Source organism: Macrotis lagotis, chromosome 1, assembly GCF_037893015.1.
Source record: "Macrotis lagotis isolate mMagLag1 chromosome 1, bilby.v1.9.chrom.fasta, whole genome shotgun sequence".
Taxonomy (NCBI): Eukaryota; Metazoa; Chordata; class Mammalia; order Peramelemorphia; family Peramelidae; genus Macrotis; species Macrotis lagotis.
The window spans coordinates 199017394-199161572 of record NC_133658.1 but is presented as its reverse complement, the minus strand read 5'-3'; the positions used below and the strand labels follow the sequence as shown (position 1 = coordinate 199161572).

Here is a 144179-nt window from a genome sequence, read left to right as displayed (position 1 = left end):
GATGCATTGCTGGTGGAGTTGTGAACAGATCCAATCCTTCTGGAGAGCTATATGGAACTACACCCAAAGAGCAATGAAATTGTTCATATCCTTTGACCTGAAAATTCCAATTCTAGGTCTATTTCCAGAAGAAATGATAAAAAATGGGAAAAGTCTTATATTTTCCAAAATATTCATAGCAGCTCTTTTTATAGTAGCAAAGAATGGGAAATTGAGGGGATGCCCATCAACTGGGGAATGGCTAAACAAGCTATGGTTGGACTCTAGAGAAGTATGGAATGACTTATGGGATCTGATGTTGAGCAAAAAGAGTAGAACCAAGAGAACAATGTACATATCCCCAACAAAATTAGGAGATGAACAACTTTGATGGAAACAGCTCCTCTCCACAGTCCAGAGAGCTAGGACAACTGTACTTGCCTGGTTATGGACTATATTATCCCCACCCAGAGGAAGAAAAACAAAGCACACAGAAAAAACAAACCTTTCCAAATCTTAACACTTTATAAAAATTATCTTTTATGTATCTCTTTCCCTTAATCAATTCCTCATGCCCAAAAACAGTTTGCAAGCATGTTTAACTATATATATATATATATATATATATATATATATATATATATATATATATATATATATATATGCAAAATGCTAACCTGACTATTTCCAGCTGAGGGGGGAGGGAGGGTAGAGGGAAATTTTGTAACTTGGAAATATGTATGTACATAGGGAAGAAAATGAGTAAATACATTTTTAAAAAAGAAATTGACATAGGATACAAATGAATTTCAATGAGAAACCAAATTTTGACATAATTTTCCTAAGCACTAAAGACTGATCGTATTAAAGACCTTGGTCAGATCTACAAACATTGTATACCTACTTCTGTGCTGCTCCTGGCATTTTTCCTGGTGTTGTTGGGCAGCAATGTTCCTCAACCACTTCTGAAACCACACTGGTTTTCAGGGAGGTGACTATGTTCCAGATGAAGGATCAACCTATTGATGGCAAGCATCTTACCAGCAAAGACTAAAAGAGAAATACCCCTGTGATTGTTAAAGGACAATCTATTCCCTTTACCTTTATAGAAATGGACAACAGAGGCGTCCTTGAATTTTTCCTACCATATAACTTGGAAAATTTCAGTCAACTTTTGGATGAACAATGGACTCCCCACCTTGTAAATCTCTGCTTGGATAGAAGCAGCACCAGGTGCTTTGTCACATGAAAGGAGCCTAATGGCATTCAAAAACCTCTTCTTAGGTTGGAATTTCAGTTAGGGACAGATTAACTTCAACTTGAGGTAAAAGATCAATGGCTTCTGTATTGATTGATGATGGTCTTTTAAGAGCGTTATGGAAGTGTTTAAACCATCCCTCTAGAATCATGTCCCTATCATTAATCAAAGTGATACCATAAAAACTGAGTAGTTGAGATGCATCATATGTCTTTGGTCCATAAATAATCTTCAGGATGTCATAAAAAACACTTTGGATTGTTATTTTCTGCATAAAACTGAATTTCATCAGCAATCTTACTGAGTCAGGAGTCCTGCATCTCTCTAAACTTCTCTTGTACTTTACCTTTTGATGGAATTAAATGCTGCCTTCTTAGAAATGGATGAAAGATCCTGCTGTTAAACCCTGTGGAGTTCTCATTTTTCATTTAGCAGCTTCTGTATTTCCCCATCATCTTCATCAAATCAATCTTGATGTTTCTGAGTGTTCTGACCCATATGAGGAAATTCAGTGCTGTACACTAAATCTCTGAAACCTGCCCAATCTTTTATGCTCCACTGTTGCCAACTATGCATTGGTTCGACTTTCCTTACAAGTTAGCAATAAAGTATCCCCCTCAGAAAGACACTCTGATTCCTTGAACATTAATTCTTCTAGTAGTCATTTTGCCTTGGGCCCCTGCTTAGTTTTAATGTGAATATTTAGCTTAGAGAGGATGAGTATGTGATCAGTCCAGAACATTGTACCACATATTGCCTTTGTCACTCTCATATCCTGCCTATCTCTTTTTTCTTAAAATAACATAGTCTTAGATGCTAATATTTGCTACGAGGGTGAATTCAGGAAGTTTTATTGCATTTAGATAAATGGAAGACAGTGTTTGTGTAGAGAAGGTCATGAGATGCGCAAGTCTTCAGTAGTAGGTGGCCATCTGGTGATCTTAGCCTATTCTAGCATTAAAGTCAACTAGAATTATAAATGTGTCCTCTTTTGGTACATTGATGATAAAGGTCTCCAGGTCTTCATAAAAAATTTTCTTTGACTTTGATTTTGATTGCAAAACCTATCTCAGTTTCATGACACTCCCCTTCATTGTGACCACTCCATAAAAACTGTATCCAGCTCTGACTTCAGTAAGCTGGTCTTCATTTGCCAGCCTTGTTTCACTTAGGACTACTAAATCACTTTAATAACTATGTGGAAATTTGCTTGGAATGGGGAAATGTTAACGCAGAAGCTCCAATTAGGAGACCATTGTAAGAATCTAGGGTGGAGGTGATGTAGGGGGATTGAAGCATGAATGGAGAGGAGGAGACAGATGACAAAATCTAATGTAGATAGAAATGACATTTACAGTGCTTGAGAATGTGGTGAAAATGAGATACGGATAATACCTTGTGTGAAAAGCCAGATAACCTGAAGTTTTTCATGTGAGATAGAAATGTAAAATATCAAAGGCAATGGGCTCAGAGAGGGGAAAAATAGATTAGATCTGTGATACAAATCAAAACACATAGAAGTGATTGTCCTATGCCATTCATTCTTATTTGCTATAAAATGAAAGAATAAAGAATGATGTTACCAGTAATACATTGTCCACCCTCTGAGAGATCCTTGAGTAGGTACAAAGTGATCTGGTAGGCAGGGACTGATATCCTGGGGATGGGATATGGGGAAGGTATATCAGAGAGTTGAAGGGAGATGTCTCTAAAGCTTTTATTGTTAAACAACACTATGAGGTCATAAAAACTAGCTCTCAAAATTAATTCTTGCCTTGTAAAGGGGTTTGGGAGCTTATGAAGTCCAGTGGGGTGGAATAGGGTACATGAGGGTTGGAGAGTAATGGAAGTTGAATCTATGGACAACCATTGACAAAACTCAGTCAAGATAGGCAATTATAAATAAGCCATGATCAGTGTCTATAAAAGTATCAAAGAATTTTATAACTGCAAAGTCTTTTTACATAAATTATGTCAGTTAATCCTTATCTTGATCCTATGATATATGTAAGTGAAATATCATCCACTTTTTCAGCTAAGGAAACAGATCCTAAGGAAATGAAGTACCCTACCTAAAGTCATACATCTCAGTCAAAGGACTAGAATTAGAACTAAGCTGCTTCAAAATATAATATTTGTCACATCATACTACTGTAATCCCTTTGTGGTTATTGGAATTGCAAGCACTGCAAGGATTTTAACAATTTAATTTCTTCTTTAGATTCCCCTGGGGTCTTTGACAGACAAAACTATAACAAATTAGAGTTTTACTTTTTGTGTCTAAGGCAAGAATGGGCATAACTTCCTTGGGAGTTACTTAGTTACTCCTTGGGAGGTGGGGTTGGGGGCTGGGGGGTGGGAGGATAGGAGGACTAGTTGCTGGTGTGGGGAGGGAGGCAATGGAGAAGAATGCTCAGAGACACAGCTGATATTTCTGAGGGCTAGGTAGGAAAGAACTCACTGTCTAAGGAAAAACACTAAAGATGCTACTTTGAGTCTTTTGGTGGGAAGAGGAGGGGGGAGAGAAGCCCTGATTGCCCTATCTTAGCTATGGTACTAAAGTCAGAAATTTATGCAGCTATGTCCAAAACAGGGCATCCCCCCTGCCAAGTTCTAGTAGGAGCTCACTCAGAGTCTTAGATTCAGTTAAGATAACATATTCTATTTGGTATTCTAAATGAATTATCAGAGGATAGGTGGGAAAACCAGACTTAAATGTTGAGAAAATGTTATGTGGATCTGGGACAAGAAGTAATGAATACAGAAGCTTTTTCTAAATCATTTGCAATATGCAAGTCTGATTTCCAAGTTTATAGAAGCAAATTCTCCTTAGATTCTTCAAGCACTAATCCTACATACCTTTGTCCCCCAATGAGTCCTCCCTAAATTCCAGTGGTGATAAAATAGTACATTTTATTCTTTGGGTGACTTCATTTCTTCACCACTGTAATCACACATTACAAACCAGATGCTGCTAGCATCTGTTTGCTCCAGCGCAAGGCTTCATGGGACTATGCTGAGGTTTAGGGCTGTATGACTAAAGAGCATCAGGGAGGCACACAGATGCCTCTGAGCTAGAAAGGCACTACATTCAGCACACCTGAACTCAATTGAATTTAAAAAGAAATTCCCTCATGCAGTCCACATGCCCGTGGCTCTGTTCATTAGTTATTAAAGCTTAGAACAGGACTGATTAGTATGTGGAAATGTTGCCTCTCTGGAGATCTCTTCCACTTATCAACTGGAAGAGGGAGAAAACAATCATGCACATGCTTTCCCAGGTCAGAGAAAATTGTAGATATGAACATATTCATGCTCCCCAGAAGAACCAATAATATGAGTGATAGAAACCATAAAACATGAGCAAATAAAAGTTATTTTGGAAAATGAGCTCTTAAACTAAAATTTAGTCAGAGGGATTTAAAGAAAATGATGAAGAGTATCTTTAGAGCATTAATTAATGGTGGGTTGTGTTCAGCAAGAAGAAAGGCTAGGCAGTTAAGGGAAATGGTTTCACTAAAAAGAAAAATAACTTTACATCTATCTCTGCTTCTTTCCAGGAGTATCTGTTGCACATGGGTTTGATGCCACAGAAGGATAAAGGAAAAGAAAAAAATGGAGATGGGAATGCTTATTTGGTTAGATTTAAATGTAGTTAATCCCTTTTGAAATCTAAATCAACTTTTTCTAGTCTTTATTGTCTAAGAAATGCACTATTTCAATGGATACTATTGCTCTATAAGAAATGATGAGGAGGTAGATTTCAGAAAAAATCCTGAAATACTTACATGAACTGATGCTGAGTGAAATCCATTTTTCCTAGTCTTCTATTCTCTAAGAAATACACTATTTCAATAGAATGTTATTGTTCTATAAGAAATGATGAGAAGGCAGATTTCAGAAAAATCTTGAAATACTTACATGAACTGATACTGAGTGAAATCAGCAGAACCAGTAGCACATACATAGAAAACAGTATTGTGTTATAATCAGCTCTGATAAACTTATTTACTCTCAGCAATACTATGATCCAGACAATACCAAAGGACTCGTGACGAAAAAATACTATCCTCATCCAGAGAAAGTTCTCTGGAGTCTGAATGAAAATCAAAACACACTACTTTCACTTCGTTTTCTTATGTTTTTCCATTTTGCTCTTATTCTAATGACTAATTTGGAAATATATGTAAAATTTATATCAGATTGCTTGCTGTCTTGAAGAGGGGGAGAGAAGAATGGAAAGGAGAAATATTTAGAAATCAAAATCTTACAATAATGAATGTTAACAATTGTCTTTACATGTAATGGGAAAAAATAAAATATTTAGTGCAAAAAAAAGAAATATGCATATTCAAACATTCCACTGGTGCTAGAAGACTGGTGCTATATTACAAGAAATGATAAACTCCAGCCCCAAAATACAAATAAGACACCTTTTATGAGCTAAGCTCTTTGTCCTAGCCATTTCATCTCTCTTCTGGTTATAGCCAGCTGAAAAATCAGTCTCTAGCTTTAGAGAGATTATAAGCCTAACCAGAGGAGATATGACAAAAGCGTAATACAAACGGATAAATAGGTATATTGATATTTAAATATCAATATTTTTCTAGGTAGATATAACATAGGTGTGATAGGAGCAATGGAAAGATCAAGACAGGAAAACTAATGGAAGAAAAATCAATCCACAGTAAAGACATACATATATACATGAAGTCAACATGACATGACAGAGAGGGAGTTGACTTCAGTGCCAACAAGATCTGATTTCAAGTGACCTAAATGGAAGTGTCATCCAAGGTAGTATTTAACCTTTTGATGCTCTAGACTAGTTATATCAAACTTAATTACAAATGGGGGTCACTAAATCACACATAAGGTTCCCTGCAGCCTGCATATTGACTTTTAAAACCACATTTTAATACTATTTTTATTTTTTTCATTTTGTCAAATATTTCTCAATTATATTTTAATTTGATTCCAGCTGCTCTTTAGAGTGTTATAGGCTACATGGCCCATGGGCAGTGTTTGACACCTAATCACTCTAGTAATTGAGAGCATAAATTGAAGATGCCACAGATGCATTGATGGAATCTTCTTATCTGATATTTCTCCATATCAAAGAAATAAGTGGTCTAATCAATCATTCTCTAGGACTTTATTAAATGTGACCATATGGCAGGTACTGTGAATGCAAAGAAAAGGCAAAGTTGACCTTGGAGTTCATGCTAAAAGACTACTCTAGTAATCCAGTCATTATCTGTGTCCTTAGGCATTTACTAGTGGTGCTATGTGACCCTGAAGAATTCACTTAAACATTTTCAGTCCCATTTCCTTCATCTATAAAATGGACATAATAATAGCATCTACCTCATAGGGTTATTGTGAGGATCAAGTAAGGTAAATTATGTAAAGCAGCTTATAAGCAACTCTATGGATACGCTGCTTGAATTTGTGACTACTTGAAAGATTCATTGAACTGTCTTCTCTACCATGTCAGATGTCTGGAATTGGTCTTCAGACAGGGAATTGAGAACAAACATACTCATTTATGCTCTTTTTGGAAAGCAAAAAGATAATGTGAAATTCAAGTTTTGTTAAGCATTTCACATGAATATCTTTTCAATATTAACTCAATGGTATAGAAATTTAACTAGAACTTTGAGAAAAAACTGTAAAAACTACTTATCTGGAAAAAATATTAATCTGTTTTCCCCTTCTAAACCTGAATTAGAAACAAAATTCAATAGGTGTATTTTGCAAAGATGAACTGCTATACTCTGGAGTAACCTCATTCCCTTTGAGTTGCTTTGTACTTCCTCCTTTATGTTGAGAAATTGTAGAGTAATGAAATACAATCATGTCCAAGCTGTTTAGCCCACGTTTGTAAAAGACACCAGATCTAGTTCCCCATTTTGGCAATAAAGAGGAAACAACTGGGCATCCACAGTTTTCCCAGCAGACATACATTTTGAGAATTTAATTTAATCATGGCATGATTATGGAAAAAGACCATGAGGTGTAATGAACCCTTTCTCTTCATTCTCCATTCCCCAACATATAAATATTCACCCCAAATTTAATTTTCTGTCTGTCTGTCTGTCTGTCTGTCTGTCTCTCTCTCTCTCCTCTCTCTCTCTCCTCTCTCTCTCCTCTCTCTCTCTCTCTCTCTCTCTCTCTCTCTCTCTCTCTCTCTCTCTCTCTCTCTCTCCTCTCTTTTTATGCTTTCTCCACTGGTGATACCTTACATTTCTGTGACTTCAGCTATCAGAACTTCCAGAACTATATGCTTAGTACAAGAATCCCTTTTTTTCATCAAGCCTATAATCTGTTGAAAATCATGATTTAATGACACCACAAATTCATTCTGTCATAAATTAAGTTCTCATCTCTCCCTATTTGGTGTGTCTTATCCTACTCTCAAATAGTTCATAATTAAAGACTTCTCAGCTTGAAAAAGTCTTAGACTTAAGCAGATTTACAGTTATAATAGATCATAGATGCCATGAAACCTAATGCCCTCATTTTTCAGAGGAAGAAACTGAGACATGGTAGCCCAAAGTCAAACTGTCAGTAAACTGCAGTATTACAATTGAAAATCAGATTTTTTTTTTACTTCAAATCTTATTCCCTTTCTTCCATATTGATTAAATGGACCAGGATGGTTGGAGTGTATGACCCAAACTCACACTACTAGTAAGTGACTACACCAGGACTCCACTTCCAGGGTTCTTTGTGCTACAACATAAACCTCTGACTTGATTTATTTATGTTACTATCACTACTGTTCTACAGTAAATCATTCATCCTGATTCCCTTTCTTCCTTTTTAAGTCATTTCCAAATCCTAACTTTATTAGGGCAGCTAAATAGTGAAGTGGATAAGTGCTAAACTTGGAATCAGAAATATTCATCTTTGTGAGTTCAAATCCAGCCTCAGACATTTACTAGATGGGTGATCCTGAGCTAGTTGCTAAATCCTATTTGTCTCAATTTCCTCACCTGTAAAATGATCTGAAAAAAGAAAATGGCAAACCACTTTGCCAAGAAAATCCCAAATAGGGATATGAAGCGTCAGACAGAACTGAAAAGGCTAAAAACTTTATTGCTAACATAGGTCATGTCCATCCTCTTCTTTCTATCTCTAGCCCTCATAATCTCCTTCGTGGATTATTGTAATATCTTCCTAACTTGATTTTCCACTGTCTTCCCAATTTGAAATTTTTCTTTCCAGTTCCAAGATTTTAATGTCATGCTCTATTTAATCTTTCCAGCCATATTCCATTCAATTCTGTCTAAGAAATATTTCATTCTAGGCTAGCCTATTTGCTGTTCCTCAACATACACTGACTTTCCCACTTGCTCAAAATTGTTTACTTCATCCAGAATATCTGCCTTCCTATCTATCCTACAATATCAAATTCCAATGTTAGGCCTTCTTTATACCTTTCTGCCTCCCATTCCCCCCCCAAAAGAATACAATTAGTATATTCCTTTCATCTTGAACTGTAGAAGCACTTTGAGCATATCTTACATATGAGTCATATTTTCTATCTTTCATTTTGTCTACTTTCCTTAACCTTCGCTACTAAGATATATGTTCAATAGGAGCAGGAACTTGACAATATAATACAGAACTTTACAACAGTAAGTATTACGTGAATATATAGCTGAACAATTTAGTTAATAAATGCTTGCCCCATTATATGATGAGAAATAATAATTGATATTTATGTAGTTCTATAATAATGACATTCTAGTATTCTTTAAGATGTACAAAGTAATTTTATCCCAACAAACTAATTTAGAAGTTATTCTTAGTATTATTATTCCCAATTAGCAGATCCAGACTTTCTCAGCATTGTATAATTAATCAATATTATAATGCTGCCAGATTTCTGACTCCAAACTTTGCAATCTTACTAAAGGAAAAATAAAAGATAGGTATCACTGTCATGCTTTATTTCATAGGCAGTTTCAAAAGTTTGGCAGTATTTTTAGGTTTTTAGGTCTGTATCTCATATCATTCCTCTTGATATACTCTATTTGCCAGTCAAATCAATCAATAAAACATTTAGTAAGTACATGGGGGAATATAAATACAAAGAATGAAACAATGTTTACTTTCAAAGAACTGACAATCAAGTAGGCACAGCAAAAGCAATATAGTCACCACATGACAGAACAGGAAGGACTTCAGTGAACATTTAGTGCAAGCCTTGCTTGAACCTAGTAAATATTCGATAAATATATTTCTTTGACTGACTACATAGAAATCCCCTTACAGCATCACAAATGTTTTATCTACATAGAGACTTTTCATTAATGAGATAACTTTACATGTTAGGAAATTATTACATAGTTTAAGTCTAAATTTGCCTCTCTGAATCTTTGGATCATAGCTTTAGAGATCTATTACTCAAGTTCATCTAGTCTAATAATCTGACCAAGGCAAAAGACAAAAAGAACTATCACCTTCTTAGTCCTGGATCTCTTAATATAGCTTTAGAAAGAATTAGCTATCTGGGCTGCCTTATCACCTCTTTGACTCCTAAGTTTGCACTCCACTAAAGACACTTGAAGACTTTATCTTAGATACATTTAGATTGTCCCCTAGTGCCTAGCATAATGCTTCACACACAGTAGATGCTTAATAAATCTTGACTGAGTTGGTTCTATTTTATTACAGACTTCTATAGCCTAAGGATGTCTAGTCTCAAACCTCTTTTTGATTATGTTATACTGTATTGCCTTAAGCAAATTTATCTTGTATAACCTTCCCTTGATGACCTATCTCTCCCCACTATCCTTCCAATAAATATCCAAAAGAATCATTTGATAGTACCTGAATAAAGGAGAAAAGGGGTTTTGCATTTTTAGAAGTACATGAATACTTATGCATTCAGATTGATGGAGTCAGGTGAAGGGATTTTATCACTCATTCATCATCGTCCTCTCTTCCTATTTACCAAAGAGTTCTCTCTTGCCATATAATTCTATGAAAATAATATTTTCAAATTACTTGATACTAAAAAAGCAATACATTTATATTTTTATTAGAACTTGAGGAATAAATGGACTTTTTCTAGTTATACACTTGTATAAAAACCTCACTCAGTAAAGAATAAAAATGTTTTTCTAAACTTCTCCAAGGAAATCTCCTTGAGCTTTAATAACTGAATTCTTGAGTGACTTGAACATAAATTTATTAAACATTATACCAACAATGTTGATTTGTTTTGATGCCTCTACCAGGTTTTAGCTTGTAAAAAAATAAACTATCCAGTCTTCATTGTTATTTTTCAATTTTTAGTAAAAAATCAATGACTTGACATGACAACCATCTGCATTTTTCATGCTTCTGTCAGATATTTCGTGATACATTAGCCTTCATTCATCTCATTTAGAAAACAACCTGCCAGAGTTATCAGATCTTTCATTCAGGTAACAAATGAAAGCATGACTTCAGGACAGGTACCATATATTTGTAGTTCATTCTCATCAGAATTTGCATCCCCCTGAAACATTCTTTTTTCTCTTGAATGCAGATAAATTGGATAGATATCAACTATACTTAGAGACATAGTGTCAAGCTGTTCACTGTGACCTGTCATATGAGCAAAGAGGTTTGCTTAGGAAAGGTCAGATGACCACTTATTGGGGTTGTGCAAAACAACTGCCTTCATTGTTTCCTATTTGCAACTAGATGATGCAATAGATAGAGGCTAGTGCCTTGGAGTCAGGAAGTCCTGAGTTCAAATTTGACCTCAGGCACTTGACCTTTACTAGCTGTGTGACCTTGGCCAAATCACTTAATTCTGATTATTCAAATTCAGAGCCATTTCCACTCATCCTGATTCTTTTTTTTTCAAGGCAGTGGGGTTAAGTTGCTTGCCCAAGGCCACACAGGTAGGCAATTATTAAATGTCTGAGACCGGATTTGAACCCAGGTCATCCTGACTCCAAGGCCAGTGCTCTATCCACTGCACCACCTAGCCGCCCCTACTCATCCTGATTCTTAAAGGGCCACTGGACCCATATGATTCTAGAGGAAATAGTGAGGCTGGTGACTTAGCACAGCACACCTTCATTCAAATCTAATTCACTTGTTTATCATGGCATCCCCTACCTGATGTCATGGTCTTCTTTGAAAATGAAGGACAAACAGCATCATTCATCATCATCATGTGCAGAATAATTTGCTAGGCACTAGGGGAGAGACAGAATTTAGGTAAGACATAGTCACTTCCCTCAAGGTCCTTGCCATAGAGTAGGGGGAGAAGACAAGCACAGATAATTATGATAAACAGAATTGTATGCTAAGCACATGAGGTGCAAAACAAAATCCCTGGGGATATCAGTAGAGCTTTACTTCTTATTAGCAGTATGCCACTGGACACTTTACTTAACTCTCTGAGACTTAGTTTCCTCCTCTAAAAATGAATATAATCATAATGTTACCCCAATATAAAACTAGATTTCGAATCTGGACAACCTGCATTCAAATTCTTGCTCAGAAACTTAGCTGTGTGATCCTAGGCAAATCATTTAACCTCTCAGTGCCTTAGTTTCTGCATCATAGGAGAAGAATAACAATAAAACATACCTTACAATGTTGTTGTGAGGATCAAGTCATATTACATAAGCAAAGCACCTTTCAATAATTGTTTCATGACACTGTTGTATGAAAAGCACATCATAAACATCAAGGCTCCAAAAAGGGTAATTCAACATTATTTCATATAAATAACAGCAATGTCATTTCCCACTGGTGAATTAAGGAAGGAATATTGTAAAGGACATTCATGCATGCCATAGAATTTGGACTAAATGCTCTCTGAGATCTCTTTTCTCTTTGGAGTTTTATGGTTCCCCTTTGCAGTGACTAAATTTTTTGTCCCTTTTTTAATAGGTGTCTTTGTCATGAGGAAAAAAGAGTTTTGATACTCAGAAATAAGATAATGTCAAGTACCTGGTCATTTTCAAACTTAGATACTCTCTCCATGTGCTCACTAGTGCATCCTTCCCAATTATTTGTTTTTCCTATGTGGAGACTCTGGTGGTTCAAAATTGTGTTGTTTGCAGTTTAAAGACTTTTACAATATCCTGAATATAAGAATAAACTAACTACATACTAGGAGTCCACACTTGGAATATTAAGGAAAAAATAATCCCTCCCTTCAAAGAGTTTGCATTCTTTTGAGGATAAAAGCACATACATATAAGTAAATACAAGCCACCCAAAAAATAAATACAAATTGTGAGGGCAAGAAACACAATTGTTGGGGAGATGGGAAAGGTTTCTTGTAGGCCTTAGAATCTGAGTTAGAAACTTAAAGGGAATTTGGGTATCAGGAAGAGGAATATTTCAGAAAAGGCAGACTGCCCATGAAAAGGCTCACAAATGGGAGGTGGAATATGTGTTATGATTATTGTATGAAAGGAAGAAGAGCAGGATATAAACAACCTAGAAAGGAAAGTTTAAGCCAGATGGTGAAAGGCTTTAAATTCCAAGCAGAAGAGTTTGTAAGTTATCCTAGGAGCAATAGGAAATCAGTGAAGCTTCTTTAGCAGAATCAAGACATGAACAGAGCTTGGATTTTTATCACTATCTACAAGGATACCCAGTGTCCAAACAAGTCCCTTTTCACTCTCTAATCTCTTTTTATCTCTCTCACACCACTAATCATTCCAAGTATAATAACTAACTCTGTCCACTTGTAGTTGTCTACTCACTAAAACTCCACGTTCAACATAGTAATATATAAGGGCCAGCTTCATAGCTCCTCCTATTGCAACAATTACTAGTAATGGAAGACTGTTTTTTTCCTTTTACAGACTGGGGACAACTATTAATTAGGAGCAGCTGCAAACCTTTTCTAAGTTGGGATATGCAGCTGATTCCTCTTCAGTCTGTTCAGGGGGCAGAGGATATGAAGTTGCTTTGTTTTTTAAAAAATTAGATTTTGAGGGCAGCTAGGTGGCAGAGTGGGTAAAGCACTGGCCCCGGAGTCAGGAGGACCTGAGTTCAAAATAGGCCTCAGACACTTAATAATTACCTAGCTGTGAGACCTTGGGCAAGTCACTTAAACCCATTGCCTTGGGGGAAAAAAATTAGATTTTGAGTCAGGGGACTTGTATTGCTTTAGGCAACTCATCTTACCTCTCTGGATCTCATTTTCTTCATATGTAAAATAAGAGAATTAGATCGTGGCTAGCTTTGGAGTCAAAGGACCATGATTCAAATCTTAGATACTAATTACCTGTTACTTTGGCTAAGTCACTAAACCTCCCCTGACCTCAATTTCCTCATTTAAAAAAAAAGAAAATTGAACTAGAAGACCTCTGAAAACACTCCTAGCTATAAACCTGTGAAGCTATTGATGATCATAAGTGTCATAACTGCAGAATTTCAGAGTTGCAAGGAGTTATTAGCAGTCTCCAAGTGAAATTCTCATTTGAATAAGGATCTTATATTTACTATTTCAATCAGTACTTATCCAGCACCTGTTTGGTTTGAGAGCTTGAGGTTTTCAAACAAAGATATAAGATGTAGATCTAGTAAGTACCTTAGAGATTATATAGTACAATATTATCATTTTATTATTAAGGAAAATGAGGCACAGAGAGGTTAAGTGATTTATCCAAGGTTACACTGGTAATAAATAGCAGGCATAATTTATTCTTAGACTCTTAGCCTCTAAGATCGTTCAAGCATCAATATAATTCTATGATGTAAAGGACTGTGGACCATCCTGGTTAATATAAACTCTATGTGTATCAATGTAACCTTCACAATTTCCAAGATCAGGGCTGAGGGAGACATAGCAATTGCTCCCAACCAAATCCTGGGTCAGGGTACCTCCAGGAAAGGTAGTTTCTGCATAAGCTATTAAACTATCATCATTGTACCACAGTCAGAAAAGCAGGGCATTTGAGCTGGGGGAAAGAGAGGTGGGAACCAGAGATTCCAAGAATCCTAAAAAAAAGCTCTGATCTCTTTAGGACTCTTACCTGGCCTCTAAGCAGGAGATTCAGAATCTGAGTTGGTGTTTGTTCTTTTCTGATTCATCAGATGAAAAACTGATTGTCTTGGAAGGAGAACTCAGGGTAGACAGGTAAAATCTCTTCTCCACAGAGCAGAATATCTTCCAATTTGGTGTTTCAGAATAGCTTTCCCTGTGTGTCTAACTGTTGTATTTTCAGCATTGCATATATATAATCCTGGGAAGTCTTGCAAATCAGGTTATTCAGATAGCTGTCCAGTGTCTTAAGAAAAAAATTGGAGTAGGAAATGATGAGAACAAGGATCCAACTGTTATTGTTGTACAGTTATATCCAACTCTTTGTGACCCTATCTGGGGTTTTCTTGGCAAAGATACTGGATTGGTTTGTCGTATCCTTCTCCAGCTCATTTTATAGTTGAAAAAACAGGATTTGGTAACTTGTCCAAGATCACACATCTGAAGTCAGATTTAAACTCAGGAAGATGAATCTTTCTGACTCCAGGTTAGATACTCTAACCATTGAGCAAAGATAACTATCCCAAACGTTCATTAAGTGCCTACTATTTGTCAGCTACTTTGCTAAGTACTTTATAAACATTATACCTTTTGATCCTCACAACAACCTGGGATATAAGTAAAATTTTTATATATATTTTATGGGCTTCTTAGCATAGGAGAGTATTTTAGCATTAAGGAAAAACTTAGTAAATACACTGAAAAAGGGATTCCTGTTCAGATACAAACCTCTAAGGTCCATTCTGACTTAGAGATTGTGAAGAAATAATAACTTTATACTTACCAGTCTTTGAACATTTTCCTATTTCCCTGTGTCAAAGAATGAATCATCTTCCTAGTCAGAGATCAAGATAACCCTTTCAGTCTTATAAGTTGTTTCTCTTCAATTTCTGATTACAAATAAATTCTTACCTCTATCATCTAGATTCTCAGGAGAATATTTTTCTCTTGGCCTGATTGAAATTGCATCTCAGGATGTTTTCATAGCTGTTTGAAGCTTTCCTATATTTTGGATGTGATAAAAGGTTCAGGATAATAGATATATACTGGCATCTATACCTTGGATGAAGACGTGAGAGTTAATAATTTTATATGCCCCCAAATATTATACTTCTTTCACCAAAATTTATTATGAGGACAAACAACATTAGATAAAAATATAAAGATCAATTAGGAAATTTTTTTTCCTTATTTTTTATGAAAAAGAAAGTGGTTCTGAACAAGGACAAAGAGGCTGGGTAAGTAAAGAGAACATGTGAGAGATGTTATGAGATAGACTCAACAAAATTTGGCAACTAAAATATTATAGAAAGGTGATGAAAAATGGAAGAGTCAGGGATGACTTCAAGTTTTTGAGTTTGGGGTGATTAGAAGGATGATGATATCCTTAATAGAAATCAGAAATTTAGGACTACAGATGCAGTGAGAATCATAGGAAGATATCTTTTATTTGGGACTTGTTAAATTTTAAGAGTCAAGATACTTAAGGAGAAACATTATCACAGTGTAAACAATAAGCTTATTTTTTCAAATAATGTATTGAATCCTACTGAGCCAAATATTAAAATGAAGTACTTTGTTCAACAAAATGGTTTCTAAACCCTAGTTAATGATGCACTTATTTCAATGTAACAGACTTCAGTTCAAAGAAACAAACCAAAAAAATCAAACAATTCTTTTTCCTTCATTATAGTGAGATTTGACTTGACTACACAGGAGAAAAATCATAGAGCATTAAGAAGTGGGTTTGACAGTTTATATATGAGTAAAAAATCTATATAGAATCTCATATACCTTGAAGACTGACATTCTTATTTCTGTCACATATGGCTTTTACATGGCCATTACATATGGCTTTTATATGTTTATAGTTGGCTTGTTTCCTTATTAGGTGTATGATTTACATTATTGAGTATTTAAAGGTCCTGTATCATTCACCATAAAATTTATACAAGATATGTCATTTCTGCTTTTACAATTTCTCTTGTATGAGTCTCATCCTTTCTACTCTCATGCTACCATCCTAAACTAGGATCCTTTATCTTCTTTATTTACAACACTATGATAGCTTTCTCCTTTAATCCTTACCCTCCCTTTCCCAGTCTTATTACTGATAATATCGACTATCTAATAAATTAATTAATAAATTTCTATTAAGTATCTACAGTGTGCCAGGCAGAAAGCAGATACAAATATGAAAGCATGATAGTTTCTGACTCCAAGGAGCTTAGATGATGCATATAAAACATGTTTAAATTTAAGCAAATATTAAATACTTTAAAAAAGTGATTTTTGAAGGGTGGGTAAATAAAGACTAATAAGAAAAGGAATAAGAGAAATAAAGAAGAGAGTGACATTTTAACTGAGTCTTAAATGAACCTTTTATTTCCAGGAAGTGAAAGTGAGGAGAAATAACCTTTCTGGGCAGGTGAAATGACCTACACTAAGACACAGGCATGGGGAATGGAATAAATCATGTACAAGAAAGAATAAGTAGACCAGAGAATTCATTCAAAAAAAAATTAAGCTTCAAATATGTTCCAGGCACTTGGGAATAAAATAGAGACAAAAGACAATCACCTATCCTAGGAGACAATTTTCAAACAAATATATATGGGATAAATAGAACATAATTAAAGAAGGAAAATACAGGAATTAACAAGAGACTTCCTGTAGAAGTTGGAATTTTAGTTGGAGTGGAAGAGGAAGAGCATTCCAAGCATGAGAAAAATGACACCTTACTTTGGAGTTATTGTAAGGAAAAAAAGAAAACAATCTATGCAAAGTGCCAAAGCTATTGCCAAGGAATAGGGAAACTTCTTAGTTGGGGCACAGCTAGATCTCTACTTCAGGAGCAAAATTTGACAGCCGTGTGGAAAATAAATGGCATAAGAGAGGGACACAAGGCAGGGATATCAATTAGGTGATTTTACAATAGTGAAGAAGGACTTGACTACAACATCACTCTTCCACTTAGAAAATTTTAATAGTTTTCCATTTTTCATAAGATGCAACCTTCTGATTCTGGTAGTGAAAGTGTTTTGTCCCTGGTGAAGGTCTTCTATAATATGCAAGTTCCTGGAAGTGCCATGACATAGCCTAGATTATACCATTTGGGTTTAGTCAATAATGGCTTTTTGTCACCAAGTCAGCACTACTTACACACTTGGCAATGTCTTAGGAGCTTTTCTGGTTCTCAAAAGTCTACCAAGTCTTTACCCTTAAGTATCTCACAATTTAATTTGGGAAGACAACACACAAAAAAAGTTGAAAGACAGTGGGGTAGGAACCTGGCTACTCTTAGGATATGTGAGTGTCAGGGTTGACATGATATTGCTGGTTGATAAAAAGTTCTAGAGAGCACTGAGGAAGTCCAGAAGAGAATAGACATATGAGAAATTATTAGATGAAAAACCTAGAAGGAGCTCTCAATTGTCTATCCTCTGGACAAGTAAAATTCTCTGGAACTCAGTTCCTCATCTGCAAAAATGAAGGTTAAACCAGATAGACCTGTTTTCCTAGTTCGAATCTTTTGAGTCTGATCTTTCATTTATTTAAAGGACAAATCAGTAATCTAAAACAATTTTGTTAGGTTCAGTGGACAGTACTTTAAGAAGTCAGGATAATTTTTGAAAGTTCAATCACCAAATATTACAAGGTCTAATAAACTCCCTAAAGCAGTTATTTGAATGCCTCTTGACTATACTCAGCACTACTTTGCTTCTACTGTCAAATGTCCAGTAATCCAAAATGAGTAAAATCAATCTCAGTTCCCAACAGTCAGTGCTGCTAATGCAGATGTTACTCAACTTACCCTGTTCCTCTAAGGCATTCGAGGAAGGAAAAATCTCTCAAAGACATATGTGGGACGAGAGCACGTTCTGCCTCAGCGCCTTGGGAAGCTGTGAGTAGGGACATGGTGAAACTCAAATATAAATGTTGAGTGTCACTTTTCTTCTGATAGCTAGAATAAATGTTTGCCCATGAGTAAAAATAGGTGGCAGGAGGGGATATGCTTGCCTGGAGCTGAAGGATAACTGTGTTGTGCCTAATACATTAGAGAAAGTGTGCAAGAGTAGTCTGTCCTTGTAAAAATATTACCCTTGTAATACTGTCAGTGCTTGGTTTTCTTCCACAGAGGAGTCAGCCACATAAATTAAGAGCTGCCTAGGGGCAAGTTTGACTTATATAACCCATATGCCCATATTGTTGAGGTTTATATTGGGAATTTGAAACTTCTCACATTGTGAGCCTTCATTTTCCCCATGTTCCAGGGGGGTCACCTTTCAAATTGCCAGTATCACAACTTGTAAAACTTTCTGCAAAAATGGTTATCAGGGAAAAGAGAAAAAATATGTGATTGCTGGTACCAAACTAGAATATAAGTCATCATAAGACCTTCAGAAATACTTAATTCCTCCCCTCCCCACCTCATTCAAATGCACTGGGCATTATACATACAGATTTTATTTTGAATTTAAGTTTATGAATGTGAAAGGGGTTATAATACAAATCCAGTACATGATTCTTTCCTGAGCGCCTAGATTTGGAGTTAGGACACCTGACTTTGAATCCCATCCCACATTTATGACTTTGAGTAATTCACTGAATCTCAATTTCTTCATCTGTAAAAATGGAAGTAGTTTGATTAGATTATCTCTGTAAGTAATTTCCAAATTCCAATCCCTATGATCCAAGGTTTTTTTCAATATTTTAGATAGTACTCATTATTTCATTGATGCTTGGAACTCTTAATTGGGAAAAAGGTCCTTTCAAGGTGCTCTGTCTCTTTTCTGTAACAACCTCTTAGTTAAGACCTGAGAATGTTGTCTAGTTAAATCTAGCCACAATATAAGTATTACTACTACTACAACTAGTACTAATAATATGACTACTACCATTAGTCCTTAGGTAGCTAGGAGGAACACACAACCAACCCAAAAACTGGTGGAATGAGATGCATGATTATGTTTATTATAATGAGGCATATGCTGTTCAAGCATCCTTCACATTTGCTATTACCAGAATCATTTCACCCCAGGGTCTGATTAATAGGAAAAAGGATTATTGGAGATGGTCTGATTGCTGTGAGAGTCTCTTGTCCTTAAAATGGTTTCACTTCCATTTCAGGTAGGCAACACAGAAAATAATATGGGCAAGTATGTGATATTTGAAGATAGAATGCGTTAACCCAAGAAATCTAACCTGTCTCTTGAAGGACTGTCAGTAAGGTCTTTTCTTTTAGACTTTCTTTGGTGACAGTAGCAAACATTCAAACTAGAACTCTAAAGGCCAAAGTGGAAAATGGTTCCATGTGAACAATAGTTAAATGTGGGTGTGTCAGTCCTAAGAGATAGGTGAGTGCCTTTCTGAAGCATCAATGATGACCTCTGTTGCCTTCAGCCAATAGAAAGGGAGTCAGGTTCAGATTACTAAATCCAGAGTGATGGAGATGGGCTTTGTGAGATGTCCAGTGCAGTAATGGGATCCATCCCAGAGAAACTGGTGGGATTCCTAGGGAGAGTACATTTTTCTTTGTGAAGGGCAGGGACATCCTGGAATGGTTTTGCCTAAGAGAAGGGCCTTCATCTTGGCAAGTATCATGGTTCCAGTGGCAACCAATGAGATTGAACTCTAGGGAGTGTAGTAACAGCAGAGCTGTATGCCTCTATGAATGGCAAGTAGGTAGTGCTCCATGATGCTTCCCCAATAAGGGAAGAAGAGAAACCACAATATTAGTAAATGTCAGAAAAGCAGCTTGAACTCAGGTCTTCTTGACTCCAGAAGTCAACTTTCTGTCCACTCTTGACATCTCTCAATATGCAGATTAAGAAATAGAAATTGAATTACTGTTCAAGACTATTGCTATTAATATAGATCCTGTATTTGTAAAGAAATATAACATAAGTTGAAAAATAAGATTATTTTGGAGGATATTTAGGATGTTATGAATTTTAAGACCTTCAAATTTCATTGTTTTGTGGACTGAAAGTATGGGTGCTTTTTTGTCACATCTGACTTCATTTTGCAAAATGTACCCAGTACACATGGAATTGTTGGGAAAAAAATTGGACTTAGTGTCAAAGGCTATTATATTTGGTCCTTTTCTCACTGAGAAATAATGTCCTCATCTTTAAAATGGAGACAATATTACAAGCCCTAGTTACCCTAGAGTGCTCTTTCAGGAGAATGTCTTATAATCTTTAAAATGCTTTAGGATCATAAAAATGCAACAAAATACTATAATTTTCATTTAAGAAATATTTGTAGTAAATCAAAAAATCACTCTTTTAGGAAAAAACATTAGAAGATAAATGTTGTACTTACACATCATATTTGAGCCAGAATTATTAGGTTCAGTTAATGAAAACTATTTCAAGATGTAGGAGGTGGCAAAAGTCAGATGTACAAAATGAACAGCTATCCTGATGACAATTCTTAATGTATTTGGTTAGCGATGTAGTGACTTTTTAAAATACATTTATTTTCCTAGGCATTCCAGGGCAGCTAATTGACACAAAGACTAGAGTACTGTGCTTGGAGACAGGAAATAATCTTCCTGAATTCAAATCTGACTCCATAACACTAGCTGTGTTACCTTGGGCAATTCACTTGCCTCAGTTTCTTCAAGTACAAAATGAACTGGAAAAGGAAATGGCCAATCACTCCAGTATCTTTGCCAAGAAAACCCTAAGTGGGGTCACAAAGAATCTGACATGACTGAAACAACTGAAAATCTAGGCATTATTATTTTTTAATATAGAATTTGTTTGAATTAGTATGTCATCTTTGCACAGGTCCCATGATAATCTTCTCTGTATCATTCTAATTTTACTATATATGCTGACAAAGCAAGCCCCTAGTCAGTTATTTTCATTTCCTGGTGTCTTTTGTATTTGTATCACATTCATTTCTTTTTTAAAAATTTTATTTATTTAAGGCAATGGGGTTAAGTGACTTGTCCAAGGTCATATAGCTAGCTAATGATTAAGTGTCTAAGGCTGGATTTAAACTCAAGTCCTGCTGACTCCATTGTGCCATCTAGCTGCCACATATTTATTTCTAAAAATACTCCCTTCTTACCATCTTAGGATGATAAAATATGCTCCAAAATACTGTTTTTTTCATTTAGGGAAAATATCAAAAGATACCACCATGAAATAAACCATCTTTTGTAAGGAAAAAACAGTTTCACAAAAACAACTCTTACAGTGACCATGTCTGACAACCCATGCCACATTTTGTCCCCTACCTTTTTTGTATATTCATAACAAAAGTGTCTGGGCCACAACCACTTAGAGGGGCAAACTTTAATTTGAAATTGCACATTCCCTCTTCTGGTGGTTTCATATCATTCTCTCTCTGTAGTATATCATGTCTCTGTATCTTTCTACTGTCTGCATGATTCATTTATACATTCCTGAAATCCTTGAAATATCTCCAATTCTACAGAATCTCAGAATTCTAAGGCTCTATCCTAATATGAAATCAAATCACTAATTTCAGTTGAACACTTGAGTTAAATTTTTCTGGTATGTGATTCCCCAACAGTCTACTTCTTATCTTATTGTATTCTTCAAACTTAGAATATGTTCTGCCTCTTTTCCATGTACCCTGCCATACCCAGTCTTATTATCTTGGATAACAGCTCACAAAAGCATAGTATTTTGTCTTGTACAAGGAACTTTTCTCACAATGATGCTATAAGATTTTTCTAATTTGTTATTTTTTAACACATAAGAAATTGAGACTCAGGGACTTTTCCACAGTCATTTAATTAATAAGATTTACAATCAAAACTTGGACCCAGTTCTCATTTTTAGTTGAGTGCTACCTACATCAAATTCCCCTGACTCCCCTTAACAACTCAGATCGATTTCTACATCCCATGTGAAATTCCCCCCCAGTCAAAAGTCATTTGTGTCTCCTCTTAGTCTCCTGGCACTGATTATCTGTATCTTTCATTCATCTTACACAATAAAAGCTCACTTTTCTGAAGATCATCCTTTTGAAACTTGAGCATCTGGCTCAGGATGCAAAAATAAGCACCAAAAAATAGCAAAAAACAGTGACAATAGAAGTGGTTTCTGAATGCTCAGCAGCTATAAAAACAGCTGAGATGAGTGAAACAATGGTTATACCTACTATACTCTAGGAGGCAGCATGTTGCTGCAAGAAACAGTCCTGGTTTCATAGCCAGAAGTCCCAGGTCCAAGTCTTTCATTTACTTCTTGTGTCACCTTGGCCACCTCATTTAAAGTTTCATTTTTCAGTTTGCTCAAATACAAAATGAGGAGAAAGGAGGAGATGATCTATTAAGACCCTTCTGCCTATGATACCATGATGGTATGATTTGTCAATAATTCACTGATAAAAATAAAAGACAATAGTGGATTGACTAACAATCTACAAATATCTAACCTTTCCAATTATTGTTAAGATAATTGAAAAAAGAATTTTTTAATGAAAAATAAGAAAAAAAGCAAAGTAGAAATAATTATTATTTCTTTGAGTTATCCAAAGAAAAAGAGCTATGTTATAGGTACTAGTTAATGATCCAGAAGAAAGAACAGTATATCTGAGAATATTTCCATTAAATCTATACCCATAGAGCAAACATTCAATGCATTTGGAGTATAAAGGCTTAAGCTGTGAAAATCTTAAAAATGGCCTGTCAAAAAATTGCCCATTATCCCATCATTCTGAAGACAGGAGGTTTTATTTCATATATGTTTCTGACATTTTTCAAGTAGGTTTTTTTAATAATATTTTTGAGGTTTATACAAGGAGAAATGCCCTATAGTCATGTTGTTTTGAAATATGTTCTAAAGAATAAGCAACAGAGTATACTGCAAGTGAAACATATGTGTATGTCCTCCATCTTAAATGTATATTTTGAATCAAAACTTAAGAGTATCCACACAACATTGACACTGGACCCAGATAGCTTTGGAGGAGAGAGACTGGTGATTTTGCACAGCCCTGCCTCACTTAAATCCAATTCACTTGCAAGTCATGACATCCAAATCTGAGCATCCTATTTAAGAATGAAATATAAACAACAATAGCAACACAATATTCCAGGTGAAAATTTAAAATTTGAGCCAATTATGGCAGTTTTTATTATTTAATCCTCTGGAGAAAAATAAGAGCATCAGTCTCTCTTAAATTGAAAAATCAATTATACCTGGAAATAGGGAAACATCTAATTAATGGGAAAGCTCATTATGCAAACTGTTGCAATAAAATAGTTTGTGGAGTTTTCTAGTTTCATGGGAAGCAGGTCCTATTAAAATAATAGTTCTATTCTTTTTTATTATTTTGAAAGTAATTTCACTTCTAGATTAGGTGTCAAGAATATTCATTGCTCGATATATTTTTGTATTTTTAAATCCTAAGTATTAGCTTCTTTAGTAAACCAAAGCCCCAACAAAAGTTAAAGGGAGAAACAAGGGCAGGCTTAGTCTATTTTGCTTGATCTCCAGAAAGTTTTATCAGTATAACTAACTTTATACTGAGGTAGCTAAGTATTCTGAGGTAGTGGACCCAGTGCTGGGCCTGAAGTTCAAATCCTGTCTCGGACATTTATTAGCTATATGACCCTGGGCAAATCACTCAAATTCTATGTGCCTCAGGTTTCCCTTCTATAAAATGGAGATAATAATGGCACCTACAATCAAGGTTATTGTGAAGATCAAATAAGATTATAATTGTAAATGGCTTGACAAAATTTCTGACCCATGGTTATGAGCAGGATTTTTTTTTATGTTTGTCATTTTACCTCTAGTGTCTGCCACAAAAGCTAGTATACAGTAGGAGTTGATTGAACATTTTATATAGAATTCTCAACTTGAATACAATTTGGAAAATATTGTGAAATTTAGATCCTCTAATTTTATATATTTGATAGATTCCATGAACCCGTTTTTCCTCTCTGTATTTTCTGGATAATCTGTTCTTCACAAACTTGAGATACTCAGGTATTTATACCAAAACTACTTTCCTACATTATCTGAGTCAGATTTAGTTAAAAGCTGGTGGCTAAATCCACTGGGTTCTTAATTATGTTTTGTGATCTCTAAAATCCCTTGTGATTCCTAAGCCCTAAAATTCCTTTGCAAAAATATCTGGAATAATCTACATTTCTCTTTTCAGTCAGAAGTCAGAGCAATTTAATTTAAACTCACTTTCTCAGTGCTCTGCACATGCAATTAGATGTTACAACAGAACGATTGTGAGTTTTCATATATAGTTAAATCAAATATATACAAAACTGCCCTCTACCCACATTTTAAGAACAACTTTTATATAAACACTGTTTTTTTTCTAGAAATCTAGATATTTCTATTGTTGCAGTAGATGATTCAATTGCAAAGAATGTTCTACATGTGGGTGGCTGTCTGAACACATAGCATTACCGCGTCTCAAGATGTATCTTTACTAGAATAAAATTGAAGCTGTTTTGAAGTTTTGGAATTTTCATATTCAGCATCTTTTGATGGATGTCTCATTATGAGGATGATGTATTGCCAAGGGAAAACCAGATCTTTCAACAAAAAGCACACCTATTGAATGAGGTATACAAGTATACTGTCCATCCATTTAAAGGAAATTTACTATAACATAATGAAAGAGTAGATAACAATAACAATAATAATAATAATAATAATATAACAGTTCTTACTTGCATAGAATTTTTTGTTCCTACTGAGTCATATCCAACTCTTTATGGTCCTAATTGGGGTTTTCCTGGCAGAGATACCTAAGTGGTTTGCCATTTTCTTCTCCAGACCATTTTACAGATAAGGAACTGAAGTAAACAGGGTTGTGTGCTTGCCCAGGATCACATAGTGACTAATAAGTGTATAACACTGGATTTGAATTCAAGTCATCCTAACTTCAAACCTGGAACTTTATCCACTACATGACCCGACTGCCTCAGAATAAAGTCAGTAATATTAAGAGTTTACAAACTACTTTGTATTCATTATCTCATATGATCCTCACAATAGCATAACAGTCAAACAAACAGCAAATATTTATTCTACCTCTATTATGTGCCAGGCAAAAAAAAATTACTAAAACTAAAATGAAATTCAGGCTCTACTAGTTCATTCCTCTCTATATAACTACTCAGAGCTGGGACACAAGTAAATACAAAGGAAGTGTTAACCCCAGGTGTTTGTGAAAAGTAGGATTATGTCAGGAAGATGTCATCTTTAGCAGAAAAAAAAGAAGTCTCACAAATGGATATCAGTTGCAGGAGGCTAAAGGAGATAAAGACTGTCATTTTGCCCCTACTTTTCCCCTCAGTGCTCCAGCTACCTGAGTGAGCACCCACAAATAAAAAAAAATCTTATACATTTCTGCTTGTCCCTTTAGTTTTCACCTCTACAGTATCCCAGGAGAAGGTCTAGATTTGGGGAGGGGAACAACTGATGTTACCATTATTACTGCCATATTCAGGGGTGCTATTGATATATAATGAGCTAAGGAAAGCCCCAGCTCCTTCCTCTCATTTTTTTCTCTCACCTCCTCTTTCATTCTGACCACAGTTACAAAGAATATGATTTTTTTCATCATAGAAACAAAAAGAACTTTAAAATCCAAAAGTCTATTCAAGTCCAGGTTATTATTTTTATTTCTTCTAGGAAGCTATCAAATAGATATTAACAGAAAAAAAAACAAAATAAATACAAGGTAATACCGTTTGGAGAGAATACAAAAGGCTTCTTATAGAAAGAGGTACTTGAGCTGAATCTTGAAAATAATCAAGAGATTCTATGAGGCAAGTGAGGGAGGGAATTCTAAGAATAGAGGTTAGCCAGTAGAGGCGACAAAGATGGTGTCCCAGTATGCATAATAGCGACATGGTTAGTTGGCAAGACTATGGAGTGAAGAGGATTAAGGTACAATGAGGTTCCTACCCTGGCTTTCCAAACTCATTATACTATAATTCCCTTCCTGAACTGTGTGAGAGATAGATTTGATTAGGAAGAGACTTTTGACAACAAAACCAATTAGGAAACCTTTTCAGTAGTCCAGGTAAGATGTCAACCATTTGAACAAGAACACCTAAATTAAGTTGATGACTTTGTGAGTCCTGAGAAGTAGATAAATGTGAAAATGTGATAGGAGTACAAAATTTGGCAATGGATTGGAATGAAAAAGAGTGAGGAGTCAAAGATATATAAAGATTACAAGCTCTTGAGAGTAGTGGAATAGTAGTGCCTTTTTCCCCCTGAATGTTATTTTATTTCATTTAATTTTTTTCCAAATACATGTGAAGATAGTTTTTGATACTTGTTTTTTGTAAACTTTTGAGTTCTATATTTTTCTACCTCCTTCCCTTCCCTCCCCCATTCCCCATGACTGTAAGCAATCTAATATGGGGTTATACATGTACAATCATATTTTACATTTTTTCCTTATTAATCATGTTGTGAAAGAAGAATCAGAATTGAAGGGGAAAAAACCATGGGAAAGAAAAAACAGTTTCAAAATGTGAAAATAGTATGCTTGGGCCTGCATTCAGACTCCATAATACTTTTTTTTTCTGGATGTGGATAACATTTGCCATCATTACAGCCTGTTAGTAACTTTATAAAAATATTTGATGGAGCAGCTAGGTGACAAAGTAAATAAAACACTGACCCTGGAGTCATAATGACCTGAGTTCAAATCTGCCCTTAGATATTTAAAAAATTACCTAGCTGCATGACCTTGGGCAAGTCACAACTCCATTGCCTTGCAAAAAAAAAAAACATTTTGGGGAAGTTCAGAAGAGAGGTGTCTTTTAATCAGTTATGATATAGATATGAGAAGTTTAAGATGTTTGTGGCATATTCAATTTATCTTGGTAAATAGACCATTGATTAGGACCTAGAGCAGGGTTGAGGTCCAGATCCTGGGTCATATAAGGCCCCTGAAATCATTTGGATTCAGCTACCAAGACAACCACAGGCAGGACTCGAAATTCAATAAATCTAGGAGCTTTTTAGGAATGAATTAATTAAGTGTTTGACCCAATATAGCAGACTGATTTTTAAGTTGATAACTTTGACTCACAAATGATGTTATTAATATCCAAATTACCTTTGGCAGAAAATAAAGGTTTCCCACACCTAGTCTAGGAGACAGTAGGTGGCTAGATATGTGAATCATTGACATAAAGATTGTAATGAACCCTTTGGAGCTGATAAAGTCACTAAGTGACTATGTTAAGAGGGGAGAAAAGAACACCCAGAATTTAGGTGGCTTATATCAACAATGAGGAGGCATAATATGGCTGAAGATCTTCCAAAGGAGACTAAGAAGGAATAGTCAGAGAGATAGGAAGAGATCAGCTGAGAGTAAGCTCTGGTGTCATAGATCTAGAGACCTGAGTATACAAGATGACTATGGAAAAAACTCATATTTATTCTAAATGGCCCCTATGAAACTTCACAACCAATTAGGTGGCCAGGAGAGCTTTACTTAATCTGACTTCATAGATTGGTGAATTTACCAGTGTGGTATTTTACTCTTAAATAATCAAAAGATTCTATGAGGCAAGTGAGAGAGGGAATTCTAAGAACAGAGGTTTGCCAGTAGAGGGGCATGAAGATGGTGTCCCAGTATGAGTAATAGCGACATGGTTAGTTGGAAAGACTATGGAGTGAAGGATCACGGGGTCTACCAACCAAAGAATATTAGTAACTTCTTCCTGATCTTCCTAAGGGTGGAAACAATTGTTTTCCTTATGCTCTTTTCTGATCAAGCATTGAAGACACAACAAAGTTTTAAAAGCATCTGCATGTGTTTAACTAGTTTAAGTCTAAGACAAGATAAATATTCACCAAGAAAAAATGAAATAAAATTGAATTAAATGTTTCCTACTGCCAAAAAAGGGTACAAAACTAACTTGTTTCAACATTTTTTATTAACTCCCATACTATCTAATAATTATTTGTCTTTTTTGTTCTAATTCCTCTTTTTTAAAGTTAGTATCAGGGTTCCTTTCCCCTGTTCAGCTAGAAATTAATACTTCTAATCTCCCTTGCCCCAACTTTTGCAGTCTAGCAAATTTTACAATCTTATTTTATATTTGATCACTCTGAGGTGGCGATTGAGGTCAAGAAACCACTAAAATTCACAAGGGTCAAATTTGTCACTTCTCTTTGGACATTAAAAATCTCTCTAATTTATTTTTAGAGCATTTCCAAAGGACTTTTTAGATGAAGACTGACCCTACATCCACCAAATCCATTTGGATCAATTTTAGAAACTTTCCCACTTGGTCTCCTTGCTAGTATCCCCTCTTTTTACTGCAAAGTTTATTACTTCCCAAAAACTGAGCCTTCATTTCAAGAGCATAACCAAGCAAACCTTCAGAGTCCTCAGGGTCTAGCTATCATTCCTCTTTTCAAACTTTGCTGGTAGTACACTCTCCTGGTCCCTCTACTCTGCTAGAAGGCTTTTTATAACTCAGTCATCTATTTGATGATCAAAATAATGAATGATTGAATTAACAAATGAATGAATAAAAATATATTTAACTATGTGGCAAGAATTATGCTTAGTATTGAGTATATAATTTTTTCAAAGTAAGACAGTTCCTTCTTTCCAAGGGCTTACATAAAAGAAAATTCATGCCCATTAATTGGGAAATGGCTAGACAAGTTATGGTACATGAATGCTATGGAATATTACTGTTCTATAAAAAAAAACTATAAATAGTCAGATTCTATAGTGGGGAATGAGTTACAGGATCTGATGCTGAGCAAAGGGAGCAGAACCAAGAGAACAATGTATACTTTAACAATAACATTGTGAAATGAATAAATTTGATGGAAGTAACTTTTCTCAGCAGTTCAGATTACACCTGCTAAGGACAATGTTATCCCCATCCAGAGGAAGAAAACCAAAACAACAACAACCAAAAAAAAAAACCCTTCAGAATCTGATGAACACTATAAAAAATATTTCTCACGTATGTCTTTCCCTTAATCCTAATTCCTCATACTTAAAATGATTAATCTGTAAACATGTTTATCAAAATATGTATGTACAATGCTATCCTGACTGTTTGCAGCTGAAAGGAGGGGAGTGGGAAGGGAGGGTGGAAGGAAATTTTGTAATTTAGTATTATACATGTGCATATGGATAGAAAAAAATTAAAGATGCTATTCAAAGCAAAAGAAAAAACAAAGAAAATTCAGTTTTAGTGTGCATAGAAAAGCCAAAAAGTCCTAAGATAATAATAGTGAGGTACAGGGAAAATTCCAAGGTTCTTGGGTTGTATCACTAAGTCAAATGGCAGGATTAATATGTCTGGAGGAATATAAAGGCAAAGCAGATGGTAAGGCCTACAAGACCTTAGGACACTGGGACTTGCAATGTCTAGTGTGCCTTCCATCTCTACGGAGGGAATAGTTAGGGACACCAATTTTATCCAAGTAATGCAAGCAATTGAGATGAACTGAAAGAAAGTAAGGGGAGGAGGAGGGAAGGTACCTGATATTCTCATCAGCTCTCATAGATTCAAATTCTTAACCCCCTTTAATCTCTTTCCTGCTCTCTGATTTTTACATTTCCAAACATACTGGACATATTCACTTAGATGTCTCGTAGACTTAAACTCAGTATATCCAAACCTGAATCCAATCTTTTTCTCCAAAATTCCCTTCTTCCCTTTTAATGTTGTGTGCCACAGTCTCCTGGTTCACCACCTGGTTGTCACCTCTGCCCATCCATCAGTTGACAAGGCCTTCCATTTCTATCTTCTTTACATCTATTATATGTACACTCTTTTCTCCTCTGAAACTGTCAGCCCCCTGGTACAGGCCATTGTCACCTCATTTCTGACTCCTGGTTGATCTCCCAGCCTCAAATCCCCCCCACTCCATTCTGATCCATCCACCACTGAGATATCAAATTGATCTACCTAAAATGCAGGTCTGACCATGCCTCTCTCTCAACACCCACCATCACAATAAACTTCAATGACTCTCTATTATATCCAGATCAAATATAAAATCTTCTTGGTTTTTAAAGCCCTTCATAATCTGTCCTTCCCCCTCCCTTCCTCCCTCCTTGCCTCCCTTCCCTCCTTCCTTCCTTCATTCTTTCTTTCCTTTCTTCCCTCCTTCTTTCCTGCCTTCCTTCCTTTCTTCCTTCCTTCTTACCTTCCTACCTTCTTTCTTTCCTTCCTTTCTTCCCTCCTTTTTTCCTTCCTTCTTCCCTTCATTCTGTGATTCAATGATATCAACCTGCTTACTTTCCCTTTCATATGACATATCTATCAACTTCATGCTTTTTTCCACTGGATGTCCTTCATATAAAGAGCTCAACTTCCCCATCTGTATCATAGATACCTGTTTTCCTTCACATACATCTCAGCTAAAGTCTGATCTTTTAAAAGAAGTCTTAACCAATCTCCTTGAATCTCCTTATTTCTAACATTACCTTGGTTTCTTTACTTACAGGTTCTTTTCAAAATCCCCTAATAATGATAAATCCATTGATAATTATAAACCATATTTATATATTAATTTGTGATTTATAAAATACTTTTCTCACAATAACCTATGGATTAGTTAGTATAAGGAATTTCATCCCCATTTTACAAAGAGTAAATTAAGAAAATTGAGATTGTGACCTTCTCATGACCAAATGTCTAGTAAATATCATATTTGAACATAAACCTGTCCTGCATTGTTTTTTTCCTCCACAATATCAAATTGCCTTGCAATATGCCATGGTACCTCATTCCATTTCAGGTGATGGGTATGGATATGTGATTTTATTGCTAAAGACAGATAAGTATAAAATAACCTTAGAGTAAAAAAATTTATTGACGAAAGTCAGATTTTTTTACTTAAAATTAATATGTCTCTTTTGTGGTATGTTTGATTCAGTTCAGTTCAAAACATATACACACAGTAATCATATCATCACGTGGTGGTGGGCAAATATCAAGTAAGATTAAACTTGTTAAACTGCAGAAGTGGATAAAAAAGGTTGAAAGGAGTTGGAAGCAGCAATTTCTAGCTGAGGAGGAAGAGGAAAAACCCTGAAAACAAACTTCAAAAGAGACTAGAATAGAAAAGACAAATAATTACAAGATAGCCTAAGAGTCAATAAATAAAAATGTTGAGGGGGCGGCTAGGTGGCAGCCCTGGAATCAGGAGGACTTGGGTTCAAATGTGACCTCAGACACTTGCTAATTACCTAGCTGTGTGACCTTGAGCAAGCCATTTAAACCCATTGTCTTGTAAAAACCTAAAAAAAAGTTGAAAAAAACAAAAATCTTTATATCTTTTTTGTGTATTTAATTCAAACTGATTTCATTCTTATTTATGGCAAATATTTGTCTTGTAATAGACTAGTTAAATACACACATACACACACACACACACACACACACACACACACACACACACACACAATTTTAGTAAGTTGTGTCCCTAATGCTTGACCAGAGAAGAGCTGAGAGAAAAACCTTTCTTTCTACCATCGGAAGGTCAGGAAGAAGTTATTGTTACTGTTTGGTTGGTAGAACCATACGACAGCATGGTACTAAGCACACTCAGTAAAATACCACACTGTTAAGTAGACAGGTCTATGAAGTCAAAGTAAGATAGGATCTCTTGGCCACCTAATAGGTCGGGGTCCATGAAGAATAAATCTATGGTAATAATTATTCTAAAAATTATTAAAATTATTAAAATTAAAAAATAATTCCATGGTAATCTTGTCTCCTCAAATCTTTAGCTTGATGACTCCTAAGATCTTATTCTAACATCCCTATCTCTAAATCTTCAACCACTTATGCCTTCTAATAAAGGTAACACCCCCAAAATCTGTTCTGAGTGTTCTTCCATCTACTCTATATTCTTACTTAGTGTCTACCAACTCCCATGAATTCATTATTATTCACAGATCTATATATCAAGTCCCGTTTTCTCTCCTAAGCTCTAGATCTATATCACCAACTGCCTGTTTTTGAATTTATTTTCATCTATCTGTATTTCATCTATATTTCCAAGTCACAAAATTTCCCTCCACCCTCTCTTCCCACCCCCCTCCCCTCACCAGGGAACAGTCAAGTTAGCATTTTACACACATATTTTGTTAAACATGTTTACAAATTAGTCATTTTTGGCATGAGGAATTAGGATTAAGGGGAAAAGATACATAAGAGATAGTTTTTATAGTGTTCATCAGATTCGGAAAGGATTTTTTTTTATTTGTATATGTTTTGCTTTGTTTTTTCTTCCTCTAGTTAGGGATAACAGTCTAAGACCAGTCAAATACAGTTGACCTAGCTCTCTGGACTTCTGAGAGGAGCTGCTTCCATCAAGGTTGTTCTTCTCACAATGTTGTGTTAATGTGTACATTGATCTCTTGATTCTAATCCCTTCTCTCAGCATCAGATCCCATAAGTCAAACCATACTTCTCTAGAGTTCAACCATTTATGGTTTCTCATAGAGCAATAGTATTCCATAGTATTCATGTACCATATTTAGACAATCCCCACTTGATGGGCATCCCCTCAACTTCCAATTCTTTGCCACTACAAAGAGATGCTATGAATATTTTGGAACGGGTAGGACTTTTCCCATTTTTTTTATAATTTCTTCTGGATATAGGTCTAGAATTGGAATTGTTGGGTCAAATGGTATGAATAGTTTTACTGCTCTTTGAGCATAGTTCCACCTTGCTCTCCAGAAAAGCTGGATCACTAACTACCTATTGGTGAATACAAACAGAATGTGTTACTGGATATCCTCCTTGTTTTTTTCTAATATATAGTAAGGCACATTAATAGCCAATGTTAGTTCAATGGAAAGAGGACTGACTCAAAGTTGAAATAACAGGTTCATATTTTATCTGCTGTTTGGTACCTGTATAACCTTGGTCAAGTATCTTAATCTCCTTGGGTCTCAAGTTCCTCATCTATAAAATGAGTGTTTGGATTAGATGATCTCTGAGGTACTATCCATATCAAGATCTCTGATATCTATAATAAGCTACCAATTTACTTTTGCAAAATTTACCTGGTTATCTTGGTGTTTTCCTTTGTGACTAAACAAAAATAAATCCAGGACCATTTTGTCACAAAAGTCCTAAGGGTTTTTTAAAAAAAGCTAAGAAATACTCCCTATAAATTCTCTAAATAGAGTAAAAAGCCATAGTTCCTTCTAAAGATTTTCACTTTTTTTTTTTAACAAAAGAGAGTACTGTCAGTTCTGTTTAGGTCAGTTCTCTTAAAGAGGACCATATTGCATTTGTGGACAATTGAAGCAATCATTCCCAACACACCATCTCCCGAATAATCCTACTTGATTAGTATGCATCTTTGAAACTTCATTGGTTTTGTTATATAAATGATGTTACCAAATGACAAAAGAATAATTATAGTACCAAAGTGATGGGACCTTGAAATCTTTCAGCCTTCTTTCTCTAAAATGCTCAAAGTAGTTCAGCAAAGTTATTGCATTTATCCTCAATTAACTTTGATAATCAGCGTGGTAGGTAAAAGAATGATGTTAATATTTCTACTTTAGAAACTGGAAATTGAGAAAAAGAATAATAATGAAGATGGTATAGTGTAATGAAAAGAGTATAGGAGTCAGAAGATAGGAATTAAATACCATGTATGGAAATTACCAGCCATATGACTGGGCAAATCCTTCAACCTCTCTGAACTACAATATTCTCTCCTAGTCAGCCAGACAAAAATGTATTTATTAAATATATCTGTGCCATGAGCTGAGCTAAGTATATAAAAAAGGTTTAAAAAATAGTCCTACTCTTAATGAGCTCACAATCTAATGAGGGAAACAACTTGCAAATAGCTATGTACAAACAAGTTATAGACAGAATAAATTGGTAATAATCAACAATGAAATACATTAGAATTAAGAGAACTTGGAAATGCTTCCTGTAGAAGGTGAGAAAGAGTCCATTCTATATACCTGATGGATATCTAATGAAAATGCCCAGAGTTGAAACATTCAATATCTTGTTTTAGGAATTGTTAGGAGGCCAAGGGCCCCCTGATCAAATAGTACATGGTGGGACTGCAAGGTGTAAGAAAACTGGAAAGGTGGATTTTAAGGGAAAATAGGTTATAAAGAGCTTTCAATGCCAAACAGAAGATTTTTATATTTTTAGCCCAAAGGTGATAGGGAGTCATTGGAGTTGATTGAATATCACATTCAGACTTGAACTTCAGGAAAATCACTCTGATGTCTATCTGGAAGATGGTTTAGAGTTGGGAGAGACTCAGAGGAGGCAGGTCAACCTGGAGGCTAAACCAGAGTATAATTTAAACCAGTTACTTCACAGGAATATTTTGATGTAAGTGATATAAGTGTGAGTTAATATTATTAATTATTATTTTTAAAATAACAATTATATAAAACCAAAATATTTTTCTCCATCAGCCCTGTAGGAAGTAGTAAAGTAAGACTAACTCAGTTTGAAAAAAGAAGGAAACCATATACAGCTCAAAGAATTTAAATGATTTATCTCTGGACCCCTCAACTAGCAAATATTGGAGCTAGGATTTAATCTGTCTTCAGATTCCAAGATCAGCACTCTTTCCCAGAAGCTAAATGCCTTTAGGATAAGTCATTTAATCTTTCTGAGCACCAGTTATTGCCTCTATAACACAAACTACATAGTGTAATGGATAGAATGCTGTACCTCAAGGAGGGAAGATCTAGATACCAATCCTGCCTTTGACACACCTACTAAGAATCACTAAGCTTGTGTGAGCCCTGAATGATTCTCTGAAATGAATTTAAATCTCTTGTTAGCATTGAAAGTTTTCTTGCCAATTAATCCTTGCCAATCCCTAAAGTAATCACATAAAATTAAGGTACTTTTGTAGATCAGAGGTGTCCAACTCTAGGCTCACCTGTTGACCAAAACCTCCTTATTATTCTATAATCAAAATAAAATGTAATTGAGAAATCTTTAAGAAAATAAATAAAATATAGATAATTCTAATTTGAGCTTTTCTAAGTCAATTTTGGCCTTAAAGTTCTATTTCTAGTTGAATTTGACATATACCCTAGGGTATATAAACTTTTTTAAAAATTTTAATCATTTAGGGGTGGTTAGGTGGTGTAATGGATAAAGCACCGGCCCTGGAGTCAGGAGTATCTGGGTTTAAATCCAGTATCAGAAGCTTAATAATTACCTAGCTGTGTGGCCTTGGGCAAGCCACTTAACCCCGTTGGCCTTGCAAAAACCTAAAAAAATATATTTATTTAAGGCAATGGACTTAAGAGTTACTTGCCCAAGGTCACACAGCTGGGCAATTATTTAGAGTCTGAGGATGGATTTGAATTCACCCTTGACACCAGGGCCAGTGCTCTATCCACTGTGCTACCTAACTGCCCCTAGGTTAGATGATCCTTAAGATCTCTTATTTTGTTCTAAAATTAGTGAGATTAAGTGATGAGGGGAGGTGCCCTGGAAAGAGCTCTGGGTTGAGCCAAAGGATCTCTGTTCAAATCTTAACTACCTATGTGGTCTTGAGCAAGTTACTTGACTCATTGGACCTCAATTTCTCAGCTGTATAATGAGGAGTTTGGGTTAAAGACAGGATCCTATGATCTTATGATCCCTTAGACCACCTAGCTATGAGTCTCAGCAACAAACCTAGATCTCTTGACTTCCTGTTATTCCCTAAAACAGGTATTGTCTATGAAGATAAGATACAGAGTAGTAAAGTAAGGAGATGAATATAGGTGCCTTAATAATATATAAGAACTCTGAATGGAAAATAATGACAATTCGTGAACCAGATGAATTAGGGCTTTGCATCACAGGGTTCTTTTCTCTGTGGAAGATTTGTTAGAATTCTGCCCTTGAAATAGGCCAGCTGGCTTTTTGTATTCTCACCTCTGCCCTCTCTTCTAGCTACTGTTTTTGAACCACTAGTTCCTCCATGGTAAGTAAGCTTGGGAACTGTCCAGAAAGTATGTTTAGTTCCCATGGGAGTCTGAAAGCTTTACTCCATTGCATTGATAACTTCACACCACAAAGTTAATGAGGACCTGGGGTTGCAGCAATTTGTTTCAATCCTCAGAACTCTGACAATGAGGATAGAACACTACTGCCAAAATCAAAAGTATATGTAGGGTTTTCTGCTCAGTGCCTGTTCTTACTTGATTTAAATGGTTCACAGTGTGAAAAAATAGTTAAGGGATAAGACAGTTCATGGCCTGTGTGACCTCCTGGGAAATATCTCAATGAATTTGTTAGTCATTAGAGAATGATTCTGTTTACAGAAATTCCATTTAAGCACACCTGTTCATTAATATGGGTAATGAAACTAGAGGTGGCTCACGTATGATCCTTAAGGGTGAAAGCCACATAGTCTCATGAGAAGAGTTCAGGACCTGCAATCAAACGACTGAATCAAATTCCAAGACTTTCAACACTTCACAAAGTGAACTAGGCCAAGTAATCCCATTTTCTGGTTTCCTGTGGATAAAGGAAAAGATTTGGAAAGAGGGAGCTTACTTTCAAAATTTGGCTCTATGACTTCTCTTACCTGGGTTCAAATTCTTTTGTAGACATAGACTATATGGACTTGGAAAAATCATTTAACCTCACTAGAGAACTTTGGATTCAACCATTTCAAAATCCTTTCAAGCTCAAATCTCTGGTCTCTTCAAGGGATCAGAGCAGGTGATTTCCAAGACTGCTTCTAGCTCTATAACCTGTGATCTTGTGCTAAAATGGGGAAGTGCAGGTAAAGTAAAGACCTAATAACAAAGAACTGGCCAATAAAAAATGATATATGTGGAGACATGAGTTTAAAAGACTATTGTTGTTTTCCATTTAAAGAAGCAATAAAAATTGAATACAAAAATTGCATCACAAAACTCTAATGTCACTTGACAGAATAACAATATTAATCTAGAATTCTGTATGGTAGTAGCAGTATTGAGGAAAAAATTTATGTCAGTTGAAATTGGTCCCATTGCTAAATAGTAAACTTCTACAAGAGTATCGTCTATCATCACTGTTATAATTGAACTTTACATTGATATTGGCAAGATTCTTCATCCTGGTATTTAAATCCCATGAAAAAAGGATTCCCATCACTTTTTTCTTACATTATTCCCCTACCTACTCTGATCAAATCATGTCAACTATTCCATCTCCTATCTCTCTGTTCCTTTGCATAGAGTCTCCCCCTGCCTCTGACCCTCCTGGTCTTTCTTCAGAGTACAGTCCAAGTCCTACTTCTTACAGGACATAGGCTTTTCCCATTTCCTCCATTTGTTAGGGCTCTTTCCTCTTCAAATTTCTCAGTATAACTGTCATACTTTTCTGTGTACATATTGAAAGTGCCCATTCAATATAAATTCCTTTAGAACAGGGACTATTTCAGTTTTGTCTGTATCTGCATTATTTGCACAGCGGTATTAAATAAATGTTGACATGAGCCCAATGAACAATTTATGACTAATGAGGCCGTAATGGAAGCCAGTGCAGTTGCCAACTTAAACCAACTTTTTGAACTCTAGTCATGTGAAGATAATGATATGCTGAAGAAGATATTTGGTTAACTAAAATTGAAGGATAAAAGATAGGAAGAGTTCTTTGGCCTACAAATAATTTCACTTAAGGAAATATGACTTAATTCTGTTTTCCAGAAAATTTTTATGCATTTGTTAGTAGCACAGTGGCATTGTAGATAGAGTTAAGAAAGTCCAAATTCAAATGCAACCACAGACAGACACTGTCTATGTGACTGAGAAAACTACTTAATCTGTCTCAGTTCCCTTATTTTTAAATGATAAATAATAATAGTATTTGCCTTCCAGAGGTTTTATAAGGAGAAAATGGGATGATAGTTATAAAATGGTATAGAAATACTACATATTATTAGAAAATAACTTTATAACATTATGATAAACATGGATGTTTCATGAAAAAATATGATACAAAAGAAAAGCAGAATGGAAAAAGGTCAGATGGTAGAGCATCATAGTATAGACGGAAGGTTTTAGCCTTCATAGCTATTTTAACATGAATAAACATTCCTATATCTGTTTGAAATTGCAGGTAGAGTAAATTTTAAACCAACCATTTTCTGAATTATTTTAAATAATTTATTCTTTTTAGAATCTATATACAAAACTTCCTAGCAGACCAGTGTACCATAGGGAAGATTATTTAATAACCAAGTGGAGGAGGATTAGGAAAAAAGAAATTCAGAAGTCTCAGAGATTAATTGGAAAGTTTTAGAGTTGATTAGGACCTACCTTAAGGTGGATGTGGATGTAGGAGTGTGAGAAGAAAAGAAAAGTCATGGATGATCTTCAGTTTTTGAACTGAATGATTGTGAAGATGCTGGTTGCCCCAGTAGAAACAAGGAAATTGGAGGGGGGGAAAGAGTTGAGGGGATAGAGGATGAGCTCTAATTTAGATTTGTTAAATTGCTGATTCCAGTGGGAAAACTAGGCAGAGATGTTCTGGAAATTTTCTATTTTTTCAGTCCTCTTAGAATTCACTTTACTCCAAGTAGAGTTCAATCAAGGGACACTGTTCCATCTCTCAATTCTAGCATTTTTTACTGACTGTCCTCAATGGCTGAAATGTTCTCCCTCCTTTTATTCATGTCCTAGCTTATCTACTTCTTTCACATCTCAGTTAAAGTACTACCTTTTCTCCCTTTCCTACTCTTTAATCTTAATTTTCTTTAATTTCCCTCATGAGATTTCTCCCAATTCATTCTGAATAAATCTTGTTTGTACAGAATAGGGCTTTTGCATGTTGTCTCCCCATTATACTTCAAATCCTTTAAGAGCAAGGAATTCACACACACACACACACACACACACACACACACACACTTTCTTTAAACCCCAGCACTAAGCATAGTGTATGGCACTTAGAAGATAATAAATGCTAATTTGGGACAGAGATTATTATGACCAACTATATCACAGATTGCAGATAAGGTGTTAAATGGATATCACATTTAGCAGTTGAGGACACTGGTCACCTTTAATAGGTAATTTTCCTAGAGGGATAGGGTCTGAACCCAAATTCCAAGGGAGTGAAATGTTCTGATAGTAAAGATAGAAAGGCAAACAAAAGCAAATAATACTTTATGAATTTGGAGAGATAAAGAGGGGGGGGCAGAGGGGCAGAGAGACAGAGAGTCAGAGACAAAGACAGAGATAGACACAGACAGATATAGACAGACAGGAGACAAAGACAGAGACAGAAACACACAGAAAGACACAGAAATAGAGTCAGAGAAAAAGAAAGCAACAAAGACAGAAAGAGAAGATGTTGACTTAAGAATTTGGCATTCAAATCCAGGGAAATCTAGTTTTTTAAAAGGATACATGAAATGTTTGCAAGCAGCAAGGAAGGAGCCAATGTATTGGAGAATGATGATAAGAAAAAGAAAAATGATAAAAGAAACAAGCTTCTAGATAAAATAAGAGGAAATAGAGGGGATCAAAGATACAAGTAGTAAGACACTGGAATAGAGGAGGAAAGGATTTTTTTTTATCTTTGTCTTGGTATTCCTGATACCTAAGATAGTGCTTGAAATATAGGTATTTAAAAAATACCTATTGAATGAATGAATAAGAGTATACTAGTTAAAGTTAGAAAAAAGTCTTAAGAGTCATCTGATTCTCCCCCACATTTTGAATGATCAAATTGTTCACATATATTTATATTTACATATATATATATATATATAGGCATATATACTTATTCATACATATGTACATATTTATATGATATGTCATATATATATATAGGCAGAGATATATGTATTTCTGTATATGAAATTCATTTTTATGGTTTCTCCTCAAAAATTTTCATAGATAACCTCGAATTCTTGTCTTTTCCTCCTAGGTATCAGTCACCTCATTCAACTTGGGGTTGTCATCTAATTTAGCAAGGCCACTCTCCTTTATCATTTTAGTCACTGAAGAAAACATTAAACAGCATCAGTTCCAGAATGAATCCCAAGGGGATGCCAGAGAATTTGTCCCCTCAAGTTTAAATAGAACTGTTGGTGTTAATATATACATATATATAAATATATGTATGTGTGTTTGTATATATATATATATATATATATATATATATATATATGTGTGTGTGTGTGTGTGTGTGTACTTATTGAAATTTGCAGAAGAGGCAGCAATATATAGGCAATAGAAAACTGGTTCTAAAGTCATGAGATTAGTTCCTTCTGCTTGCCTCTATGACCCTGGGCAAGTCAGTTAACCACTCAGTGTCCTCTCTATGTTTTTAACCAGTGAATAAGGACCAATCTGAATTTCTAGAGGTTCTCCCCACTCCCCTTTGGCAGTTTGCAATACCATTGAAATCATAGGTCTGAATCAGACACTCCCACCTCAACTAAGAAAAGAACAGTCATAGAACTGCCAAATATCAATACTGGAAAGGACTTTAGAAGCCCAGTCAAATCTCAAAATGAATCTCTTCTGTCACCCACTACTCTGCGGGGTCATCCATACTTTGCTTGAAGAATTCTCGCTTATTCAGCTCCTTCCCAATTTAAGGTGGTTTGTTGGAATATCAAACTGTGAAGTAAGATAATAAATTTATGAGGCTTAATACAAAAGGCTGCAAAGCCCTTCAGAAATGATATTTCATGCCATTTCAGGCTGTACCACATTTGAATTAGCTGCACCTGGCATTAATGGCACCAGCTATCTCTTCAAAAATTATGAAATGAAATTGCAAGCTACCTCAGAAACATTTCAATTAGCATGACGACATTGAACTGAGCCATTCTCTTGAGGAAAACATGCCTCCAATGAGAAACAGTCTGTATAACTTGCAGAGCAAAAGATGTCTTCTGCTCAATCAGAAAATTATATACAAGATTTTCCTCAGATGCCTTTTGAATCCATTTCTCATCTCACTTAATTATCAAGTGGAATGAACGAACAAGTACCTCATGAAAGTACATGAATACAAGTAGTTCTGCCTAGTGTGCATGTTCAGCTCTACTCTAGAATTATAAAGGATTCCATTAGTCTGATTATATAGTTCTGCTTTTTATGAACCTCAATTACTATTGAAAAGATTTTATTCACAAGTTTTGAGCAGTGCTATGTACATAGTAGGCACTTAATAAGCATTTGCACCATTAAATTGAAGTTGTTAAAGCGGAATCTGTGAAAATTCTAAGTTATGAAAATATTTAAAACTCCAGATCATGGAAAAGATGTTAAAATATAACTTGAATTTGCATCATTTTGGAATCACAAAAATCATAAATTTTAGAGCCAAAAATGATCTTAATCTCCTCTAATCATAAAAATCATAGAACTAAAGCTAGAAGAAACCTCAAACATTATCTAACCTGTCATAAAAAATCATTTCTTGATAGATGGGGATATCAGTAAAAACAGATTTTGTTGTGCTTTTCAGGAGTGTTCAACTCTTCATGACTCCTTTTTGGAGATTTTCTTGGCAAAGGTACTAGAATGGTTTGCTCTTTCTTTCTCCAGTTCATTTTATAGATGAGGAAACTGGTTAAATGACTTGCCCATGATCACATAGCTAGTGTCTGAAGCTAAATTTGAACTCATGAAGTAATACATACAGTAAGTGACAGATTTGGAATCTGATCCAGTGTCTTCTGGTTCCAATGCCACTATGCTCTATAAAACCTTAATTTTATGAATCAGGATACTAGGTCCCAGAGAAGTCAAATGATTTTTTTGGTAGATGACCTAACTAATTAGTGGTAAAGCCAGGACTAGAACCAACCTCTGATAAAACTTCATAATGTATTTTACTTACTATAAAAAGTAGGATATTTCAAATAAAGGATGATACCAGAAGCAATTGAGACTGATATCTGAGGAAGATGATGGGTGATGGCTAATTATATTAGCCTTGGTCACTATCCTAATAAATTTTAGATTCTATATTTTAGGGCATTGAAATCTTTGCAACATTTGAAAGCTGTTGTCAAAATGTTTTATTAAATATATGGTGACAGGAAATATGAATTAAATTTTTGATCAGATGAACACTGTCTGCTAACAACAAACATTTTCCAGCTGAGTAAATTAATAAACCTATTTACTCTTTATGGATGATAGAGCTCATTAACAGCAGATGCCTTTGGCCATATGCTCTGGGATAGGGAAGGTCATCTTTCCTTTACTATCTTCTTTTTAAACAAATTTTATTTACAAGGAAGAGTTAAAAAAAAAAGTATTTGGAGTCTATTATATGGCATTAGCAAAATAATCTGAGTACCTAGTAATATAGGCCTGAATTTCAAAAGGAACGGGTCTGGAGTCAGAAGTGGGTTTAATTATTACCTCTAAGCCTGCGTTACCTAAGTGACCTTAGACAAATTTCCTAACCTTCCTAGACCTTTATTTAATTATCTGTAAATTAGGGAATGGACTACATAGTGACAAAGGTTCCTCACTCTTTTAGTTCAATGAATCTATTTATCGGATATAATTGGACTGAATTTCTGCAAGACTGGATATATAATAATAGTCATCAGACCAAGAATTTTCTATGATATAATTTTTTGCTTTGCCATTTGGTATTTGCCACTAGCTTCCAAGATTTTTCTCTATTTCTGTAGGTTATCTTGTATTTATGTAGAAAGAGAGAACAAGCTTTCTTTTAGTAACTGAAGAAACAAATAAAATGGAATGAAATGATTTTTTGTAAACAAACAAACCCAGGATATCTTCAGCCATCAGTGAATGGAATTATGGAAGTGAAGATGATAATATTTCTATAAATCTCAGGTTTTTCAAGAGAAAAAGAAGTTTGTACATCTTAAAGTAACCAGTGTGGATTGAGTTGTAAGGAGAGTAAAATCTTAACATTAGAACCACTTATGAAGCACTTTGGATGATTTATTTGTTGTTTGCCTTTTGAGTACCTGATATAAAAAAGTTATTTTGTAAGATGTTGAGAAGCATACAAAGAAATAAGTGGTAAAAGCCCTGATCTCAAAGTACTTGCCATCTAGTCAGGGAAGCAAGACATAAGTATGTAAAAAATTAGTAATAAATTGTACAGCAGAAAAATGAGGCTAGATAAGAGTCTAAGCAATGGCAGCACATGATTCTTATTTTTTTCTAATGAGAAGTGCAGACCATTAAGGATTCTTCAGAAATAGGAGAGCTCCCTGGAGTGGTCAAGAAGACTAACTGAAAAAGGTGACTCTGAAATTCTATGATTTTGTGATTCCATAAAAATGTCAATTCAAGTTAACATTTTAACATATTTTCTATGGTCTCAATTGGTCCTTAAAGGATGGGTATTTTAAATACAATTTGAAAGATAGCAACTCATAAAATATACCATATGTATTAAGGTTTACAAAATGCTTTCTATATTTTATCTCATTTGATCTTCATAATAAGCCTTTGAGTTTTCTTCTGAACATTCTGAAGGTATTATACTCCTCATTTTATAGAGCATGCTCAGAAATTAACTGACTTGCCTTTGGTCACATTGATATTAAGTGGTAGAGAAAAAATACAAACCCATGCCTCTCCTGACTCTAAGGCCAGCACTTAGGCTTAGGTCCTTCTCACAAGGAAGTGAAAAAAGATAACAAATTTAGCCAAATTTTTGCCCTAGGGCCACCAAAGTCATTTGCTCACCTATCATGTCTATGTTTTTGAATACTGTCCTAACTTTTGACCAAATTTTTTCACATATAAATTGACTTTTTTATTGAATCATTCATCGAATGAATTAATTCTTTTATTTTACTCTCTTTAAAACTTGTGCTAGACTACACAGATGTGTTTATAATGATTTCAAATCTTGCCAATGGCAAGAATTTCTTAACTTCATGGAGCCCACCTCAAAAGTCCTTTATGTTGATTGTAAAGCCTCTGCATTTTGCATCACAATGAGAAAAATTCTATTTGTACTGACTTTATATTTCCACTGGCATGTGGGCATTTGGGCTCATTATGTCCTTCTCTCTGCTTAGCAGGAAAATTTTCTGCCTTTGAATCATGATTGTTTCCCCTATACACAGCCACACACATGCACCTTTTCAGCTCCTCTACATTATGAATGTCTTGCTTTTTGCTTTGATAAATAATGAGAACAAAAAAAAGTTGCTTTTGACTGACTCATACTTTATAGTATTAACAGCTAAATTTAAAACTTTGTATAAGAAAAAAAAATTCACTATTGAATTCAGTCAAGAAATATTTGTTAAATGCTTACCTAGAATAATATGAATACTTTGGGTGGTGCAATGATAGAGAAGATCCTTACCTCTTTCTTATGATGGGAAAGATAAGATACAAGGAAAGATGACTTGCTAAACAAGGTGATATGTATATATATATATATATATATATATATATATATACATATATATGTATATATATATACATATATATGTAAAGTGAGTAGTACAGGTATAAGTACTGGAGAAAAAGAACTGAAACTAGAATACCAAGAGGCCTATGGAAAAGTTTCCCAAGAAGGGACTGAACAAAATAACACAAAACATGTGCTTAAAAAATTTCTTGTTGATTTTTTTATTTTTACTTCATTAATCTTTCTTAATCTGCCTTCTCATGCCAAATACTCTCCAAACTTACTTCCTTGTAATAAAATAATTCAGTGAAGCAAAAACATCTGATACAGTGACTATGACTAGCAATGCAAACAAATTTTACCCTAAAAAGTCCCCTAATGCTCTAATATGAAGAGGGTAGATATATTTCATTTTTTTTTCTTTTCTAGGATCATGCCTGATTTTTTTAGTTGTTTCAAATACGGGTTTCTTTCACTGATCTTTTCAAGAATAGCATTGCGATCATTGTGTGCATTATTGAGTTCTGCTTATTTCACTCTACATTAGTTCACACGAATCTTCAAGTTTTTCTCTAAACTTCTTTATATTCATAATTTTTGCTATATAGTAATATTACATTATATTAATATGCAAGAGGTATTTTGTTAACCTTTCCCCAGTCAATGATACTTACTTTCTTCTAGTTCTTTGCTTTCACAAAGAGAGCAAATGTGTGAATACTTTAGTATATAACAAATCTCTATTTCTGCCTTTGACCCTATTGAGGTATGTGGTTAAGAAGAAGGACTGGGTCAAAGATGGACAGTTTATTCACTTTTATTGGACCAGAATATTGGACAACTTCATAGCTCTACAATCACTGAAATTACAATTATGTGGGTATTTCCATCACTCTCCAATGTTGGCTTTTCCCCTAATTTTTCTTGTCATCTTTGCCAGCTTGCAAAGTATGAGAAATTTCAGTATTGTTTTAATGTGCATGTGTTCTATTTTTAGTACTTTGGAGCATAGTTTTGTATAGTCGTTTTTAGTTAGAGATCCTTCTTTTGAGAACTCAGGTCATGTGGCCAATGATGTAACTTTTTTCTGATCCTCATTACCAATTGAACCTTTCTAAAATATTAATTAGGTTAAATGATCAAACAATTTTACTTGTCTCCATGATCTAGGACACCAAGAATACTTACTAACAAGATAACAACCTGATGAACTCATAGCAGAGAAAACAAATTCCTGACCCTTCATACATTCACTCTACAGCCCCTCCTAGTACTGACAAGCTACTGACAGCCTACAGGACTGAGCAAGTCATCCAAGGGCTTGGAATAGAACTCAACTCCTCCCTTTTCAAACACACCCATAGAAGAATAACAAAAGGCAAAAGCCTGTTTCTTTTTCTCCTTGACCTCTCTGCAGAAATGATGATCTCTGTCTTCTTCCTGAGATTCTTTCCTCTAGATTATCAGAACATTACTCTCTCCTGAGTTTCCTCCTGTTCCTGACTGTATCTTCTCTCTCACCTGTTGCTATGTCCTCTTTGAAATTATGCCCTCTAACCACAGATGTCCCTCAGGATTCTATCATAGATCATCTCCTTTGGTCTTTTTATATATTGCTTTACTTGGTCATCTCATCAATTTCCATAAATTTAATTGTCATCTACCTTTTCTGCCCCAGTCTCTCAGCTGACCTCCATTCTTGCATATCCAACTGCTCTTCAGATGTCTGAAACTGGATGACCAAAAGATATCTTAAACTCTTGACATCATTGCGGATCAACTAGGTTGCGAAATGGATAGAAGAGGGGTAGCTAAGTGGTACAGTGGATAGAGCACCGCCCCTGGAGTAAGGAGCACCTGAGTTCAAATCCAGCCTTAGACACTTAATAAGTACCTAGCTGTGTGGCCTTTGGCAAGCCACTTAACCCCATTTGCCTTGCAAAAACCTAAAAAAAAAAAAAAAAAGAAATGTATAGAAGGCTGGGGCCTGAAGCTTAAAAAAAAACCTGAGTACAAAACACAAAATCCTAAACAATGAATGTCTCAAAGAACCATTTAAAAATAATTAAGAAAGAAAAAATATTAAGCTGAAAAATATAACATTTTATATAACATACACTAATTTATATAAAAAGGAAAAATTACTGAACTGAATATGCATTTTAAAAATTTAGAAAACATACTTAAATAAGTCAAAAAAAGAAATATTTAAAAATTAGAATAGAAATAGATCAACTGTAAGCAAAAATAGAAATGATTAATGAATCTACAGGCTATTTCTTTGGAATGAGCAGCAAGTAGTACAGTGGATAGAACACTGAACCTTAGAATCAGGAGAACAGGAATTCAAATCCAAGCTCAGACACTTGGCTTCCACTACTTATGTGATCTTGGTCAAGTCACTGAATTCTGACTGCTTCACATCCCAGCACTCACCAGTCATCCTTATTCATATCTGGTCACTGGACCCAGATGTGTTTGTCATGGTATCACATCCTTGATGTCATATCTTTTTTGAAAATGAAAGACAAACATTATTTCTTTGGAGAAAAAATTATAAAATTGATAACTCTTCAGGCAATCTGATTAAAAAGGCAGAAAATCAAATCAAAATAGCAAATGATTGAAACATAAAAAGCATTATTATCACCAAATATGCCCAGTTATATGTTAACCAAACTAAGATCATAAAAGAGGAATATCATAGATGAAATACTCAAACTGAAAAAGGAACAACAAATAGAAATAATTCAGTTTAGGAAAAGTAATTAGTACCATCCTTATAAAAAAATTCTCAAAAATTGAGAAAACAAATACCATACCAATTTTCTTTATAAAACAAATATATTTCCCATACATAAACTATAAATAATAAAGCACAGCAGCAGAATTATTGAGCAATATCATTAAAATACTGAGTCAAAAAATTTAAAGTCTTATCAGACTATGAAATTCATCCAAGAAATCATTTTATTATGATCAGAGCAGATTTTTACAAGAGGTCCAAGTATTGTTCAATAGGAAAATTATCAACATAACAATGAGGGCAAAAATATACAAAAATATCCAATTATCTCAATTATGTGGAAAAAGATTTGACAAAGTATATCATTTATGCTAAAAATAAATGTATAAATCCAGGGGATTATTGGACAAAGAATTTTGTTAGAAACAGGGATGGCAAATTAATAATTATGACATTTTATGCATGAAATTTATTTCAATGTAAATAGTAATTATAATTTAATGCTCATACTGAAGCTAAATATTATTTATAAAAATAGTTATAATATACCTTTTAAGGTTAATCATGGCTTAAAATAGTGCTCAAAATGCCAAAGAAGTTGGCAGTCTAACAAAATACTTGTTACAATTGAAAAAATACAAGATTCCTTCCTCTTAGAATCTTAAGGAATGTATCTAGATTAGAGGAATGAATCAATTTTACTTGATCTCATTGACTAAAAGTTGCAGGGGAAATAGTTTGCTTGAAATAAGCAGGGGGGTGGGGGTGGAGGGGTAGAAGGGAAGAAGTACCTCCAGATTGTGTAATCCAAGAGTTGAATGAATTGCCTCAGGGGCTCAAGAATTCACCATTATTGTTGTTGTCCAGTTATATCTCACTCTTTCTTTTTTTAAAGTTTTTACAAGGCAATGGAGTTAAATGACTTGCCCAAGAACACACAGCTAGGTAATTATTAAGTGCCTGAGGTCACATTTGAACTCAAGTCCTTCTGACTCCAGGACTGGTGCTTTATCTATTGCACCACCTAGCTGCCCCCATATCTGACTCATTTGAGGTTTTCTTGGAAAAGATATCAGAATGGTTTACCATTTCCCTCTCCAGCTCATTTTATAGGTGAAGAAACTGAGGCAAACATAGTTTAATGACTAGCTCAGGACTGCACAGCTAATAAGTCTCTGAGCTGGGACTGAGATTTGAACTCAGGTCTTCCTAACACAAAGTCCCAGCACTCTGCACCCCCAAACTGCTCCTTACTAAAAATCATAAAGCACAGCCTAGATAATCACTTTGGAGTAATGTTGCAGAGAGGATGGGATTCTTGTTCAGTTAGACCAGATTACTTCTGAAATCCAAGTCAGAGATGCTATGATGTACAAGAATGAGATTTAGCTAATATGTCTAAACTGGGTGATGAATAGAAAGATCCTCCCTTCTCACAAAGATTTCACAGTGAATTTGGATCTAATCAATATCCTTATTTAAGGAGAAACTAAACATAACCTTCCAACTTCAATGGTTTGCAGTCTGTTCAAGTATTACTGTCCTGCTGTGGGTGATGATAACTACAAGTAAAAGGACAGTCAAATGAAAGCAAACAAATTGTGTCTGTAGTTGCCTCAAGTCAACTTACTATTTTCATATTAACTCTGAATTTTAATCATGACCTTCCTTAAAGCAGAAGCCAATTGAGAAGGAACCCAGGCTTGTTAATGAACTCTGAAGTTTGTGTTGAGCCTCTGGAGAATTAGACAAAGTCTCTTAAGTCAGCATTTTACTGCTTGTGCCTGTCTTGCCAAACTGGGACTCGATAATTGTGCCTTGTGCTTCCATGTCCTTTATTTTTTATGATTGCTGTTTGGTGCAGCTGAGTATCTGTGATATTACTTTGCAGAGGTGTCCATAAATAAATCTGAATGGCACGTTTCTTCTAAGACATGGTTCATTCTTCAGAATAAAAAAAATGCGGCCCCATTTCTTCATAAATGTATTCTGGATGCTCTGGGGAAGCAAGGATTCTTTCTTTTTTACTATTTTGTAAAATCCACAGCAAATACTCAATATCTGTTGTCAAATGACAGCTTTTATCTGGCACTGCTGGCTGTTGTTATCACACAGTAGCTTTATTACACTTGACTATACAAGTACAGAATAGGGAAGGCATGCCTGGATACCAGTTAATGTGAAAAAGACCTTAGGGTTTTAGAGGACTGCAAGCTCAAAAATGAGTCAACTGTATGACATGACAGCTAAAAATGCCAATGTGATCTTAAACTACATTAATAGAACTGTAATATCTGGAGCAAGGGACATGATAGTCAACTCAACACAATAAACATTTTGTATACAAAGTTATTGTACAATGTGCTTAGCTGTCTTCTGCCCTGCCTAAACTATGTCTAAAGTACTACATTCTGTTCTAGGTAGTACATTTTAGAGGAATTACCAGAGGAAAATCACCAGAACTAAAATCTATGTAAAATTAGGATCCTTTGTAAGAACTGTGATTATTTATCCTATAGAAGAGTGATGATATGATAAAGGCTTAAAAGACTTTAAGATAAAATGAGATTGGTTAGTACTAAGGATTTTATAAAGAAAAACTGGTAGATTTTTAGACATTAGGTTCTTGAACTTCATTCTATGAATTCCTTCATTCTATCCCAGTAGGGACCAAGGTCATATAGGTAACAAGCACTGGAGATGAAATATAAATCTTCGGACTAAAGTCTGAGGACTTTAGAATCAGCACTTGTTATATTGTATCAATGTCTAATATACCTTATATTTGAGAAGAAACAGTCCCTAAGTAGAGGTGATTTCATGTGGGATAGTGGAAAGATGTAAGTTTCAAAGTCTAGAAATCCTCTATTCAAGTCCCACCACTGACAAATAATGGCTTTGTGACTCGAACAAGTAGCTCAGTAGCCCTAGAAAAATGTCTAAGACTGTAGGTTTCAAAGTTTATACCACTATACACTGTAAGATGGTTTCCTTGTAGGGAATCCTCTATGACAATAACTTTACTAATCCAGTCCCATCCCCTGAAGAGTCATCAGGTTCCTTGGGATGGAGTAAGATAACAATATTGAGGAGGAGAAACGTGATTGTGGAGTCAGGAGAAAATAGTGCTCAAATCAAATTTGCTTGACAGTTGACCAAGGAGTTCCAGATCATTTAAGCTTTCTGTACCTCAGTTTCTTGATCTATAAAATGAGAATGAAACTATTTAGACTATCTAGTCAACAGGATTAAAATGAGAAAAAAATTTAAAACATAAAGTACTCTGTGTGTGTGAACTATTATTATTAGAAAATGGATAAACAAATGCTAGAAATGTTCTTGAGCTGTTTCCTTCTCATTTATGACTAAGATTGGAAGCTTTAAAATATCTCTTCAGATTCTGAAATTCTATGGTTCTTTTTCTGATATAGTGAAGCATACTTTAATCATTCTAATTAGAAGTGATCACATTTACTTGAAATTTATGCATTCATAATAATTTATAATATAATATAATAATTTATAATATGATAGGATATGATATAATATAATATAATATAATATAATATAATATAATATAATATAATATAATATAATATAATATAATATAATATAATATAATAATTTATACACATTGCATCTTTTTTATCCTTACATGAAGCTCATGAAATTGAGAAATGTAAATACCATATAGACAAAGAAGGTGACACTCAAAGATGTTGTGTGACTTAATCTAAGAATTCACTGCTACTAATTGGTAGAGCTCAGAAATAAAACCTTATCTACTATGTGATCTTGCTTAAATATTGATTTCTAAAATTTGGATCTAACAGCTTAGTGATTTGGTGTTTATTTGAAAAATACCAAATCACAAAAAGTTAGAAGTATCCATCGATTATTTCAGTGATCTTTGACAGTATTTCGAAGTCCATGGCAAATTTTTAACAACCCTTATAACTTTTACTAGCCAAGACTATTTTCATAAATATATAAGCTTAAGAATTATGAATCTGTCTTCACACAAAAGAGACAATGTGTGTACAGGGAATAAGGAAAAAAACAGCTTTGGATGTCAGTAAAACCTGGGTTCAAATTCTGACTTTGGCATATACTAGCTATGTAACCCTAGCCAAGTCCCCAGAAACTATAAGATTACATAGTAGATGCCAGTCTTCTTTGATCAGTTTCCTTGCTGGGAACGTATTTTTTGAAACAAGAAAATGATTTCATTTGTTTAGTTAGCAGGACAGTTTTTTTTTTGGTAAAATACTTCATAAATGTTAGGCACCATACTGAGAAGTAGTCCCAATAAAGGAAATGCCTCTACCAGTATCTTTTGGAACCTTCTCTGGAATTTAGTCTTAGAAATTTGTCTGGTATTATTCACAGTTTAGTGCCTGGCTCAACCCCATTGGCAGGAATATGACTTGAACCCAGTTCATACTGATTCTAAGGTCACCTGTCTTTCTACTAAACCATATTGGCTCCCCTTATACTAATGAAATCACAATCTGCCTTCTATTTTTAAAATGTATTATGCTGACATTATTTACAATATGGATAGTTCATATCTTTCTTTTTTTATTTTAGCTTTACTCCTGCCGAAAATATTTTAAGTTTCATTTACATAATGATTGCCTTGTTTTGCCAGGTTAACTCCAAAGGCTTTCTGAATTTTGTTTTGAAAAAATTCTGTTATCTCTCTTTCTACTTGGTTTTTGATAATACCAGATGGAAACACTGATTATGATTTTATGAATTTATTTTGCATATGGCTAATTTGCTGGTTTCCCCATTGATTGTCTATATCTATGGTTTTTCTAAATATACCATAATGTCATATGCATATAGGAATAATTTGTTGCTCATTATTTAATTTTGTTTACTTGTCTGTTATAACTAGCATTTCTAGAACTACATTAAATAATATGCAAGAGAGGGAACAGTGCACCTATCTATATCAACTTATTTCAATCTTTAACTACAACCTTCTGAGGAATAAAATGTTATCATGAGGGATCCCCACGAGGAACACAAGTTCTAGTCTCACTCGGAACTAGTAAAATGAGCCTCCATTCTATATTTGATCAATCTAGCAGATTCATCCATTAATTCATTCAAGGAATAAATCCATCAATTTTGTACTGTACTAGGTTCTGAGAAAGATGCAAAATTTAATTAATTCATGACACCCATCCTCATAGATATCACAACAGATAAATGGATCATCAAAAAGGTATAAATCAAAGTGTAATATAGGCATCAGAGGCAGGATTTGAACCTCATGAACCCTATTTTTTCTGATTCTAAGTCCAACATTCGATCTACTATGCTCATGGGGAAGAAGAGTAAGAAGATACCATTACAGCAGTGTGAATTTATACAGAAGTCATAGATAAACCTTAGAGGAGGCAAGTGCAAGGAAATATGTTAACATAAATAAGGATAATATAAACTATGCACTGTAAAATCAGTGACCTCTTGTCTGGTTAGGTTAATTGTTGAAACAAGAAAAAAAAAGGTCACTGAAATATCTTTAAAAATGGAAGGGAGAAACAGAAACAAGCAGGACAACTTTTGCAAGTTATATATTAGAGATTGATAGATAGATAGATAGATAGATGATAGATATTTAAAACATGAATTTATACATGTAGAAATGTATGTATGCCCACACATATTACACATAAAAATATGCTCAAGCTAACCATAATACAGTTTCATGATTTTGCATATTTTCTTTCTACTGTTCTAATTTACATATGGAAATATCTTTTCTTTTTAATGTTAGCTAAATTTAGAAGTTTCTAAAAATTAAGATATTACAATGAGCATTTAGATGGCATATACTGAAATTCTAATGATTTAGAGTGCAAAATTTACTTGTTTTGTAGTTAGAGAAATGGAGACCAAAGAGGTACAGTGACTTGTATTGAATGTCACATAGATTGCAATAAGCAAAAATATTTTCATATCATGTATTTTCCTAAGAAAATATTTTTGAGTGGCTTGAAAATTCTCAGAATATAGTTCTGGTCAAATAGTAGGTAGGACTTCTTGTTACTGCCATATTCATCATAGTAGAGAGAGAGGAAAGGGTCAACTTAAGGAAATACAAAAGCTATTGATATTGAAGAACTATAGAAACTGTAGGACAGTTTTGAGCATTCTGGTTCAAGAAGAGAATTTTAGTCGAAGAAATTACAGTTTACTAGTCTATGCAAAGGAGAATTCATTTCTTTTTTTTCCAAAATGTTTTCTTTTGCAACTACTTGAGGAAAATCAGAATGAAAGAAGTTTAGTGAAGTGCAACCATTTTCTACAAGGCTAAAGTGAAGTTATTTTGATATCCCCAGGCTCTGAGATAAAGAGGAATGAATGGAAAGGGAGAGAGAAGAGAACTCAAGGATGAAAAGAAGTACAGAGGTAGAGAGAGACAAATCAGTGGAGCTCTGGTTGCAGGAAGGAGAAAAACAAAGACAAGAGAAAGAAGAAGGAAGGAGAAACAAGATTAAAATTTCATAGTTGGTTCATATTCATTTATGGAGCCTGTGGCACTACCATCACTACCGGATTAACACAGGCAGTAATAGCGAAGAAAAATAACACATTCATTTTAATATTGAAGTAAAGATCCTGAGATGTTTTCAATAAAATTGATCACTCTTTTTTAAGCATTCAGATAACTTATTTGAAGTCTTCAATTACTATCTGGTCTTCACTGGTAAAGATAATTGAAAGTTCCAACAGAAAAAGCTATTAAGCTCTTTGCTCTAATGGAATAGTGAAAAGAGTAAAGGATGAGGAATCAAGACAACCTGACTCTAATCACAGCCTTAGCATTGATTAGCTGTGTGATATAACTGAGCAAATGGCAGCATTTCTTTGGAGGGGGGTGCTAACTGGAATAGATCCTGAGCCTCCAATGTGACACTGACTTGATTATAGGCTACAAGTTATGAAAAGTTTTTGGTTTTATTTTCATAGAAAATGTAGTTTATTGTAAATACCTAGTCTAACTAGAAAACAGAATTAAGGACCTGGCAGCAGAGATTCACCTTCCTATCACTATTGATATATTGATATGTAATTGATTGCCAACAGGTGTTATGCTTGTAATTCCTGCAATAATTCAATTCATTTTCACCAGTGATGTATTTAGCAGGCATCAGGATTGTTTCTGGAGATTCATAAATAAAAATGAAAACCGTTTTTGTCATCATATACATAAATAATTACAAAATATATGCAAATAAAATGACATTAATTTTCTGAGGAGGGAAGGGAAGATTATTAATATTTAGATAAGTCAAGACAGGTTTTATGTAGGAGATGACACTTGATATGATACTTGAATTGCGTAGAGAATTTCAGGAGTCAGAGATGAAAAGGGAAAGAATTCCGAGCACAGGAGACAACCTGTACAATGGAATAGAGATGTGTAATAGAAGTATAAAGAGAAGAATGAGTAGACCAATCTGAAGATAGAGTGCTTGAGGGAGAGTATTGTCACATAAAGGTGGAAGCATAGGTTGGAAGAGGATTGATTATGGACATTGATATTAATTGGAAACATAATTATAGAATTAAACTGATTCTTTTACATTTTGGATTCTGAACATATAGTCCATTGCGGAGGAAAATTTTTAAAAACTTTACAGAATGTCAGAGTTGGTCATTTCATTTAGGATTTTAGTACCACAATTTCATTTTACAGTAAAAAAATAAAGTACTAAATCCTCAAGTAGTTAATATATATTTGTTCAGCATCAAATAGCTAGTCATTTCTAAAGTCAAGGCTAGAAATAAGACCTGATTCCTAGTTCCTCTTTTACTTATTCCTTCATATCACAGATTGGTTGAACTCTGAGACTCCTTATTCCCTTAAATATTCTGTGATTCAATAATTTACCTTTAAACTAATGTAAAGCAAATTTCAGATCTCCAACACATATATCTAGAGTATTCAAAAGTTAATTTATTGCTTGAACTCCTGCTGCTGCTGCTTCTGTTTAGTTGTTTCAGTTATGTCTCACTCTTTGTGAAATCCATTGGGGTTTTCTTGGCAAAGATACTGGAGTGACTTGCCATTTCCTTCTTCAGCCCATTTTATTAATGTGAGAACACTGAGTCAATCAGGGTTGAATGACTTGATCAGCTTCACATAGTTTCTGAGGTGGGATTTGAACTCAGGTCCCCTTTGAAATTCACAATGAATGCCTTCTCTGGGTGACCCAGATACTAAGGTTTTACCATAGTACAAGAAATAATCCCTATCTTCAAGTTTCAACCATGTTTTTTGGGAGGGGGAAAAATGATGGAAAAAAAGGAATGATATCAAAGAATTCAAGTTTATGCAATACACAGACTTGAATTATATATAATATATATATATATATTTTTACTAGGCAGAGGAAGTAATCAAATGATATCTCAATTCAGTCACCCCAATTCAATCTGACATACATATTATTTCTTCTTCTTTCCCCAATTGAATTTCCATGATTTCAAAATAAAAGAAAATTGTGGGATTTATTCCCCAAAACCACTGGATTGAATGTGGAAAACAACAAAATAAAAATTCTTAATTCCTCTCGAGAAAATGCAGGGAAAAAAACCTTTAAGTATTTGAGGGCATGTGGAATAAGGCAGCAAGAGGAACAAAGGAAGTCACAAAGAAGAAAATTTAAACTTGGGATAGAGAAATTATCCTAATAATTCAACATCTCAAAACAAGATCATTTAAGAAGTCATATTAGCTATACACAGATATACTTTAGATAAGAAAACTGAGACCCCAAGAATTTAAGTGAATTTCCTAGGTCATTCAAGGAATGATAGAACCAGTACTTAGACTCATTTTATCTGTAAATATGACTTGCTAAAAGTCTTCAAACAGAACTTGAATAACCATTTGTCAAGTATATTATGCTGAAGATTCTTTTTCAGGTGTTATTTGTACTGGATAGCCTCTGAGGAACATTCTAATTCTCTGATTCTGAGAAAACATTTAATTGCATACATATTATACATGGGTTTGTGTAATTTCTGGAGAGTAAAGATTCTATGTTCTAATTCTTTTCCTATCACCATATCCAACCTCTCAAAGAGCAGTATGATATAATAAATCAGCATGATAAATAGCTATAATCTCACATCAGAATTATGAATTGTGTTATAATAAACATCTTATTGGTTAGCTAAGATTAATAGCTATGGTAGAAAGATTAACTGCACAGAAATTGAAAAAAGAAACATGTGGGAAAAAATTCAACCTATAACTTTGTCCTCCTAAATCTATAGCTTTGGAACTGAAAATATCTTTGCAATAATTCAAGAAAGATATCTTTAACATTTTTACTCTTATGTTAAACATCAAGTCAGCAACCATCTGTTAACCTTTCCTTTAGATTTGTCATATTTAATAAAAACAATATCTTATATTTTAAGGTACTTTATGGATTCCAAATTGTTTTCCTTACATTAAAGAGGTAGAATAATGAAAAGATTAACTTCCCTTTGATAACCAATAATGAAAATGAGGTTCAGAGGTGAAGTGATTTTCTCATTGTTATATAGCTAATGACTAGCAGAGTCAGGCCTTGAGTCTTTGATAATTACTACTTATGCAAAGGAACTTAATGTTCCCTTCAGTTGTAGGTCTATGACCAAATGAATTCATATCCTTATTATCCCAGTTCTTGCTCTTTCCCTGACACTATGCTGTCTGGTCTTTGTATCTTCGGTGAGGATGCTGAGATTAGCAGAATATATGTTTGTACATGTCTAACTCAACCTAGAATTAGTGAGTTGTGTTTTGAACAAAGTTTTGACTTAATTTTGTCAATCAATATCAAGCTTATACTGATATGGAAATGATCCACAGATTTTAAAATGGGGATCAAAAGCAATAATGACAACTGGGAGAGAAGTGGGAGAGAAGAGGGAGAGAGAGAGAGAGAGAGAGAGAGAGAGAGAGAGAGAGAGAGAGAGAGAAGATGCACTTAATTTTATTTTTTAATTCATACAAAAAATGTTAATGATTTACTAGAGTTTGTTTTAACATACTAAGGTCTTTTACTGAAACTGAGAGATAAACTACTTATTATTTCTGATAGCATGTCCTAGTGGTAACTGGGAAACCTGTGTCTTTACAAAGTGAACTCTGAATCTCATTTTCTGGACCAGGGATTTGTAGGGAAAATGAATTAATGTGGTAGAATATCCAAAGCAGTCTTAAACACAAACAGAACAAACAATACAAACACATCATTTTCATGCCTTCTCCCTATCTCTCCCCTGCTTCAAATCCTCCTAATAGCCAATTAAATTATTTTTAATATTTAAAAATGTAGAAATTGTTGCAAGGACTGTTTTATCTGTATTTTAGAATATCCTATTTTATTCTTAGATTCTTACCAGAGCCGAGTGTCCTTAAGGGAACCCCTCCTCTTTGAATTTCTGTTTCTTCCCCTGTAAAATAGGATAATAAGATTCACATATGCTTGTTTGGAGAAAAGTACTTTGTAATTTTTAACAATGTAGAAATAGCGATTTTTGTTATACAAAGGTAAGCTATTATGAATAAAAAAACATGAGCAATCATTATAATCTCCTTCACTTTGTTGACATTTAAATAAGATGACTCATCACTATTGATGCTTAGAATGTTTCTCAAGATTCTTCATTGACTCTCAAAGCTAAAAGAGCAGGAACCTGCCTCTTATGCATCAATGGACCCATGATCTCATTAATGTAGGTTCTTGCTCTTCCAAAACAGGAAAGAACCTACTCATCCTTTGTCATCTTTGTATGTATCCTTCATAGAGGATTTACCCCTGAAAGTTAGATTCTTTTCATTAAAAGAATACTGGGGGAAATTAGGTGGCATAATGGATAGAGCACCAGCAAATCCAGCCTCAGTCACTTAATAATTGCCCAGCTGTGTGACCTTCAGTACTTTACCTCATTGCCTTAAATAAATAAAATGTTAAAAATGAATACTTTAGTCCTTTTAGTATTTCATGGAAAGCAGTGAGGCATTCAGGTTGTCTATCTTTTATCACTTTCTCACATAATTGGTCCACTTCCTTTCCCTTTCATACATGCCACAGGTGATATCTTACATGGTTGCATTTTCTTGTTTCTTAGTTCAATCCTTCCAAGAATAAAAATAACCAGAATTCATTGGTCAAGTAGGTTTCTTCTGCTGTCCTTGAATGCACAGATTCATTATAAGTTCTTCCTAGTGGTAATAATTGTTTATGGACATTGAGGAAGTCTAGCAAATACAAACACAGACCAAGAGAAAACTATAAGTTTTCCTCTCTCTAGAATGTATAATTTCCAGAAAATCATGAGGAAATAAGGATGAATAAATAGTTTTCTACATTTGAAAACTCAACATTAATTTTCTCACATTTGGTATGAAAGCACTAAAAACATTAATTTCTTCTTGTTTAGACATAGTTGTGAACCTCACTTGTAGAGAGTAGAGTAGAGTAGAGCAAAGTAGAGCAGAGTAGAGCAGATTAGAGCAGAGTAGAGTAGAGTAGAGTAGAGCAGAGTAGAGTAGAGTAGAGTAGAGTAGAGTAGAGCAGAGCAGAGTAGAGAGTAGACTTCCTGAGTCTATACGAGAGTCAATTACTCTCCCGGAGTCTATCTAATAGTATTAGTACATTAATGAATGGTTTTGCTGTATATCTATGGAAGGCATCCTCACACTGATGAAATCCATGATTATTAATGTATTGACAAATAAAAGACACAAAAATACTGTTATACAATTGAGGCTGAATCAATATGACTGCTCAGAAAAAGGTAATATTACTTTGGACTATTAAATAACACAATTGATGTTGTAGATAGAGTACTAGGTCTGGAGTCAGAGAACTTGAGTTCACATCTGGTCTCAGAATATTAGCTGTATGATCCTGAATGAAGTACTTAGCCTTGTTTACCTTAGTTTCCTCATCTGTAAAAGGAGCTGGAGAAGGAAATGAAATCAGCCAAGAAAACCCATGAATATTCAGACAACAACAGAAAGGACATAGAAGATTACCTTACTCTTATAAATGAAAAAATGGGAGTACAAGGAGTTGAATGTACTTGGCCAACTTCATAGAACTCATAAATAATAGTGCCAAGACTTGAAAATGAGCTGAATGTGGGCAGTGCTCTTTCTACCATACTTTGCCATCCCACTGGTATGACTAACTTGTGTTCTATGTGATGTTGCATCATACGTTGCATTGTTAGTGCCCCATAATTTGTTTTAAGGAATCCAGATAAACAATGAACAATTGCTAAATACTGTAACTTCTGTTCATCTTTTTCTCTTTAAGGGAATTTTACATTAGGAATAAAGTCAGATATAAAGAACAATTAATGATTAATGATGGGATCAAGAACAGATCCTTTAACTTCTCAATTTTCCATCTATAAAATGAGGTATTAGAACTTATCCTTCTTATCTCACCAGGTCATTCTGAAGAAAGATATTTTGTAAACTATGAAATAAGGGAAGAAAGGAAAAAAAGCAATTAAGCAAGTGCTTTACAAATATTATCTCACTTGATACTCAAAAACAACCCTATGCTATTATTATCCCCATTTTTTATAGTTGAAGAAACCAAGGCAAACAGTGTGTTTATTTGCCTGCAGAAGGTCACATAGCTACTAAGTGTTTGAGTAAGGATTTAAATTCAGGCCTTCCTAGAGCCCTCTATTTCAGGGAGCCAACTAGCTTGTTCTTACAACATGGAAAGAGCAATTATTATTCTTAAAAACAATATCCAGTATAAATCAAGTGAAACTTTGATTCAGCAGTTCAGAATTATTAATAAGATCATTAATGACTAAATTGTAAATGTGAACATAAGCTGTCTTCAGGGTCTCAAAATAATTCTTTAAATTTCTTGAAGCTTAGAGAAAAAATGATCTGAATCTTTGAAAGTAAAGTCCAGCAAAGGATGTTCCCTCTGCCAATGCCAATCAATACCAAAACAGTTTTGGAAATTTCCCTGGAGACCTAAGAGGGTGAATGATTTATCCAGGGTCACACAAAAAAGTAGGTCTCAGTTTTGAATCCCCATCACCTGCCTCATAACTTGACTCACAGCATCCAGCATAGCAGTGTCTCTCATTGATAACGCATTTCAAAATTCCGTGAAAGGATATTGGCATGATCTTGTGTTTTCCAATCAGAGATTGTATAGCAACATGGCATAAGTAGAAAGAACTCAGCATATCTGATAGGGGCCAGGATTAGGAGAGTCTAGCTAACAAGAAGAATTCGGCAAACACTAGACAAACATGATGTTATCAGCTAAACCAAGGAAGATAAAATGAGTTCTATGTACTAAGGATTCAATATCAGCAGTCCTGGAGGCCACTTCACTGAAATTGTTTCTGATTGTAGGTTGGAGGCTGTTTGCTCTCTGTCTCTTTTCTTGTAGCTGCTGTGAATAAATATCCAAGGTCTCTTGGAAAGGTTTTAGCACTGAGAGGGAGAAACAGAGCCCTTCTTGATTGAGGGTAGGTATATGTAGAACTAATTCTCCCAGGAAGATGTATGGATTGTAATTTTCTCAGGGCAAAACAATGTGTATTTGCAGAAATACAACTTTCACAAAGCTATGACAGGGGCAGAAGTGCCTGAAAAGATGATTTGTCTAACTATAAACAATATATTAGATGTATAAAGCAATATGTGTTCATTTTGGAGAAATATTTGTTGAACAAAATTGTGAGAAAGAAGATTGAAACAAAGGCAAGGGCAATGTAGGAGAGTCTTCAGTGACATCACAAACTCTTCTAGTCTCTTGTATTTTACCTAAGTATCACACCAGTCAACTTATCTTTAAAAGACATGGATATATCCTTCTACCAGAGTGGATAAATATATTTTATTTAGTGATCATCTTAAGGATATTCAGAATAAGGAAGAATCGCCTAATTATATTGCAGTAAAGTCTCTTGGGCTCTTTGAATGCATCTTTTGGATGAATTTAATACATTATTTGTAGAGTTCAAACAAATAAGTTTTCTCTGGGCAGTGAGTGATATAAAATAGAACATTTGCCTGAGTATCACTTTTCATTTTTCACTTTGGGGAAAAATTCAGGCGATGCTGACACAGAGGTGACTTTTTAGGATCAGCACTGATTCGATTTGATTGGCTTGCCCCATCTGGATAGATGTGAAGTGAACTGTGAAGCAGCTGGTGAAACATCCTGTCTACCAGAGCCCATGGATCATTTACTCTGATTCACATCACCATGGTGCTGAACCAGAAAAAAAGGGATACTTTTGATCCTATTTCATTCCCTTTTTCCTCCTATAGACATCCTCTCTGTTTGATTAAGTTAGTATAAATAATATACATGATAGAAAAGCAAAGAAGGAAGAAGCAATTGGTTAAAAATAAATAAATCATTCTTCAGTATACAGGTTTATACCTTGTTTGATATATAACTTCATCAATGTAGGTATTCTTCACAATGATTAACATCACAACCTATCCCTGTCTGGCTACCTTGGGCAACTCATCTCTAATCTCTCATAAATTTGTCATAGGGATATGTCTAAAATTCTGGATCATTTCCACTTGATATTATATGAATGTCAATGTAGGAAATGAATTATTCCTTTTACTTGTTATAATTAAATATCTCTCTAGTGACATTCTTTATTCTGTCTCTCAGTATTTTGTATTTATTGTGATTGAGTCTGCTTGTGTTAACTTGAGCCTCCCTTTTGCCCTTTGCGTGATCTTCAACTTTAATTTCTCAAAGACTGGGCTAATCTGTAAATGCCAGAAGAATATTACTGTTAAAAGTATAGACCTTTGTTTCAAGGAGAAGCCTGATGTTATTCAAACACCTAAACAATTTCCCAAACTTTATCCAGACTATTTTCCTCCTTTTTTTTCAACTCTGAACCTAGTCCCCCATCTATTTTCAGTATTTGTCCAAGATATAGATCCTGGTAGATAAAGTGTATGAGTTTTATAATATTATAATCCAATTTCATACTATAATCTGGACAACAGGAATTCTTTTTTAATATGAATATTTTATTTGTTTTCCAATTATATACAATTATACCCTCTACCAATAATTTTTGCAAGGTTTGAAATTTCACAATTCTCTCCCCCTCCCCCTCCCCCTAAAAGAAGGTGGTCTGATAGTCTTTACATTTTTTTTTGTTTTTTAGCATGTAATTAGGTTTAGTTATTTATTTTTTGCAAGACAATGGGGATAAGTGTCTTGCCCAAGGTCACACAGCTAATTATTAAGTGTCTGAGTTTGAATTTGAACTCAGGTCCTCCTGAATCCAAGGCCAGCACTCTATCCACTGTGCCACCTAGCTGCCCCAACAATAGGAATTCTTTAAGTTTTGTTTTCTTGATTTGTAAAATCAAGGTTTGTAAAAACTATTATAGTCTTATAAATAATACTATATGCAAATACTCTCTATGTGTCTTACTGATTTTTATTCTGAACTAACTCTAACCTATGCCAAAGATTTTCAGAATCTATATTATATGCAGCATTTTAACCTCCCTCCCTCTATAATATATTTAAAATTTATCTCTGCTACATGCTGTATGCTACTCCTCACTGATTAAGGTCTGTGAGTTGGTTAAAAATATAAATTTCTCATTTATGAAATTTCCTAAAGACAAATATCTGGAAGGGATATTTGAGCACAAGAAGACAAATACATGATCCAAACAGATCATGATTGGATTGAATTTAATTAAATTAATCAATGTAAATTTTTATACTTTGGCTTAAAAAATAAATTTAGCAGGGTCATTAGTAAAATATAAAATCTCCAAAAGAGGACATTTATGATGCTAAAAAGCCTTAATATCAGGACACATGATGATTTACTTGAATGAACTAAGGATCTTTAACCTAGAGAAAAGAACATTGAGATTTTGAGAGCTATCATTAATTATCTGAAGGACTGTCACATGGAAGACTTGTTCTTATTAGCATCAAAGGACAGAACTAGGAGGAGAAATTGCAAAGGGACAAATTTAGACTAAGTCAAGAAAAAATTCCTAACAATTAGAGATTCCCTAGAGTTGGCAGTTGCCAGGCTCCTCTTTGTTAGAAATCACCAAGTGAAGGCTAGATGACCATTTATTGAAAATATCATAAAGGAATTCTTTTCCCAATACGGATTGGATTGGATGATATCTAAGAACCCTTCAGAGATTCTGTGAAGGCAGTTGCAATTGTTCAAACTTATCTATTGAAATAGTTACTGATTATCTCAGTATATCCATTTTTCCCCATACACAATATCCTAAAGTGCAGCATGATCATGTCATCTTTCATGATTCTGCCATGACTCCCTTTTACTTATTGAATAAAGTAGCAGATCTTTATCCTGACTCTCAAAACATTTCATCTTTGGGGTTCAATTCATTGACTTTCCATTTTCCTCCACATAACCTATACTCAAACCCAACTGGAGTAAATGTACTCCATGGTTTATCACTAACATGATTTTAGTCATAGAATTTTCCTTGCCTGAATGTACTCCAACCTAATATTCTGCTCACATGTTTACTATTCTTCAAGACACCAGTTCATACACTGTATTATATTGATTGTTTTTTAATTATCACCTCTAATTTACAATAAGTTCCACTATAGCAACTTGCCCAAGAACCTTCTTCCATCTACAAAGAAGGAATAACAGAATTCCCAGAGATTTTGTGATGAAAGGACTTACTATGATCAATCATCAAGTATTAATTGGGCATCTACTATGCTAGGTAGGGATACAAAGGCAAAAGTAAGTACATGAAATAACTTTTAGGAGTCTGTATTCTCATATATACTATACATAAAACATATACAAAATAAAGGCAAAGTAGTTTTGAGAGGGAAGAGATTCATGAATGAGAAATCAGAAAAGGATCCATAAAGAAGGGATCACTTGAACTAAAAGCTGAAAGAAATCAGAAATACCAAGAAGAATAAAGCAGAATGGATATTCCAGGCAGAGTGGGCAACCAGCTTAAAAATGTGAGTAGTGGAAGAACGAAAATAATGATTATGATATGTATATATAAAGATAGAAAGGAGAATGGAAAACAAAGGGAGAGAGAGAGAGAGAGAGAGAGAGAGAGAGAGAGAGAGAGAGAGAGAGAGAGAGAGAGAGAGAGTTGTTGCAAAGCATTTGCAACAACCCTGGAATTAGATATGATTGTCCTCGTTTTACAAATGAGGAAAATGGTACAAAGAGTAAATGACTTGCCCAAAGTTTAAGTATCACCCAGCTAGTAAGTGTTGGAAGTTGATATTCTCTGACTTCCAATCCTTTGCTTTCCCTTACATGTCTGAAAACTGCCTCTAATACTGGCTGTATGAACTTGAACAAGTCATTTAATCTGAGTTCAGTTTTTGCATTTATAAAATGGGAATTATGATTTTTTTCTGTGTGTGTGTGATAGTCCTGACACATAATTGTGTGAGGCACAAACGAGATAATGAATGTAAAGTCCTTGGCAAATGTTAAAACATTATTAAGTATGCCAGTTATACTTAATCAGTAATAAAGACCCATCTAATCTAAATAGAGAGGGACTTTTCTAGAATAAAGAAATTAAACTTGGTTTGGAGTAATGGCTGTGTTTTCTACAATTACATACCATAAAAATCATAGAAATTTTTCAAATGTCTCAGGACTGCTGCCCTTCATTCTCTTGCTGCTTCTTTGTAACCTATCTAGACTGAGTCTGAAATTTTATTTTCTACAGGGAAGAAAGACAATTTCAAATAAGACATCTTGTAAAAATATTATATTTCAGGATCACAGATTTAGAGCTAGAAGGAACCTTAGAAGGCATCTTTTTGATTCTCCTCATTTTCCAGTTGAGAAAAATGGAAACCCAAAAAGAGACTTGTCAAGATCACACAGGATCAGGGATGTGATTTAGAACCTAGATCTTTGAGTGTGAAAAGCCCTTTGTAAAAGAGATAAATTGCTTTTACCCAGCCAGGGCAAGTTAGGGACAGCTTCAAGGATTATGCTCTTTATTCGGAAATAGGGGGATGAACTAGAGCTATAGGCATGTTCATATGCATATCTCAAACAACATTTATTCAGCATCTACTAATGTACTAGGTACAGAGTATACAAAGAAAGACAAAAACAATACCTGCCCTCAAGGAGCTTTTGATATAATTCAAGAGAGATTTTTAAAAACTCTATGAATAAGATGTATTTAGGATAACTTGGAGATATCAGAGGGAAGGCATAGGCAATTAGGGAACCAGGGAAGATTTCCTATGGAAGATGGGATTTTATGTGCGAATTAAAGGAAGCCAGGGAAACCATAAAGTAGAAACAAGACAATTCCAGGCATAGAGGAAACTGAAAATGAACAGAATAGAATGTATGTCTTTGGAAAGGAAATAGCAAGGAGCACAGTAACATTGGATTGCAGAGTAAGTAGAGGGAAGTGAAGAGACTGTAAAGGTCAGAAAGCTTAGGTCATTAAGGACTTCAAAGGGTTTTACATTTGATTCTGGATGTAATAAGAGGCCTCTGAATTTTATTGAATAGGGAAAGTGACGACGAATTTTAAGAAGTTCACTTTTCTAGCTGAGCAAAGTATAGCTTGGAAAGCGGAAAGATTTGAGGCATCAAGTTGAACTAACAAGTGATCACAGTAGTGAGGTGATGAGTGTCTGCATCAAAGAAGGGAAGGGAGCATATACAAGAGATGTTATGAAAGTAGAATTAACAGGACTTTATACCAGATTGAATGTGGAAAGAAGGTATGAAAGAGCAAGAAGGCAAGGATGACACCTAAATTATGAGGTTGTAATTAAGAGAATGGTAGTGCCCTTGAAAGTCATAGAGAAATTTGGAAGAAAAGAAAATGAATTCAGTTTTTGAAATGTTGGATATGACAACAGAGTCTTTGCATGGTGGGTAATAAATTGAACCCTAGTCTCTCTGTTACCAAAACCTGTCTTCTATTAGATATAATAAGCTGGCTCTCAGTCCAATATCATCATCATCATCATCATCATAAATAACAACAATAATAGTTATTTTACATTGAAATATTTTAACTCAAGATTTGGAATATCCTACCTTTTCAGTCAGCTGAATATGAGGATTTGTTTTCCTTGCTTATGCACATTTTTTACAAGGTTTTTATTTTTATTGTAATGGAGAGAATATTTATTTTAATGGGAGGAAGAAGTACTCTAGGGGCAAAATCCCTCTACCCAAAAAGGGAAAAAAAGTAAAGAAAGTGATTGAAGAATTTTTAAAATGCACTCAAGTTAAGGAAGTCCAGAACAAATTACAGGCAAACAGGAAAGCCGTGCCAAATTTATTATTAAATTTATGTCTTCACTATCTTAAATTTACCATTATAACTTAAAAAAGCAAACAGCATAGTATTTGTAGTTTCCCATACATTCTTTTTCTTTACTACTATTTACAAAGATATGGTAATCCTATTTGGTATTTAAAATTTAAATTTAAAAGAAAACGCAGTACTATTAAAAACAAGATTTATTGTCACAACATCTTCCGCTGGATAAAACACAAATTTTTTGTTTTTTCTTAATAACTAAAAATCAATCTATTAACCCAAGAAAGGCATAATTTTTCTAAGTCTCAGCTGGCAAGACTGAATTAAAAATTGAATGCAATTATGTGGGCATAAATCACTGAACCAAATAAATATCTTTCTGTATGTATGCAGAATTGGGAATAGTAACAAACTGGCAGACAAAATCTCTTCCAGGGTAGGAATGAATCTTCAAGCAAGACAGATTTTTAAAAATGTTACTAATATTTAAGATGTTATACTTATTCAATATAAACATCTTTAAGTATAAAAATGAGAAGTGTATTATTTGAAAACAATTCACATGAATACAAAAATTAATAGAATTGTTTTAAGTTCAAAAATAGTGATTATATCCACATGTAATCATGTTCTACCTGAAACGCTTCATAGGCATAATATGCCTGGATTTTAAAAAGATATTTGACAAAATTCATCATGAAATTATTGCAGACAAGATGGATATATGTGCCCTGAAATATAGTACAGTTAAGCCAATTTGGAATTGTCTAAATGACAAGAATCAAAGAGTTACTTCTAACAAAAAGGATGTCATCCTGAATGGAAGGTACAGTACATGCCTCAGGGATCTGTACTTGGTCCTATTCTTTCCTATATAATTTATCAATGACTTGGGTGAAGATAAATATGACACAGGTATCAAATTTGTGATTGACACACTATTAAGAGATAAACAACATTTTGGATGACAGAATTAGGATCCAAAAATATATTGATAGACTAGAGTGGTAGTGTAAATCAAAGATGAAATTTAAAAGCCATAAACTTACACTTGGCTTAGAAAAAAATAAATTTCATTAGCCACAATGTTGTGGAACTAAGTTTTATGGGTTTTCAAACAATATGACTTAAGTATGACAAGACAAACAACAATCCTATTTAATCTGAGACTTCTTTAAGTGCCCAGAAAAGGGGGCTTAATCGTCTCACTTTTTTTCCTTATGACTAGCCCACAACTGGAGTTGCGTGTGCCATTCTAGGTACTATATTTTAAGAGGGGGGAAAAAACATGTTATATTCAGAGATCTTATAGGATGAGAAGAAGACAGAAAGCAATGCCATATAGGGACCACTGCAGTGGTGTCCTAATATGTATTTCACAATTGGTTCTTTGAAGAAAATATACACATTTTTGTCATTCTGTATCAATAACATTTTCTCTATCCCTTTATTTGCTGCTGCAGTTGTATATTCATTTTTAAATCATTTAAATATTTATGAGTAAATATGTATAAGTAAATTTAAATACTTATAAGTAAAAAAAAGTCCCCCTTTGGGGGGATTTTTCCTGTCACAGATACTGAAGTACTCTTTCCTTTTCCAACTCATTTTACAGATTAAAAAACTAAGGCAAATAGGGTTCAGTGACTTGCCTGGATTTGAACACAGTTTTTTTGCAGATTATAGCCTCAGCATTCTATCTACTGTAACACCCAACCACCATTAGACAATATTTGGGGCATATTTTGAATTCCAAGGTATAAATGCTTACACTAAAATTTTAGTATTTACCTTTAACATACTCTAGTACTATAGTATCATAAAATCTAGTACTAAAAGAACCCTACTACAATTTAATTTCCTTTCCACACTAAACATTTTACAAATGCAAAAACATGCTACTTAAAGTGTTTGGGGTAGGGTCCCCATTGAGAACATGAGCTGAGATTTGAACAAAGGATGTCTGACTAATGCCATTTTATAGCACAATCAATCAGTTGAAAAGATGTCCAAAAAAGAGGAATTGGGGGGTGGGGTGGGGAGCAGGGGTTGAGAATCATACTTATGTTCAGGTAATGATAGTAAGTAATAAGAAAAATTTATATATTATGTATCAAATTCCATGCTATGTTTACAAATAGTATCTCCTTTTTTCCTTACAAAACCCTGGGAGTTTTTGTGGTTTTTGTAGGGTTTTTTAATTCCTTTTTGATAGTTGAGAAAACTGATGCAAACTAAGATTAAATTACTTGCTCATAGACACAGAGCAAGTATCCGAAGCTGAATATGAACTGCTAGCCCAGAGCTCTTTCCACTGGTCATTTAGCTGTGCTGAAGACAATTTGAGACTGGCATATGGAAGAGAGGTTATACTTGTTCAGTGTGGCTCAAGAGGGAAAATGGATGGGAATATACCATGGCAGATTTCAATGCATTGTACTGCAATTTTTTTTAATCAGAGAAACTCAAAAATGAAATAAATTCTTAGTGCTCAACAAATCATTATCAATGAGTTCTTCCTTACTAGAAGTCTTTAAGAAAAGTTGAATGTCCAATCAAATAATAAGGAATGACTACTATGTGCAAGGAACTATATTAAGACACTGAGTTTACAAAGGCCAAAACACTTCCTTCTCTCAAGGGTGTTTCCTTCTGTTGAAGAAAGTAACATGTAAAAAAAATGCAAACTAATTGAGGATTGGGAAATTTGTCAGGGATAGGCACAGCATGTTCTTCCAATATGGGTTGAAGTGAATGAACTCTGAAATTCTCTGATTCTCTTATTTACAAATGATTTGGTTCTTATACAAGGGTCAAATTAATGATGTTACTCAAAATGTTTTACTGATGCTTTATTAAATATTTAAATTTGCATGATGAGTTTTTTTAAAGGCACTTTCAAACATATTATTCGATTTGATCTCCACAACAAGACTTAGGGAGAAAGTGTATAGTTACCCATATTTTACAAAAGAGAGAAAGCCATCAGTTGAGTGTTATGGTTTGCCTATGATTAAAACAACACAAAAACAAAAAACTCGGGAAATTTTAAAGCGGGGATAGAAATTAGACTTTGAATTCAATCTAGCAGTATTTCTAATGACAAAATTTAGGATAATCACTTATGTTTTTCTTTTTACTCTTTGAAGTTGTACTGACATAAATTTTGTTGTAAAGACCAAATACTTTGACCAGGGTTGTCATCATTTAAATATATTTACTAATTTATTTTCCTTTGGGGGTAGGGGGAGGAGTAAGTATAAAGTACTAATTTTATGCCAGGAACTGTTACAAATTACAGATATTAGCTCATTTGGTCCCCACAGAACACCACAAATGGTGCTTTCCTGAAAGCTAGAGGTCTGTATAACTCCTTGGAATACTACTTTTCTTCTTTTTTTTTTTTTTTTTTTGCAAGGCACATGGGGTGTGCCCAAGGCCACACAGCTAAGTAATTATTAAGTGTCTGAGACTGGATTTGAACCCAGGTACTCCTGACTCCAGGGCCGGTGCTTTATCCACTGCGCCACCTAGCTGTCCCTGGAATACTACTTTTAGAAGCAGACAATGCTCTTTGACTCAGAGGGCTGAACTCAAAATAAGGGAATGACAATCGAAAGATAAGTTCAGTTAAAGATTGTATGGTCCACATCACAAGTTTATTTCCTCTTGATTGTCTTCTGGAGAGTACTGTGAATGATTCACTTTCAGTAGCTTCTAAAAGGGTTGTTCTGATGTATTGGGGTGTTAGGAATTGAGGTGTGGTGTTTTGGGGGTATACATTGAATCCATGAACTGGTTTTCTATTTTTCATTTTTAATTCGGGAAATGTGAGTTGTCATCTTATTTATAGCAAAAAAAGAGCACATTTCATTTCTAATTTTCATATTGACAACACTTTAACCAAGCTGTTCTTTTTTTTGCATCTGCTACATTTGGATGACTATGGATCATTAAAAAATAATAAAAATGAAATGATGAGGCAGAGATGCTTCCTAACCAGCCAGAAAATTCAGATGATAGAAAGAATCACATGCAGTGGAATCTGACCTTAACTTAGTAAGTGGCAGTCAAGAAAATTTGCCCTTTCTGTGTAAAGATAACATAAAGCTTTTGAGGTTACAAAGCAGACAGACATAATGACAATAAGTCTCTTTATTGAGATGGCATTTGTTGTAAAGCCTATTTTCATCAAACTCTCCTAAGAAATCTCTGTTGATCTGTTATCAACAAATTCTCCACAGTGAAAAAGCCAGTACAGCAAATGTCATTCAGAGGCCCCAGGATATAATTAAACTCTTAGCATTCTCCCCCAAAAGCATCATTGTTTCTTAGACTCTGCATGAAGTCTGGCAGTTTTCAATGAGGTCCATTTCTGCACATAGACTGAAACATGAGCATGAAGATTCTTTAGTTCAGGGATTCATCTCTGTGCCCTTAGCCCTGTTTTAGGCAATATTTTTATCAGTGAATCAGATAAAGATGAAGATGATATAGCTATCAAAGTTGCAGGTGGATCAGAACCTGAAAGGGATAGCTAACACTTTAGGTAGCTAGGCCTCAGTTGGCTAAAAAGATATGTCAGAAATAATAGGATGTAATTTAATAGGGATAAATGTGAAGTTTTCAGCGCTTGGCTTCAAAAATATCAACTTCAAAAATACAGGATGATAATTATAAGATTAGGTGAGAAAAAAATTCATGTTGGTAAAAACAAACATATGTGGTCCAAATGAGCTAGAAAATCAACATGAGTCAAAATACGCATCATACAAAGATCTTATAAGCAAAGGAAACAGAGCAAAGAGATTATACACATTAACAACATTGTGAGATGATCAGTCCTGATGGAAGTAGCTCAAAGAGCTAGGACCTATTAGACCAGCTATGGACAATGCTATCCCCATCCAGAAGAAGAAAAACAAAACAAAACAAAACAAAAAATCCATCAGAATCTGATGAGCACCACATTAATTTTTTTAAAAAATATATCTCTCATGTATTTCTTTCCCTTAATCCTAATTCCTTATACTGAAAATGACTAATCATACTTGACACAAATGTAAATGTACAATGTTGACCTGTTTGCCTCTGAGAGAAGGGGTTGGGAAGGAAGGATGGAAGGAAATTTTGTAACTGAAAAATATACTTAGGCATACTTATGAAAAACCTTCATAACCTGTGTTTGGAAAAATAAAATATCAATTAAAAAAAGATAAATGACTGAAGAAAAGCATTCATCAAGTGCCTAATATGTACAAGTCATTGTGTTAAGCACTAAAGATACAGGTGGAAAATCTCTGAAGGAGCTGGAATTCATTTGGAGGAGACAACATATATAGAAGGTTTTAGCTACTTGTCAGATGAAAACATACCAAGGTCTTTAGAATGTAGCAATAAAATAGTTCTAAATGAATGTTCTTTGCTGTCATTTGTACCTGAATAAATCATATCTCTTTGTGATTTTCAGTCATTTCACAGTGCCAAGAACTTTGATGGTAAGAACTTTTTCTTCCCTGGACTTTAGTTGTTGAAGGCCTACAGAAGCAATTTCTTGATCTCATCTCTTTAAGAATTAGTTTCCCAGGAAGATGTCTGCAAGAGATGAGCTAGAAGTAAGACTTATAGAATAAATCCCTAGGAATTCCCAGAGATCTTGAGTTTATCTATTTAGTGGTGACATTTGGTCAGTAGTAGACATTTGTGGTGGGGAGGAACATGGGTCTCTTTACAGACTCTGCTCCCCCCTCATGATAACTGTGGAGCCCTGCCTAGTATTACAGCTAGTAATCTGAAGGTGCTAGTATTCTAAGTGCTGTTAGGTTCAGAATCCCAGGATGTATCCAGATATCTGAGAGGAGTTAGTGATCAAGGAGGTTTTAGTGGTGTGACTTACCAGGTATGTTATTTCCTATTTCTCTCTTTGCTACTTTAGTACTTGATTTGAGTATGTGGTGAGAGAAAGAGCTGAGAATAACACAGTAGTATCTGTGAAATGCTAAAAGAACTGATTCATGGCTTTTTTCATAACAGCTTGCTGTCTAGAATGAGTGAAGCAATTGCTTCATATTAAGCCTAAAGTTCTGTGTTTAGGTCCAGGACCCCATTTTGAAAATAAAATTGACAGAAGAGAATAAATCCAGAGAAAAACATCTTGAGACTAAAGGAAGTACAGATCATGTCTTTTAAGTATTATTTGAAGAAGACTCAGAAGTTAAGATTTCTAGTGGTTAAAAATATTGCAAGTATTTGAAGGACTATCATATGAAAGAGGGATTATATTTATTCTTCTTAGCCCCAAAATCAGAGGTGCAAGTTGCTGGGAGGTAAAGTTTGGTTTGATTATAAGGAAACATTTGTTAAATTTTCAAGCTGTCTAAAAAGTGTAATGATTTTATTTGGGAGGTAATGAGTTGTCCAGGACTGGATATATTCAAGCAAAGATTTGATGACCTGCTGCCAGGAATCACAGATGCAGAACAAGAATGGATGATAGAGGTAGTCTAATCGATATCTAGAGGTGTAATACCCAGGGACCTATGATTCTTTCTTTGACTAATACTATAATTGAAAAGGAAAGGGGTCACATTAATTTTTGTGGTAAATTCCATGTACTACTAATCAAATCAAATTATTCTACAAACAACTGAGGAGGACTCAAAAAACCAAGCAACCATTTTTCTAGTAGAGAGTGACTCACATATATGGACATTTCCACAAGAAAACTTCTCTTATATTATTTGTTACAGGTTTTAGTGAACTCTAGACAAGCAAATTTCCTTTCCCATAAGCCTGCTCCCCAGGAGATTTAGCCTGGTCATTCCCAAAGCAACAACAGTGAACTACTCCCCAGGGTTGGATAACATACACCACCGGCTTCTGAATTGGCAGTGCAGTATAGTGGAAAAAAATGTAGGAGGATCCAGAGAAATTGAATTCTCAAGCAATAAGAATCAGTGACTACACCTTTGAACAAAGACAAGTTATTAAATATATGTTAAAATCTGAAAATGAAAGCAATATTTATTCTATGTGCATCCAAAGATGTTACTAAGATCAGATGAAATAATGTGTAAAATCACTTTTTACAAGTAGAAAATGCTGAAGATGAATGGTAGGAATATGACATAATAGAACTGGATTGAAATAAAAAGACCCATGTGTCACCTTTAACAGATCCTGCCTGGGTTACCCTGGACAAGCTGCTTCATCTCTCACTAGCCAAAATTCTTTTAAATAAATAAAGCAAACAATTGCATTTCAGGTACAGATCTGCAATGATAGAGGTTTCTTTATTAAGAGTTGAATAAATGCCAATGAAATCTCAGAAATCCTAAGTCTAAATCAAAGGCTACATATATATATATATATATATATATATATATATATATGTGTATATATATATATGTGTATATATATATATATTTATATATATATATATATATATATATATATATGGGCAATATGAATGGGTTTTCATCATGCTTATGAATGTTTCCACTGAGCTGGTCATTTGTCCTTAGGAATAAAAATTCTTCTTGATATAGCATAAATGGATGCAAAAAAAAAAATTGCCAGGATGTGGGTGGGTGTTTCCTTCTCAGAAGTAGAAAGGGCACATGTAAGCAAACTTTCTCATTTTACAATCACATTCTAATTGTTTCTGCTGGAGAAAATCAAAGTCCTCTCCCCTAATAGCTTGCTGCAGAATCTAGAGTACACTGAAGTAGAAGTCACAAGACTGATGTTTAAGTACTGGCTCAGGTATTTACTAATAGGGTGACACTTGGCAAGTCATATACTCTCTGAACCTTGGTTTCCTCATCTGTAAAATGGGAATAATGCTTGCTATGCCATTTTATATATTTATGAAATTTAAAGGAGATGTTATATTCGAAAGTGTCTTGTGGTTATAACGTGTTCTGAAAATAAGCAATTATTTATTTTTGTTTGACTTTGTGCAGAAAAGTCCAGTTCAGCTCTCAAATGAGTAACCTAATGGTTAGGCGAAAAGAGAAATATGTGGGTTTATGTAACAATTAATTATTATAAACATCTCATTTATTTAAATGTTAAACATATCTTTGGAAGAATGCAGTTTTTATTCAGTGGCCACTGTTTTTCCTTTGCATGATACACATTTCATTTGATATAGATAAAAATCTAAGTAAGAAGAAAAGAAGGAAAGAAGCAAGGAAGGAGGAGGATGGAAGGAGAGAAGAAGAGTGCAAGGAAAGATGAAAGAGGGAAGGAGAGAAGAAGGAGGGAGGGAAGAAGGAAAAAGAAGATAAGGAGAAAGGAGAAAAGAGAGGAGAGGAAAAAGTTGAGGTTAGCTCTGTGTGGGTGTGGTTAATAAGGGAGATGAGAGGAATTGTGGATGGAAAAGTACTAGCTGCCAAAGTCCCTTTTTATAGTGTTGTTTTAATAGAGATTTATAAACATTTAATATATGTTTCCAGGCTTGAAGTGTTACTTGCCTCCACCCTCACTCCCACCCCAAGATGCAACATTGCTGTTCCATTATCTCCAAGTCATAAGACAAGAAATCACATCTGTTGACTGAGGATCAAAACCATGACAATCATCACAATTTGGTCTCATTCATTTTAATACTTCTTAAATTTAAATAAAGAGATAATTTTTAGCAACTCACAAAGAATCCCACTAAGTAAACGTTCAGGGTTAATAGTTACCTGATGCAATGACCCTCACATTCAATATGAAAAACTAGTGTGTATACATACACACATATGTGTATATGTATACATGTGTATGTGTGTATATATATATACACATATATATGTATTCTATTTAATTATTTACCAAATCATAGCCTTTTGGGTTTTTATGAATTAACATTTTAATAAGATTTTAAAATGGAATTATAAATGGAGAAAATGTTTAATACAGGTGAACAGAACAAGGGTCATATTGTCAAAAGATTTTCAGCCATCATCTGTCACAGTATAAGCTTCTTGAAAAAATTCCCTTTTTAAGTTTATAGACAGATGACAATGAAGTTCTTAGAATGAAAGCAGTAATGTTCACAAAAAATATGTTGCTTGTTGCTATGGGAACTGTAATTCACAAATGTTTCATGAGAGAAATCTAGTTGTAATTTGAATGGTATCCAATGCTAATACCCCAAAATTAATTGCTTTGGTGGCGTAAGGTTGTTTGTGGGGGGGGGGGGGGACTGGTGTTTTTTGGAAGAAGTATCTTTCTTACAATTACAATGCACAAAAAATATGAATACTGTGTTAAAATGTGTTTTACCATTTTAAACATTAGTATCAGTTCTGGAGAAAATAATAACTTCACTTTGGATTTCTAATCACAGATTTTCATAGGCCGCAATAGCAGGTGAAAAATAGAAAGAATGAAATTGAATGATTATCATTAATAATCAGGCATTGACTCATAATCTTGGAATCGTCATTAATTATTTTTTCCCATAATCAAGTAGTTGAGTTCTTCTCTTTCCATCCCCATCCTTCTTTCTCAAAATAATTACTTCTCTAGGTTAGACCCTCATTCTTCTGATATTCTGTTGTAGTTGTATCTTAACTTGTTTTCCCTGTTTCTAGAATTTTCCCCTCTTCATTCCACCCTTCACATATCTACCAGACTATATTCTGTATTCCAGTTCTCTTTGAGACCCCTGTTAAAAAATATATTATCTATTGTTTCAAAAATCCAGATGGATTTCTTATCTCATTCATCTGGAAGCTCCCTTCAGTGGTGCAGTTCACAACCCATCCTTGCCTGCCTATCCTGGGCAACCCTTGTCCTGATAAGTTTACATAGAAGAATCCTCTCAACTTACTGGTAGCCTTATTCATTTTCTCCTGCCATTACAATTCCATTAGTTGGACTCTTGAATTTTGATATAACCACCTCATACTCTTTTTTCTATTTTAACTTATTTACAGTACCCTGTAGCTTCCAATGACTAAAAAAAACACACTCCCAAATACAGAAACACAAATACAATCATTCAAGACCAAGCTAGTGTCAATCCATTTTTCCCATTTAGTTTTTTTTTTAAATATTCCTTGTCATGGTGTTATAACATCATTAGTTTGCATAGATTTAGAAGTTCAGGGGACCCTTTGATTTGATGATCTCTGAGGTCTCTTCCAACTATAAATCCACAATCCTTTGATTCTATGATACACCAATATCCTTACTTATTTTTATAGATGATATATATTGAAGCTCAGAGAAATATAATGACGCCCCAAGGTCACACAGGTAATTAAGTGGTATAGGTGGAATCTGAACCCTGGCTGATTGATTTTAAATCATATCACCTTTCATTTTATAAATTTCCCTCTTCCTGCTCTGTGCTTTCATGTAGGCTTTCCCTCATATCTAAATGCATCCCTCCTCTCAGACTTTTGCCTCAGATGAAATTACTAGCTCTGTGACCCTGAATGAATCATTTAATACCTCTTGGATTCCTTATTTACAAAATGGACATAATGAAAGCACCAATCATTGCATTATTAAATAAGAAAACAAGTTTCTCTCCTAAATTTAAAGTACTATGTAAATAATAACTATTAATATTATTATTATTTGATTATTTACATATCCTAAGAAATGAAATTTCCCTTGAGAGAAATAAAGATTTAAAGTTTTACCTTTAAGAATTATATATTTGTGGGGGGCGGCTAGGTGGCGCAGTGGATAAGGCACCAGCCCTGGAGTCAGGAGTACCTGGGTTCAAATGTGGTCTCAGACACTTAATAATTACCTAGCCGTGTGGCCTTGGGCAAGCCACTTAACCCCATTGCCTTGCCAAAAAAAAACAAACCTAAAAAAAAGAATTATATATTTGTGAGGGGCAGCTAGGTAGCACAATGGATAGAGCACAAGCCCTGAAGTCGGGAGTACCTGAGTTCAAATCCGACCTCAGACATGGATTATTTACCTAGCTGTGTGTCCTTGGGCAAGCCACTTAACCCCACTGCCTTGCAAAAAAAAATTACATATTTGTTAGAAAGTGATTACTTTGAAACCATAAGAGGAAAGAAATATAATTCCTACTATATAGGAGTTATACTGGTTTAAAGCTATAGTTTCATCAATTATTTTGAGTGGTGTGGTTAATTCTGTTATAAATATTCCTTTAAATATATATATACTTCACAGATGTTTATTAGAGTCTTACTTTGTAATGGAAGTCAAAATTTAAAAACAAATAAAATTTTAATATCCAGTATTTTTTGGAAAGTCAAATTGGGGGGGGAGGGGTAAAGGTCTTGTTCCCTATAAGGAAATCAACCTACTTGACAAAGACCTTTTATTTGTAAATATGTCCAAATATTATAAAATGTTAAGGACACTTGAAAAATAGTGACCATATAAGCACATTTTGGGAAAAAACCTATTAGCTTTTTAAACTATCTGATAACTTGGACTTGTAACCTTCATAATGGAAACAAGGAAAAGTCCTTCTGAGTCATATGATGTTCTGACTTTGGAGAACTAAAAGGATAGAGAAAGAGTGTGGAATGAGCCATCATCTGGCCTAGGGGCTGTTTAACCTGTTTATCTTAACTCAGAGCCAACAATCATAAGGATTTTAAATGGACTGAAATATTCCTCTGCATTTGGTCAGAGCTGATAAGCCCTTTTGTATCTAGAATATTCAGTTTCCTTACCTTAGGCATGACATATCTTTTTGCTATTTACAAACACTATGCTTTTATGATTCTACAGAAAACTGGCCTGAGGAGTGCTTACTGTGTATTTAGAATATCTCAACTATACTCTCCATAACTGTGGAAATTATTAACTGCATATTTTAAAATTTATTATATCTGATTTTGAAAAAATCTTCTGAAATCCTTTCTGTGTAATTAATATATGTAAAATTGCACATATACACAATAGAATCTAAGCTCCTTGATCACAGAAACTGTTTCATATTTTGTATATGTATCATCAGCTCTTGGCACATACTAAGTACTTAATGATATCAGTGGGATGATTGAAACATTAAAAACAAATTGTTTTCTCAACCCTAAATACTTATAGATAATGGCAAGAGTTAATTTGTGAATTTGGCATGCAAGGGGTGTTCTACTTGATAGAAGAAATTTCATCCTAGATAGAGAAATACCAAAAGCTCTGACTAAAAGATGTTTGCATAGAGAATTGGGTTCATTAATGTAATTGATGTATAATATTTATTTAATGATAATCTCTCTATTAAAATGGTTTCATTTTTCATAAATCCTAAAACATTTAATTATGTATATGATGCTTATCTCTGCAGTGTCTAGGTCCTGTAAGAAATAATAGCTTTACATATGATTATGCTGTTTAAATAATAGACATTTCTACTAGGTTAAATTATCTCAGTAAAAAGCTCATTGTTTTCTTTAAAGTATCAATTTATTCCAGAAGACTATTAAATTAAAACATCTGATGAGAGATTATTTTTAATGTTTCACTTAATAAAAGGATGTGAAAAAAATTCACATTCTAGATTATTGTCCTTCTGGTTTCTACTACTCTCTTTGACCTTGAGAGATTCTAGCATATAATGGGGACACATTCAGGATAAAAGGATTTTGTTTGCCCATCTCATCCTTGGGGCCCATCCCAATCACTCTGAGTCACATTAGTGATTGAACATTGGTCAATCAATCATAGTCATCTCACTGTTGCATGAGTTAGATAGGAGGAAAGTCCAAGTAATTATAATTGACCATGATATAGTCTGGTTATATCCCATAGATGTTCTTTTTTCATGAACTATATCAACTATATCAATAAATTATGCCAAATCAAATTAAAAAGACACATGAGGTTGGGGTAGCTAATACAAGAAAGAAAGAATTAAAAAAAAATGAGAGGCAACATGGTTTATCTCAGATCCTAATAGATTATAGTCATAAATCCTAATAGATTAAAGAATATCTTTTATACATCTAAATGAGATTGATTTATCCTTCATTAGCTATTCCTAGACTTTATTTAATAGAATCATAGTGTGTAAGCACTGAAGTGATCTTAGAGATTATCTAGAGGAAGTAGCTGAGAACCCAAGGAGATGACAGTTTCTTCCTCAATAAATGAGTGTTTTGAGAAGCATGAAGACATACTATATGAAAAGTCAGACTTAGATTCAGAATGATTTTGAAGTTTTTCTTTGCCAATGAAAGCATAAATGTTTGGGTTTTTTTTTTCTTTTTAATGAGAGAGTAGTACTATTTAATCTGTCAGATTCCTTCCACATCTAAATAATATGGATTGGGGGCAGTTAGGTGGTGCAGTGAATAGAGTACTGGTCCTGGAGTCAGGAGGACCTGAGTTCAAATCCAATCTCATATACTTAATAATTATCTAGCTGTGTGACCTTAGGCAAGTTGCCTAACCCCATTGCCTTGCAAAAATCAAAACAAATAAATAAAATAAATGTTATGAATTGGTCAAAATAATACAATTAATGGCAGAGCTAGATATGGATTATTATTATTATTATTATTATTATTATTATTGGACAATATTAGAGGAAAGACGATATAGCATACTGAAGTTCATGAACCTAGAATCAGTGAATTAAGAAATAGAAACCAAATTTCTTAATTCTATAATCTATTAAAATCTAAAATAAACAATATTGCCTCTAATTTTTTCTTTTTTCTATTAGTTATCCTTATCTCACATGATTTTTTTGATTTAGTTTGACATGATTTATTGGTAAATAATTAATGGACACCTTTAATATCCATTATAGGCAGTGACCTTGAAATGATTATTTATTTATATCTTTTTCTATAATACATTTTGAAAATATGACTTCTTTTTTATGTCACCCTTTTAAAGTTTGCAGCATACTGTAATGGAATGAACATTGGATTTGGAGTCAGAGGACCCTGATTGAAATCTATTTTCCATCACTTACTATATCTATGGCCATGACCAAGACATTTAACCTCTCCATCCTTCCATTTCCCCATCTATAAATCAAAGAGAGTTGGATTAGATGGTGTCTGAGATTCATTCCAGGTCCTGATCTTTTGCAATTTGTGTCACATAAGAATCGTGTCTTTCTTACTTCCTATACCAGCTTTTTCTGAGACTCAAAGGAGAAAATGGATATGAATATTCTTTGTTTACTCTAGATTCATCTATCAAGCATTTCTTCTGTAACAGCTGTGTCCCAAATACTGTCCTGGGTGCTGAGTATAAAAAAAAAAACAAAAATGAAACTGTACCTGGGGTCAAGTAGTTCATTTGATAGGGATAACGTCTAGAAGTATATCCAGAAAAAAATTCAGAATGTTAAGAGTTTGGAGGAATGTCAGATATCATCTAGACCAATGTACTCATTTTATAAATTAAGGAAGAGAGTTCTAGGTCAAGAAAGTTATTTGCTTAAGGGCAAAAGCAGCAAATACAGTACACTGTTTTAAAGTACTCAAAAAATGTAAAGGATGATGATGATGATGATGATGATATGCCTCTGTGTTAAAGTATTGATGTTAACAAACAAACAAAAAGTATTGATGTCTTTTTTCCCCAATGATACATTTCACAGTTCTGTCTTTCTCACTTGAATTTAAAGGAATTGCCTTATTGTAGATACTGTTTTCTTCTGCAGCTGATGCCATATGGTAAGACTTCATATCCCTTTCTAGCTCAATGACTGCTTCTTTTCCAACTTCATCATTTTTCTGTAAACTTTTCTCTGCCTATAATAATTTGAAATCATATTTCTAAATAATATATGTGCCAAGTGCTCTATACAGAGGTGGAAAAGCTACAAATTAAAGTGTGATGCTACAGCTGGATCACAGAGATTATTTCCTTTTTGATGGGAAATGTGGAGCACTGGTATTCACATGTGCATTCATCTTTGAGACAAATAAACTCTATAGGCAGATAGGTCTCTCTAAATGGACCCTTTTGCCCTGCCCAAATACCATGAAAGGCTAAGGGTCATTGGAGAATTGTGAACATATTAATACATTTTGAAGAATCTATTATCTTTGTTACTGTCCAATAACTTATATTTGTAATAATCACAATAGCACCAAGGAAAAGTATTTCTGGGTCATGAGCCATTCTTACTTTGTGGAGCTAAGAGGCAAAGGGAGTGGGTGGAACTGAATCACTCTTTAGACTGGGAGTTATTTAAGCTATTTATGTTAACTTAGAGCAAATGATCATAATGATGGGTTAAATCTTAGCGTATTCATGGTGTAAAGAAAGAGCCCAAGCCTCAGAATCCAATCACTTGGGCTTAAATCCTAGGATAGTCAGTAGAAGACCATTTATTGAGCACCTACTATGGGCCAGGGGACAATGCTAAGTATTGGGGACTTTTTCCTAAATTAAAGAAAAAAAGATTTTCTGACCCCAAAGAGCTTAATTCTAATTGGCAGAGAGATACATTACAAATAAATAAATAATATGAGAGATAGATTGATAGACAGTCAGACTGACAGATAGACAGATAGAGAAAGAGAGAGAGAGAGAGAGAGAGAGAGAGAGAGAGAGAGAGAGAGAGAACGAACAAGAGTGAGAAGAATGTATATATAAGAGATAAGTAATCTCAGGGGGGAAATGAACTCAAAGTGCAGTCAATGGGATTGTATGTGAAGAATAGCAAGTAGATCAGTGTTGCTGACTTATAGCCTTATAAAAGGATAAAGAAAAGGAGACTGGAAAGGTAAGGACAGGGTATGAAGAACTTTAAGGTATGATTAGAAAGATACTGAAAATATTCAATATCTGTACTAGAGGTAGGAAGACTGGCATAGACCTATGCAGACTTCTATAATTTTGTTTAACTTATCCTTTGAGGCAAGGAAATATCACATAATATGAGAGCATGACAGAACTAAGAGAGGCTCCTAAATAAAGCATCACTACCTTTCTCCTCTTGGTATGTTTTTCTCCCCATTTTTTTATTATCTTCTCTTTTAGTCTCTCACCTATGCCAAACCAAGTATATTTCCCTAGTTTAAGAGATGAGTGAAGAACTCCAAATTCCAGAAGTCTATGCAGATTCAGGCCCTTTCTCCCTCTCCTCTAAGAAGAGTTAAAGCAAATATATTACAAAATCTTTCTAATTAAAAGTTCAAAGGATCTTATGAAACTCTAGATCCAGTATTATATTTTAACTCTATAGAGCTAAATACTTAGTAAAATCTTTTCCTAGCACCCATAATTGGTTGTGACTTCATTTAATAGTCAATGCACAGGTTGTTATACTCATTTTACAAATGAAGGATTACAAATTAGGATCATCACTAGTCCTTTCCCACACTTCTCTTTTCCATTTTCCATTGATTCATTAAGGTACATTGATTTATTATTTGTTCACTTCCCCTACCCTAAGGACAAGTGAGTAGATAACAATATATTAGGATAACAAAGAAAAGTCAAACTTCATTTCAAAATAAGCATGGTGAACAATATCAAGGATATGAGAAACCTACTGAACTCTATCCACTTTTAAGGATTTGAAAAAGCTGCCCAGAGGAAGGCAACTAGAATAATGAAGTTTCAAAATTATGCCATAAGAAAATAGGTTGAAAGGGATGGATACATTTTTTATGGAAAAGAATAGGCTTAAGGGAGATATAAAAGCTGACTTTAAGTATAATAGTTTTCTTTCTTTTTTGCAAGGCAATGGGATTAAGTGACTTGCCCAGCATCACACAGCTAGGTAATTATTAAGTGTCTAGGTCAAATTTCAACTCAGAGTCTTCCTGACTCCAGAGTCAGTACTCTATCCACTGTGCCACCTAACTGCCCCTAAGTATAATAGTTTTGGAAGGGCTATCCCACAGAAGAGATTTATTTTGTTCTGTTTAACCCTACAGAGTTGTACTAGAATCAATGATTAAAATCTACAAAGGTAAATTTAGACCTGATGCGAATAAAACTTCTTAACAACTTAAGTTAATCAAAAGTTGAATGGCCTTTTTAGAAAGATCCTTACCCATAACCACTGGAATTCTTCAGTCAAAGTTTAGTTGCCACTTGATAGATAAGGGTTAAACTAGATCATCTTTCAGTTCTTTCTAATTCTGACATTTTGTGATTATAAGAATATATATCTTAGTAAGTTAGGGGAAGGGAAATTCCGTAAGTATTATGTGCTATATTTTTGTGATTTTATTTGTTATCACATGATAATTCTAGGGACCTAATTCCAGCTTTTGATCCCAGTCTTGGAACTTAATTCCAGGTTTGATTGCATTCATTCCTTTGAATTAAATAAGTACTTTCAAAGGCAAAATTGTATAAAGGTAGTTGAGGAGTAAGTTGATTTGAATTACATTCTATTTTAACTAAACTGATAGTTAAATGGCAAGGTTTTATTATTACCTGATGCCTAATCCTTCCCAAGGTAGGTCTGTCTGGTGATTTTAATTTCTTTAAGACAGATTTAATAGGAGCATAGCATATTGCTTTTACTTTTGATCATTCACTTGATGGAAAAAACATATTATTCAAATTTTTGAAGACTCATCATGTAGTTTAGAAAATAGATTTGATTTGTTAGGACTTGGCCCTAAAGAGATGAACTAAGGATTAGGAGGATAGGTAGTCACAGAGAGGAAGATTTCAGACTTCATATAAGGAAGATGTTGCAAAAATTAAAACCATCCCCAAATAAAATAGACTTAGTTGAGAGATAGTGAGTGTCCCATATTAGACATACTAAGAGGAAATAGGATGGACATCTCTAATAAACAGTGTGTAGGGGAATGATTTCCAAGTACAATTGTAGCAGACAAACTCTGGGTTCCCTTCCAATTCTAGAATTCTATGAACTCATGGGAGCAGACATACTCATACTTTAAAGAATTGATTAAAGTAGATATTATCTTACTAATATTATACTTTATACATCATAAGGTGCTTTATATAGTTTAATTCATTTTATTTCATAAGAACACTGTGAGATAAATGATATTGATAATATCTCCATCCCAAACAGCTTAAGTATTTTGTTCAAGAATATAGAGCAATTATCAGAGGCAGTATCTGAACCTCAATCTTCCCAACTCTAAATCCAACATACAAACTATTAGAGAATGCTGCCTCAATTATTTCCATTACTCCTGAACAAAAAGTGCAAAACTGGTTTAACCTAATTTAAAAAAACTGCCTTAAATGAATTTTATCAATCTGGATATGTTGTTTTATTTTTATTGTTCTGTTTCTTTTTTTATTGAAGTGTAAGACTTCATATTAGGAGAGGATAAGGAAAAACTTATAGTGAAATTAAATTCTGAATACTAGTTTCCTTCTCTGGAAAATAGGGACAATAATTCATTTTTATAGGGCTTTAAGGTTTACAAAACACTTTTCTCACAACAAACCTATGAGGTAGATGGAGCATGCATTCTTATCCCCATTTTACAGATGAATAAATTTACACCCAGAAAATATATCCAGGTTCCTCTAATAAATGTCAAATTTGAGGTACAAACCTAAATCTTTGAACTGGTCTAGTGTTCTTTATTCTGTGCCACATCATGCTTACTTAATACATTGAATGATTAAGAGAAAAGTTCTTCGCAAATCTTCCTTGCTTCAGAAATTATTATTGCTATTTTTAAAAGCAGGTGAAGTGTCAGTCTTTCCAGACTGACTTTTTCTCTCTCTTATACAACTGACAGTAAAGGCTAGGAAAATCTGCAACCAGGAGCCAATTTTCTTCTTCTGCCAGAGACAAATCAGGGATGGCAGACCCATAGGGCCTGCTTCTCATCCAAGACTCCTAGGGAAAAACAGAAAGAGCGTGAAATGTTGATCATCTCAAGTGTACTGGAATAGTACTTTTAGCCAGGACCTTGAAATCAACTTCTGTTTGTAACCTCCAGCCTGAAGCAAAACAGGTCCAGCCTAAACAAGATTTGTTTGTGAGCCAGTCTGAGTCTTAACATAAATTGAAAACACATTTTCTAGACTTGTTGTTATGTGGTAGTTCTCATGTTACCTCCACTCCCCATTGCCCACTTGTGTGTGTATTTTTTTAATGGTATAGGTATTAATTCCTATTACCAGAAAGTTTGTTATGGTCCTCCAAAACAGCAACAATTCATTATTCTATGGTAATTTTGGGGATAATTATATTTCTCTGATTTTCTGGTTTCATTAGTGAATACATCCCCTTCAATCATCCATATGTTTTCAACCTGGGTTATTCTTGTCCATGTTTTCTCATTAGTTTTCTCTTGAAGATCAATCCAAAGTCTATTTAATGTGCTAGAATCTTTCCTTTAGATCTTTCTGTGACTACCAAATCTCCTTTTCCAGTCATACATTTGATGAACAATATCTGTTATGCCACTTCTTATACATCATCATTAGTAATATGCTACAGCCTATTTATACTATCAGTTGCACTTTAAGCTATTCACAGTTTTGACTGTGGAATTGCTATATCTGTAATGAAATAGCCTGACTAAAGAAATACTATTGTTCATAAAAAAGGGATTTTATGCTAGGGACCATTTGGAATTGGTAAATTTACTATGCATTTTCCAAATGAAATGTAACCCTCCTATTCAGTCCTGGGCTCATTATCCATCAATAGTGTGCACCCTAGGTACATCTATTGATGGATTAACCCATTGAATCTCCTGTTCAATTGCATGATATACAAAGAAGGCATTGGGTGAAAGGAGATGATAGTATGGTGAGACAAGTGGGGATAATCAAGAAAGGGTACTGGTTCTTCTTAATTATTGTACTAGAATTTACAGGAACTATTGTTTGAGTCAAACAATATGTGTAGCATGCTTCATTATCAAATTGATTTAGGTCTGGGTTTGAGGATGGAGATTTTGAAGATTGGAGAATTGGTTTTCTTTCTGGAGAGTAGGTCATGAAGTAATTTATTCTCTAATCTTCAGCTTCTTTATCTTAACAGAGCAGAACTAATATTTTGCATTTTTTTGGTGTTGTACTGAGGTAAACTCTTTGTAAAATGAAACATCCATTCCATCTCCCAACTTAGGTCCCTTTACAAAAATGAATTTTAGAGCCTCATGCTGAAGGCATGAAATAGACTACTATTTTACCACTGACTCTCAGAATACTTGTGTTTCATTCAAGGCTCAACTCTTATGCCTTCACCTAAAGGACGTCTTTTCTAATCTTTCTACAATTGTTTGAGTTTACTCTCAATTTATATTGTGTTTAGAATGTATTTATCAGTTAAAATTCTTTCATTCTCATAGAGTATGTTTACTTGGGGTAGCTAAGTGTAAGAGCTTTGTAACCTTGGGCAAATCACTTAATCCTGATTGCCCCCCAGCCTGGGCTATCTCCAGTCATCCTGATTCATATCTGTCCACTAGACCCAGATGGTTATGGAAGAGAAATTGAGTTTAGTGACTTAGCACAGCATCCCCCTCATTCAAATCCAATTCATGTGCTTATCATGACTTCACCTCCCTGATGCTGTAGTCTTCAAGAACAAAAGACAAGCAACAATAACAAGAGGTTTACTGAAGGCAGGACCTGGTTTTATATTGTCTTTGTGTCCCAAACATAGTATCTTAAACATAGTAGTCATTTAAAGAAGGTTTTTTGAATGTTTTGGAATTGGAAGTGCTATAAAAAAATTAAGAAGAATTTATTAAGCACCTACTATGTGTCAATCATTCTAAGAATACAAATCTATGTGCTAGGTATATAAAGACAAAAAAATCAAATAAAACTGACTCTCATGGATATTGCATACTTTCTGATGATACAACATTATAATATAAGTAAAACTATAAAAATTACAAAACAAATACAAAATAGTTATGGACTGAAAGCACTGACAAGTGAGAAGATTAGGAAAAGCAACATGTAGAGACAATGCTTAAACTGAGTTTTTGAAGACAGTGGAGGATTCTATAAGACGATGGTAATGACAGAATGGATTCCAAATATGACAGACAGTAGTACAAAAGCATGGCCATGGAAGATGGAATTATTTCTGTGGATAAACAGTGAGGTCAGGTTAAACTATAGAGTGTATGATGAGGATAATATATAATGAGGTTATAAAAATTGACCGAAGTCAGGCTATATATAACTTTAAAATCAACAAATAAGTTTATATCTTATTCTAGGAATAATAGAAAGTGACTTGAATTTGTGGTGTATAGCAACTGTGCTCAAGGAAAATCTCTTTGGTAGTTAGTTGTGTGGAAGATGGAAGAGAGAAGGAATAGACCTGAGGCTAGGAGACCAATTAATAATCACTGTAATAATCAAGGCAAGAAGTAATTGTGCAATTAATTATGCTGGTGGTTGTTAAGATTATGTGAAATGAATATCATATTTAACTTTCTCAGCTTTTAAAAATGAAGTTTAAATAGAAATGTCCCTATATTCAGTCACTTATCTTGCTAATATTATTTCATCTTAAATTTTCTGTGTATTATTATGAAGATAGATAAAAAATGCTAATTATCATGAAATAAAATCACTGGGGTATTAACTTATCTTTTAAACGTCACCAAATGCATCCATGCGATACCTCTTGCAGTAGACAAGAAGGATATATATATATATATATATATATATTTATATATATATATATACATATATATATATATATAACTCAAATGAATATTCCAGTCTAGTTCTGGTTCCTTCTTTTGCAAGTCTGTTTTGAAAGGCTTTGTTTTCATGAAGTTTGAAGAGTATGTTATGTTGATATTAATTAAAGGAATACTATTTTATTATGTCTGGATTTTGGGATACAATACTTTTGTCTATGATAATGCTCTAATTCCAATTCTTCCAATGCTTAATAATACATTGGGTATCTATTCTATTTATCTATACTCTATTTGTAGAATGTGAATTTGTCCTTGATTTAGGAAAGAGCAAACTTTTGATGTATAATTTTAACAATCTGATTATGTCTTTCTAGGTTTTTGGTAAATGGGATGTAGCCTGGGATGATATATTGTAAATTGTTTAATATTTCCTTGAATAATCTACATTCATTATAAGTTTAGACAATATTTAAGGGCTCTTGAATAATTTCTAGTAGTGATGAACTTATCTTGAATCACCACCCTAGCATTCTCCTTTGTTACTACATGTATTCTGAAGTTAATCAAACCAAAAATTTAACATTCCAATTTACATAAACTAGTTTATGTCTGATTGAGTTTGAAGAAGAAAATGGAGTAAATGATCCATTAAATCCTAATGACTGAAGATAATAGTACACAAATGTATGTGTTCAAAGTAAAAAACAACAAATAACTAACAGTAGTAGGAGCTTTAAGAATATAAGAAAAGTGGATAAAAATTTAAATATCCATAATCTTGTGTCACAGCAAGACAAGAAATAATAGTTCTTAATTCAAGTCTTACTCCTGTGCTCAGGGGTGGTTACAGATTAATAGTAAAATATATAGATATAAAAATGGTGATTATCACAATATTCAGGAATTAGTGGGAAATTTTATAAGAGAAGTCTAAATTTTCCTGTCTCACAAAAACACTGCTAGTTCTCAGAAAGCTAATATTGTGAATTAATGTTTTACTATTGACCCCTACTTTGATGTCAATTTTAATGATACTTGGATGAGCCTCATATAGTAATTTGGTAATCATGACAAATTTTGTGGAATTGTTTAAAAAAATTAGAATGATTTCTAAGTATCACAATATTTGCTATAAAACAAATTTTTGCAATTTCTGGAACCACCCTGAGAGATTGAAATATGTCCAGAATTACCTTGGTTAAATTGGTTTTCTTCAAGTGTTCTCTGAATCATTTTAAGGTATAGGACTCCACAGGTAGTACCCTAGGGAAATCTTGGACTATTCCTAATAGGTCCATCTCTGGACCACAAAATAAAAGACTTTGACGTTGGAGTCCATGAGGCTTTGCATTGTGTCTATGATACTCAAGTACCCAGAATTTGGGAACATCTGGTTACAAAAATTAACTTCTACTCATTTATCTAATTGTATTATTTATGCAACCAAAAGAAACAAGACTTTCCTTTTACTAAGGAAGCATCCAAATCCAAGACTTTTCCAAAACTAGGGAGAATTTTTAAATGCTAAAGATAATATAAAAGTCATAAATTTATTGGTGTCCTAATTATTTTGAAAGTTTTATTTACTCCAATTTGCATAAACAAAACCAAGAGCTTATCCTCTTATTCCTAAAGTAAGCATTATTAAACTTTTTTTAATCCATCAGGAAAAAAATAAAGAAGATTTGACTTTACCCTGATAGAATTCTTGTGTTTTAAAGATTCTTATAGATTCTTCAATCAGTCTCTTTGGAAGATAGACATAATATAAATTAGAATCGAGTCATGAAGATATTTCTTAGCTGGGTTAAGAAGCCCATCTTAAAGGAGACCAGTAGATAGAACGTAAGTAGAGTGTCCCTTGAGAGTAGGAATTATTTCATTTTTCACTTTTGTTTCCTCAACACCTAGCATAATGTCTAATAATGACTTATTCATAGATTAATTGATTGATTAACATGACTGAGCCCAGAATTCTGTTATGACCCACATTGGTCTCAGAAAGTCTAATCAATAGGAACAGCATTTTGGTGCCATAAAATTTAAAGATTAGGGTACAATCAACGTTAGATGTGATTTTCTATTTAGTTAGAAAACCATGAGAACACTCTCACTCCCCCTCTCCCATTTCTCAATACCCAGGTTGATTGATTGGAAAGACCTTTTTTAGGTTTTTGAAAGGCAATGGGGATAAATGACTTGCCCAAGGCCACACAGTTAGGTAAAGTATTAAATATCTGAAGTTGGATTTGAACTCAGGTCCTCCTGACACCAAGGCTGGTGCTCTAATCACTGTGCCACTTAGCTTTCTGAAAGAGACTTTCTGAAAGAGACTTCACAAAACTCTCCCACAGTTATATATGTAGATCTGGATACCAGGTGGTATAATCACATGCTGAAGAAACGTGCTACATTTTGCCCTAGTTAGATCCCATCTAGAATATTACATTCAAGTCTGGGCAACACCATTTTAGGAAGGACCTTAACAGACTAGAGAATATCCAGAGGAAAGTGTTCAGGAACATTAGGGATCTCAAAGCCTTATGAAGGATGAAAGAAATGGAGGTTTAAACTGAAGAAGAGAAAAATTGGAGAGGGAAGTACAATATCTAACTTCTACATTGAGCTATAAGGTTTATGTTATCTAAATGTTTAGAGACATTTCTGCATAATGGATAGATAGTGACCCTGGGAACTAGAAAGACTTGGGTTCAAATTCCAACTCTGATACATATGAACTATATGACCCTGGGAAAGTTGTTTGATCCTTCAATGATCTGAGTCTAAAGAAAAGAATGAACCGGTATTGATTGAAGATATTTCCTCATCCAGGGAATTATCTGCACCTGTAAAAATATTGAACCAAATTCTTTACCTGTAAGGTCAGCAAAGCAACCATTTGATTTTAGTAATAACCTTCTGATGTCAGACCTCCAGACATTATTTGCATTTTACATTGAAGAAACTGAGTTTTGGAGAGGTTTTTCAACAGTCCATAATAACACAATAACTAAGTGTTAATGGTAGGATTTAATTCTAAGTCATTCTTTACTCCAGGGCTCTTTTTTTGCAGTAGCATAATGTCTCCCATAACCATGACAACCATAACTTTGATTTTCGGATATTTGAAGAGCTGTCAGAACCAGAACTGCATTTATTCCACTTAGTCCCTGTGAACAGAAATAAGCTGAGGAGGTGGTAGTTACAGCAAAGCATATTTTGGTTCATTATAAGGGAGCACTTTCTAACTGATTTGCTCAGAAATGGAGTTAATTGTTCTAAAGCAGTTCTTAACTTTTTGAGATTCATAGAGCCCTTTGATAATATGGTGAAGTCCATGGACTCTTTTCAGAGTATTATTTTTGAATTCACAAGATATATAGAATTACAAAGGAAATCAATTATTTTCAAATAGTTATAAAAAAGTTAAAAAGTTCATAAATCCCATGTAAAGATCTTATGGTCTGGGGGCAGCAAGGTGACATGGTGGATAGAGCACCAGCCCTGGAGACAGGAACACCTGGGTTCAAATTCATACTCAGACACTTAAAAAATGCTTAGTTGTGTGACCTTGGGCAAGTCACTTAACCCCATTGCTTTAAATAAAAAAAAATTTAAACTGTTAAAAAAAAGGAACTTAAAAGGGGCGGCTAGGTGGTACAATGGATAGAGCACCAGCCCTGGAGTCAGGAGTACTTGAGTTCAAATCTGGCTTCAGACACTTAATTACCTAGCTGTGTGGCCTTGGGCAAGCCACTTAATCCCATTGCCTTAAAAAATCTAAAAAGAAAACCAACATAAAAAAGAATTTATGGTCTGGATATTTTCAAGTTTGAATCAAAGAAGTAGAGACTTTGTTTTGCCAATAAGAAAGCTTGAGTGCTTTAGAAATGAATTAACTCTAGGGGGGGGGCTAGGTGGTGTAGTGGATAAAGCACCTGCCCTGGAGTCAGGAGTACCTAGGTTCAAATCCAGTCTCAGATACTTAGTAATTACCTAGCTGTGTGGCCTTGGGCAAGCCACTTAATCCCATTTGCCTTGCAAAAACCTAAAAAAAAAATTAATTAACTCTGCTACAGTTAGTAATATAATGAAAACTCAAATGTTTTTATTCTCTGCCAATTTCATCAGAAGAACAATAACTTTGCTTAGACAGTTGTCAGATATTTGAGAGATTTATTTATCTGTTCTCAGCAACTAGGAGAGGGTCATAGGGAAACTAAAGCAGAAAGGAAGATATGCAAAACCATATAGACATATTTTATCATTTTTAAATAACCTCAAATGCAAATATATCAAGTCATAGACACCAAAATACGTTCTCAAGGAAAATGCTAAAGTTTAAAAATAGAATAAAATTTCTTTTTTATATTGGTCTCTGTTGCCACTCATTAGACTAGATAAGAAAGTTGATTAGGAGAGTATTAATATTTGTCAGTAAGTATCCTAACAGTGCTCTATCTACCACCTTTTATCATTTAATTCTTTAACTGGAGCCATATCTTATGACACATTTTTCATAGACCTATGCTTAGTTCACATTCATAATGAAATCACCAAATATCAAGTTATATATTGATTTGATTTGGAGAATCTTCCCAAGTTCTTGGTAGAATTTCTCTACTCCATTTTCTTCATTAGGTGTTGGTTCATACACTAAAACTTTCTCCGTGTGGTCCATTTACCAACTTTCACAGTGAATATTACAACCTAAGATGAGCAAGTATTCTATAGAATAATGGTTTTTTTGTTTATCATGTACACAAATGAAATCAGTTCCTTTATGCAAATAAAGCAAAAATGTTTACATAGCCTTCTTTTTAGCTGCAATTTTAATGTATCCTGGTTTCCCTTCAATTGAATTTCAATGAATGAGTAGATGAATGAATGAAAAGCTTTATAGAATTTATAGAATACTGTCATAAAAACACTGTTGGGTATATAACTATAGAAGTGATACAGAAACTGTCCTGAAGATATTTAAATTCTAATAAAGGGAGAGGCCAGCAAAGGATGTTTTGGCATGGAAAGTCAGAGAGATGGCAGTGGAGTCATAGAAGAGTGGATTGTCATATCCTTTTGAGAGGAAGTGGCAGTATTGGTCATGAAATAATTTCAGAAATGAAAAACAAAGAGTGATAACAGTTATGTATATGTTAGCAGGACAGGTGGCCAAAAAATGGTCATGACAAAAAGAGTCCATTAAATTGTTTCAGTTCCTCCAGTATTTTGCTAGTTTGTTCATCTTTTGAAAGGAAATCACTTTGCAACCATTTTTTTTGGTTTTTGCAAAACAGTGGAATTGATTTGCCCAAGACCACACAGCCAGGTAATTATTAAGTATCTAAGGTTGGATTTGAACTCAGGTCTTCCTACTCCAGGGCTAGTGCTCTATCCATTTCACCACCTAGCTGCCCCTGTAACCATTTTTAAAGTAATGTTTGTAAATGGTCTAAAAACTAATAATTCTTCTTATCTTCAGACTCTTCCTTTACTACTCTATGACTGTTTCTTGTAGAAGTATAGATAAAGAAATAAAGACCATCTGTTTTTATCTGTTATGGGTCTTCAAGACCAAAGAACTCATCATCCATGCATGGACTACTGGAGTTGAGCCACAATTTAGTTATTTATAATGGTATCATGTAGGTTTAGGCTTTAATAACTTCAGAATTATAAATTAGACAAACATCCAAAATCATTTGAAAGTTTAATTATTTTATACTAATTTACTATTGCAAATTTTGAATAGTAATTTTTCTATTTTGATTTTAATACAATATCATTACAATTTGATTGTATTTTTTCCTAGGTGATACTTTTGCAATCCAGTAGAATGTTAATAGCTAACAATTAATAAAGAGTTTTTCAAAATTCAAAAATTGTTGAGAAAGAAATAAAGAATGGTTATATTGGTCATACTGAATTTTAATGGAAAAATATATAAAGATTTAAAATTTTTAAATAATTTTTTTCAAATTTTATTTTTTGTAAATGTTGTAGCATTTATACTTTTGGAGTTTGTAAAGCTTAAAATTGACCTAATACTTTGGGGACAAACTTTATAGGAATAATCTCAGGTCTGTAGAATTTGAATTTCCTTGGCATAGCCTTCAAGAACTCTTACCCTACCTTGGTGACAATATTGGAGAGCATCAATGGAGAAATTCTGAATATATTTGACTACAACATCTTGAACCTAACCAGTACTAAGTTTCAGTACTATAACTTAGAAAGCAAAACATTTCATTTAATGTAATACATTGTAGTTGTTGTTATTAACAGTTTCCCATACTTTTCAAATGGATGCCAAAAGTTGCTCTAGTAAAGTAGCCCTAGGCTCGACCAATAGGTTTTCAGAGGAGATTAACAAAAAATTGAATTGGAAAGGTAGAGTGGGGCAGGATTTTAGAGTACTTTGAATGCTAAAAAAAAATGTACCTTTCCTACTAAAAGAGAAAACCACTGTAATTTAATGAATGAGTGGCATAGTCTGCTCATGGCTATGTTCCTGGACCTTATTTTTGAAGATAAATACCTTACTTTAAAGACTTACTTTAAAGTACTGAGTACTATAAACTGAATAGAACACTAAGATCATGTAAGGTAATATATTTTAGGATACTCTGTTGAACCAAAGATATTAGATATATAGACCAGTGATTGCTATTAAATTAGGATCTGTGTGTATAAGCATAAATATGTCTAGACACATATGTATGTGTTATATATGTATGTATTTATACATACATATGTATGTATTTATACATACATATATTTAAAATCAGAACAATTCAAATACCTCAACTTTTAAGAGATTGTCAGATATCATGATACTTCCCACAGATTTGCAGACCACACAGAAAAGATCAATAAAGTTAGGTCCAACTTACCATGAGGCTTATATTGGTCACAGGGTTTCAAAGGCAGGTGCTGAAATACCAGAAGCATTTCATACACTTGAATAGAACTGTAAAGAAAGAGTCAATGCAGAAAAACATCAAATAGAAGTAGCCTACAGGGGAATAGCAGGGAGGTAGACTAGTCAGTAGCTAGTGTAGTTATCAGAAATTGGATGGATCTTTTTAAGAAAAAAGAATTGGGTGGACTTTCAGACTAAAAAGCAGAGCTACAGATGGTAATTATAACCATTATAACCATAGACATTATCCATACGGGAAAGACTGATGAAAAACAATTCATCTTAGTCATCTTAAATTTTTGAGGTTTTTAACTTTGGGTCCATGAATTTTTGTTCTCCCATTATATTTTTTTATTTATTTCATCATGTATTTCTCAGCTACATGTAAAACTATTTTAACATTCATTTTAAAAATTGAATTCCAAATTCATTTCTTCCCTCTACTCTTTCTCTTCTTCTTAAGAGTGAAAATAATTTGATATAAATTACAGATATGAAATCATGCAAAATATATTTCCATATTAGTCTTATTGCCAAAGAAAACACAGACAAAATAAGAAAATGCAAAATAGTATGTTTCCTTATGCGATCGAACTCCATCAGATCTTTCTCTGGAGGAAACAATTTTTATCATGAGTCCATTGGAATTATCTTGGATCATTATATTGCTGAGAATAAGCAAGTCATTCATCTTATGATATTACTATTACTGTATATGATATTCTGGCTCTTCTCACTTCACTTTGAATCAGTAAATATAAGTCTTCCCAAGTTTTTCTAAAACTATCCTGCTTCTCATTTCTTATACCACAATGGTTTTTTCCATCACAATCATATACCACAATTTGTTCAGCCATTTCCTAATTAATGAACATCCCCATAGTTTCCGATTCTTTGTCACCACAAAAAAAAAGAGTTTTTACAAATAGTTTCATACAAATACATTCTTTTTTTGATCTCTGGGATAAAGACATGATTAGTGCTATTGCTGGATCAAAGAGTATATATATATATATATATATATATATATATATATATATATATACACATATAGTTTTATAGTCATTTAGGCATAGTTCCAAATTGATCTTCAGAATGGTTGTGTGAATTCATAACTACACCACAGTAAATCAATATCCTAGGTTTTCCTCATCCTTTCCAATAGTTAGCAGTTTCCTTTTCTGTCATATTAACCAATCTGAGAATTCAAAGAAGGCAATTCAATATATTTTTCATTTGCATTTCTCCAGTTGATAGCTGTATATAGCTTTGATTTCTTCTCCTGAAAACTGCCTACTCCTATCACTTGTATTCTTATAAATTTGACTCAGTTCTCAATGAGAACTTGTTCAGAGAAACTGAAAAATTTTCCTCAGTGTCCTGCTTTCCTTCTAATCTTGGCTGCATTGGTTTTGTGTAAACAAAACCTTTTTAATTTAATATTATAAAAATTATCCATTTTTATATTCTGTAATGATCACTAACTTTTGTTTAGTCACAAGTTCTTCCCTTTGCTATAGATCTGATAGGTAAAATTTTCCATACTTCACTAATTTACTTTTGATATCATCCTTTATATCTAAATCATGTACTCACTTTGGCCTTTTACAGGATGTGAGTTATTGGTGTATACCTAATATCTGTCAAAATGCTTTCTAATTTTCACAGATGTTTTTCTTAAAGAGTGCTTTTTTTTTGTACCAAAAGCTTGGCTCTTTGGGTTTATCAAACAACAGACTATATGGTCATTTACTACTATGTATAATGGACCTAATCTATTCCACTGGTCCACCACTCTGTCTCTTAGCCAGTACCACCTTGTTTTATTTCCTTTTTGTAACCTAGTTTGAGATTTGGTACTGCTAAGCTACCTTCTTTTATTTTTTTTCATTGATTCTCTTGACATTCTTCTAGATGAATTATTTTTCCTAGCTCTATAAAATAGTTATCTATTAGTTTAATATGTCACTGGATAAGTAAATTAATTTAAGTAAAATTTCCATTTTTATTATGTTGGTTCACCTTACCCATGAGTAATTAATATTTTTCCAATCTGTCTTGTTTTATAATTATGTTCACATAGTATTTATGTTTGTCTTGGCAGGTAAGCTTCCAAGTATTTTATAATATCTACAGTTATTTTGAATGGAATATTTCTAACTCTTCCTGATGTTAGTGATAAATAAAAATGCTGATAATTTATGTGAGTTTATTTTATACTGTTCAAATTTTGCTTTGCTTCAAGTAATTTTTTAGTTGATTCTCTGGGAGTCTCTAAGAATACCATTAAATTTCCTGAAAGAATGATAGTTTTATTTTCTCATTGCCTATTCTAATGCCTTCAATTTCTTTTTCTTCTCTTATTGCTATATGTAGAATATGTATTACAGTACTGAATATTAATGATTATAATAAGCATCCTTACTTCACTCTTGATTTTATGGGAAGTCTTCTGATCTATCCCCATGACAGATAATGCTTGTTGATGGTTTTAGATAGATACTGTTTATCATTTTTAAGGAAAGCTCCATATATACCTATGATTTCTAAAATTTTTAATAGGAATGAGTTATATTCTGTCAAAAGCTTTTTCTGTCTGTATTGAGATCATCCTATGATTTTTGTTGTTGATATGATCAATTATGTGGATAGTTATCTTAATATTAAATAAATCCAGTCCATTAAATGTTTTGCATTTTAAATACCAATTTTATTTTTTTATATTTTTATTATATTTGTTTTCATCTGTATGCACATGTACATTTTTAAGTTACAAAATTTTCTTCCACTCTCCCTTCTCTCAGTGGTGAACAGTCAGTTTAGCTTTATATAATATATATACATATATATTATATAGATAGATAAACATGTTTACAATCCATTAACTTTTTAAAAATATTTTGATAGTTTCAATAAAGTTGAATTCCTTTGCAATTCTACCTATATTATTTTTATTTGATGCATTTTAAAACATTATTTTGGGAAAGAGTTCACAGATTTTCCCATAATTCACACAAACATACCCATACACACACACACACACACACACACACACACAGACACACACAAATCATGGTTTTGGGTTCTAGCATATGACATCTCTTCCTTGATGAAGATCTTAAATTTATAACTGCTGAAACACTACAGGGGAAGTTGAAGTTTTGTTTTGATTTTTACTTATCAGATGCATCATGACTCCAATGCACTTGAAGCAAGGTTCTGAATTATATAATCAATCCCTTAGAAACTCAATGCATGTTATGAACAAGACTCAGAAATTAGATGGACTTCCAAGCAACTGGAAGTCATTCGTAAAAAATATATTATTATATAATAAAAATGCTTTTATTATTAAAAGCAAGGACAAGTTTAATTTGTGTCTTCTTGATTACCTCTTATCACTACACCAAAAATGCAAATTAATGGGAAGAGCTTCCACTAAGCTCCCAAACTTTAGAAATGACAACCTTAATGGGTGATTGTAGCATTTATAAGGGACTGCAAAGGGTGAAGGAATTAAAATTAACTGTCATCAATGATTCTCATTAGAACACACAATTGCATATTAGCATAATGTGTTTGGAATAATAACCAACCTCCAGGCATTCTGAAGTTCTCCTAAACTGTAAAACATTGGGCTAAAAACAAACTCCCATTAGACAGTTCACTTTTATTTCAGTCTCCATAGAAACTGAATGTTCAGATGTGTTAAGTTATTTTTGTCTATGGAGTTTTTACATGTCTCATAATTTGAACATGTGCATAGGCAACCATCCTTGTGCAAACTAATTATAGGGAGGGCACTACCATATATGGTATTGTTAGAGGTTGTGGTTCTAGATGCAACCGGGGTATATGTCCAGACTAGAAAGCTAGCCACTTATCAAGAAGGATGCTAATTTGGAAGGCTTTTTGTATGATATACACATATGCCAATCAAAAGACAGTTCATCACTGGAGGTAGAGGACTGAGCAATATGATACAATGGAAAGAGCACCAGCTCTGGATTTAGGGAGCCTACATTCAAATCTCACTTGTAACACTCCTGGAATGACCTATGTCCAAAGCACTTAGTCGCCTTGAGTCTCAGTTTCCTAATCTGAAAAAGTATAGTGTTGGCCTGGATGACCTCTGAGGTCTTTTTCATTTAGATCTATGATCCTATTAAATCAACATGACCACCTATGCTTCCATAACCAGTGCCACCTGGGCTTATATTCCACCTCAGGTTGCTATCTGTAGGTTGGTTCATGTTTCAGTGATTCTTAAGCTGCTCTCAAATTCTGCAAATTTCAGGAAAGTTGCTGATCTGCATCAGTTCAACCCCTTGAGTCTCCCATACCAATGAAAATATTGTTCTGGGTTAAAAAAAGAATCATTCTTCCAAAGCATCCAAGTCCATTAACTTCTGAACTCCAGTGCCCACATAGCCTTGCTTCACTGGATATCAGGAAATAGGGCAAGCCTGGCTTGGGCCACTTTCTGCTTCCTGCATAAAACTTTGCTTCACTAGGCTTTGAATAAAAGAGAGAGCAAATATTCCTTGACACCTAAAAATAGAGCTTTATTGAGTAAAAACCATAGTCAAGCTTTTTATTGATTTTCGGAAGTTTCAAGTTGATTCACAAACACTTCAAATGGGGTGGGGGTGGGTGAGGGTTTGACATTCTTCTGAGGTTTTCTTTTTCCCCTGAGCCAATATCAGGCTTCCTGTGAAATAAACTTTAAATATCACCATGCGGAGGAGGGAAGGCCTTAAATAGCATCACGCCATGGTGGGTGAGTGGTTATTTACTCAGGAATTAATTTTAAGGAAAGCCTAAGAGTTCCTCCTATTAGATGCCCACACACTTAGAAACAACATTTATATAAGGAAAAAATTCCTAATAGGTAAAGGTGGCTTAAAGTGAAACTGGCTCCCTTGAGAGCTAGATACCCCCACAGTGGAGGTTATCAGAGACTGACTGACTTACTGTTGGAGTTGTACCTAGTACCCAAGAGGCATTGAATAAATGGCTCTTATTCTGTGAATGACATTATAGTAGGGTCTCATTCAGATATAGAATGAACAAAAGACTTCTTCTAGATTCAAAGATATGTGACTGAGATTGTTTCCTCTAATAAAAGGAAACTAAAAAAAAAGAAAAAAGTCAACATCTGGAATGTACCACCCTTTTGAAAACTCTTTTATATATTCTGATACTCTTATTGATCAGTAAATATCCAAGAAGAAGAAGAGTGTAGTACAATGAAATGAGCACAGGACCAATTATGCGTCAGAATATGCACTTTTGTCATGTTATCTGTGTGACCTAAAAGAAGTTCATCTCTCTAGCATTCTATTTATTCATCTGTCAAATAAAGGACTTGGGCTTTGTGATTCATAAAGTCCTTCTGATACTTTTATTCTTTGTTCTAAGTTCCTCTCCGTACTAAGATTCTATATTCTAACTTGCCATTTTCAGTCAGCGTTCTATACTCTGTGATAACTAATACAAGTTGGATGGACAACTAAGTGGCACGGTGGAAAGAAGCCCTGGTCAGCTCTAAAGAAGACCTTAGTTCAAATGTGATCTAGAAACTCACTAGCTCTGTGACCCTGGTCAAATCAGTTCATCCTGTTTGCCTCTGTTTCCTCCTTTGTAAAATAAGTTAAAGAAGGAAATGGAAAACCACTCTAGTATCTTTGCCTAGAAAAACCCCAAAAGGAATCACAGGAGCCAGGCAAAACTGAAATTGACTAAACAACAAAAAATTTGGTTCCCCAATCTGACATTCAATGTCCCTTCAAGCTTGTATATTGTATCTTCTGTGTTAATAAACTCACTTCCTGCTCTTACATTCAGTGATTCTGTGATCATAGAGATAGTATATATTTACTTGGTTATGGAAACACTATAAAAACAGCAGGTTCAAACCCAAAGGGCTTGCTGCCTCCAAGTGTCAGCAGGGAATAACTTCACAATTTTCCCCAAATACCCAAAAACTCCCTAAAGCCCAGCCTCACTGTGCATACGTAATATGGTAAAAATCTGCAGGTGGGACTAAATTCTAGAAGGAAAAGAAACAAGCAAAAAGTATACAAAAAAACCAAAACCCTATTCAAAAGAAACTTAGTAGTCTTGTAGGCCAAGTAGAATGACAGGAAGAGAAGTAAAAGTAGAGAGGTCACCTATATGTGTTCTATACACAGAACTATATGCTAGTACATGGAACACAATTTACCAGGTCATTCATAGATTACAGGATTGGTTGACAAATAAATATACTTCCTGGCTTGAGAAGCAAACTCCTAAGAGTTTTAAAACAGAGAGCTCCTGGATGAAGTGCTTTTTTAGACCTGAATTTCATTCCTATTCAACATCACCTGTTTATAGGGAGCATTGCAGAGAAACAGATGGGTCATTTTCTATCCTGGTGGGGCTAATTTTAAGGAGTTTGAAGGCAGAACAGTTAATGCAAAAGTAGCCACTGCTAGAGCTGCCTAGCAACAGGAGCTTGTATATACAGAGCCAATACAAAGCAGCCTGGAAGAAGTAAGGCAAAAAGACTAAAAAGATGTTTGAGAAAGATGCTACACTCACAGGGGACACATAATCCAAACTCTATTGTGAGGGGACAGCTAGAATAGGCAAGGGGAGCATGAGTAGAAACTCTTCTTGCTGAAGGGACTTGGTGTGGTGGAGGTGAAGAGAAGGGGACAGTTGAAATGGAAAAGTCATCACAGAGGAATTGGTAAGCATAAGACAATACCATAAAAGAGAAAGTACCTGTTATACAATTTATACATATTTGTGTATATGCAAGAGTGTTCAATATGTATTCAAGAGTGATATTCTTTAATTCATTAAATATTTTATTATATATAAAGAGAGATATATATGTATCTCAATCTCAATGTATGAGAGGTTGAGGAAATTGTATTAAAGGTACTTTAAGAGTCATTTCTGGATCTAAATCTCTGATCTCTCTTTTGACCCTCTGATCACACTGTCACTTCTATCTTTGATCCTTTCCAGCTCTGAATTCTCTAATAATTGTCTTTTATATTATCAGAAAACAAGAGAGAAGTCAAAAGCAGCTAGATGAATGACTATTAAGCATGGTATCCCCAAATATATTTAGTTCTAATCATCTCCTTTCAATCCAAATTCATCATTATTAAGGAGGAACTTGCAGGGTGCCATATACTAGTGTTCATGGGAAATAGGTCTGCTCTCAAAGACTTTAAAGTGGAAGAAATGCTGAGACCTATAATAAAAAAGAGAGTGAGGCAAAAATAATGATGCATATGATGAAATTTATATAGTACTTCACATGTATCTTTTATCAAGTTTCCCGAAAGTCTTAGGGAAACTTTAATCCAAATACTAGAAAATACTAGAAATTACATAATCTAACATATAAGTTGGTGCCTGTGGAAGACCTTGAATGCTAGGATCAGGAGTTTACACTAATTGCTTGGCAACATAGAGTCTTCATCAAAGATGTATTAGACAGTGATATTGATATTGCTTGGTGATACTGATTGGAAAATGGATAAATTATTCCTGCAAAAATATAATAAAATTATTAGAAGGCTATTCTAGGTAAGAAATTATAAGAGATTAGAAGAGGGAGAGGAAAAAAGTGGAATTTGATGTTTGAGAGATGTCAGAGGCAGAAAAAACAGGCTTTGGGAAATAGGTTTATGTGGGGATAGGAATGAAGGAAGAGCCTAGATAAATAAGAAGTAGAGAGAAAGTGGTCAGGCTTCCATTTGTTGGATTCCTAGGAGATCCAAGGATTCACTTACTAAATGAATCCTCAAATCCACCAAACAGCCCAAATCTCTAGAATAAGTACAACAGGGAAAGGAAGGAAGGAAGAAATGAAGGAAGGAGAAAAGGAGGGAGGGGAAAGAAAAAGGAAGGGAGAAGAGGAGGAAGGGAAGGAGGGAAAGAGAGTAGGAGGGAAGGAAAGAAAAGAAGGAAGGCAGAGAAGGAGGGAGCAGAGATGGTTTAAATTCCTAAATTTCTCCCTGAGACAGACAGACAGACAGACAGACACACACACACACACACACACACACACACAAACAGCACCTCTCTGATTAGGGAGAAAATATCTTTGCTTGAATGCAGTATCTCTGCTTGAATGCAGTCAACCAAATGGTTCCTAAGAACTCCTTGTTTGACCAACTGGTATTTTTCCAAATGCTTTGTATATACATATAAAACCAACAACTACCATTTTGCATCTCCTTCAGAAGCAACCTTTTGGTGATTTTTTGAGAAGCCTCTTATTTGGTAAGAAAGGGCTGCATTCTGAAGCATTTTTGCAAATCTTTGGCTTCCTTGTCCCTTGTGAATTGCACTATATTTATGAGAGCAGTGTCTCTTAATCATACACTGTGTTGAGAGTTGAACAGAAACATTTCCATATGTATGCTTGCTTGTGAGCTTCTGAAACTTGTAATGTTCATTTCTTTGCCCTTTTAAATATGACTGAAATGATGTCAATCTTACAAAATATCTTCAAAGCAATCACACAATTGCACAAAATGCACTTTTAGCAGACTTTGTTGCTTAGAAGAAAATAAGGGACTTGCCAGAGTGTTGTACAAGTAGCTCCGAAATGGGATATTTAATATTAAATGTTAGTGTGTTTAATGTAACTGCCAAAATTGGCATCTTGTTGTTGCTAAAATTGCCTATTTAACAAAATAGGTTTCCAAAAGAAGTATATAGAATACTATTGTATTCATTTAAAAAGAAGGAAAGTGATAGATTATTGATGTAGTATCTATCATATATGTATATATATAATATATACATATATATGTATCCTTAGCAATTGATCTTTAGTATTCTGAACATTTGTGCAATTTTTTTTCTGTAAAGAAATTTTTTGCAATGCCAAGGAGTCCAGTATTCTGCAGCATTAGAGCACAGAAAGGTGACACATATTGCCCAAATGATTTTTTTTTCAGTTCTACAATTAGCTTTTTGTAAATCTATGGTTGTTTCCATTGAAATTCCAACAGACCATGGCATTTTATTTACTTTCCTAGTTTCTACTTTGTTCTAGCTTTTGGTCAAATAGTTTGATAAGGGACTTCTATCTTAAACTGATTATATAAAATATATACTGTATTCAAGGTGATTAAATGTGTTAGATGGAGTATTGTTACAGAAGTATTTTTTCTCTTCCTCTTGTTTAAAAGAAATGGACCCGAGAATATTTATATAGATACATACTTTGGCTTTTGCAAGACAATGGGGTCAAGTGATTTGCCCAAAGTCACACAGCTAGGTAATTATTAAGTGTTTAAGGTGGGATTTGAACTCAGGTCCTCCTGATTCCGATGCCAGTGCTCTATGTACTGTGCTCCCTAACTGCTCCTAGGACTATTTATAACAAAAAAAAATGTATAACTATTTATATAAAAAAGATATACTTTATATCTTCAAGTTCTGGGCCCAGTCCATATTAATATCTCATTATTTTTGAGTTTGGGAATGGCAAAGGACTTCATAGTCATAAAACCTAAATTCCAAGTTGGGTGACCTTAGATGAATCACTTCATAAATCTGAATAATGGAAGAACCATTTATTAATTGTTATTGTGAACAAGGCATTCTAATCCCTAGTATAGATCCTCTTCATGTCTGGACTTATACAGTAGATTTTTAACTAGATTCAAGTCTCTTCAATCCAGTCTCTATTTAGTTACTGAGGTTACTATAGCAAGTGTTTGGCCTTATCACCCCCCACACACATTAAGGACTCACAATGGCTTCCTCTTATCTCTAAAATCAAATATATGTGCTCTTCTGTGTGGCATTTAAAGCTCATCCTAATGTTGCTCCTCTTTCTAGTGTTTTTCTACATTACTCCCCTCCACGAATTTTACGATTTGGCTATTCTGACATACCTCAAAACTCCTCACACTCAGCAGTGAATATCCATCTCCTTACTTTTGTTACTTCTTTTTGCTACAATGGTCTGTTTCCTCACCTCTGCATCTTATTTTCACTGTCTTCTTTCAGGTCTCAAGTATAAGGCCACTTTCAGCAGGAAGCCTTTCCTGCTACCTCCAGTTGCTAATGCCTGTTAGATTCCATTCCACCTATTCTTTATTTATCTTTTATGAAACTAGTTATTTAGTGTTTCCCCCTTGTTTAAAATCTACATTTTATATCTGTTGACTGAGTAAGCTCTGGGGATTTAAATAAAAAAAAAGAATGACAGCCCTGAATAATAAATTTGCATTCTAATGGGACATGACAAGTCAGCTTTGGATCCTTGAAGTAAGAGGGATGAAGAGTTAATTTAATAAAATAAATCAATTGATATGCTCATTTCTGCAAGCAATGGTATTGTTGATTTGATTACCAAGCTCAGAGCAAGAACTAGGATAGTGGGGAATAGATGATCACTTATGTCCGTGTAACTAATAATTGATGAGCATTGTAATCACTTATTTTTATATGCCAAACCCGCATCACCTCTTCCTGAGACTTGCAATAGCCTCAAGTCTCTCTCCTCTTCAATACATATGGTAGCCAAATTAATATTCCTAAAGTGCAGGTCTTACTATGTCAATCATTTGTTTAGAAAACTTCTATGATTCCCTATTACCTGTGTGACAAAATACAAACATGTTTGTCAAATAAAGCCCCTCAAAATTTGACTCCATCCTGCCTTTTCCCAGTTTTTTTTTAATACATTGCTCCACTTAACACACTTTCTTTTTCAACCAAACTGGTCTCCTTGTTATGCATGCTATCTCCTACTAGCATTCCCAGTCCTGGGATGCATACCCTTCCTCTTTACTTTTAAGAATCTTGAACATTTCACCTCAGTGACATGCTACCCAAGATTTTTCCTGATACCCCCAATTGTCAATACTCCTCATAGACCTTATTTTGTATTTTGCTTCTATTTGTTATTCATTAATCTTTATAAATATTGTTCTCTGCCAAAAGAGACTTTTTCATTAAAGGACTATTTCATTGTGGTATTGTTTTTGTATTGTATCCCCAGTTCTTAATTCAGTATTTAGCACATAGTAGGTGCCTAATAAATTCTTTTTGAATTCTTGAGTAAATGATTGTGAATATGCAATCATAGATATAGTATCTAGAGAAGACTTCACATTATGGCTGAATGGAAGACTGTCTTCCAAAGAGCAAGTTAGCAAAATTTGGAGATGATAATCACAGAATGGGCTGAGTGGTGAATACTTCTGATCACACCAAATCTTGAAGAGACTTACTAAGTTTAAAAGGGTGGGGAGGGTGATTCTTGGGACCACCAACACTGTGAAGAAATAATATTAATAATAATGTTTGTCCTTCATTTTCTTTTTGTGTGTGTCTGTTTGTTTGTTTATTGCAAGACAATGGGGTCAAGTGATTTGCCCAAGATCACACAGCTAGGTAATTATTAAGTGTCTGAGGTCAGATTTGAGTCAGGGCCTCCTGACTCCAGGGCCAGTGCTCTATCCACTGTGCCACCTAGCTGTCCCTGTCATTCATTTTCAAAGAAGACCATATCAGGGAAATGATGCCATGACAAATACATGAATTGAATTTTGAGCGAGGGAGGGCTATGCTAGGTCACCAGCCTCAGTAGCCATCTGGGTTCAGTGGCCAGATATGAATCTGGACTGGAGATGGCCCTGGATGTGAGGTAATCAGGGTTAAGTGAATTGCCTGAGGACACACATTTAGTAAGAGTCAAGTGTCTGAGGCCAAATTCAAACTCCCATCCTTCTGACTCCAAGGCCAGTGATCTATACACTACACCACCCTTGCTGATCTTGGGTGCAATGTTTTAGAAAGAACAGTGATAAACTGAGCAGTGTAACCTCAAGGTCAAGCCATGTGATTATCAGTTGAAATAAACTGAGATTTAATTCAGTGAAGAAAAGATTTAGGAAGGACATGAAACAACAGTGATTATGAAATGCTTGAAGGGATGTCAAATAGAAAAAGTATTAGACTTGATCAACTTAACTTCATAAAACCCAGAATTAGGAGTAATGTCTGAAAGTTTCAGAGACCAAATTTAGCATATAACATATCCCAATAATTAAAATTTTCCATAAATAGAATGGGCTGCTGCAAGAATTTGGGGATTTTCCTTCTGTGCAATGTTTACAAAGAGGTAAGAACATCACCTTTCAGATACTCTAAGTGGGAGATTACTTTTGAATGAATCAAAAAGCACTGAGCAATGTTGAAATAATGAAAACTCACTGAGCACTTTGTTTCAGGTGCTGTGATAAGTGATGAGATAGAAGTACAAGCAAGATTCCTTCAAAAATGGTATTTAAAAAGTTCTATTAGTCTGAAATTCTAAGAGGGCAAGTCAATGCACAAAGTGGAGCTAGAGTTGAGGGAAAGCTAGAAAATGTGTCCAGCAGCATGTTTCAGCAATGGCTAGGAAAAATAAGGAGTTGATTCATCTCCCAAAATCCAGGACACCAGGAGCAGAGTCAAAATTCTAAGAAGACAAAGAGAAGTGATAGAATGTAAGCAACATAGTTTGGTTATATCTAAGAATTGTTACTGGTCAAGTATTGATAAAAATATATAGTTGTTCTTTTGTTCTTTTGTTTTTTGCAAGGCAGTGGAGTTAAATGACTTGCCCAAGGTCACACAACCAAGTAATTATTGCCTGAGGGTGGATTTGAAATCAGGTCCTCCTGAATCCAAGGTCAGTTCTCTTTCTACTGTGCCACTTAGCTGCCCTACCTTGCAATCTAAATTCTGATTTAGGTTAAAATCTAATCAACCATAAAATAAGACTATATATACATATATATATATATATATATATATATATATATATATATATATGTATATATATATATATATATATGTTGAAAGATAATGCAGAATGATTATGTCAAAAAGGAAGCAGGGGGGGGCATCTAGGTGACATAGTAGATAGAGCACTGGCCCTGGAATCAAGAGTACCTCAGTTCAAATTCAGCCTCAGACATTTAATAATTACCTAGCTGTGTGACCTTGGGCAAGTCACTTTAACCCCATTGCATTGTAATAAAAACAAAAAAAAACCCCACAAAAACAAAAAAGAAGCATGGGGTGGCTAGGTGGCGCAGTGGATAGAGCACAGTCCTAGAGTCAGGAGTACCTCAGTTCTAATCCAGCCTCAGACACTTAATAATTACCTAGCTTTGTGGCCTTGGGCAAGACACTTAACCCCATTGCCTTGCAAAAAAAAAAAAATCTTAAAAAAAAAAAGAAGTATTTATTCCAATCTATGAAAGGCAATGATGAAAGCTTCTGAAAACATCCATATCTTCTTCTAACATAAGAGTCCTGCACTTAATAATGACCACATTTCCTCATGTATAAGATGCACCTCAATTTTGGGGCCTGAAATTTGAAAAAAAATGTATTACATAAAGATATTGAACTCAAGTTTTATTCATCATAAAATTCATACAACTCCTCATCACTATCAAAACCCCCATCCATTAGCTCATCCTCATCTGTGTTTGAATATACCTTACCTCTCATGACCTTCTTCTGCCAGGGCATTTTCAGGAGGATTTCTTTTTCCCATAACAAGTCTCCTATTGTTTTCTCAGTTGGAGGCAAAGGAAAGTGACATTCAGCAGCATGATTTCCATTCACATTTGCAAACTAGATCACTTCGAACTTGGATTCAGCATTGTACGAAAATCTTTGCTGAGTCATTTCTGGGCAGAATGTGACAAAACATAACCTGGCAACATGAGCGCAAATACAAGTGTGCAAAAGTGGGAAATGCAAGTAAAAAAAATCCACAACCACTATATAAGCTCCCAGTTTTTAGATCCCAAATTTTTTGAAAGAGGATATGTCTTATACTTGAGGAAATATGGGACTTGTTATCTATAGCTAGGAAGCCTAATGAGTAGCTAAAGGTTCAAACCAAAAATAAAATAAGAAGCAATTGAATATGGAAATTTAAAAAGCCACTCCTATTGTATGATCACTATTCTAAATCACCACCATCTCAACTCCTGAGCAAGTATTTTATAGATAAGGTGGGAATTATGGATCCATGGTTTTTTTGACACAGATTTCAAATGAGCAAACTCCCACTAACAAATTGGCACCCTCTGTTTAACTTTTAGCCTTAGCAAATAGATAAAACATTAAGAGATTAAGTGATAAGTTCACTGTCACACAACCAATTTAAATAATATGAACCCATGTGATCTTGCCTCTTGACCCTGACTTTTTAGTCATTGTGCCACAGTATCTGTAAGTCTCAATATGCCACCTATGTTTTCCTACTAAATATGCTCCCTCTGTCTAAAAATGACCTTCTAGGGGCAGCTAGGTGGCACAGTAGATAGAGCACCGGCCCTGGAGTCAGGAGGACCTGAGTTCAAATCCAGACTCAGACACTTACACATTACCTAGCTGTATGACTGTGGGAAAGTCACTTAACTGCCTTGCAAACTCCCCGCCCCCAAATAATTACCTTCTACTCTGATCTATAATCATGCTTTCAACCCAAGTTCAATTGGAACCTCCTGCATAAAGCACTCCCTGATCTCTCCAGTCAAAAGTAGTTTCTTATACCTCTGAATTTCCATAGTATATTGCTCTTTTCTTAATGCATTTTTATATCTTACCTGGTATCATAATAAAAATTGATGATTTTATAAAGGGAATTCTTGTTTAGGAACAGATATGAAGTATAGCCTCTAAAGTCCCCTTTAATTCTAAGGTTCTATAATTCTTTGATTCTATATGCATACTATTTATAAGTCTTCTACTAGAGAAAAAGCCACCTCGCCCCCAAAGGCAAGGATGCTATCTTTTTCTTCTGTACCCCTCATAATATCTATCTTAGTAACTTTGACATGGGTAGTAGTCAACAAACATATATGAGGGAATTATTGGACTTGTTTTTGCCAAATAATTTATTTAGTCTGAGGACTAGCATGCTATTTGCATACTAGCTGACAACACACTGTCTCAAAAGAGTGGATATGTATCTTATAGCACCTATATTATACTCAGTCACCCAATAAAATATGATCTGATATGTTGGCCAGACTCAGACACAAAGATTTGTATTTTCTGGAAATTATGCAATATAAATTGATTTCCTCATATTCATTATTTTCGGACTATAAATGTAGATTTCTTTTTAAATTCCTTCAAAATGGTATCAAAAAGTTGTATTAGTCTGATCACATCTATAGTTTCAAATATTATTGATATGAAATTTTCCACATTGTTGAAACTAGAGATAGTTTCCCAGTGTTCTGCCATGGATTCAGTGACTATTCTGTAGAGACACAGTAACTGATGGATTTAGACTGTTCCTGTTTTGTAGTCATAATAGTCATTATACATAATTAATATTGCAACTAGGGAATATTTTGAAGATACTCTGAGCTGAGTATACTTGTTTATCATTGTCAGAGAAACTTCGAATTGGCTTGGACTCATTTCCTGTTCAAATTAAATGTAATATCAAGCATGCATTATTTGTGAAATTGATATATTGCATGTGTGCACATCTAAAATGTGAGTAGACTGATCACCCTGCCAAAACCTGCTGATTTTATTTAGTGCTTTTCAGGGACATATTTAATTCTGTGGGTTTGTTGCTTTCTTGAAGAGTGGAAAGGGAGGTTTAGATAAAGGGATAAAAGGGATTCTCTACTGTATGTTTGGCAGTTGCATGTGTCATGAGCATAAAGGATAGAGTGCTCAGCTTGCAGTCAGAATTTGAATCTCACTTATCTCTGACATTCACTAGCTGGGTGACCATAGGAAAATCACCAAACTTTTCTGAATCTGATCTTCCTCATTTTTAAAATGTGGTACCAACTATACAGGTTTGACTTGCATCTCAAGTTCCATGGAATTAAATCAGTTTTGTTTTTTTGCAATTTCCACATGATGATGAAGTTCATCTGTTAATTTAGTTCCTAGACCAATATACAAATAATATTCAATGCAGTGATTAGCTTGAGTATATGTTTATATTTCTACCAAACCAAGTAAATGTTATCTGTGGTCTGCATTCCCAAAGTATTATAATTTCTAAAAGAACTGGAAAATCAGTGTTGGAAATTATTTTCAAGATCTCTTAGATTAAATATGAACTTCTGCCCTCTATAAAATTCAGTCTCTCCTTGTTTTGTAGAGCTCATTACCCAATAATAGATCCCATTTTCATTTTTTTTCAGAGTTCTAATTCTTAGAAACTTCTTGGTAAAGTAATTTTTCCATTAATGTTCATCCATTTAGGTTACTTCTGCTTTCTGGATCCATATAAAATAAACCAAAACCATAAAAAATTATTCTATTCCTACATGACATAAAATATTTTAAAAGTTATTATGTTCTACTAGGACTTATCCAAGTTAATGATTACCCCATTCCTAATTCTGATCTTCACATGGCATTGATTTTTTTTTACCTTTACCTTTTTTTTAAAGTTTTTGCAAGGCAATGGGTTTAAGTGGCTTGCCCAAGGCCCCACAGCTAGGTAATTATTAAATCTCTGAGGTCAGATTTGAATTCAAGTACTCCTGAACCCAGAGCCAGTGCTCTATCCACTGCACCACCTAGCCGCCCCCATGGTATTGATTTTAAACCCTGCACTATCGTACTTAAAAATTTCAAAGTAAAATATGTAATATTATCTGAAGAATTGGCATAATGTATAAGATTACTTTTTAATAAGATTTGTCCAAGTGCTCTTCTTCCCATCCTCATAGTTGCCTTGGTTAAGTATTCCACAGACTTGGATCTTTTAAGGGCTGAGAAATCTTTAGGGCTCAAGTGGAATATTTCTCTCTTCATATACCCCAATATTTGGTCTCCCAAAATCTCATAGTTACATTTTTATCATGAATTTTCTTCAAATATAAATATTTGAATATATATATATATATATATATATGCTTCAAAATAGATTGTTTTCTAAGTTGAACTCTAATAAGAGATATGTGTTTATAAATACTGAAAGAAGTGAAAGAAATGAAGCTTTTTAAAATGAGAAGTTGTCAACTTCTAAATTTCTAAATGAAATTATAAAATGTAACTATTATTTTTTCTTCACTGACTAATATGTTTCATTAAAATTGAATTCCAATTCCATTTTTTAGATAAGGCATGGACTCAACTGTGTTTTGTAAAGCCAAAACTCTCTTTATAAAAAAGATTGAAAATATGCTTGTATCCTGAGAGTCCTTCTTTAGTATTTTCTTATAGTTTAATTCTGAAAGGTACCCATGTATAGAAAATTACTTTTTAGGGAAAAAAATTGGTAAGTATAAGCACTAAGCTATTGAACTTAGTTTATTTTAGTATATAGAGCTATAAAAGTTTAAGGAACTAGCCTGGAACATATTTTTATTTCTTCTATTTTAGAGCATGCAAGTCATTGAATTGATTAAGTCATATGCCAAATATCAGAGTAGAATCGAACATAACCAAGACCTGCCATAACTTTTCAATGACTGTTTAGTTTGAGGACAATATTTTAATTACTTGAGAGGATAAACAAAAATATATGCAAACCACCCTCTTCAGTCCTAGGTAAAACAAATCACCTGTCATCTGTGACACAGGCTATATATTGTAAAATTGGAATGTGAAACTCTATAGATACACTTCACACATAATGTTCAATATATTTTTTATTGGGACAGGGACATACCATATGAGGAAACTCCTACCATATCAAATCAGTAACTCTTTATTACACATAATCTTGGAGAATTGCCTAAGGCATCCAAAAATTACATGGTTTTTTCCTTGCTCCATTACTTTATGCCTTGCTTCATACCTAATAATAATTATTTAATTTAATAAATAAACATTTATTAAATTTCTGTTATATATCAGGCACTGTACTGGGTGCTAATAGGGAAAAGGATGAAACAAATATAACAAATGAAATATCCCTACTCACAAAGAGCTTGTATTCTAAAGAAGAGAAAATAAAGAAGATTATTTGTAGATAGATATATATGTGTGTGTACACTCATATATGAAGTACATACAAAATTCATATTTACAAATAAAAAGAATAAACCTGAAAGAAAAAAATACAAAATATTTTCAGAGGGAGGATGCTATGAGTTAAAGAATCAATAAAGGCTTCACATGGAAACTTGTTGTTCTTGAGCTATGTCTTGAATAGAGGGATTCTATAAGGTAGAAGTGAGAAAATTATACATTCTAGACACAGAAAATGTATAGTACAAAGATATGGATATTGGAGATGGAGATATATGACTAAAAGGGGAAAGACAAGTTTAGCTGACTCTGTGTGTGTTATGTGTGTGTGTGTGTGTGTGTGTGTGTGTGTGTGTGTGTGTGTGTGTGTGTAGGTAATATATACAATAAAACTGTAAACTAGATTGGGAGGAAGTTTTTAAATTCTTTTAAAAGCTAAATAGGAGTTGATTAAGTAAGGGAATGACATGACTAAATTTAATAAACATATGAATGATGAACTGAAGTAGGAAGACTTGAGAAATGGGAAGCAATTAGAAGGCCACTGAAATAATCCAAGCAAAAGAAATGGTGGTCTTAACCAAAGTGATAGCTATAGGAGGAGAGAAGAGGATTCAGATGTGAGAGATGTGGAGGTAGAAATGACAAAACTTGGTAGCTTATTTGATATGTGGAATGAAAGAGATTAAGGATTCAAGGAGAATAGCAAGGTTACAAACCTGGGTGACTGGAAGAATGGCGATATCTTCAATAGAAATAAGTAAGTTTAAAAAAGAGATTAGCTTTGGAGAAAGGTAATTAGTTCCATTTTGGATATTTCAATTTTCTGCTGTTTCACTTTTTAGTAATTATAACAATGAATTATGATGCTATCTATTGTTTAATACACACAAACAAAACAGTTTCCTCAAAACAATCCTTTGATATAGGTAGTATAGGTAGTGCATATATTACCATCTTCTCTTTACAAATTAAAAAACTGATTTTCAGAGAAGGTAATAAGTTCCATGGCCACATAGGTAATTAATGAACATTGTCCCTAATTATCAAGCTATATAAATAGAAGAGATGAGTCTGTTTGTCATGAAGAGAGCTTTTATCAAACATTACTAAAGGTATGGTGTCTTAAACTAGGTAGGGATATTTAAAAAACTCTCAGAGTTTAAGATAGTAAGTTTGTTAACTTTATTTTACTTAACCTTACTTTTGACAGTAGTTCATTGTGGAACTACTAGGCATTATGCTAACAATTTTCATAGTCTTTTTTATTTATACTTAGCTGATCAAAGATCAATTGATTAATTTCCTAAATCTGAGTATTTCCTCAGTCAACTTAAGTCAATGTCTTTCCATGCCTTTATGAATATGCTTCATGACTGGGTTTTGGTGAAAAATTATAACTCTATGGCTCATCTAATGATATCTCTCCAAAATTATTTAATCTGCTCCTTAGATGACAGATATCTTTGCAATTTGGAAAACTTTTGAGAATCTAGTAACACTCTGACATCTTTATGAGGAATCATAGGAGAACTTGAGTTGAGATTTTAAATTTACAGTACCACATCATAAATTTGAAATAGCTCTCTGTACTTTTTTAGCTCAGATTGAAGGAAAGACCCAGGCATGGTATTCTTTGAAGGAAATCAGAAAGAATTGCATATAACATTCCATATCTTTGCTTTATATGTTAAATTTATTATCTCATCTGAGATGCCCAACTTTGTTTCACCACCCAACTTGTAGGCAGGGAATTTCAGGTGATTATTTCCCCTACATTAGAAAATAGACACAATAATCCTGTTGAGTATCTAATTATTGTCTTGGAGGTAATTATCAGCCCATTATTACAGAAGAAACAGTTTTTTGTTAAATTTCAATATCTATGGGAAAAAATAGCAAATGGAAAGTATTTCTGTTCAGAGAGCAAAACTGTTCAAGACACAAGATAAAGATATATTCAGTGAGATTTCTTAATCAGTATTTAGTCCAAACTTCTTAGTTTTTTGTTTTCTTGTTTGTTTTGTTTTTAAAAAATGATCTAGAAAAAGCAATTGAGATTAAAATCTTATTTTATCTTCATGGGCTCCTATTGCCTCTAGAATAAAATATGATTCCTCTTCTTATGTTCCCCATATCCAACATTCTACCTCTGACCTTTGTACCAATGGTTTTCTAAGTCTGAAATACCATTGCTCCTCACCTTTTCCTCTTAGATTGCGTAGTTTCCTTCAAAGTTCTGCTTAAGTGCCACTTCCTAAATGATTTTGTTCCTATTTTCCCATTACCTTTATTTTACTATTTTCTCTTGAAATTATGTTGAATTACTTTTTATATTCTGCAGTTCACATTTTACTTATTGATGCTTACATTATTACATTCTGAGTAAAATATATGTTTCTTGATAAAAAGGTGTTGTTTCACTTTTTTTAACTAGCAGTTAAAATAGTACATTGACCTAATTGTAAATATTTATTGTAACTCTTTTTGTGTAGCTAATACTTGGATACCGAGTGGATGCTCATCAATTAGGAAATGCCTGAACAATTGTGGTATATGATTGTGATGGAGTACTTTTGTGCTATAAGAAATAACAAGCAGGATGATTTCAGAAAAATCTATTTGAGCTGATACAAAGTAAAGTGAGCAGAACCAGGAAAATACTGTACACAGGAAAGGTGTTATTGTACAATGAGGAACTATAAATGACTTAATTATTTTCAGCAATATAATGATTCAAGACAATCCCCAAAACTTATGATGAAACATGCTATCCAAGAAAGAACTGTTATTATCTAAATAGAAGCATACTATTTTCTACTTTATTCTTTTTATTCTTTTTTGAGTATTCCTGTATAAGATAACTATTATGAAATGTTTTACATGATTGTACATGTATAATCTTTATTAAATTGTTAACCATCTCAGGGAGAAGAAAAGAAAGGAAGGGAAAAGGAGAATTTAGAACTCAAAACTTTTTTTAATGTTAAAAACTATTTTTGATATGTAATTGGGGAAAGCAAATTAATGGGATTAAGTGACCTTCCCAAATTGACACAGCTAGGTAATTATTAAGTATTTGAGTCTGGATCTGAACTCAAGTTCCCCTGACTCCAGGACCAGTGCTCTATCTAGTTGCCCCCTAAAATATTATTTTACAAAAATAAAATGGAGCCTTGTCTGTAATAAATACTTAACACAATGTTTGTTTATTTGCCCAACAGTCAAGTCTCCAAGAAAAGTTTCAGTAAGATTTTTTTATAAAAATATATTTGGGTCAATTTTAAGCCCTTATTATGTACCAGGAGACTGTTATACCCTGGGGATTTAAAAATAAAAGATGATAGTCTCTACCTTTGAGGAGCTCACCAACTAACTTGCTAGACAATACATAAAAAGAAGCTGAAAACTAGGACTAAAAGAAGTACCTTGTTTGGGAACATGATTAAGTTCAAAGGAGGAGTGGAGCCTGCTAGGAAATGATGAGATAGTTACCTGGGGCACTCTCCTTAAAGAGATATATAAGTTCTCTGATGCTTACCTTTTACCTTTTCCAATCAATACCAGAACTGGTGATATTGAGGACCTGTTGATTTTACAATTTAATTGATCTGGAAGAAGACATAATATTCAGTTAGTATATTATCATGTGTTTAAGGAAACAAGTCAAAGTACATGATTGAATAATCTCTGGGTAGTTTCTTATGATAGGATAGGGCTCAAGAAATAATTAAAGATTGTTCCCTGAAAGTAGTTCTGCTATGGCTAAATATATATATTGGAATTGAACAGGACGAATTTGGGAACCTAGATCAAAATATTATTACCCTTGAGTAAGACCTATGATATAAAATTGGAATACTCAAAGAATTACTAATGAGATTAAGGAAAGTGCTGAAAAATAATAATAATCAGTTATATAAGGAAAAGTTTTTTATAAAAGTAATTAATATAAAAAGACACTGGATGATCCCCATTGCCTGGAATCTCTTCCTTCTTACCTACCTTCCTGAGTTCTATGAATTCCTAAATGACTAAGTTCAAACTCCCCATGTAAGTGAGGGGAAGGCATTTCCAACACGGCCCTCTTACATGTGAGTGCCTTCCTAATGTTCACATAGATGCTAAGGTTGATACGCACATTGCTAGAACAGTATTTGGTAGGCTTCAAAAAGAGTATGAGAGAGAAGAGGTATTAGGAAGCCTACTAAATTGAAGGTCTACAGAGCTGTTGTGCTGAATTCATTGTTATATGTTTCTGAAACCAGGACAGTCTACCAGCATTGAACTGCTTACATCTGAATGTCTTAAGAAGATTCTGAAAATTACCTGACAAGATAAGATAAGGCACTGAACTGAACTGCCAAGAATTCAAATTTTATTACATAGAATGCAACTCTAATGGGCTGGCCATGTAATTTGAATGCCAAACAAATATTTACCTAAAATACTATTTTACAAGAACTCACATAAGGCAAGTGCCCATACTGAGGGCAGAAGAAGTAACAAAGATACTTTCAAGATCACTCTGAAGAACATTTATATCATTTTTGAGACATGGGAGATATTGGTAAAGGCCTGCTCTTCATGGGAGAGCCACATCAAAGAAGGTGCTATGCTCTATTAGCAAAGCAGAATTACTATTGTTCAAAAGAAATATGAGATGTACTAATCTAAAGATATCTCCACTCTTATCTTCAAGTGGACAATTTGTACCTAATCTGTGTTTGAGCCTCTACCCATATTGGTCTGAGCAGCCACAGTCAAAGCAAATTGTATCTTGATCCAGCATCATGATACCATTTTGATCCTCTTGGAGTACTAAAGATGTAGCAGCACCTCTGTGAATATCATACATGTACTTTTTTCGCATCTGTGCATTAGAATGTGAGCTCCTTGGGGGAAAGCACTTTTTTGTCATTTATTGCCTTTCTTTGTACCCCACCCCCATAAGTTAGCATTTTCTAAAAGCTTATGAATAACTGGGTGTTAAGAAGTAAGAGGGGAGGAAGTCATAGAATAACAGAATTTCAAAGTTGGAAGGGAACTCAAAATCTTTTTTATCTAATGCACACCTGAGTAATCATCCTCTTGAAAATATTACCTAAAAATAGTCATCTAGTTTATGTTTAAAGACTTCCAAGAAGGCAAGACCCAGAACCTTCTAGGAAATCCTATTCCACTTTGGGAGAATTTTCAGTGCTAGGGTGATGCCCTCAAGTCTAGTTTAATTGTGCCCTCTATGCAAGTTTCACCTTTTATTCCTAATTCTTAGACCATCTATGGTCCAGAACAAATCTATTCATGATTTAACATGATGGCCCTTCAGGAACTTAAAGTAATGAGGTCCCTCCTTAACCTTCTATTCTTGGAGTTAACTGTCCCCATTTCTTTCTGTTCATTTGTTAATTCAGTAACAGAATAGAAAAGTTTGGGGTTTTTATTAAATGCAAAAGCACTATAACTAGGGTGAACTTTAAAGAGATAAATATTGGACAAATAAATAGAAGTGTTATTTACCCAGTAGGTAGTAAACTTATAGAAGTCATTACCCTGGGCTTGAATATTCTGAAAAATATAAATAGGCCTATCGAATCATGTATCTTAGGAAGCAATCTTAGGAAGCAATACACAATTACATTATGTATTCTAACCTCCCACTAACTGGAGAACTACATTTTTAACATAGTCCTAAACCATGTTCATTGAGACTCTGCTTGGATGCTTCAAGTTTCAATACTTCTTAAGGTAGTGCATTCTATCATTGGACAGCTCTCATTATTGGAATGTTCTTAAACTTAGATGAAATTTCCCTCCTTATAACTTCAACCTCTAGGCTCTGGATCTATCCTTAGAGACAACAAAACATATCTGCTCTCTCTTCCACAAAACAAACCTTCAAAGTTTTTGAAGAACTATTGTATCTCAAATTCTCTCTTCCCCAAATCTTTTGATGATTTCTCATATAGCTTTAACTCTCAGACACACTCACCATCTCAGTTACTTTCAAGATATGCTCTGGCATAGTAAATATCTTTTTAAACATATCATCCAATACTACACCACAAATTTAGTCTTGCTCCAGCAAGATACTAAAAGAGGCAACTATGTGGTTCAGTGGAGAAAGCTCTAGACCCAAAGTCAAAATTTCTGCCTTCAAATTTAGCTTCCAATGTTTACCATCTTGATTGTCCCTGAAAGACTCAGTAAATTTCTGTCAGCCTCTGTTTCTTCATCTGAAAAATTAGAATAATGATAATATTTAATAATAATATTAGGACAATAATAATAATAATTAGGATAATAATAATACTTAATCTAAATGAGACAATGTTTGCAAAGGACTTTGTAAATCTTGAATTATTATATAAATATTAGTTGCTACAGGATAATTAACTACTTTGATTTGATCATAGTATTAAAAAAATTCATCCTGATTGAAGTTCTGCCATCTGCTAGTATTTCTTTCATTGCTTCTTTTACAGTCTGAGAGTTTATCAGCATGACAAGTCATTAATATGATCTTGCAAAAGACTCCCAGAAAATAGCATACCTAAGCCCTTCATCACAATATAGCCTGCTGTGGTGTGAGTTTTGTTATATCTAGGAGACACTCATTATCTATATCTTCCATTTGTCTGGGTAGGCTTAGTATACTCACAAAATAAAACATGTCAATTTCTTTTTCCTCTCCTTTTTTTATCCTAAATATTTCCACCCTGCTTTAACCTTCACACAAATGAATTTCCGTGTAAATGTGGACCTTCTTAAAACAGAGTGCTTTGTCCCCCTGCTTTTAGTATTGTCCACCTGAACAATGAATACTCTTTCATTTTTGTTTTTAGCCATTAGTACCATACCTTTAGGAATTACAAATATATTGTGATCAGCTATCAATTCATAGATGTGTTCTCAGATAATATTCATTTTGTTTCAGAAATATGGCTTAAGAAAAACTTATATAAATTGATGATAGATTCAAAAGGGATCAAGAGAAATTAAACTTAATTTTTTTTTGCAAAGTAATGGGTTTAAGTGACTTGCCCAAGGTCACACAACTAGGTAATTAGTAAGTGCCTGAGGCCAGGTTTGAATTCAGGACCTCCTGATTCCAGGACCAGGGCCCTATTAAGTTAAATTCTTAATATTTTACAGTGAATTTGTTTGAGTGAGGACTGAGAACATAGAATAGGGATCTCATGTTGGGACTTCAAGGAATTTTGATGTAATCAATAGTACATGCATAGAAGTATATACTACAAACACACAAGAATTCTGTTGGAATGAAAGCATTCTCCCTCCATAGCCTACTTCCAGACCTTTGGGACCTCTGCAAGATGATAACATTCCTTCTATTTTCCAGATGAAAAGACAAAAAGAAGGAAGCCAGTTAATAAACCATCAATATTTGAAGCACCTACAAGGAACATATAATAAAAAGGTAGACATTTTATTAGTGTTAACTGAAAAGACAGAACAATTGATATGTCAGTGAGACATGAGATTCAACAGAAGAATTCAAGACGAATATCACCTAGAGGACAATAATGAGATAGCGAGTGGGTATGGGAAGGTTATAGAGCTCACTAATGAAGAACTTCAAAGAACACAAGCAAAAGATTTCATCAGGAAAAAAATAAAGGGCTACTCACATAGCAAGAGCAAGGGAAAGTAGGTACAAATAGACCATATGACTATAGAAAGGAAAGCACTCAATACATTGCACAGACCTCCTGTGTTGAACTCTAGAGAGACATGATCCTGAGTGATAAATGTCAGATAGGCATCAATAATTTATGATATGGTTCATTTAATGGAACTTCTAAATTAGGGGTCATTTTAATAATATTTTATTTTTCCCTAATTATATATATCAGGAAATTTTTAGAACTCATTTTTACAAGATTTTGAATTCCAACTTTCCCCCCCATCACTTTCTGAAAATATAGATAGTTTTATATAGTTTATACATATGCTAGCATGAAACAAATCAAAAAGAAAAAAATGAGTAAGAATAAAGTTAATGAAGAAAATAAAAAAATGCTTTGATCTGCATTTAGAGTCCATCATTTCTTAATAAGGTTATGAACAGCTTTTTCTATCATTAGTCCTTTATATTTGTTTTGTTTCTTTGTGATACTGAGAACAGCGGAGTCTTTCATAGATGATCATCACACCTTGTTGCTGGGAAGGTATACATTGTTTTCCTAGTTCTGCTATTTTTACTCTATATCAGTTCATGCAAGTTTTTCCAGGTTTTTCTGAAATCTACCTGTTCATTTCTTAGAGCACAATGGTATTCCAAAACATTCATATACCACAGCTTGTTCAGCTACTCCTCAATTCAGGAGTATCTCTTTAATTTTCAACATTTTGCCACCCTGAAAAAGGGTTGCTTTAAATATTTTTGAACATCTAAGTCCTTTTCCCTTTTTTTTATGATCTCTTTGGAATATAGACCTAGTATTGCTGGGTCAAAGCTAATGTATATTTTGGTTACTCTGGCTTATTAATGATACTAAGAGTGTATGTGTATTCCATTTTTCCATGTTTTCTCAAATATTTATCATTTTCTGGTTTTTTGCATTAGCCAATCTGATAACTCTGAGGTGGTATCTCAGAGCTGTTTTAATTTGCCTTTCTCTAATCAAAACCAGTACTTTATAAATCCATTAATAGTTTTGATATTCCTCTAAAACTGTCTGTTTACATCCTTTGACCATTTGTCAATTGGGGAATGGCTTGTATATTGATAAATTTGACTCTGTTCTCTATAATAATTGAGAAAGGAAAAGGCCTTTATCATAGACACTGTCAGGCTTGTTTCCCATCTTTTTTGCTTTGCTTCTAATTCTGATTCCAATGGACTTTTAAATTTAATGGAATTAAAATTATCTACTTTATATTTGGATTCTCTTACATCCTTAGTTTCTCTATTGTTTATTGTTGGTTAGATTTACTGGGTTCTGAAAGGGACAGTTGAGGCCAACTGCTGGTATAGTTTTGCTGTCTATTTCTTCCTGTAACTTAACTACACCTTTAAGAATTTGGATGCTAAACTAATTGGTGTATAAATGTTTACTATTGATATTGCTTAATTGTCTTTGGTACACTTAGCAAAATGTAGATTTCTTTCTTATCTCTTTCAATTAGATCTATGTTTGCTTTTACTTTTTCTTAGATCCTGTATTCCCAACTATGTTTTCTTTTTTTTAACTTCAGCTGAAGAGATTCTACTCCAGCAGAATCTTACCTTTACTCTTTCTCTGCCACATGTGTGTAAATTAGGGGTTCTTAACTTTGTGTCATGCATACCTTTGGCAGTCTAGTGATACCTATGGACCTCTTCCCAAAATAATGTTTGTAAATGTCCAAAATCTATAGAATTACAAATGAACCTAATTATATTAAAATGGAATTACCAAGTTTTTAAATGTGTAAATCTTAGATTAAGAAACTTGCTTGAAGTCAGTAAGATTCCAAATCTAACTCTAAAAATAAAGATGCCTAGAAAATAGTATTGTAAATAAGTATAAAATAGTATAATGCATAGTTAGATTATCATCATTCTTAGTACTTCTGTATGTATCATCACTATACAAGGCATTTATTATAAGTAGCAGAGAGTTACTGAGTAAAGGGAACATTCGGAACTAGACAGGATGAATCAGCAAAGGTAAGCTAGAGAACCCTCTTCCCTGCTATTATATTAGAATAAGTTCCAGCCATGACTTCAATTTATGAACCCAAAGTCACAGCTGGAGTACGGAGTCATGCCTGGTCTACCTTTGAAATGAGTTCCAAAGCCCAGTTCAAGAGAGATCAGATGTCAAGATAGTCTTTTGACTATCAAAATGAGATCCTTTTTAACAAAAAACTCTGATGATTTTATTCATCTTTGATCCTTTTTCTTTACCTTCTTTGTTCCTGTTTCTAGCCTCTTTTATTGGAAAGAGTTAACTTTTCTTTATAAATCCTCAATTCTACTAATGTTCAGAGAGCTCTCCCTGAATCACGTGCAAAAACATTCAGAGAAGCTGAGCCACAAATTCTAAGAGTCAGGACCCACAGCTTCTTTTCTCCCCCCTGGGACCAAAAAATAGTCTATCGTTTTGAAGGCAAATAATTTTAAATGACAGTGTGGTGCCACAGTCTATAAACAGGACTAAATTACTGAAAGACCTACCTGTATGTTTGACTTTCCCCTGCTGCCTACTAATGTGCTGACTGTTTAGAAAACCATTTTTACTCTTTATTCTTTCCCCCACCTTTCTGCTTTTAACTGGGAATCATGCACATTAGAAGAAAAAGTGTATGGTTGTAATCCTAATGTACAGCAGAGCTAAAAAGATACTGCATACCTCTGCCTCTTGTAACTGTAATCTCTCTTCAAAATTTAACTCAGGTACAATGTGATACATAAATACTTCTCTGATGCTACTGGTTAGTGTTTCTCTAAAGCTTCTGTAACTCTCAAAAAAAACTATTGCCTATTTTTATTGTATATATGTTGTATTAACTTTTCAAGAACCATGTCTTTTCCTTTCCCTTCCCCAGTAAAGGTCTGTTTTCAATTTTGTCTTCATCATTCCAGTTGTCTCCATACTTCCTGGCACATATAAAGTGCTTAAAAGTATTTATTGAATTAAATGAAGTTTTCATGATACAGTAATATAATGGACTGAGGGGCAGCTAGGTGGTACAAGATATAAAGGGGTTTGAATACTGAGCCTGAAATCAGGTTTTCAAAATCTGATTTCAAATCTGATCTCGGATTCTTACTAGCCATGTGACCCTGGGCAAGTCACTTTATCCTTTTTGTCTCAATTTCCTCATCTGTAAAATGAACTGGAGAAGGAAATATCAAACCACTCCAGTATCTTTACTAAGACAATCCAAAATATGGTAGCAAATGGTCAAGCATGACTGAAAATTACTTAACAACAAAAATAATAGAATGTTGAATAATTTTCACAATCTCTCCAAAGAACTTGGTAAAAAATAAAAATATAAATGCTCAAACACAGACATATGTAGATATCTATCTATATGTATACATATACATATACATATGCATATATATATATATATATATATATATATATATATATATGAAGAGAGAAAGAGACAGAGAGACAGAGACAGAGACAGAGAGAGAATGTGTAGAACTTTCTGATCTGATTTGATTGATCTCCCTTAGGGGGAAAGCACAATAAATAATACTTATCACCAGAATATGTTGTCATTCCAGATCCTCTCAATATCCAAAACATGTAGTTCAAACTTTATGATAGGGAATTCCCATGATAGGGAATAAGCTTTGATTTTTTTAACTATTGAATATGTGACCAAAAAACTTCAGTCCCATCTCTTTCCAGAACTTTGGAGCTTTATGAAACTCATTGGAACTAGAGTAATAACATTTCAAATTAATGAACTGTAATTATAGATATTCACTTGGATTTCTTTGTTTACTATGACCTTTGGAGAAAAAAAAATGTATGGGCACATAGATGAAATGGAGAAAATCCTCTCTAACCAACTGGGGTATATTTTGATTAGCTAGAAGATCTTGAGATAATTATCTCCTTCTACAAAATGATTCAGATTGAAGAATTCTAAGTAGAAGCTCTTCGTGATGGCATAGGTGCATCATAAAGACCAATTTCAGTATTGTTTGTTAAACATAGTTTATATATAATTACATGTTTTAAAATGAAGCTAATTATGGCACTGATTTTTTTTTATCATTGAGCTAAATTGCTGGAGATTTTTAAAGCTAATATAAACCAGAGGAAAATCAGAATGACAGAATCCTCTGAGGAATGTTAAAGAAAGATCACCTCCACAAACAGGCATGTCATTTGCAATGGGCCATGAAATGAAGGACAGACCAAAGAGAGCAGGAGTCAAAAGGCTGGGGCTAGCAGTCATTAGCATATTGGTCCTTTACCTCTCTGGAATGGAACCTATGCATGAATCAAGGTCAGTGTCTGAGTTATAAACTCAAGCGGGAAGACTCCATACCAGAAGTAGTTCGTAAGTTATATGTGAGTATTCACAAAATTTAGGTTTTGATTCAAGGTCCACAAACATAGCTGAAGTATGCAAAGAATCCTACTAGGGTGAAGACATAGCATAGGGATCTCATGTTGAGGACTTTGAGAAATTTTGGAGAAATCATCAAGGACATGAATTTAACTACAAGTATATACCATAGGGAAAGTTAGGTGGCACAGATATAGAACCGAACTCCCTGGAGTCCAGAGGACCTGAGTTCAAATTCAAGCTCATACACTTAAAATTACCTAGTTTAACCCCATTGCCTTGAAAACACCAAAAGTATATGTGTGTATTTGTATGTGTGTGTGTGTGTGTGTGTGTGTGTGTGTGTGTGTGTGTGTTACAGACACATAACAACACCTTTGGAAGAAAAGTATTCTCCCACCAGAGCTCACCCTACTTCCAGACCTTTGGAACATTGTCAGGATGATAAAATTCTTTCTTATTTACAAATTAAAAGACAAAGAAAGGAAGGTAGTTAATTAAAAATGCACTACAATCTTAGCTATAACAAAGGCAATGTCATAGAATTGTGTGTGTGTGTGTGTGTGTGTGTGTACTTGTGTGTGTGTGTTTTACATTGGAAATTTGTACTACACTACTAGTGTTCATTATAAGAGATGTTGTGTAAATATATATGTATATTTGTCTATATAGCTATATGCATATATATGTATATTTTTAAATCATAAAATTTTATTGTCTGTTTTAAACTTTGTTATGGATGGCAAAACAAACTGAGTAATCTAAAAATTTAATATTTTTAAGAAAAATTCTCTAAAATAATTTATTTTTGTAGTGGAACAGAATGGGAAAAAGCAATAATAATAATAATAATAATAATAATAATAATAATAATAATAATAATGAACATTTATATGATACTTATTATTCGCCAGGTACTTGGATAAATGCTTTACATTTATTACCTAATTTTTATCTTCACCACAACCTTGAGAGGTGAGTGCTATTATTATCTTCATTTTACAGAAAAGGATACTAAGCCTAGCAGAGATTAAGTGACATATCCAGGGTCATACAGCTAATTAGTCTGAGGTTGAATTTGAACTCAGGAACTTCCTGACTCCAGGACCAGCACTCTAATCACTTCACCACCTAGCTACTTCAAAAGAAAGGAACTACATTGCCTTTATTTTTCTGATCCATCTTTATCACCAACAGATAATGAGGGAGTAGTAGAGATGCTTTACCAGAGAAGTGATAGGACAAAAATTAAGTTTAAGGAATTTAAACTGGTATGAGGAATGGGGAAACAATTGGAGATAGGGAAACCAATTAGCAGGCTATTATTATAATCCCAGTTAGGTGTGAAGAGGGAATAGATTTGGATGTTGTCAATGGAGATGAAAAGATACAGATGGATATAGAAAACATTTGGGTGAAGGATTAAATGACTTTTAAGTAATTTAATTGCATCCACCCCAGCAATTCTATGAATCTATGAGTTGATCCTTTGGATACCCCATGCCTCACATAAACCTTTCTTTTCATTTCACTACCTAAACCCTCTAATAGCCTTTCCTGTGAGCTTCTTGAGAAAGAAGAGGTGTAGAATTAGAGGATCAGTGGAATTGGGAGGTGGGGAAATTTAGAATACAAAATATAGCTCTCTCAGCAGTAGGTACATCATTTTCAGGCAGAAATTGTTATTTTTTTTATTTGATTCCCTCCCACAGGTCTACAGAGAAAGTGAACTTAATATGTTACTACATCCCAGAAGGGGTATTTCCACTGGGCATTCCCCTTTCCCTTAAGAGTAATTTCATTGTATAGTAGCTAGAATTATGAAATGTTCCCAGCCTGAATCTATGCTCTCTGAAACAGACATAATGGTACTTGAGATCCTCCTAAGGGAAAGAAGAAAGACCAATGGGAATCTAGATTAGTCACCAGTAAAGGGAGGTAAATTAATGGTCAGCAAAGAACATTGGATTTAGAGTCAGAAAGCCTGAGCTATCCTTGCTGTCAAGAAGTGAATTGGTCCCTTGGAAGAATCACTCCCACTCTCAGGACCTCAGTTTTCTCACCTTTAAAATGTGGGGGTTATATTAGATGATCTTTAAGCCACGGCAGGTATCTAACAAACTTAGTGTATACCTTGTCATTTTACTTTCAGGCCTGCTAAAAGACAAAACAGAAAGGAAATAGCATGAAATGCAGACAATTAAGAACTGAGTGGGAATTATTAGTGCAAATTGGGGGCCCTTGATGAGAGGTTTGTCATTTCTCATGAGTATCTGTGCATCAACATCATCCCATCTGTTCACCAATTCATATGGAAGAATGGCACATTAACTTTCAACCTTTTGACAAGAAAGATTCCATCAATCACACAAAAAAATATATCTAAACTTTATATAGCACTTTCTATGCATTAAACTTATTTGGTCATTTTACAGATGAGAAAAGTAAGAAAAAAGAGGGGTTGTGATTTGTTCAAAGTAATGCAGCTAAAAAGGTGTCATTGAACCCAGGTTTTCAAAGCTCCTCCACCTCTTGTCTACTATGCTACTCTCTTTTACTGGGTACCAGAGATCTCAAATCTCTGTTCCTGATAATTAGTCCAAAAAATGGGCTAACAAATAACAAGTTAATGTATTGTCCCTTGAGGGTACTATTACTTATTTTTAACTTATGGGTTCTAGTTCTCCTGATCATTAAACCCCACATATTTCTTCCCAGTGTTATCAACTCTACAAATACACACACACACACACACACACACACACACACACACACACACACACATACAAACACACCCCTTCTGAACTACACTAGATGATATTATTCTGGTTAGGTATTAGAAACCTAATCTATTCCAATAGTTCTATTTGTGGTCAGGGACCATGAATGTGCATTGGTCATAGGTCCCTAATAATATTCAAGGGAGTCCTGTTTTACTCCACGACTGCCCTGTGAAAGGATTTAGATTATTTTGTGAGAGCACAGATCTGCTCCTATTGCACTGCATTAGGTTGCAGAGGTATCAAGCCTGATATACAGAGATTTCCCCAAGTCTAAACCCATTGTCACCTAATCTTCACCCCTCCCCTCCAGACTTTCTGCATGTATCATTTAGTGCCCCACAGCTGCTCTAGAGTACACAGCTTCAGGCTTGGAACACTCTGTAATTCCAGCTACTGTGCAATAAAAGAAACCTGGTTAGCCTGTTAGCAGCTGGCCTTGGCCAGTTAGAAGCTTCCCACAGCTCCAATGATACAACCGAGTAGTGTGCACCTGTGACCCAGAGTGAATTTCATTCAAAAATGAAGACTACTTTGTGCAAGGAAGGTGGAGATAAGCCAGTGCCAAATGTATAGGTAACTTCCTATAGTATTGTTCCCATTTCCCAACCCCTTCCCAAGAAAATACATAATTGCAGTATTATCCTCTTTAGTCTCTCCTGGGCAAGTGATTTTTTTTCCAAGAGAGGAGCCTGAAACAAATGGAAGCTAGGCTAAGGAGAGAAGCATGATATCGATGTCCTTAGATTGCTGGGATTTACCATGTTCCAAGACTCTCTGATATATTTTTTATTGGAACTATTCTAACAATAAAAAAAATCACTAGAGGCTTATTGTTGTTGTGCTTGTTTATTGCCTAAGGATTCTTTCATAATGTCAAAGGTACCTCCTACTCTTTTACCTGGATATTTTTATTTCATTTTATATGGCTGTTATAGACCTCAAAAAGATTACCCCTGAAACAAGCGTTGCAGGATCACCCCTTTCCAAGTGGAAAGAATAAATATCCCTCCCATGGTCTCATATTTACTAAAGTTCATAGCGATTAATATAAAATTTTCATGTACATTGACTTTTAAAATCATCCTTGACTGAAATTAAAAATCAGAAAGCATAGGATAATGATTTATTTTTAAATCATATTTTTAATAAGATTTGCTAGTGGATGCTTTTGTTTAGCCACTTGGGTTAGGCAGAGGGGTAGAAGACAGGTGCTACTTGGTACATTATACCTCAAAGAGTAAAGGCTTGGAATTAGAAAACAGAGTTGAAGGTTGTCTCTTACAGGCTTCCATGAATAAGTCCCTTGACCTCTCTGAATATTTCTGAGATGAAGATGATATATACCCTCCCTGAGGAGGTATGTGTAGGCGTGGGGACATATGAAAAAGGTCTTGTCTTGTAAACATTAAAATTTTATATAAATGTGAGCTATTATTTACTATTGAATAATGAAAAGCTTAACTGAAATCTATGACCCCCTCCCCATAGTATCTCTGGAGAAGTAGCAAGGTATTAAAGAAAAATTGATGGTGATTTTATCATCCATTTTTCTTATTAATAATGTTCAATCCTTTTTGAATGAATCATCAGTGATGGGTTCAAATCATCAATTCAATGAAATAGATGCTTTTTAGCCTACTAGGTGCCAGACCCTGTTAGGGGATATGATTACTGAAATAAAGCAGTTCCCACAATCCTAGAGCTTATAATATCCTGGGAGTGGGTGGTGAGGGAGGGACACAACACAGACAAGTAATTATAATGTGCCATCAAAGTAATTTCAAGAGAAAGAGAACTAAGTGTGCAAAGGAAAAGGATTAGTGGAAGAGTCAGCATAGTAAGGGGGGGACAGATCTGACTTTGCTGCCAGAGCACTTGAATCTATATTCCTGTATGACCTTAGACAAGTCATTTAACTACTCCAATCCATTTACTCTTCTTTAAGGAAGGCATTTAGACAAGAACTTCTGATGTCCTTTCCAACTCTAAATCTGTGAAGCTACAAGAAGTCTCATGTAAGAGGTTTATGATCAAAGATCAATGGAATGAAATATTTTTATCAGCCTAATCCCTACTATCCTCCTTTCTAGAGTGAATCATAGCACAAAGCATGACTAATCAAAACCAATGCAATACAAACATGTTTATCTATCCTTCAAGACCTTGCTCAAATGCCAGCTTTTGGATTCTCCTGGTTAGAAAATGTTAGTTAGCTTCAGTCTCAGGATTTACATTATTCCATGTTTGAATAAAATGCACAAGCTGTCTCCTAGTCCTGAATTTACATGAACAAAAAACAAACAGCAGTTGATACCTTCCCCAATGGCAGTCTTTCCAATGGAAATAATGAAGAAAATCCTGTGCCTGCTTTAACTTTAAATGACAACCACAACCCTCCATGCATTTGACTAAATGAAATGAACTAGGCCACAGAAAAGTTAGAAATTAAATCAAAAATAATACCAAAAAATCCCAAATATGACATAATTTTTTACATGTGGATATGAGGAATTTAGTAAGCTCACTTTCAGGGAAATATATACTCTTTTTAAAATAATTAAATCAATAATATTCTATTAGAAATCTATAATATTAATGAATGTACCTATTCTTCATAGAAGTGGAAATAATTAGTAAATTGATGAATTATATTTCTGGTTACATAGTTATATCTCAATTTGATTCTCAAAGAGCTTTAGTATTGATTACATAGCTTTTATTAAATGAAATTGGAGGGGCAACTAGGTGGTGCAGTGGATAGAGCACCAGCCCTGGAGTCAGGAGTACCTGAGTTCAAATACAGCCTCAGACACTTAATAACTATCCAGCATAAATAAACAAATACATAAATATGAAAAATGAAAATGGACACTTAATAGATCTGCTTAAATCTTTTAAAAAATTCATTTCCTACATTTACTAAGAAAATGTTACATGCAAATAACTGCACTGTGTACCGGTAGAAAAACAAAATTTAGGCAACATAATTTGTCCTTGTGGAACTTAAGTCTAATAATAAATGATGTCACATCCTTTCATCATAAAAACCATAAGGTAGGCAGTAGGATATTACTATCCTGGTTTGAAGTCATAGACCACAATAACAGATATTGCAGAGTCATTATTTTAGAAAGTTTCAAAAACAACAAAAAGATCTCTACAAGGTCTAAGTGGGGAAGATTTCCTGGAGAAAAGAGCATTTGATTTAGGCTTAGTTTAAAGGATTGTTTGATATCATCATAGCAGGACTGAGGACATTCCAAGAGTCAGAAAGAATATTAACAAAGATCCAGAGGGCTGACCAGTTGAATGGAGAGCCTTGAATGGCAGGTTATTGATTCCCAACTTTATTTTCAAAATAATACAGACATTGAAGAGTTTTAACTTGGAGTGACATGATTTGATATAAATTGAATATATCTGAAATAGGGAAGAATATTTATCTGGCCATGAGTAAATGGGTAAATTCAGAGTAGGAGCAAGTAGTTTTCAGAATAGCTATTGGGAAATATTTCCAGAGTCCTGTATATTTCTAATCTAAAAGATTAAGCACTATCTCAGGATATTGAAAAAATAGAAGAACAAAAAGGAGACCTTTCTGAAAGTGGAATCAATAGGACTTGGGCAACCAAGAATCAAGATCACAGAGCTGGCTCAGGTCCTCCTTCTTTCAAAATACTACTACACCATACCATCTAACTGTCCCTATTACTTATAACTTGCTTTTTAAATATAGATATTCACATAACATCTGTATATAATAAATCCAACATGTTTCCTTAAAAGTTGTCCTGCTTATTTCCTTCTAAACTTTGTTTTTGCTTCTTTACATTTAAAAGAATATTCCGATTATCTTTTTTTAAATACCATCAATAGTTTCCCTCTCCCTCCCTAATCTTCTCCCCCAACAAAAAAAAAGAAAACTGTAATTCTTTTAGCAAATAAGTGTAGTTTCCAAAAGAAATTGACATGGTTTCCACATCCACAGATATCTCTCTCATTGTTCATCTTGACTCTATCAAACCTTTCTCCTAGTAGATGAATAACACACAACACAACTAGTCCTGTGGAGTTATGGCTGGTCATTGCCTTGATCGGAATTCCTAAGTCTTTCAAGTTTCATCTTTTCTTTAAAACGTTGGTACTTTATAAATTATTCTTCTGGTTCTATTCACTTCATTCTGCATTATTTCATACAAATATTCCCAGGTTTCTCCAAAACTGTCTCTTGTCATTCCTCATGATTTTTCCTTTCAGTCACTGAGAGGGGATTAAGACCAGATTAAGAATTTATCTTACTGGAATATTATAGCTACAGAATTCTGGAATTACTGAGTATCTTTCCTTTGGGGTCTATTAGTTCTTTCCTTGTTTTGCCAATGTTCTCGAGTTATGTTAAGTTTCTTGGATCTAGATATACTTCTAAGGCACCTGAGATCTGGACATATGTTACACTACTGGGAATGAAGAATTCATTATTTGACTTCACATAGTAGAAACAAGAGGGATATATTCAGAAGTAAATGTGATGTAAAAACAAAATTATCAATAAAATAATACACTATTTTTAGAAATAAGTAGAAAAAAAGAATTGAGTAGACTAGAGTCAAATTGTGAAAGGCCTTATATAAAAAAAGTGGGAATATTGTATATTATTCTAGAGGCAAGAAGTAGCTGATGAATATTTTTGAGCAAGAGAGTGAGGTCAAATTGGTACCTTAGATAGATTATTTTGGCAAATGTGTGGCCTATAGATTTGAAAAGGGAAAGACTGAAGGGAGAGACACTAATAGGAGGCTATTATAATAGTCCATATGACAAATGACCGGGGCTTATACTAGAATGTTAATTGATTATGTGAGGAGAAAGAAAGGCACAGATGTGAGAAATATCAAGTAGGTAGAATTGAAAGCACTTTATCACTTTTCATTAATATACTTCAATGATTTGGGGTACATATTCACAGTTGTTCCAACATACCTGACTCTTGATCCAATAGGGGGATTTTCTTGACAAAGACACTGGAATGGTTTTCTATTTCCTCCTCCAGGAGATTAAGATAAAAGAAATTAAGTGACTTGTCCAGGGTCTGAGATTAGATTTGAACTCAGATCTTCCTGATCCAGTTCCACCACTCTATCCTCTAAGCCATTTATTTGCCTCTGTGTTAACTAATTTACTACATAACACTGAAAGAAAACGTCATTTTATTCAAACCTCAGATTTATTGGCAGCTACCTAGAGCATAAGATTTAGGGCAATGTGCTTCCCCCCATGACTATGACTATTTATAAACATGTTTTTTTTTCCCTTCTAGAAAAGACTGCTCTCCATGACTAGCATGCATCTTTTGCAAAGATGTCACAAAACCTATTTATTCTATCCCCTTTCCAACTAAACAATTTTTAGTAGCCTCATTTGATGCCATCTTTTTGTCCTATATGACTTATTGTACATATGATTATATGACTTACTGGTAAAAGTGATCTTAGTAATCTAGGCCAACCTCCTTTTGTAGATAAGGAAACTGAGAGGCAAAGAGAAGTAATTTACTCAAGGTCACATAGTGAGTAAATAACTGAGATGGAACTCAAACTTCTAACTCTAAATTCAGTAGCCTTTCCATTACATATCAACCACTTTCTCAAAGAAATTACAAAACACTGAAATGGATAAAAATAGAGGGAAAGATAAAAATAACCTAGAAGAAACCATAAGAATAAGGAAATATAAACACTGATTAAAAAACAAAATATAGGGCTAAATATGATGAAGAATGATTTTTGAGTGTTTTAAGATAAACCATTCCTTCCTTGTCCTTAGGTCCATTCACACCTCCATCTACGGTTACATCCACAAGTAATAATGTTTATTAGTTTGGGTAGCAAGTGTAACCTTGTCTTGTTTTTGTTTTTGATATTGAGAAGTTGAATAAAAAAGCAGCTTCATTTATATTTATATATTTTAACTATTTTGGTACCTTAATATGACTCCTTTTCAAATTAATTATTTTAAAATTAAAGCAAGATTGTCAGCACAAAGTATCATTTTGTTATTTAAAGGTTATTCAGTATCCTTGATTGGGAGTCAAGAGACTTTGATTTTAGTCTCAGCCCTAGTTATACTATGTGATTTTTGTTACTTATCTTTATTTCTATGAGTTTCAATTTTCTCCTCTGTACAGAGAAAAAAAATGTAGTAGGTAGATTTTTAAGGCATGCTATGGATCAAATATTCTATGATTCCATCAAATCTTTCCTTCATTCAAAATATTTATTTAATACCTACTTTAATTAAAAAGTAAATATGATATACTACATCCCTTGAGGAGTTTAGACTCTTAAAAGGAAACATTATCTTTCTTAATCTAACACAAATTCAAATCTGATAAGTATGAAACATATAAAAAGCTATTAAATTCAAAAAAGGTAAAACTACTTTCAACTAGGAAAGAAGTAGGAAGCAACACAGGACCATAGCTCTTGAGCTAGAAAGGAGTTAGTCCAACTCTATCATTTTACAAATGAGGAAACTGGGGGTAAATATTTAAAGGGCAACTTGAACTCTTATCTTCCTAACTCCAAATCCAGTTTTCTAATTTGCTATGTCATACAATCTCTTTTATGAGGAGAAAAAAAATAAAACCTAGACCAAGACTCCCATCATTCCACAAAGATCTCTATGGATCTTTGGTGTTATGGATGCATAATGTTAGTTAAGAACTTTTCTGGCCATATAATAAATAATGACCAAATTTAGATGATTTTTGAATAGAACCATTATTAAAATAATAGTAAATTATCAATCTTGTCACCACACAATTAACAAATAAAATAAAAGCATATTTATTTATTTTAAAGATTAGGTCCAGAAGAACTGAATCATTCCTAATACTTGTAAATGAGTATGAAGTAGAGATCACTCCAAATGAGAGCATACTTACAAGTATAAATTCAGTTCTGTAAGACTGCCAGAAGTTGGGCAACTGGGTGGTACAGAAGATATAGTACCAGACCTGAAGTCAGAAAGATCAGTCTTCCTAAATTCAAATCTGCTCTTGGATACTTACTAGATGTTTAATCTTGGGCAAGTCACTTAACCTCATTTGCCTGTTTTCTTTTTGTAAAAATATGTGAGAAGTTCTTGGAGTATGATTGCAAGACAGAGCATTTCCCAGAACCTTAGATTTAGATAGAGCTGATGGGACCTTAAAAGTCATCAAATTCAAAGCTCTCATTTTACACATGAGGAAAGTGACTGTCAGAGGGGTGATGTGACTTGCTCAAAGTCTTATAGGTATAAAACAACTGATAAACAAAAGATAAAGTCCAGGTTCTCCTGTTTCTGGATCTAGTTCTCTATCCACTGGACCATGTTGACCACAACATCATGGCATCCACAGTTAGGAAAAAACTTAGAAATCATGTAACACAGCCCTCCTCATTTCACATAATAGGAAACAGGTTCAGAAATCTTTGTATTTGCCTTGCAAATGATTGTGTAAATCAACTCAAGGCTCTGTCTACTTGAATACCAAAAAAAAAAAAAAAAACAGAGTTAATTTTTTCCACCTACAATTTTATCAATTCCTTGGAAAAAAAATACTAGAATCCAACCAATGTTAGGTGCTCAGTAGTTATCCCAGATTCCCTGAAGTTTTTACTCTATCTGATATTTTAGCAGGATAATATTGCAGAGGTGACCTAAGGCACAGAGTGCTATATTGGAGATTCAAATTAAGGTTCTGAATTATATTTGTCAGCTTTGGGACTCTGGGTAAGTCACTTAGACTCTGTGCCTCAGTTTCCTTATCATAGGTAATAACTAGCATTTGCTTTCCTAGGATTAAGGTAAGAAACAAATGAGATACCATGTAAAGTATTATGCAAACAAATCATTATTTAGGTACATATTATTGCTATTATTATGTCAGAACACCCAGTTTGGGTTACTGTAATTCTTGTAAGAAAAATCTAGCTGCCTAATGACACAGCTTTATTTGAGATAGAAGGTTTATTTCCATTGGGTTATAAATGCTATGTTACAAAATGGAATAAAATATTTTGAACAGTATGAAACATATAGATTCATTGCCAGGTATTTCATGAGAATCAATAAAAACCAGAGATTGATTACCTATTTATGGACTCAGGTTATCACCTCCAAGCACCAACCAAATCATTAATCACCATGAATCAGCAGTGTTTTGTTCACTATCTCTAAATTTCCTATGTTAGGTCAGGATAACAATTAATATGGAGCACAGAATATTGTAGTCTGAGAGCCAAGACTTATAATTACTACAATGTTATAAATCCACAGGAATTGTTAATGAAATAGTTATCTTTGTTCATATGTATTTGATATATTTTCAAAACTGTGGCTCTCATGAAACCTTTTATATTATAGACCAATCACTTTAAAATATTACTTCATTTTCAATTTTCTGTGTGTTTTAGGTCCAAGACATCTTTCCCCCCCAATTATTTTTAAACCATTTAAGAGCACAATATGCTTCAAAGAGGAAGGCTTCTACAAGCTCTTTCAAAGTTCAATATAATTGTAGAGGTGACCAAAGTTAATTTAGAATGAGCTGAATGTTCAGTGTCGATCATGTTATTTCAAAAGCAACTCTCACTTCTGATTCTTTGAGAAGGATTGGAACTATCCATTTGAAGCTAAGAAACATTAATTAACTTTGTAAGAAGCACAGTATAATAGATTAGAAGTTAGAAGGATGGAATTCTACTTCCTATTAGCTGTGTGATCTTGAACAAATATTGTTTCCGGATTTTCGTATTCTACAACTGAAGGATATCGAAACTTCTTTCCAGTTCACATCCCTTCCATTGAAGTTCACAACCCATCTATTTTTTTCTCATGTCCTGTTTTTATTCATGTGCTTGCATAACCTCCCCTAGTGGATCTACCCATTATACTATACATTTTTGGCTATATCTTATCCATTTTATGTGAAAAGGTACAGCAGATGTTCTATTCATCAGTAATTTCTTATACTTAACATATGGCTGGTACAACTCCTTTTATGAGTTTGCATATGCTTAGTGATGTCTCTAAAGTCATTTCTTATGCAAATCATAGCTAACCTTTTAACACAATAAAGCACTGGCCTTAGAGTCAGGAGGACAGGAGTTTGAATGTGACCTGGGATACTTGACTCTTACTAGCTGTGTGCTCATTCCCTTAACCGTAATTGCCTCACATCCAGGGCCATCTCCAGTCATCTTGATTCATATCTGGCTACTGGATTCAGATGGCTCTGGAGGAGAACATGAGATTGGTGACTTAGGACAACACTCCCTCACTCAAATTCAATTCACATGCTTGTCATGACATCATCTCCCTCATATTGTGGTCTTCTTCAAAAATGAAGGTCAAATAATCATTATTATAATTACCACATTCATTTACTTTATTGTTGCTGTTCTTTTACTTCTAATCATTGTCCACTGACCTCAATTTCCCCAGTATTTTTCCTTTTTTATTGCAATTTGACTGAATACAGCAATGTATCTTTTTTTATTTTTTTTAGCAATGTATATCTTTTGAGCTTAGTTGAAGGTTGCTGAGAACAGCACAGCTATTTTCATCATTCCATTCACTAAGATGCCAGTTAATATATTGGTGTTATCTGACATTCAAAAAGAAGATCCATCCCTCCCTCCTACCTTTCCTGACCCCACACAAACACCCAATATTTCATTCAATTATTACCTTAGGAATTGTTTGGACTCTCCCACATCCTAGATAAAGGATCTTGGGGGGAGTGTGCAACTCACTTCAAAACTCTGACTGTTTTCTCATGGGTAAAATGGAGATTATATCTATCCTACCTACCTCATAAGGTTTTAAGGATTAAATAAGATGAAAGATAAGGAAGTACTTTGTAAGTGGTACTTTTAATATTATCATTTTATTTACCTTAGGATCAACTCTGATTTGTTTTTTATTTCAATGTTCCTAAATGCCAGCCTAAGGAGTTACATTTATTAGAAAAATAATGGGGGAAGGGGATAGGTTGTCACTAAAGGTTGGAACAGGGGAGTAATATATGAGAGAAAAAAAATAACAAAAATCATTGAATTTGGAATCCTAAGAACTAGGCTCTCTCCTGGCTCAACTAATTGCTAGCTATTGTTTTACTATGTGCCAGGCCACTGCTAAGCACTTTTTCAGTTTTAAATTTTTATTTTTTCATTGTTTTCCCCTAATTACATGCAAAAACAAGTTTACCATTCCCTTCTAAAATCTTCAGTTCCAGATTTTCTCCCTTCCTCCCATCCCACTCCCCCTCATGGAGAAAGCAAGTTACTTGATAGGGATTAAAAAGGCATAGTCATGAAAAACAAAAGGGAAAGCTCATGAAAAATTAAGCAGAAAACAGTATAATTCAATCTGTATTCAGGTACCATCAATTCTGTCTTTGGAATGTATAGTATTCTTTATCGTATGTTATTTAGAGTTCTTTTAGGTCACAGCATTGTTGAAAAAAGGTAGGTTATTCACAAATGACCACTCAACAACATTACTGATACTTTGTATATACTACATTTGCCATTCTATCTGCTCAAGTAAGTTTTTTACTGAGAGTATCCTATTCGTCATTTCCCATAACAGAAAAGCATTTCATCTCAATCACATACCACAGTTTGTTAAACTGTTTCCCAACTGATAGACATCCATCCCCTCAATCTTCAGCTCCCCTCTACTGAAAGAGCTGCTATAAATAGCCCTGTATATATAGGTTCTTTTCTTCCTGTATTTCATCTCTTCTGGAATATTGACCTAGAAGTAGCACCTCCATACCAAGAAGTAGGCATGATTTTATAGTCCTTTGGGCAGAGTTCTAAATTGCTCTACAGAATTATTGAATTATTTCACAACTCCTCCAAAAGTACATAATTTCTCAGATTTCCCTACATCTCTTTCAATATTTGCCATTTTCTCCTTCAATCCTATTAGTCAATCCAATAGCTATAAGGTAGTATCTCAGAATTGTTCCAATTCACATTTCTCCTATCAATAGTGAGTTAGGACATTTTAAAAAATGATTTAAGTAGATTGCATCGATAACTTTATCTGAAAACTGTTCATATCTCGATCATTTATCAATTGAGGGATGGATCTTATTTTTCATTAATTTGCTTCAGTTCTCTATGTTTGAGAAATAAGGTCTTTATCAGAGAAACTTGTTTCAACAATTTTCCCCTGAAGTAACTATTGTTACCCAGATTCCCCTCCATTGTATTTCCTCCCCAACCCCATTTATTCTATTCTCTCTCTCTCTCTCTCTCTCCTTTCTCCCTGTCCCTCCTCAAAAGCATTTTGCATGTCACTACCCTCTCCCACATTTTCCCTCCATTTTAATCACCTTCCCTGATTCACGTCCCCTTTCTCCCATCCTTTTCCTCTTAAACTTTCCTCTAGGGTAAAGTAGATTTTATTTCCTCTCTGAGCCAATTCTGATGAGAGTAAGGCTCACTCATTCTCCCTCACCTTTCCTCTCTTTCCACTCCACTGCAAAAGGTTTTTCTTGTCTCTTTTATATAAAATAATTTACCCCATTCTACCTCTCCTTTCACTTTCTTCTAGGACTTCCCTCTTTTACCTATTAACTCTCTAACATTTTAATATATTATTCTTTCAAATTTAACTCCCATCTGTGCCTCATCTATATATGCTCTTTCTAACTCCCATAATAAATGAAAAAGTTCATATGAGTTATCAGTATCTTCTTTCCATGAAGGAATGCAAGTAGTTCAACATCAAGTCCCTTATAATTTGCTTTTACTTTTCCTTTTTTTGTGTTTCACTTCAGGCTCGTATTTGACGATCAAATCTTCTGTTCAGTTCTGGTCATTTCATCAGAAAAGTTTGAAAATTCCTATTTTTATTGAATATCCATCTTTTCCCCCTGAAAGATTATGTTCAGTTTTGCTGAATAGTTAATTTTTTATTGTAATCCTTGCTCTTTTGCCTTCTGAAATACCATATTCCATGCCTTATGATCTCTTAATGTAGAAGCTGCTAAATATTGTGCTATACTGACTATGGCCCCCACAATATTTAAATTCTTTCTTTCTGGCTGCTTGCAATATTTTCTCTGTGACTTGGGAGTTCTGAAATTTGAGTATAATATTCCTGGCAATAGTGATGTCTTTTGCTGCTCTTTATTCCATTCTATATTTTAAGGAAAAATTTTATTCAGAAAACTTTTGTATCTTCTTTTCCATTTGGCCAGTTCTGGTTTTTTAAGGCTTCCTTCTCATTGGCCTTTGGATCACTTTTTTCCATTTTGTCCATTCTGGTTTTTAAGATATTATTTTTTTCACTCTTTTTGTATCCAAGCTGCTGTTTTCACAATTTTTCCCACATTGCTCTTATTTCTCTTCCCAATTTTTCCTTTGCCAAACTTACTTGATTTTCAACATCTTTATTGAGCTCTTCCATGGCCAGAGGCCAATTTATGTTTTTCTTGGAGGCTTTAAATGCAGAAGTTTTGACTTTGTTATCTTCTTCCATATGACCAAAATAATTGCTTATAGTAGGATTTTTTTCCTTCTATTGTTTGTTCATTTCCCCAAGCTATGACTTGATTTTTTACTCTTTGTCAAGGTGGGGCTCTAAATACAGGGTGGAGGGCACACTGACCCAAGCTTTTGAAAGTTTTTGCAACTGTTTTCAAAGATACCATCAGGGACCTCCAAGTTTCTAATTCCTTCAAGGTCTTATGATTTTGAAGTCCAAGTCAAAAGAGAATGCTTATGGTCACCATAGACTTGCAGGAAGAGTTCCCCACTCCTTTAAAACAGTAAACTCAGTTGTACTTCTGTTCTTCTTCCTGGGACTGGGGCCCTAGGTTGATTCCCAGATCTGAGTATGGGCAAAGCAACAGACTTCTGCCTCAGGGATAACAAAGCCTCTGCAATCTCCCCTTCTCCACCCCTACCATTCATGTGCTGAGAGCTCTAGCAGAGGCTCTAGAGGCCAGTTCTTGGTCCACCTGGGGTCAGGTCTGTGTTGCTGAGGCCTACTCTAGACTGGGCTCCATTCTCTCCCAGATGTGGCAAGAGTTTTCCTGTTAACCTTCCAAGTTATCCTTTGGCAATCCCTGGACTGAAAGGTCTGGAACTGCCACTGCTGCCACTGACCCAGGCACCCTGCAGTCTGTTCTTAGATAACTAGGCAGGTTTGTCAGGCTGTCCTTTATAACCTCTGTGGCAACAGACCCTTTCCAGCAAACTTCCAAGTTGTCTTGGGCTGGAAAAAATTTTTCACTCAGTATTTTTGTGGGTTCTGCCACTCTAGAATTTGATTAGAATCATTATTTAAAGGTATTTGGAATAGTTTGGAAGAGAGCTCATGTGAGCCCCTGCCTTTATTCTGCCATCTTAGCTCCTCCCTGTGTTAAGCACATTTTATAATATTATTTCATTTTAATTTTTGAAGGAGGTGCTATAATTATCCCCATTATATAGTTGATAAAACTTTGGCATAAAACTTTTTTTGGATAAAAACCTTTTTGGTTAAGTGATTTGCCCAGGGTCACACAATTAGTAAGCATGTGAGGCTAGATTTGAACTCTGAGCAATGGGCCTAGAGCCAGGAAGATCTATCTGCTATATAACCAGCTGCTTATGACCTTTGATATGTGATTTTGCATTCATAGGTTCTGAGTATGAAATAAATTTACTTTCTCAGAATTGAAATTCATAGAATCTTAGAACTAGCGGTAATCTAGTCCAACTGCCAAATATTACCAAAGATATTGACTTAGCAAAGATAGTAAGAGGCGTAGTCAGGATTTGAACTCTCATCTTTCAACTCCCCTTCATCATGCTACCTTTTTATCTGAACTAATTAACTTCCTAGTAAGTCAGTGAGAATCAAGATGGTGTAATAAACAGATAAATAGATAACCATATTAAAACCCAGAAAGACCTGAATTCAAGTCCCATATGTGACACACATTGGCTATTTTGACCCTGGACAAGTCATTAAAGACTCTAAGACTGTAACCTCAAGAGGTTCATTGAAAGAAATTTCCTCACCTGAAAATTTCATTATTACATATCTAGTCCCTATCCCCACTATGACAATAGCTCTTAAACAGAGATTTGATTGTGAAATAGTCTTAAAGGAAGGGGAAGAAAAAATATAGCAATAGGATTTAGACTCCAAATTCAAATTAAATAACCATATTCTTAGGAAAATAAGGACTAGGCAAAATATAGTATGAGCAAAAGGCTGCATTAATTAATATTCACCTCTCTTCTTGGTCTTTTCTGCCACTGAAAAATCACAAAGTCATACTGGAACTACTCTCCTAGGTTCACTGTGTTAAACTAAGGATTTAACTGTGACCCAAAAAATATTACAACTCTTTAAATCTATAGTTAGTAGTCATTATCATCAAACATCCTGACTGAGTCTTTAGTAAACAACATTGGGGCTAGAAAGTTGGAGTCATACTGATAAAGAAAACCTTGAAGTTAAAGTTTATAAATAAATAAAGTTTATATATCTGTTAGGCTGGTTTATCTACAACTTTCCTTCTGAACAAAAGAGTTCAAATGACCTTCAGAATTCAGCCACCTTCAGGTTTTTCAATTGGCATCCTTGTGTCATAGCCAACATGTTTTCATGCATCAATTAAAATTGCAGTAGCAATTTGAATTTGACCCAAGTTGATAGTAACTAGAGGCTGTCGCCATCTGACAGCTGTTGGATAGCCTATAAGAATTGAGTACATGGTTTCAGTCCAGTTCCTAATTGAAAATCTGTTTGTGTTGTTATGTAAATTTGGGCAAACAATCAGTTGTTGCCTGGGAAGCTGTTCTGTGAAAGTTTTAAAGATGCAATGTTTGCTTAAGTGATTTCTTAGTTTTTACTCATGAAACCTCAAACAGTCATACACTTAAGGACTTTAAACTAAAACCTTCCTCCAATGCCTCATTTTTCTAAAGAAGTAACCCTGGGCTCTGGAAGGCCATGACAATGGAGTATGTGCTCCGACTGGACCTGCTCTCTTTTATATAGGAAGGATTATCTTAAATATGGGCCCTGCATCAATAGACTATGTTTTGCCTCCTAGGGCTAGCTTAGCTAGATACAATCACTCATTGTCTTAATATCAGCTACTATTTAAGCATTGTTTTCAGCCATAGCAAAATATAAGTGCTTATCCTAAGATTTTGAGAGAGCTATGATCTTTATTGCTAGAGACCCACACAAATCCTCCAAATAATGAAATATTAATTTTTGCTGTCTAGTTATTCTTTTAGTTTCAAGATCTAAAAGAACTTCCACTCTTCTAGAAAAACATTTGAGAACCAAGTATAATCCTCATAATATAAAGAAGCAGCAATAAAGGAAGTCACTGAAGGATTTAACATTACATCTTGAAAGTCAGTAATTACAATTTTGGACAACTATACAAATCCAGGCCTCATGGAGCAAGAGAAAATCTAGATAATCACCTAATCTAAAGACACTAGCCATATCTTTTGCTATATAGGGCACTTGTCATGAGAAAGTAAGGGGCAAAGTGAACCATATAGCTTTTTCAGAAGACAGAAAATACCAGAGTGAGCACTTATGTGTTCTAATTTGCATGGAAAATGATCAAATTAAACCAAAGTCAGGAAAGGGCAGTTGTGCTACAGTACAAAAACAATAACATTAATCTATCATTTACATGAGCACTTCTTTACTAAGCAAATCTTCATACACTTCATTCACTATTATATTTTTTCTAAAATATCATAGTCGTGAAGTCAAGATCAAAATCACTGGACCTATGATTAGGCAGTGGAGGTAAGTGCATGTAAGTCATGATTCTACACAAAGTTTTATAGTTTTTTGGATTCTGAGAGGGAGGTGAATTATCTAGGATCATGCAAGTAAGAGACAAGACTTGAATAAAGATTATTTAGTATTATTTGAGATCAGTTCTTTCTCTACTATGCCATTCAACATTATTTAGGAAATGAGGGCTGGCTTAGATATCAGAAGACCTAGGTTCAAATCATGACTCTGCCAGAGTACCCTGTATGATCTTGGGCAAGTTGACCTTTCTGAATCTCAGTTTCTACACCTTTAAAATGATGGGATGGACTATATTTCCCCTGAGGTCCCTTAATTCTCTGAATCTATGATC

General features: G+C 34.2%; 1 non-coding gene across 1 annotated transcript; it reads right to left on the bottom strand.

Annotated features, from left to right (window-relative positions):
* Window positions 1–21008: 21008 nt before the first annotated feature.
* LOC141510573 (U6 spliceosomal RNA) lies at window positions 21009–21110 on the bottom strand. The gene has a single exon (XR_012475035.1). It is a non-coding gene; the product is annotated as a U6 spliceosomal RNA (small nuclear RNA).
* Between the last annotated feature and the right edge of the window lie 123069 nt (window positions 21111–144179).